Source organism: Nuphar pumila, chromosome 15 (assembly GCF_984573655.1).
Source record: "Nuphar pumila chromosome 15, dmNupPumi1.hap1.1, whole genome shotgun sequence".
Classification (NCBI taxonomy): Eukaryota; Viridiplantae; Streptophyta; class Magnoliopsida; order Nymphaeales; family Nymphaeaceae; genus Nuphar; species Nuphar pumila.
This window is the reverse complement of record NC_143263.1, coordinates 74,895,284-75,039,462: the sequence shown is the minus strand read 5'-3', so window position 1 is coordinate 75,039,462 and position 144,179 is coordinate 74,895,284. Positions and strand designations below refer to the sequence as shown.

The window sequence follows — 144,179 nt, the reverse complement described above, 5'->3', positions numbered from 1 at the left end:
TAAGGACTACTAATGATAGTTATTAATTAGTAAACATATGTTCATCATTATGGTACTTGTTTTTTTTAGTAAAGTTCCTCTACTATTTATTTCTACGTGAACCGAGCGATGCCATGTTACTTTTTCTAGGATAATTTCCATATGGGTGCCTAAGTTAGCAGCATTTTAAATATTTTCCTTCATTTGCGTTTAACTATAGCTACAAAACATGTGGAGCTACAAATTGACCTTTAATTATTTAAAAGAGAAAAAAAAGGGTTAAAAGTGCCGACTATCATCACAGTAATTTCTTGACAAGCTAAGCATTTATCTTAAATATTTGAAAATTGATGTGGCAAGATGTTAATTTATATATCCCTCATATGTAAATTTACCTTTTTCCTAATTGTATTGTCCATGTGTTGCTTATCCCTTTGTGGCATAAAAGTTTCGTTTGGGTAAGAAATAATGGAGTTTGACATACATATTATCATTCAACCGATCCACTTTGAATTGAAGTATGTTTAGTGCTAAATTATAATCATTAAGGCTCCATTTGGGAGCCTTGAATGGAAGATATGTTCTAGTGCTTTCGTGCCCTACTGTTTGAAGGCAGTGGTATTGACCAAACACCCCAACACTTGGCATTGGGGAAACAATATTTTGGCAACACATGGTAATGGTGTTTCTATCACAATGCAAGGCTCCCAAACAGTGCCCAAGAAATGTAAGAAATGTTGATGATTTTGCTGTTTGTCCAAGTTCCAACCATTCTTCTCAGTTTGCTTTGTGATGCCTTTAAATTCCTTAGTTCTATACAATCTAGGTTATGGTTTTGATGTTTAATTTATTTTGTGTATAAAGTGTTGGGTTTCTCTCCTTATTTAGCTTCACCGCACTCCAAACACATCGCCTGATCCTGTTGAGGATGTCTTTCGTATTTGCTGGACAATGATTTATAGAAGTCCTTCTCAGCTGAATGATGATTCAGCTGTTCAGAGCTTTGTGGATCAGCAATTTGTGGTTTGGGTTTGGAGCTGCGTAAGTCGACTTCGTATTCGCTAGAGATAGCGATTTGTGGTTATCGCTGGAATAGCAATTTGTGCTGTCTGTCGAAACAACGATTTGTGGTATCACTGGATAGTGATTTGGTTATCGCGGGATAGCGATTTGTGCTGTCTGCAGGACATCGATTTGTGAGCATCGTTGGATAGCGATTTGTGGCTTCAGCAAGAAGTCGGTTCGTGATATCGCTGCATAGCGATTTGTGGTTATCGCCGGAGAGCGATTTGTGCTGTCAACAGGACAACGATTTGTGAGCATCGCTGGATAGTGATTTGTGGCTTCTGCAGGAAGTCAGTTTGTGACATCACCGCATGGCGATTTGTAATCATCGTTGGATAGCGATTTGTGGCATCGCAACATGGTGATTTGTGGGTATTGCTATAATAGCAATTAGTGCTTCTGACACTTCGTAAGTTGTGCAAGACGTTTAGTTTTTCACATTTATTGTGGGTCTTATCCTCTTCTTAAGGGATGGATGAGCGAAAAAATGAAGCTTCGTCTGGTGCACGCAGAACATTAGAGAGAGAGAGTGTGAGAAACACCTTTAGGGCACCGAAAGGGCGCAGAGAGAGCAATGGTAAGAAGTGTTGCTACACTTCTTTCAGGACAACTTCGTCAAGCTGGTTCTTCAGATCATTTGTTCCTTATTCTTTAGTGAGGTATATCCTCTTGTTCATTTGTTACACCTCGTGTGTTTGTAAGGCTTATGCCTTTTATAATCTTTGTTTAAAGGTAGTGGAAGGTGTTGACCTATCTGTCACCATGGACGTACCTCAGTTGAGAGGGAACCACGTAAATCGTTGTGTGTTTTTGTTTCCGCTGGTTTTGTTTTTATTTCTTCCACTGTTATCGTCACATTGTTTTCATCAATTCACACTTGTGGGGAAGACTCGATTCGTCAGTTTGTTTTCGCTTTATCCCCCAACATCTGGTATCAGAGCTTTGGTTTGTATATTCGTGTGTGAAGTCATGGAGAACAATGTTGTTAGACACATGATCAGTTTGAACGACACAAACTGGATGACATGGAAAACTAAGATGGAAGACCTCTTAGTTTGTAAAGATCTGGATGGACCCATTGTGGGTATCAACGACAAACCAAAAGAGATGAAAGACGATGAATGGAGAAAGCTAGACCGAAAGGCGGTCGGCTTCATTCGGCAATGGATAGACAACAACGTCTTTCATCATGTTTCTACAGAAACTTCGGTGCATGGTCTTTGGACCAAACTAGAAAGCCTTTATAATAGAAAGACAACAGTCAACAAGGCTTTTCTATTTCAGAAGCTTGTAAACCTCAAGTATAAAGAGGGTAGCTCTATTGCAGAGCATTTGAATGACATCAAAAGCATCATGAATCAGTTGGTCACGATGAAGATCGCTTTTGATGATGAGCTACAAGCTATGTTGCTCCTCAGTTCCCTTCCTGAGAGTTGGAAAACATTGGTGGTTACTGTTAGTAACTCTGCACCTGATGAAATGGTAACTATGAGCCAAGTTACCAGCAGTCTGCTGAATGAAGAGACCAGGAGAAGGTCATCAAGTGTTTCTTCTACCTCCGAGGCATTTGTGGTTGAAAACAGGAGGAGAGGCAGGAGTAAGAGCAAGACCCCGCACTTCCGTGGCCAATCCAGAGGCCACTCACACTCGAGCTCGAAAAAGGACGTCAAGTGCTATTATTGCCATAAGAAGGGGCATATGAAGAGAGAGTGCAGGAAGCTCAAGTTTAAGGAGCAGAGCAGAGAGAAGAGCTCAGAGGAGAAGTAGGGTGCCACCGCCGCAGTCACAGAAGAAGAGCTCATGGTTGTCTGTGACAGCACCAACATAAATTTGATCGGTTAGGAGACTGATTGGGTGATTAACTCTGGAGTTTCATTTCATGTTACCTCACAGGTTGATTTCTTCACTTCTTATTCGCAAGGTGATTTCGGTAATGTTCGAATGAAAAATGAAGATGTGTCAAAGATTGTTGGCATAGGCAACATCTGCTTGGAAACAAGCGTTGGCTGCAAGTTGTTGCTGAAAGATGTGAGGCACGTACCAGACATCCGACTGAATCTGATCTCTTCTGAAAAGTTTGATGATGAGGGCTACAATAACACCTTTAGTGATGGAAGGTGGAAGCTAACCAAGGGCTCCTTGGTGGTAGCTAGAGGGACAAAGGCATGTTCCCTTTACACTTTGCAAGTGAAGATCTGCAAGAGTGTTGTGAATGCTGTGGAGACAGGCTCATCTACAAAGTTATGGCATAGAAGGCTCGGCCATATGAGCAAGAAGGAGCTGCAAGTTCTGGTCAAGAAAGATCTTATGACAGGTCCAGCAGGTACACCTCTGGAACCATGTGTTCATTGCTTCCATGGTAAACAAAATCAAGTTTCTTTTCATAGAAACATTGCATCTAGAAAATCCCATGTTCTAGATCTTGTGCATTCTGATGTATGTGGACCTCTGAATGTCAAGACACTTGGTGGTGCATTGTACTTTCTGACTTTCATTGATGATCACTCAAGGAAAGTCTGGTTTTATATTCTGGGAACTAAAAACCAAGTTCTAGATGTATTCAAGCATTTTCAGGCCATGACTGAAAGAGAAACTGGCAGGCAGTTGAAGTGTGTTCGCTCGGATAATGGTGGCAAATACCTTGGGCCATTTGATCAGTACTGCACCAATCACGGCATCAAGCATGAAAGGACTGTGAGGATGACACATCAACAAAATGGCGTTGTTGAGAGGATGAATCACACCATTCTTGATAGAGTCAGATGTTTGTTGTCTCATTCTAAATTGCCAAGATCTTTGTGGGGTGAGGCAATAAGGACAACAGTTGATCTGATCAACTTGTCTCCTTCTATTCCTTTGAAGGGAGATGTTCCAGAAAAAGTTTGGACTGGGAAAGAACCTTCTTATGAACACTTAAGAGTGTTTGGCTGCAGAGCATTTATTCATATTCTGAAGGAAGAGAGGTCCAAGCTTGATCCAAAGGCCAAGCAGTGTATATTCCTTGGCTATGGACATGAAGAATTTGGCTACAGACTGTATGATCCAGTTAATAAGAAGGTGGTCAGAAGTCGAGATGTTGTCTTCTTGGAAGATCAGACTATTGATGACATTGGTGAGTCTGAGCCATCAGAGCCCAGTAAAGGTGATCTTGTCGACATAGATCCCCTTGATGTCCCGGCTATTCAGGATCTCGTGGAGGAGATGCCACCTCCTCAGGATGATGCAGAGGAAGAAAGTGCTGAGACAAAAATTGAGGGGGAGCCAGCACCCCAAGAGCCACTTTCTCAAACTCCGATAAGGAGGTCTACCAGGAAAAAAACAGTCATCCAAGAAATACTCATCAAATGAGTATGTGATGATTATAGATCAAGGTGAGCCAGAAACTTTTGAAGAAGCTTTGGATGATTCAAACCAAGCTGAGTGGCTCAAGGAAATGAAAGAAGAGATGGATTCATTGCATGAGAATCACACCTTTGATCTGATAAAGATACCTAAATGGAAGAAGGTGTTGAAGAACAAGTGAGTCTTCAAGCAGAAGACTGATGGCAACAACTCCCAACCTAGATACAAGGCACAACTTGTAGTGAAAGGTTTTGCTCAGAAGAAGGGAGTTGATTTTGATGAAATCTTCTCACCAGTTGTGAAGATGTTCTCCATCTGAACTGTGCTCGGTATAGCTGCAAGCATGAATTTGAAAGTTGAGCAGCTTGATGTGAAAACTGCATTTCTGCATGGTGACTTGGAAGAAGAAATTTATATGAAGCAACTTGAGGGCTTCATTGACAAGGGTAAAGGGCACCTTGTCTGCAAGCTGAAAAAGAGCTTGTATGGATTAAAGCAAGCACCAAGGCAGTGGTATAAGAAGTTCAATTCCTTCATGACTGAGCATGGATATTCAAGAACCTCCACAGACCACTGTGTGTTTGTGAATAAATTTTCAGATGGTAATTTTACCATTCTCTTGCTTTATGTGGATGATATGCTGATTGTGGGCCAAGACATCAGTAGGATAAACAAGTTGAAACTGGAGCTGAGTGAGACCTTTGCCATGAAGGATTTGGGTCCAGCAAATCAGATTCTTGGGATGAGAATCGTTCAGGACAGATCACATGGGTTGATCTGGTTATCGCAAGAGAAGTATATCAGAAAGGTTCTTGAAAGGTTCAACATGGACAAGGCAAAGCCCGTTAATTGTCCACTTGCAGACCACTTCAAACTCAGCTCAAGACAATGCTCTGCAAATTATGAAAAAGGAATCGAGATGCAGAAAAATCTCTATGCTTCGGCAGTAGGTTCGTTGATGTATGCTATGGTCTGTACTCGACCAGACATAGCTCATGTTGTTGGAGTTGTTAGTCGGTTTTTGTCAAATCCAGAGAAGGAACACTGAGCAGCAGTGAAATGGATTCTGAGGTATTTCCAGGGCACTTCGAAGTTGAGCCTGTTCTTTGGAAAAGGTGAACCTATTCTCGAAGGGTTCACAGATTCTGATATGGCTGGTGATGTAGACAGTAGAAAGTCTACTTTTGGGTAATTGGTTACCTTTGCAGGGGGAGCGGTTGCATGACAGTCAAAATTATAGAAATGTGTAGCTCTCTCCACTACAAAGGTTGAATTCATCAGCATTATAGAAGCCAGCAAGGAGTTGATGTGGGTGAAGAAATTCTTGCAAGAGTTGGGTTTGAAGCAAGAAGTGTATATTCTTCACTGTGATAGCCAGAGTGCGATTCACTTGAGTAAGAATTCCTCATTTCATTCAAGATCAAAACATATCGATGCTCGATATCACTGGATTCAGGATGTCTTGAATGATAAATTGTTGCAATTGGAGAAAATGCATACTGATGACAATACATCAGATATGTTGACAAAGTCATTGCCTAAGGACAAGCATGAGAAGTGCCGATTCATAGCAGGAATGAAAGAAGCTTCCACATAAGTCGAGAAGGGGGAGAATTGTTGGGTTTCTCTCCTTATTCAGCTTCGCTGCACTCCAAACACGTCCCCTGATCCTGTCGAGGATGTCTTTCATATTTGCTGGACAGCGATTTGTAGAAGTCCTTCTCAGTTGAATGACGATCCAACTGTTCAGAGCTTTGTGGATCAGTGATTTGTGGTTTGGGGTTGGAGTTGCGTAAGTCAACTTCGTATTCGTTGGAGATAGTGATTTGTGGTTATTCGCTAGAGATAGCGATTTGTGGTTATCGCTGGAATAGTGATTTGTGCTATCTGTCGAAACAACAATTTGTGGTATCACTGGATAGTGATTTGGTTATCGCGGGATAGCAATTTGTGTTGTCTGCAGAACAACGATTTGTGAGCATCGCTGGATAGCGATTTATGGCTTCAGCAGAAAGTCAGTTCATGATATTGCTGCATAGCGATTTGTGGTTATCGTCGGAGAGTGATTTATGCTGTCAGCAGGACAACGATTTATGAGCATCGCTGGATAGCGATTTGTGGCTTTTGTAGGAAGTCAGTTCGCGACATCACCGCAGGGCGATTTGTGGTCATCGCTGGATAGCGATTTGTGGCATCACAACATGGTGATTTGTGGGTATTGCTGGAATAACAATTAATGCTTCTGACGCTTTGTAAGTTCTGCAAGACGTTTAGTCTTTTCGCATTTATTGCGGGTCTTATCCTATTCTTAAGGGATGGATGAGCGGGAAAACAGAGCATCGTCTGGTGCACGTAGAACATTAGAGAGAGAGTGTGAGAAACACCTTTAGGGCACCGAAAGGGCGCATAGAGAGCAAGGGTAAGAAGTGTTGCTACACTTCTTTTAGGACAGCTTTGTCAAGCTGGTTCTTCAGATCATTTGTTTCTTGTTCTTCAGTGAGGTATATCCTCTTGTTCATTTGTTACACCTCGTGTGTTTGTAAGGCTTATGCCTTTTGTAATCTTTGTTTAAAGATAGTGGAAGATGCTGACCTATCGATCGCCGTTGATGTACCTCAGTTGAGAGGGAACCACGTAAATCGTTGTGTGTTTTTGTTTCCGCTGGTTTTGTTTTTATTTCTTCCACTGTCATTGTTGCATTGTTTCCATCGATTCACACTTGTGGGGAAGACTCGATCCGTCACTTTGTTTTCGCTTTATCCCCCAACATAAAGGTGGATTGGACAAGAAACGTATGTCAAGTTGGGAGCCTGTCATAAGGGATCGAATCACGATCTCTCATCTTGAAAGCGGGCTCGGCCTACCTAACCAAGAACTGTGTGTGTTATGGTGGTCTCCAAGATTTAGGAGCTCACTTGCACCACCAGCACCTAGACATAACCAACCTAGGTCATTTTTTATGCCTTTGGGACCACCACCACCACCATTGTTACCAAGTATGCCAGCCCAAGCCCAACACCATGCATTACCATTTGGATCAATGCCATGTAAAAGAGAGATTTGCAAATGTTGTATATCTCAATCCACCTTTAGAATTGATACCCAACTATATGAATATCTCTAGAAGTCAATTAATAAAATGGACCATTGAGTTGATGTAGTGTTTCAGGGAGCGTCAATGGATCAAAAGGTACGACAAGGATAACAGGCTGATGTCTCCCATGAGCTCTTATTTACAAAGTATTTTGGCACCTCAATGTCGACTCATCACATCCTGACTCATGGCAAAACAATTCTATCGTCAAAGTGCACATGTATTATAAAAAAAAACAAAGGCATGAATTGGGTCTCAAAACTTGTCTCGTCTAGGGTGTTGCAGATGAATACCTGACCCACTTTTGTGGTTTACAACCTGACCTAGAAAAAGCCAATGTTTTCTAAAAGCTTTTGAGCTAAATCATCACAACCTTTGGCCAAGTTCATTTGTTCAATGTTCATACAAAAACAAAGAGGGCTCAGACGATGACAGAGGTGTGAAACGTGATTCAGAAAAGATAATACAGAAGAAACCATAGGCAGAACAACAATGTTTTCTATTACTAAAAATAGCTACAGGAAAGCAATATATATGTGTACGTCTATATCCCACCATTTGTGGGATTTGGTATATGGGATATACATGGAAACAAGAAAATAAAGAAAGATTTACAACAAATAAATCATGACTAAAGTAGCAATAGTTTCGCAATATCCACGGATCTGATGGATCCGTTGATAGACTTACGATACTCCCCCTCAAGTTGGAGCACGGAGGTCTATAACTCCCAACTTGGGTACGAGGAAGATAAATTGATTCATTTCCAAGGCTTTTGTAAATACGTCCACTAATTACAGTTGTGTACACACATGTTTCATAGTTATGATTCCTACTTGAACCTTTTCACGAAAGAGGTGACAGTCTAATTCGATATGTTTTGTCCGTTAATGAAATACCGGATTGGAAGCAATGTGAATCGCTACTTGATTATCACCAAACAATTTCATTGGACCTCCATGATTGTGAGCAAGATCTGCCAAAAGGGCTTTCAACCAAATTAGTGCACAAGTGGTAGTTGCCATGGCATGATATTCGACTTCAATGGAAGATCGTGATATCGTGGTCTGCTTCTTGCTTCTCTAAGATATTGAATTATGCCCCCAATAAAGTGAAGTCCCCAGTTATTGATCATCGGGTCATTGGGCAACTCGCCTAATCTGAATCATAATATGCTTGCAACTCCAACTTAGTGTTAGTTGGTAGAAAGATTCCTTTCTCGAGAGAGGATTTCAAGTATTGAAGAACAAGTAGTACAACAACAACAACAACAACAACAACAACAACAACAACAACAACAACAACAACAACAACTACGCCTTCATCCCAAAACAATTGGGGCCAGCGATATGAACCAAAAAAGAAATTCATTTCGGGTCTTCCACATGAATCCTTTTCCTCTAATCATTTCTATCCAATGCCATGTCCTCGGTGAGGTTCAAAGCATTCATATCCTTTCCTATCATCTCCATCCAAGTCTTCCTAGGCCTACCCCGACCTCTTTTAACTAACATATTTTCCCATTTCTCCAACCTTCTAACTGGCGCATCACTAGGCCTTCGCCGAATATGTCCACACCACCGTAAACGATTCTCTCGCATCTTATTTTCAATGGGTGCAACACCTACCTTCTTACGTATCTCCTCGTTCTGAATCTTATCTTTTATTGTATTTCCACACATCCATCTAAGCATCCGCATCTCAGCTACACTCATTTTTTGAATATGATATCTTTTGGCAGCCCAACATTCCGTACCATATAGTAAAGCAGGTCTAATAGTCGTCCTATAAAACTTTCCCTTCAACCGCAATGGCATTCTACGATCGCACAGCACTCCAGTTGCACTTTTTCATTTCATCCACCCAACCTTTATCCTATGATTTACATCTCCATCAATTTCTCCATACTTTTGAATGATGGATCCCAAATATTTGAAATAATCATTCACCAGTATTTCTTGCTCAGCAAGCTTCACTACACTCCCATCACTACTTCGTTGCTTACTAAACCGACATTCCATATATTCAGTTTTACTCTTACTCAACTTAAAACCTCTAGCTTCCAATGTCTGTCTCCATAATTCTAACTTAGCATTAACCCCAGCTCTAGACTCATCAATCAAAACAATATCATCAGCAAACAACATACACCACGGTACATTTTCTTGAATTGATCTCGTAAGCTCATCCATCACTATCGCAAATAGGAAAGGGCTTAAAGCAGATCCTTGATGTAACCCAACCGTTATCGGAAAATTGGTTGTCACCCCTCCACAAGTGCGGACATTGGTTACTACTCCTTCATACATATCTTTAATTATACTAATGTACTTGAGAGAAACACCTTTCTTCATCATTGTCCACCAGAGAACGTCCCTAGGTACTCTATCGTATGCCTTCTCTAAATCAATAAAAACCATATGCAAATCTTTGTTCCTCTCCCTATATCTTTCAATAAGTTGTCTAAGAAGATGTATAGCTTCCATAGTTGATCTTCCAGGCATAAAACCAAATTGATTCTCCGATATCATGACAACCTTCCTCAACCTAGACTCAATCACCCTCTCCCAAAGTTTCATAGTATGACTCATGAGTTTTATACCACGATAGTTTGTGCAATCTTGTATATCACCCTTATTCTTATATAAAGGCACCAAAGTACTCTTCCTCCACTCATTAGGCATCTTATTTGTTCGCCAAATCAAGTTAAAAAGATTTGTCAACCATTCTAAACCTTTCTCTCCCAAGCATTTCCAAGCCTCGATAGGTATACCATCTGGGCCAACTGCCCTGCTTGATTTCATTTTCTTCAAAGCCTCTCCAATTTCTTTCTTTTGAATCTTGCGCATGAAGTCACGATTTATCTCATGAAAAGGAATGGAGAAGTCTCCAAGATCTTGAGCATGACTATCATTAAATAGCTTATCAAAATAATCTTTCCATCTCTCCTTAATCTCCTCATCTTTGACTAAAACCCTTTGCGTTTCATCTTTGATACATCTAACCATACCCAAATCCTTCGATTTTCTATCTCTCATCTTTGCAAGCCTATAAATATCCTTCTCGCCTTCTTTGGTATCCAACTTGTCATAAACCTCCTTGTATACCTTAGCCCTCGCATTTCGAACAACTTTTTTAGCTTCCTTCTTTGCTATCATATACTTCTCCAAATTCTCATTATCACGACTCTTACTTAGATTTCTATAACACTCTCTTTTAACCTTAATAGCTAATTTGACATCCTCGTTCCACCATGATGTATCCTTACCTAGTGGTGCACCGCCTTTAGACTCACCCAATACCTCCTTAGCCACTTTTCTCATGCCACCTGCTATCTTATTCCACATTGATTCTGAATCTTCATCGAGACACCAATCAGCTTCCTTAACTACCTGCTCTACAAACATTCCTTGTTTAGCTCCTTTCAGTTCCCACCATTTAATTCTAGGATCTATCCTATGTCTATCCCTTTTGCGGCATTGTCTAATTCTAAGATCTAAAATTAAGACTCTATGTTGTGTAGCTACACTTTCTCCCGGTATAACCTTACAATCGATGCAACAACCCCTATCTCTCTTTCTAAGTAAGAAAAAATCTATCTGACTCGTATTAACCCCACTTTTAAATGTTACTAGGTGAGACTCCCTCTTCCTAAACCAAGTGTTTGCTAAGATCATATCATAGGACAAACAAAAATCTAAAATCTTTTCTCCACTTTCATTTATTTTTCCTATACCATAGCCTCCATGGATACTCTCAAATCCAGCCCTACTAATGCCTACATGTCCATTAAGGTCACCGCCGATGAAAAGCTTTTCTCCATAAGATATCCCTTGTACTACTCCATCTAAATCTTCCCAAAATTGATGCTTAATGGAATCATCTAAACCTACTTGAGGTGAATAAACACTAATAATATTAATAATATCCGTACCTAATACTAATTTAATAAGTAAAATTCTATCACCCTTCCTACGGACCTCAACTACATTATCTATAAACTGACGACTCATAACAATCCCTACTCCATTCCTATTCTTATTTATTCCTGTATACCAAATCTTATATCCCCAAGGTTCTATCACTTTAGCTTTCTCACCTACCCATTTGGTCTCTTGAAGACATAAAATATCAATCTTTCTCCTACACATAACATCTACTAACTCTACCAACTTACCAGTTAAAGACCCTATGTTCCAAGTGGCTAACCTAATTTTATGGTCTTGGACTAACTTCTTTACCCCCACCCGTCCAACAAAGTGAGGGAACCCTTGCCTATTTGACACCACACCCGGGCGCCGGTGTGACGCGTCTCTTCTGGGCGACGACCTAGCAACCCTTGCCCATTTATCACTGCCTCCGGGCCTAGAGAGGACAGCGCGTCACTCAGTAGGGAACGCCCCAACGAAATTCTCATATTGGTTCATTTTCACAGGGTATGACAAAGTTTTTATGCTGGCTGTCACAGGCCTACCGCAACCCTCCTCCTTTATCCGGGCTTGGGACCGACAGTGTATAACTAAACAGTTATACACAGGCGGAGTTATATTGAAGAACAAGTAGTGCAACCTCATAATGAGGGATCCATGGATCTTGCATGAATTGACTCAAAATGTGAATCAGGTACATGATGTCAGGTCGTGTGACTGTCAAATATATGAGACTCTCTACCAAACACCGATATCTAATGGGATAATTCAGGACGTCATCATCATGTGCAGTGAGAGGCAATTTTTGATCCATCGGAAAATGGGCTGGTTTTACCCCCAAGTAGGTTGTTGTCAGAAAACATGTCTAATATATATTTTCTCTGGCTCAAAAATATTTCAGTGAACACCCTTGCAACTTCAATGTCCAAATAGTATTTCAATCTCCCCAAGTCCTTCGGATGGAAACATGAGTTTAAAACGGCTTTGATTGATGAAATTTCATGTTCATCATTCCCAATGACCAGAGTGTCATCAACGTAGATCAAGACAATGATGAATTTGGAGTATGATCATCTTGTAAACAGAGCATAGTCTACATTGGACTGGGCAAAATTAGCTTATTTTAGAGCTGATAACAATTTGGTGAACCGATTTGAGTCCATAAATGAACTTATTCAGGCGACACACCCGATACTCCCCTTGAGCAGGTAATCTAAGGAGAGGTGCATGTATACCTCTTCATGGAGGTCCCCATAAAGAAAAGCATTGCTAATGTTTAGTTGGTAAATGGACCATCCACGGATTGAGGTGAGAGCTAACAAACAGTGCATAGTGGTCAATTTGAAGATATGGGTGATCATCTCATGGTAATAAAACCCTTTAATCTGATTGTAGCCCTTGGTCATGAGGCAGACCGTGTAATGCCCAATCGATCCATCAGATATGTGTTTCACCTTGTAGAGCAATTTACAACTGATGGGATGCTTGTATGATGAAAAAGGCCTAAGGGGCCAAGTGTTGTTAGCCTTCAAGGCCCCAAATTTAATAAACATTGCATCCTGCCAATGGGAGTGTTTCAGATTCTCAATAAAACTTTTTAGTGCATCATAAAAAATAATGACAAAAAAAAGTAATATGGGTAGATGAAAAATTGAATAGGGCTAAGAATTGGGTGATAGGATGTGAAGTACTTAAAGTGAGTTGATTAGAGGCCATCGATGAACTTTGAGAGGTCTGATCGATGATTAGAGGCCATGAGATGTGCATACATAATTGGTAAGGTGGTTAGGTTTGGAACATTGCCTAGTGGAGCAACGTGGGTGATAGGACTGGATAGGTCTAGGGTGATGTCCACAGTGGGAGCACTGTGAGGGACCCTGTTAGGGTCGAGAATGAGTTTGATGGGAACCGTCTGATGGGGGGATTTTGTGTGAATGAGCTTGGTGGCTTCAATGAATAAGCCTATAGGTCAAGTATTGTTCTCTTCTATGAGAGAATCTAGAGGTTATGGCAAAATGGGCACATTATCATCATTTGTCTTATTGTGAAAAGGAAAATGGGTTTCATGGAAGATGACATCTCGGCTAGTAAGTAAAGTATGATTTTCAAGGTCATAGACCATATATCCCTTTTGTCCGAACATATAACCAATAAAAATGCAACACCTAGATCTAGGTGCAAATTTGTCATAAAGGGGAAAATAATTTCAAGTATAGCATAAGCAATAAAATGTGTGCAAGTATGTATATCTCGGTCTGGTGTGAAACAAGACCTCATAGGAGATTTGTTTTGTAATACTAAAGTGAGAATACAATTGATTAAATATGCTACGATGAGAACGCACTCTCCCTAAAATGAAATAGGTAAATTGGCTTAGAAATGCAATGCATGGGCAACTTTAAGGAGGTGCCTATGTTTGCATTCAACCCTTTCATTTTGTTGAGGCGTTTTAATGCATGAACGTTGATGATCTATCCCATTTTGATGAAAAAATATCTGCATATTATGTCCCATGAATTCAGCCCCATCCTCTATCTGAAAATGTTGGACCATGCATTGTATTTGGTTTTAATCATAACACAAAACTTGTATAAAAGAGAAAAAGTTTTAGATTTCAACTACATAAGATAAACTCATGTATTTCATGAAAAATCATCAACCATAGTTAAAAAATAATGTGCACTTGTGTGTCAAGGTATAGCATATCCACCCGAGTTATCACAATGAACAAGAGCAAAGGGTTCAATACTAACACTGGGGCTAACACAGAAGAGTAGTATAGTTTGTTTAGCTCTATGACAAGCATCAGAAATATCCATGGACAGGGGCGTAGCTAGGATTCATGTGAGGGGGCGGGGGGGGGCAAACAGGGGTATAGCAAAAAAAAATTTATTTGTGCGATAGTCGGGGTTTTGGGGGCAGCGCCCCCGAAAAAAAATTTGAGATAAAATAAAAAATGGTTACAATTATTAATAAAAATCTATTTCATATGGACAAATCAAACTATTTGCTGCAGTCAGGGCTGGGATAGGACTGGGCTGGGCTACAAAAATGGATAAAAATCTATTTCATATGGAATCAGGGCTGGGCTAGGACTGGGCTTTTAAAAAAAAAATTTAACTGGGCTTTTAAAAAAATTAAAATTTTTATAATATCATTATTCAAAAGAGAAATGTGCTCATGAGATAACGACCAAGTCGCATATGCCAAAGGTGGGAATCAACCTGACTAGCAACATGAATGGCTTGGTTGAAGGGTTGTGTCTAAATGCAATGGTGGAGCTCGTTTTGCAGTTCTCCCACTCCAATCAGCTTCTTCTTTGAAAGGTTCAGAGAGACAAAAAGTAGGAAAAAAAATGACATTGTAGCTCATGGAGTAAGTGTCGATTCCTAGCAGGAATGAAAGAAGCTTCCACATAAGTCGAGAAGGGGGAGAATTGTTGGGTTTCTCTCCTTATTCAGCTTCGCTGCACTCCAAACACATCCCTTGATCCTGTCGAGGATGTCTTTCATATTCGCTGGACAACGATTTGTAGAAGTACTTCTCAGTTGAATGACGATCCAACTGTTCATAGCTTTGTGGATCAGTGATTTGTGGTTTGGATTTGGAGTTAAGTAAGTCAACTTCGTATTCGTTGGAGATAGCGATTTGTGGTTATTCGTTGGAGATAGCGATTTGTGGTTATCGCTGGAATAGTGATTTGTGCTATCTGTCGAAACAACAATTTGTGGTATCACTGGATAGTGATTTGGTTATCGCGGGATAGCGATTTGTGTTGTATGCAGAACAACGATTTGTGAGCATCGCTGGATAGCGATTTGTGGCTTCAACAGAAAGTCAGTTCATGATATCGCTGCATAGCGATTTGTGGTTATCGTCGGAGAGTGATTTATGCTGTCAGCAGGACAACGATTTATGAGCATCGCTGGATAGCGATTTGTGGCTTTTGCAGGAAGTCAGTTCGCGACATCACCGCATGGCGATTTGTGGTCATCGCTGGATAGCGATTTGTGGCATCACAACATGGTGATTTTTGGGTATTGCTGGAATAACAATTAATGCTTCTGACGCTTTGTAAGTTATGCAAGACGTTTAGTCTTTTCGCATTTATTGCGGGTCTTATCCTATTCTTAAAGGATGGATGAGCGGGAAAACAGAGCATCGTCTGGTGCACGTAGAACATTAGAGAGAGAGTGTGAGAAACACTTTTAGGGCACCGAAAGGGCGCATAGAGAGCAAGGGTAAGAAGTGTTGCTACACTTCTTTTAGGACAACTTCGTCAAGTTGGTTCTTCAGATCATTTGTTTCTTGTACTTCAGTGAGCTATATCCTCTTGTTCATTTGTTACACCTCATGTGTTTGTAAGGCTTATGCCTTTTGTAATCTTTGTTTAAAGATAGTGGAAGGTGCTGACCTATCAATCACCGTTGATGTACCTCAGTTGAGGGGGAACCACATAAATCGTTGTGTGTTTTTGTTTCCGCTGGTTTTGTTTTTATTTCTTCCACTGTCATTGTTGCATTGTTTCCATCGATTCACACTTGTGGGGAAGACTCGATCCATCACTTTGTTTCCGCTTTATCCCCCAACATAAAGGTGGATTGGACGAGAAACGTATGTCAAGTTGGGAGCCTGTCATAAGGGATCGAATCACGATCTCTCATCTTGAAAGCGGGCTCGGCCTACCTAACCAAGAAATGTGTGTGTTATGGTGGTCTCCAAGATTTAGGAGCTCACTTGCACCACCAGCACCTAGACATAACCAACCTAGGTCATTTTTCATGCCTTTGAGACCACCACCACCACCATTGTTACCAAGTATGCCAGCCCAAGCCCAACACCATGCATTGCCATTTGGATCAATGCCATGTAAAAGAGAGATTTGCAAATGTTGTATATCTCAATCCACCTTTAGAATTGATACCCAACTGTATGAATATCTCTAGAAGTCAATTAATAAAATGGACCATTGAGTTGATGTAGTGTTTCAGGGAGCGTCAATGGATCAAAAGGTACGACAAGGATAACAGGCTGATGTCTCCCATGAGCTCTTATTTACAAAGTATTTTGGCACCTCAATGTCGACTCATCACATCCTGACTCATGGCAAAACAATTCTATCGTCAAAGTGCACATGTATTATAAAAAAAAACAAAGGCATGAATTGGGTCTCAAAACTTGTCTCGTCTAGGGTGTTGCAGATGAATACCTGACCCACTTTTGTGGTTTACAACCTGACCTAGAAAAAGCCAATGTTTTCTAAAAGCTTTTGAGCTAAATCATCACAACCTTTGGCCAAGTTCATTTGTTCAATGTTCATACAAAAACAAAGAGGGCTCAGACGATGACAGAGGTGTGAAACGTGATTCAGAAAAGATAATACAGAAGAAACCATAGGCAGAACAACAATGTTTTCTATTACTAAAAATAGCTACAGGAAAGCAATATATATGTGTACGTCTATATCCCACCATTTGTGGGATTTGGTATATGGGATATACATGGAAACAAGAAAATAAAGAAAGATTTACAACAAATAAATCATGACTAAAGTAGCAATAGTTTCGCAATATCCACGGATCTGATGGATCCGTTGATAGACTTACGATACTCCCCCTCAAGTTGGAGCACGGAGGTCTATAACTCCCAACTTGGGTACGTGGAAGATAAATTGATTCATTTCCAAGGCTTTTTTAAATATGTCCACTAATTACAGTTGTGTAGACGCATGTTTCGTAGTTATGATTCCCGCTTGAACCTTTTCACGAACGAGGTGACAGTCTAATTCGATATGTTTTGTCCGTTAATGAAATACCGGATTGGAAGCAATGTGAATCGCTACTTGATTATCACCAAACAGTTTCATTGGACCTCCATGTTTGTGAGCAAGATCTGCCAAAAGGGCTTTCAACCAAATTAGTGCACAAGTGGTAGTTGCCATGGCATGATATTCGGCTTCAATGGAAGATCGTGATATCGTGGTTTGCTTCTTGCTTCTCTAAGATAGTGAATTATGCCCCCAATAAAGTGAAGTCCCCAGTTATTGTTCATCGGGTCATTGGGCAACTTGCCTAATCTGAATCATAATATGCTTGCAACTCCAACTTAGTGTTAGTTGGTAGAAAGATTCCTTTCTCGAGAGAGGATTTCAAGTATTGAAGAACAAGTAGTGCAACCTCATAATGAGGGATCCATGGATCTTGCATGAATTGACTCAAAATGTGAATCAGGTACATGATGTCAGGTCGTGTGACTGTCAAATATATGAGACTCTCTACCAAACACCGATATCTAATGGGATAATTCAGGACGTCATCATCATGTGCAGTGAGAGGCAATTTTTGATCCATCGGAAAATGGGCTGGTTTTACCCCCAAGTAGGTTGTTGTCAGAAAACATGTCTAATATATATTTTCTCTGGCTAAAAAATATTTCAGTGAACACCCTTGCAACTTCAATGTCCAAATAATATTTCAATCTCCCCAAGTCCTTCGGATGGAAACATGAGTTTAAAACAGCTTTGATTGATGAAATTTCATGTTCATCATTCTCAGTGACCAGAGTGTCATCAACGTAGATCAAGACAATGATGAATTTGGAGTATGATCATCTTGTAAACAGAGCATAATCTACATTGGACTCGGCAAAATTAGCTTATTTTAGAGCTGATAACAATTTGGTGAACCGATTTTAGTCCATAAATGAACTTATTCAGACGACACACCCGATACTCCCCTTGAGCAGGTAATCTATGGAGAGGTGCATGTATACCTCTTCATGGAGGTCCCCATAAAGAAAAGCATTGCTAATGTTTAGTTGGTAAATGGACCATCCACGGATTGAGGTGAGAGCTAACAAACAGTGCATAGTGGTCAATTTGGAGATATGGGTGATCATCTCATAGTAATCAAACCCTTTAATTTGATTGTAGCCCTTGGTCATGAGCCAGACCGTGTATTGCCCAATCGATCCATCAGATATGTGTTTCACCTTGTAGAGAAATTTACAACTGATGGGATGCTTGTATGATGAAAAAGGCCTAAGGGGCAAAGTGTTGTTAGCCTTCAAGGCCCCAAATTTAATAAACATTGCATCTTGCCAATGGGAGTGTTTCACATTCTCAATAAAACTTTTTAGTGCATCATAAAAAACAAAGACAAAAAAAAGTAATATGGGTAGATGAAAAATTGAATAGGGCTAAGAATTGGGTGATAGGATGTGAAGTACTTAAAGTGAGTTGATTAGAGGCCATCGATGAACTTTGAGAGGTCTGAGATGTGCATACATAATTGGTAAGGTGGTTAGGTTTGGAACTTTGCCTAGTGGAGCAACGTGGGTGATAGGACTGGATAGGTCTAGGGTGATGTCCACAGTGGGAGCACTGTGAGGGACCCTGTTAGGGTCGAGAATGAGTTTGATGGGAACTGTCTGATGGGGGGATTTTGTGTGAATGAGCTTGGTGGCTTCAATGAATAAGCCTACAGGTCAAGTATTGTTCTCTTCTATGAGAGAATCTAGAGGTTATGGCAAAATGGGCACATTATCATCATTTGTCTTATTGTGAAAAGGAAAATGGGTTTCATGGAAGATGACATCTCGGCTAGTAAGTAAAGTATGATTTTCAAGGTCATAGACCATATATCCCTTTTGCTCGAACATATAACCAATAAAAATGCAACACCTAGATCTAGGTGCAAATTTGTCATAAAGGGGAATATAATTTCAAGTATAGCATAAGCAATAAAATGTGTGCAAGTATGTATATCTAGGTCTGGTGTGAAACACTACCTCATAGGAGATTTGTTTTGTAATACTAAAGTGAGAATACAATTGATTAAATATGCTACGATGAGAACGCACTCTCCCTAAAATGAAATAGGTAAATTGGCTTAGAAATGCAATGCATGGGCAACTTTAAGGAAGTGCCTATGTTTGCATTCAACCCTTTCATTTTGTTGAGGCGTTTTAATGCATGAACGTTGATGATCTATCCCATTTTGATGAAAAAATATCTGCATATTATGTCCCATGAATTCATCCCCATCGTCTATCTAAAAATGTTGGACCATGCATTGTATTTGGTTTTAATCATAACACAAAAGTTGTATAAATGAGAAAAAAATTTAGATTTGAACTACATAAGATAAACTCATGTATTTCATGAAAAATCATCAACCATAGTTAAAAAATAATGTGCACTTGTGTGTGAAGGTATAACATATCCACCCGAGTTATCACAATGAACAAGAGCAAAGGGTTCATTACTAACACTGGGGCTAACACAGAAGAGTACTATAGTTTGTTTAGCTCTATGACAAGCAACAAAAATATCCATGGACAGGGTCCTAGCTAGGATTCATGTGAGGGGGGGGGGCAAACAGGGGTATAGCAAAAAAAAATTTATTTGTGCGATAGTCGGGGTTTTGGGGGCAGCGCCCCCGAAAAAAAAATTTGAGATAAAATAAAAAATGGCTACAATTATTAATAAAAATCTATTTCATATGGACAAATCAAACTATTTGATGCAGTCAGGGCTGGGCTAGGACTGGGCTGGGCTACAAAAATGGATAAAAATCTATTTCATATGGAATCAGGGCTGGGCTAGGACTGGGCTTTAAAAAAAAAAAAATTAACTGTTTCGGGGGGCAGGACTGGGCTACAGCCCAGTCCTGCCCCCCCTAGCTGCGCCTTTGTCCATGGAATGAAAACAAATTTTTATAATATCATTATTCAAAAGAGAAATGTGCTCATGAGATGAACGACCAAGTCGCATATGCCAAAGGTGGGAATCAACCTGACTAGCAACATGAATGGCTTGGTGGAAGGGTTGTCTAAATGCACTGGTGGAGCTCGTCTTGCAGTTCTCCCACTCCAATCGGCTTCTTCTGTGAAAGGTTCAGAGAGACAAGTAGGAAAGAAAATGACATTGTAGCTCATGGAGTAAGTAATTAGTTTTCCAACATAAAGTACATTATATCAAAAATTTAGAGCATAAAGAGCATTGGTCAAAATGATTGAATGTGAAAAACGAGTGTTGCCCACATGAGTGACCAGCACATCTTGGTTATTAGGGAGTTTTACATGTGGTTTTAGGAATGAGACAATGTTAAACAAATTTTCAAGATTTAGTGTCACGTAGTCTGACACTCCAGTATCAATAATCTAAGAAGAAGACACGAAAAATTTCGATGTTTACCGACTATGTTAGCTTCAACATGTTTGGTATCTTCACTGAGCCAAGATGCGAGAGTTGGCCCTCAGATAGCTATGACAATAAGTTGCCCATAGTGGTGGAAGATGATTGAGATGGTGTATTGGCTTTGCTGAACCTAGCATTGGATACCACTTTTCCTAACTTAATATTTCCTTTGCTGTTGCTTCTTGGGTGATTAGGCAGATACCCGTAAAGTGCATAGTAGTGTGCTTTCATGTGCCTGACCATGTCGCCATGGTCATACTTAGGATGAGGCTTGCCTCTTCCCATCCCACACACAGAAAAGGTGTTGCCCCATGTTTGAAAAGAAAAAGAAACATTGCCTTTGGTCATGAGTCTTGTCACCTCATTCTGATGTTGGCTGGATGGCATTAAGAGTTGTTGGGTCTCATCATGTGATACCATTGAATATACCTTGCTAATGTGTGCAAGGCTTCAACGGTTAGAAATTTGATTATGGAGAGACCCAATCATTAAGAGCCATTAAGAGCCATCAAGAACTGGTATACCTTTTCACTTTCCTGTCATTCATTGAACTCTTTAAATGCACCACATGTGCATTTGGGTAGAGTCGAATATGACAAGCTCATCCTACAAGGTTTTTGTCATGGTAAAATAAGTGGCAAGATGAGATTGTTCTTGGCTAAGGTCAAAAATCATGTTCTTCAAATGGTAATGGTAGGTGTGAGTAGTGTTACCTTAGGAAAAGTGTTGTTCCAAGTCTATCCCCACATGTTGGGCTTTGTCTACATATATGACGTTGTTTGCAAGCTCCTTTGATAGTATATTTAAGATCCATGAGAGGACCATGTTGTTGCGATATATGTCCAAAGCAGCTTCATGGAAGGGATCCATCAACAAATGCAAGTTTGTTTTTTACACTCAAGTCCACGTGCATGGCCCGTCTCCATGTCGAGTAGTTGTTACTGGTTAGTGGTGACAAGACCAGCATTGTTCTCGGATTGTTCGAGTAACACAGATAAAATGGTGAATTTATCGTTTTCTCCTCTCCTCCACTATACTGTTTTCCATTCTTCGTATCAGCCATGGATGCGATCAAGTGGACTGTAGCATTCTCATGGTTCGTACACCAACATGATGACAGCATACGCAAGTGACAACATCCTTAGGGGCGATGGCAGACACGACACAACGATGGCAAACACAAGATCCTCAAGGTCGATACACCAACATATGCAAGATCCTTAAAGTGGATACACAAACAGGCCACAACGATGGTAGACAGCAGACACGAGTGACAACATCCTCACGAACTGAATCCATGTACAGTTGACCTTGTCAGTTGGTCCATGATGAGGGATGGTCAGAGATGATCAAATCCTCCTCCTCACTACGTGATTCAGAAAAGATAATTCAGAGAAAATGATTGGCAGAAGAATAATGTTTTCTATTACTGCCAATAGTCAGAAAAGGATTTCGCACAATGCATAATAGTCTTACTCCATCTATCATCAAAGCCAAAACCTCTGAGAGTTCCCTCCAGGAAGTGTCACATAATTATGTCATACACTTTAACTAAATCGGTTTTGAACATGATACATTTTTTTTCAGAAGTCATCGAGTCCACCAACACATGGGCTAAGAGTATGTCGTCCTGAATTGATCTGCCCCTCAAGAAGGTCATCTGGTTACTAATGATTCTCTCCAACACTCCTCTCATCCTATTAACAATGAAAACTGCTTGATGCACCTCCTCCACCTTAACCACTTCATTCATTCTCAAGTTTTCCTCCTCAGTCACCCTTGCTTCTTCTTGGTCCTCTGCCGCTTCTCCTTGCATATCCTCTCTAGAGAACAATTCCCTGAAACAATAGCCACTTTTTTATTTCTTCTTTGCCTTTAACTTCTAAGTCATCCTCTTTTAAGATGAAATATATGTTTTTTCATAATATTCTTATTGACTAGTGCATGAAAAGATTTAATGTTATGGTCTCCCTCCTTCAACCATCTAGATTTTTGCTTCCACATTTTTTTTTCATCTGTGCCAAAACTTGGAGTTCATGATGCAGATGGAGTTCTTTCCAGAATCTCATCTCCTTCCAACTCCCTTTCACAAGCCTCAAGTTCCTCCTCAATGGTCTTGATTCGATAAGAAATGAATCCTATGTCATTTTTGTTTCATTTAGAGTCCTTTCTTCATTGCATCAAGCTTTGCAACTAACCTGTACATGGGGCAGCAACTCACCCTTCGGTCCTATCTTTCTACATTCCTCTTTGAGCATCCAAAAATGAAAAAAATTGAATGACGAGGAAACTCCTTGGCTACCTAACAATAAGCCATTGCAATCTAATATTGTAAAGGGCAATATATGTACCATGGTATTGGGAAAGCTCTCCACCCAACTCTCATTCACTGCTTCCATAGGTGCACACTGGCTAATTAACTCATTAAAAAGGTTTGAATCCTGGTGGCTCATATTCGATCGGTGCCATTCTTCTACTGATCTGGTGGTATTTCAATCACCTAGGACCACCCATGGGTCCTCTCTCGATTCAGAATCAGCATTTCCCACATCTTCCTCATGCTTGATTCATTTTGGTCATACACACCAGAGGCCATCACCAACTCACCCCCTTGCTCCACCAAAACTGTCATCAGGACCTCCACTGATGCATTCTTTGGGTTCTGCATACATATAATTCTACTACTAGGTCTAGCTTCAAAATTTCCAACTATACACGGGAACTCCTTTTGCATGATAGCAGAGCCGTATCTGTGTTTTATGGGGCCTGAGGCCGAGGGGAAAATGGGCCCCCTATTAATAGTAGGAGTTTGGGGAAAGCACCTCCGATTTTTTTTTAAAGAGTCAAAATAAAAATAAAATGGGCCCCTAAAATTTTTATGGGGAGCTCGAGCCTTGAATATGGGCCCCTAAAATTTTTTTGGGCCCAGGGCCCTGAGGCCCAAGCCTCATTGGCCTCTTTACAGGTCCGGCCCTGCATGATAGGCATAGCCTCTACGGAGATTTTGGTTTTCAACATAAAAATAACATCAACCAATGGTTTTTAAGGACCCCTACAAAACCCAGACCCCTCACTATCCAAGACATTATCTTGATTGAGGTTTCAGAGTTGATAACGATGTTCTGGACAGCTGGGCCAACTAGGGGTGGCAATTTCTGACACGACCCGCCAACCCGCCTCTTAGGCGGGTTCGGGTTGGGCTTAAGCCAACCCGTTTAATAAACGGGTCGACCCGCGTAACCCGTTTATTAGACAGGTTGGGTTCGGGTTGGGGGTATGCCAACCCGCCAACCCGGCTGACCTGTTTAATAAACGGGTTAGGCGGGTGGGTCAACCCGCCAACCCGTCTGCCAGACCCGTCAACCCGACCCGCCAACCCGTCAACCCGACCCGCCAACCTTCCTACCTGCCAACCCGATCCGTCAACCCGCCAACCCTACCCGCCAACCTGACCCGCGAACCTGAAAACCTGTTTACCCGACCCAACCCATTTATTAAATGGGTTGGCGGGTCGTGTCGGGTTACCCGTTTATTAAACGGATCGGGTTCGTGTTTGCCACAGCTGACCCGTTTAATAAACGGGTCGGGTTCGGGTTGAGGTATGCTGACCCGCCAACCGGACCCGATTGCCACCCCTAGGGCCAACCCATGTACTTCCTGCAATGATGTCATTCAAACTGTTTGTCTCAACTTCTGTCTCACCCCTCAACCTTTCTAATTGAAGGTAGGAGATAAGACCTTGGGCTTCCTCATTTTGTCTCTCCCTCAATGCTTCCAGATGGCTTGTGGAATTTTCTTTTTAAAATAAGGCTTAAAACCCTTGAGAATGCCTTTGTTTTCCTTACCCACACTGTCTTTTTTTACATTTTCATCTTTGAGATCCATTCTGGGTTGGACTAGATCTTGATTCCAGATCCTTGTGGGTTCTAGTGGAAAATAGGCCAAAAGCCTGGGGGCAAATCTATAAACATTGTTCCCTTTTTAAAGGGGCAAGGAGTGTCGTTATCTGGAAAGGAAAAATGGGGTCAAGAGGGATTGACCTGGTTTGATACTTTCCCAGTCTGCTCCTCGATTGGCCCTCCTCCCCCTCTAGTTTGCTGTCTCGTGATTTCATTACTGAATTGGGGACTGAATCTTGTTCCGGTGTTCAAATTTATGATGGATCTTTTCTTTTCAATTAGTTTTTCATCAGAGGTGTTCAAATTTTATGATGGATCTTTTCTTTTCAATTAGTTTTTCATCAGAGTATCGTTTGACTTCTTTGTTTCTTGTTTACTATTCAATTAGTTTGCTCTCTGTAACTTTTAAGAGTGCATATGAAACTAGAATGGATTACCTATTTCGAAAATCTGCATCTTTTAACTGGATTTTGAGGTGAAATTTGAGTTTCCATGAATAGGAAATCAATGATGATTTGTAATGGAAATTCATAATTTAAAAGAAAAAAAACGATGCATCAATTTAAGAATTTCTTACTTAGTATCAAAGACTTTTGCAATCTTGGCATTCTTTGAATGCTGCCAGATGCATATGGGAGTACCGCAACAAAGGGGCGAAGATGGGTTCGGTGAAAGGCTGACTCTATATTCAAGCTGTTCGCTCATCAAACATAGGACATTTGGAACTAAGTATGCATTCTAGTAGGGATGGCAGTGGGGCGGGGCAGGGGACAAGGTCTCCACCCCCGCCCCGCCTCCCTGGCGGGGATGGATTTTATGCTCCACCCCCGCCTTCATCCCCGTTCATGTCCTCCATCCCCGATTCAAACGGGGATGAGGCGGGGCGGGGACGGAGCGGGGCGGGGAAAAGTGCACGTCCATCCCCGCCTCCACCCCCGGACGGGGATGGATTTTAACCTTCGTCCCCGCCTCCATCCCCGTTTCATACCCTTCATCCCCGTTCCAAACGGGGCGAGGAAGGGCGGGGCCCCGCTTTCCCCAGGTCCACTGCCATCCCTACATTCTAGTATGGTTCAAACAAACGATGAACTCGGTACAGTTGTTAAGGAACAAATACAACCATGTTCTGTTCCATCTTTTTTTATTCATTTTAGACAAACTATCAAACACTCTCTGAAGTCACCTGCTTCTCGATGAAGGTTCCTTCGTCATAAAATAAAAGAAAAAAACACATTCACCAATACTCTGTGGCAAATTGGAAATATATTGGCAGAAAACTTGTTGCGCATACAAGAGAGACAGAGAGAAGCGATCGGTATGGCGATGTCCGCACGTGCCATCTGCTGCCGGAGCCCCGACTTCACTCGTGCGAGGCCCTCTGGCTCCTCTGCCTCGCTACTGCTACTCCGAGAAGCTTCCTCCGGAAGGAATTCTTCTATAAGATTCGAGCTGAAGAGTACAGACCATCTGGTGGGAAGGGAGAGTGTCCATCGTCTCTCCCACGAGATCGCCGACTCCCTCTCTGCAACTTCCATGGCGTCCCCTTCTCCTTCCCTGTCTGCTTTGCGGTCCCCGAGTCTGGCGAGGAAGAAGGTGTTCCTGTTCTACTGCAAAGAGACGAAGGCGCTGGCCGAGCGGATTGCCGCCGAGTCGGACGCCATCGACCTTAGGAACATCACGTGGAGGTGAGATTTTTCAGTGATGAAGAATGGCGAATTTTTGATGAATTTCGGTCTTCTGGGACAAATTCGGGTGTTTCTGTCAGTGAGCTCTTTAGTTTGCATACCAGATCTTGAAATCGAGAGTTTTTACTTCTTTATGAGATTTCAGATGTTGATGAATTCACTTTTTTCCTTTTCAAATTCTTTAATGTATCCTGCATACCGATAATTTGTTTTTTCAAATTCTGTAATTTATCTTGCATACTGATTAAATTTTGGGTTTTCTTCCTGATGACTTTGGTTTACTGAGCGGTTTTTGTTGAATTGTGATGTTCCTTTTTGAGGAGTTATGAATCCTAATTTGAGAAGGAATCTTCTTTTGGTCATGAATAAAGAAAGACCCCAATTTTCTGAAGAGATTGGTGGAAGTGTACGTCATTGTAATCTCTAACATATGTACTTTTCTGTTGTATTTTGTCAATATTTTAGAAATGCAGGTTTCCTTGCAAATAGATTTTGGGTATTCTAGTCTGTGAATTACATCATGTTGTGGCGCTGTCATGAACGCGCTAATGTGCTTGTGTAAATGCTCTGGGCTCCGTAATTTGGGAAAGGGTTGTTCCATTAATTATACAATAGATAAAACCTAGTTTTCTGAAAGGTTTGATGGAATGGTAGCATCATGATTACTGTTTTCTTCATATCCATTTTTATTTGAGCATGTATTTTGATTGATCGTAGATAACTCTTTTTGTTTTTGTGCTGAATGGGTTTTCAACGGGTACTTTGATATATCGATATCATTAATTCTCTTTTTCTTTTTTCTTTCAATATTGAAATTCTATATCAAGAATAACCTATTTTTCTTAAGCTTTTTTTTCCCTTGAGGGTGATTCTGTATTCTTCTTATGAAAGATGGGTAGCATATGTAGCATAAATTTTCATTTCCCTTTTGCTTTTTGATATTGAAGTCTCTCTTAAGAGGAAATCGTATTTCCTTGTTTTCTATTTTTTTTTTTTAGACAAAGAAAGCTGGGGTTAGGCAAACCCCTACCAGTTATACAACCTAGGGTTACTGGAAGTTTTATAGATAGGTGGGTGGGAAGCGCGCTTCTCGAAAACTCGCTTGGAAGCTCGATACTCCTCGCTTCCGAAACTTGATGGGAATCTCGATTCTCCCACGCTTCTTCTAGGCTTCCAACACATTTCTTCCCTACTTCGCTCATGCTTCTTACGGGCTTCTCTCACACATCTTTTCATGTTTTTCATGTGCTTCCTTTCACGCTTCTCACTCACATCCTATATACTTTCTCTAAATTGGTAATCATCATTTTTTTATTTTGAAAAGAATTTAATTCTTACACTACAAATCATGAAATTTAGGGCATGTTTGGAAGAGAGAAAAACTCTCATAGAAAAAAAAAGTTTTGCCTATGAGAGTTTTTTATGTGCGAAGTTTTCCAAAATAAAGTTTTTCGCTTGTTTGTGTAGCATGAGAAAAATAAAGTGGGAAATATGAAAAAATGAGAGAGAATAGGAGGGTGGTGGTGAGATGGATGGTGGTAGTGACGGTGAGATGGTGGGTGGGTGGTGGTGGTGGTGAGATGTGGTGAGATGGGTGATGGGGAGTGTAAAAATAGATTTTCTCTTGTTAGGAAACATTTCTCCACCTCCCCCATGGAGGAATGTTTCCTATCAAAAAGTGTACTTTTTAGAAAAACTGTCTCAGAGAGAAAGCTTCTCTCGTTTGGAAGGGTTGGAAAATCGGTACGGATTTTTCATTTTGCATCACTTTTCCTACATTTTTCTCGCTTTCAAATGTGCCCTCATTTTTATTATAGTTTTTATTTTCTTCCCGTTCGATTAGTATCCACTTCCCATTTGATCCTATATCACTTCCTTTTTTATTCCTACTTCACTTTTAAATTGATTCCTCGTTTCTCGCTTTTGTTTCTCGTTTCGCTTCCTAATATGGTAACCTTGATGCAACCATACCATTGGGATTCGAACTTGCAACGTCCCAACACAAGGTGATGTACACTAACTGCTCTTGCCAGACAAGCGGAGCCCCCGTTGGTATTTCCTTTTATTTTATTGATAATATAGAATTTAGCTTTTCTATCAAATAGATTTTTGGCCATGCTAAACTATGTAAATCACATCTTGTTATCGTGAATGGACTTATGTGCTTGTGTAAATGCTGTGGAATCTTTTTCGTGTTTGAGGTAATACTAAGAACCTCACAACGTCTATACAGTTCAAACTTCTACTATCACCGCATACTCCTTATGTACTCATGAAACAGCAATAGTGAATGTTGTTTCCTAATACAATTCATTTCCGGATGTTTCAGGACATTCAATGATGGATTTCCCAATCTATTCATTTCGAATGCACATGGAATTCGTGGACAACATGTGGCTTTTCTTGCTTCATTTAGCTCACCAGGAGTAATATTTGAGCAACTTTCCATTATTTACGCATTGCCGAGGATGTTTGTTTCATCGTTTACACTTGTTCTCCCTTTTTTCCCTACCGGATCTGTTGAGCGTATGGAAGAAGAAGGAGATGTGGCGACAGCATTCACTCTTGCTAGAATATTATCAAATATACCGATTTCAAGAGGTGGACCAACTAGTTTGGTGATATTTGACATTCATGCCCTCCAGGTTGGTGGTAAAAGCTTGTAGGGTTAGTGCACTGCTCTAATTTGTATGCATTGTTCTGTTATACTCTCTCTTTGCTTTTTCCTTTTCTTTCAGTCAAGCTAGTTCTGGCAGGAAATATTTTTCTGCTCTCTTATGAAAGCATACAATTGGGTATGCTACTTGTCCTTTTCCTCTATGCTTCCTCAAGTTGATGCCTTTCCTGATGCTGGGTAAATTATGTCACCAATAAACTAAGAAATAGAGAACTTTGAGGAAAAGCAAGTGACAAACTGGTGTCTGTTTCTGTGTCTGTAGTTGGAACACAAATAACACAAACTTGTGTACATCTTTTCTTTTTAATTTCGGATGTTTCATTGGTGTTTTACAGTTTCACCTGTGTTCTTATCGGATGCTTTTGTTAGTCACAGTCCTATGCAATGGTTTAAACATCACATAGATATTTTTTGAAGGGTCTCAAATTGTGGAATAGTTATTAGCCAGAGACAAATTGCTATGTAGTTTTGAGCATCGAAAGGTTGCATGCTTTTGCAATTTCCTTTTAGCACATCCTTGTCCTTAGCAGATACTGTTATTGAACATTGTCTGGTCCTGTGAAGAGCTTCAAATGGCTGATGCTATTTGTTCATCTTCCATTTTTCTTCAAAGACATGAGATCCATGCTCCCGGATACCACATTCTGTTTTGGCTTGTTCCGACTTTCTCAACAGTGTCAGTTCTTCCAGACGCCCAGCAATAGGTTGATTGAGGGGAGAATGAAGCTTGGTGGTCACCCACTTCCATCCGGTAGTCTGGTGATGAGAGTAGGGGAAGTCGACCCTGATGGCATAGAATGGAAGATTCTTACCCAGTGGGGTAAACTTTCACCCGTGAACAAACTTATTTTTGTATTCTTTATAGACACGGAAGCGGAAAGATCTGCGCTGCCCTTTCCTATCTGTATCTTCTTCTCTATCCTTCCATACCAACGTTAGTCTACCTTTTTCTAACCGTACCTAATATCGGCAGTGGTGTATTGCCCCAATTGGAACTGGAAGTTCCGGAACAGGCTGCTGGTATACCACTGTAATGAAACTGCCTTTTTGTTTTTTGCATTAGGATATGATTTATGTTGGCTTTGTTGGGAGGCTTGTGGAGTTTGGTATGTCAGCTCCAAAAGGAGAAGTTGCATTGGAATCGAAAAAGTTCCATTGAGTTCATAATTGCATAAAAAGGAATCAAAGTAGTGACTGCAGCGCATTGAGGCACTTCTTCGACGGTCCCCGTCCGCCCGACCTGCCAGCCCATGAATTCTTCAGAACGGGCTGGCAAGCGGGCAAGATTGAATGGGCGGGCATCGCGATAAGTTCTCTGCCCTACTACAGGTGCCACGACAACCTTTACCAAGTCCGAACGATTGTCGACCACCAGATACGGTCAGAAAGATTTCTTTAAATTTCTTATGTATAACTGAATAGCGGGCTTCCGTCCCAACGAGCAAATCCCTAATGCCTCAGTTTGCGAGTAATATGTGCAGAGGGAAGGGAGTGAATGCTAGAAATTAATATGGATCAAAATCTCTTAAATTTGACATGGGAACCCAAAAGCATGAACGTAGACAGAATTCTAAGGATGTAAAAATGCAGGAGTATGTAATAACATGGTACCCAAATAAAATGTGGAATTTCATCCCTTGTCTCTTCTCATTTAATATCGTTTAGATATTTTCATTTCATGGTGGAAAATCAATACTATTCTTTTCTTGTCTTACCACTCACCTTCAATGTAGTGATATAAATAAACTAAAGCAAGAAGTTAATACAACAAATAATAAAATATGGAGGCAATTTTTGGATGATTTAATATAGTTAAAGTTTGAATAAATGCAAGTGAATCAATTTAAAAAACAGGATGGGAATTCAGGGCAATGAATCATAGGCTAAGATAAAAAAAGACAATTAGCGGCAAGGGGAAAGCAAAAATGAAAACATCATGAATGAGAACTGATGAGATGAGGAGAAGAAATGAAAAGAGTACTCTGAAAATGTACAATTCTATGTGCAGATCTCTTATGAATTAGATGGAAGAAGTGATGGATCATGAGGTTCTTCTTTAAATTAGTGTCAATTGTCTCATTGGTCTGTTCTGTGATGTTTCTTGTTTTCTTTGTTAAAATATGTGTATGAGTACACATATGTATGTTGAAATATAATCCTTAAATGTACATATATATATTTATATATATATAAAGATACGTATACATATATATATGTATACATATCTCTATTTATATATATATATAAATATATATATATATATATATATATATATATATATATATATATATATATTCTTCCTAAAATACCCTCAAGGGTATTTCTGTAATTTGTCATTTTACGCATATTCCAATTGGAATATGCATTGTAATATTTTTCTTTTTTGTTTTTTTATTTATTTCTTTTTCGTACCATATTGAGGGCCTCCCAATAGAGACATTGGGAGCCCCCAACGGTCACAAATGTGACCGTTGGGGGCTCTCCAACGTCTCCTTTGGGAGCCCCCAAGGTGGTCCCTTTATGACTTATAAATAGGGGTCTTTCCCCCTTGTGTAGTATACTCCTTGGAGGAGCTTGTGCTCCATTGTATAGGGTTTTTACCCTCTTCTTCCTATTTCTTCAATAATATTCAACTTATGACTTTAAGTCATATTTATCCCTTTTATGGGTTTATGTATTAGCACTTGATGTGCTTGTGTTGTTCCCTTAAGTGGGTATATTCGCACTTAATGTGCATGTGTATGGGTTCATTATCGAACCTAAAATATTCAAAGTCACTTTCTAACATGGTATCAAAGCCCGGTTACGATGGGGTTGTCTCTTGGCGCAACGGAAAGCGTGGTGCTCAAGAAATGATGAAGTATTCATTGTTCCTTCTCTTTTTTAGAAGTTTCCGGTATGTATCTCTTTTCTTAACATATTATGCATTATGAAACTATTTTTCTTGCACATTTAGTGTTTTTTGATAGTTGAATCATTTCCTTTCACATTTCGTGTGTTCGTATATTTTAAAATATCTATTTTTTGAACTTGTTTATTGTTCAAATATATAATTCTTGGCTATTGATTCTTCATCACATATAATAGTAATTTATGTTGTTAAAATTGTCTTCAATTATGTGGGATTTATGATGTTTACATAAGTATTTCATGATTGACCTATAAATTACCTTTTAAAAATTATATATGATGTCTTGATTAATGATCATTGTTTAAAACTCTTTTCTCTCATATAAAGTCTAAGTTGTTTTGAGTTCCTCTCTTGTTTATGGATTTTAGTGCATGTTTTTTTGAAAAATCTTGATATAATTCTTATATAAGAATCTCTCACATCTTTATCTTTGTTATGAATCATAAGTAGTTCTTGTTAATGATAACTATTTATGAGAACTCCTAAAGATGTTTCAATGTTTTTGGTTTATTTAAAGGATTTTTGAAAAATTGTTTGTGATAAATAGGTTGTTCGAACCATTATAAAAGATCTTTTAAAAGAATTTCTCACACTATATAGAATGCATAGTGTATCTATTGCATCCTTTGGTATAAAAGATTTCATTTATTTTTTGATTTTCTTCTAATGATGCAAACATATTTGTTTGTATTTTTCACATAAGGTTTCAAAAACCTCTTAATTGTATCTCTAAGGATGCCTACATTGGCCATAATATGGTCTTCTTTGTCTTAAATTGCATTAAAGCTTGAGAGTCTCAAGCATTTGCATCTTTTATGAAATACATGCATTATTGCATGTTTGATATTATTACGTATTTTGTTCAAGTATTGTGAGAGTGTCTTCGTACACTTCTTTTATAAAATATTTATGTTTGTATGCATATTGTATATTCATAGACATTTTCACATAGTACTCTCTTTTCAATAAAGAGATGTTCTTATTGCCTTCTTTAGGGCTTGTGTTTGTTTTTATCCCTTAATGGACTTGTAAGATTGTTTCTTTTAAAATGCTTCCGTAATATCTTAGTACATGTCCTAAATTTGTACGTTTAAGATTATTGTCATTTTGCATCTTGGTATACATATAATTGCAAATTATAAAGGCTTGATTTGTTTCTTGGATTATTCCAAATCCTTTCTCACACATGACATAGCTTAAATATTTCATGTTGTGTTTATTGAAGTTTTTTTCTTGTATAATGATTATGATTGAACATAATTTCGTATATATGCATCATTATTGTTATATGGCATATTATTGTGATTAATTATGTTGGACCTTTGAATCGGCCCTCTTTGTAAAAATCACTTTTTTGGAAAATGTTTTTCCTAAGAATTCATTGCTTTTTTTATGGCATTTTATCTTCTATCCATCACATGTTATATGATGCATCAAATTCTTTTTTTATGGCCTTATTGTTATATTAGAGATGGTTGTTAAGGTGAGTTATGGGCACCTTGTGTTATGACATTTTAGATTATCCACTTGCCATATTATAGATGGTGGTTGAGGTGAGTTATGGGCACCTTGAGACTCTAGAATGATTTGGTATACGATCTCTAATTATGAGTGTGTCACTCGTTGTTATGTCATTTTAGATTGTCCACTTACCATATTATAGATGGTGGTTGAGGTGAGTTATGTGCACCTTGGGACTCTAGAATGATTTGGTATATGAGTGTGTCACTAGTTTGGTGTTGGCCATTGATCTTATGGATGCTCTTATTTATATATAAATGTGATGGATATATGATGTTTGAAACCTTAAAATGTTTTAAGATATATTAAAATCAAGGTTTTAGGGATTATTGCCAAGCCTTTCATTGTTTATGAAAATTATGAGTGCATTTGCACATTTGTGATTTCGTGCTTTTGTGCACAAGTGTTCCATATGTTCTTGGTGTGCGTATGTTCACATATTTATTTTCAAGAATATTGTTCTATCGGTTGTTGTATCTTGTTGAAGATACTTTTACATAGTTTATTCCAAAATGTTATTTTTGAAGAATATTGTTCTATTGATTCAAGGTTTGATTTATATATATGTTTGTCATTACAAGTTTGATTACCTCAAAAGTCTTCTTCTTTTATAACTCTTATCTAAGTGTCATCATATGTAGACAATAATTTTATTACACCTTTGTGTGTTGATAGCCCTTTGTTGGCTTTTGCTCTCTTGGTCTAGTAGCTGAACAGACTTGTCTTGAGTGTTATTATATGTAGACAAGGCACGTTGATTCACACCATGGTGTGTGATTTTAGCCTATGTTGGCATTTGTGTCTTTGTTCTAGTCGCTGAGATGTATGCCCATGGTTGGCTTATTTCACTCATTTCAAGTGTCATCTTATGTAGACAAGAGATGTATTGTGTTTTAGCCCATGGTTGGCTTGTTACTCTTGTTATAGTAGCTGAACATACTTGGTTTTGAGTGTATTTTTACGTAGACAAGAGATGCTTTTGGTCCATGTTGGCGTGTATTCTCTTGTTCTTGTCGTAGATGCACTCATTTCAAGTATTATTATATGTAGACAAAAGGTTCTTTTGCACACCTTTGTGTTTATCTTGGGCCTTTAATAGCATTATATTTATATTCTTGATCTAGTAGCTTATACACTTGATTTATGGGTTTTGGAGGACTAATGAGGTAGTTGCTTGTAATGGATGAACTATTATTGAAATTTGCAAAATTTCATTCATGACTTGTGTTTTAAGATATTCAAGTGAATCATATCTTTGATATGCATATTCTAAAATCAAATTGATTTTTTGGTATTTAATCTATATATTAAGTGCTTATGGTTTTCTGGCCACTTTTGTATGCAAAATGTGTTTTTTGTCAATTGAGTGAGATTTTCCTAAATGGGTAAGATTCTCTACTCAAATAACACTCTTCGTTTTGCCTCGTAAATGAATTTAAAACCTTGTGAACTCTTGTGTTTATTTTGTCTAAAGTATGCTTGGAGACTTCGTTTCTCTTGTTTGACACTTCATTACATGTTTGGAGCATGTTCATTAATGATTCCTTTAAGTATTAGTATATGCATATGCTCTTTATGGCCTTTTAGGCTCTCATTCAATAAAACATATGTAACTTATGCCTCTTCGTAGGCTTACTGTGGTGTCCCTTAGGGGACCATTGTGTTATTCCCCATTATGGGGTTATGTTTGTCCAATGTTGGACCTTATGAATGCATTATGCATTCTTGCAATTCATTTCCGCATAATTTGCTTCCGCTCACTCTTTAACATGATGTATGATTTTGAAACTTTGGTTTTCTAAATTTACTTTTCATGCTAAAATAATTATCCTATCATGTGCTTCAAATTTCTATGCATAAGTTATATTTTTGCACCATTGTTTTGCGGATGTATCATCCGATATGGTTTCAATTAATCTTGTTAGAAATGTTCCATTTGAGTAAAGTGCAAAGATATGTTTTACTTGTTTCTTTGTTGTTATTCCACAGGATCGTAGAGATAAGATAAAAGCAAGTACTCCGGATGGATCGGGACATATGTTCACCATTAGAAGGCAATTGAAGAAAGGCATTTACAAGTTTCAATAGCATTCTTACCGAAGCCTCTTGGAGTCTTACGCCTTTTTCAACCTTTTCGTTTCCCCGCAAAGTTTGAGGGGGGGTGTTAAAATATGTGTATGAGTACACATATATGTATGTTGAAATATAATCCTTAAATGTACATATATATATATATATAAAGATACGTATACATATATATATATATGTATACGTATCTCTATTTATATATATATATATAAATATATATATTTTTTCTTCCTAAAATACCCTCAAGGGTATTTTTGTAATTTGTCATTTTACGCATATTCCAATTGGAATATGCATTGTAATATATTTTTTTTTTATTTATTTCTTTTTTGTACCATATTGGGGGCCTCCCAATAGAGACGTTGGGAGCCCCCAACGGTCACATTTGTGACCGTTGGGGGCTCTCCAACGTCTCCTTTGGGAGCCCCCAAGGTGGTCCCTTTATGGCTTATAAATAAGGGTCTTTCCCCCTTGTGTAGTATACTCCTTGGAGGAGCTTATGCTCCATTGTATAGGGTTTTTACCCGTTTCTTCCTATTTCTTCAATAATATTCAACTTATGACTTTAAGTCATATTTATCCCTTTTATGGGTTTATGTATTATCACTTGATGTGTTTGTGTTGTTCCCTTAAGTGGGTATATTCACACTTAATGTGCATGTGTATAGGTTCATTATCGAACCTAAAATATTCAAAGTCATCATGAATGAGAACTGATGAGATGAGGAGAAGAAATGAAAAGAGTACTCTGAAAATGTACAATTCTATGTGCAGATCTCTTATGAATTAGATGGAAGAAGTGATGGATCATGGGGTTCTTCTTTAAATTAGTGTCAATTGTCTCATTGGTCTGTTCTGTGATGTTTCTTGTTTTCCTGCCCCTTCTTTCCAGTGCATTTGATTTGACGAGGTTCTATTCTTCAAGTAGGTATTTGTGGAGCTCTTATTTTGAGCATGTTCCCGCATTTTTGCAGGAGAGATTCTACTTTGGTGATAATGTTCTTCCATGCTTTGAGAGTGGGATTCCCTTGCTTATGCAAAGACTTCAGCAGCTCCCAGATTCTGACAATGTAAGCTGATCTCTATTTCTTCTCAGTTTGCATTCAAAATTTGTTTTCTTTTCGCCCTGAACTGATAGATTTAATCTTTGGTGCTCACCAATCTGATGCTAATCATATGGTGATGGCATATCTGGTTTGCATATATGAAAGTTCTAGATAGATGCCAGTAGGACTTTTTTGGTTCCTATTCCTACAATGCTAAAGGATGTCAAACAACAGAAGCTGGTCGATGTTTCCACCTCTATTTCAACAAGCTACAACTGTGAGGCTATTTTATGACTTCAGCTTGTATGTCTCTTCTGCTCTTCAGATAACGATCGCATTTCCAGATGATGGTGCTTGGAAGAGATTCCACAAGCAGCTCCAGCATTTCCCTATGGTAAATCCCAAGTTATCGGCTCTATAGGGTATAATGTGTCCATTTATGTCCCTAGAGCTTCTTGATATTCTTAATGTGAATGTATATATTGCAACCAGTTATATTGTTAATACAGGTTATCTGCACAAAAGTTCGTGAAGGGGATAAGCGGTTTGTGCGCTTGAAGGAGGGAGATCCCAGAGGTAGACATGTTATCATAGTTGATGATTTAGTGCAATCTGGAGGCACCCTGATTGAGTGCCAGGTATGCAATGATGATCTTTGAGGAGAAATAGTTCTTAGTTTGGCAAATCTTGATGAGGATTTGCTGTTGTGAATTTCATGTGGTAAGTTTGTATCCTAATATTAGTCCTTGACAATTAGTCAAATCTGATTCTAAAAATGCATGTACTTGTCAAAAAATTTAACAGAATAGATTGTGCAAAAAAATTGATGTGTTGGATGTTGGTGGATTTAATCTAATATGGCTTGACCTTCATTCCCCTAATCTATACACAACCCATACCCACCTAATCTTACATGGATATGATGTGGATTAACCCATGCCCAACCAATTTTCAACCCAGTTCTCTTTTGATAAGTATTATCCAAGGTGTGATAAACTTCAGAAAATTGGTTGCATGTGAAAAGTGTTAGTCCTAAATCAAAGTTCTCGTTGCATGTCTTGGACCCAGAGTAGCTTTTGCACTGATTAATATGCAAAGACGTTCTTAGATTGGTTCCGTGGTCATTTTTACCTAATTATGCTGTAAAGTTGGCCATGCTTCTACCTAAAAGATGCTTTTTCCTTTGGTTTGCATGAAAGAATCTAGCAGTGGTGATACCCAATTGCTGCTTTACAAATGCATGTTTATGATCATTATCTTTATTCATTTGTATACTGATCAGTTCAACACTAACGGTATTGCAATTTTTAATAGTAATTAGAATGATTTACAATCTTTTTCTGCATGTATAGAAAATGTTGGCAGCTCATGGAGCAACAAAAATCAGTGCTTATGTTACGCATGGTGTATTCCCCAACAACTCATGGGAAAGATTTCGACATGATAATGGAGGTATTCGTGCAACTCTGTCTTGAAATTCTCACATGCGATCAGCTAAGATTAGGTGCTTGGGTGTTTACCAAACACCACATATCTTCTTGGGCATCCTGGAATTATTGCATGATCATTTCCTTTAATGTTCAGTTTCAGGCGTTTGAGTCCAGGATTCCCAGCATGCATTTGTAAACGACAGACAGGGTCGTGCATGTTTGAATTGTTAAGCTGTTGGTTCCCTAGGACACCCACCATCCCTCTCTCTCTCTCTAGTTGACATTGTTTTCTGCCTTTCTTGCTACAGTTGGCCCGGAGAATGGCTTCACCCATTTTTGGATTACAGACTCTTGCCCACTTACAGTCAAGGAAGTGAGTAATAGGCGACCCTTTGAGATCATCAGCCTGGCTAAGGCAATTGCAGCGTCCCTGCAAATTTAAATATTCTTAAGCGCGAGACTCGAAAAAAATGGAGGTGTATGCCTGCTTCAGTTTTCATGTAATTTACTTCCAAGTGGAAATAGAATATCATCATTTTAAATGAGGTTATCATTACCAACAATGCCAATTTTTGCAAAGGAATCTGCATGAAGCTTCATATCATGGTAACTGGAACTTTTAGAAATTATCATGGACATCCTCTCAAGTGTATTCCATCGGTTATTGATTCTTATGCAAATACATGTTATTGAACTCTCTTTTTCAGCCCGTAAAAAATAAAAATGCCAATTTTTGCAAAAGAATGTACATAAAGCTTGATATCAAGATAACTGGAACTTTTAAGATGTGGTCGGACCATTGGATGTGGTTGGATCATTTGACATGCTATCAACCAGCTTCATTTTTTTTCCTTTTGGGCATGATTTGTGTATTAAGCCTTACAGATGTGATCTACATAATTTGCTTAATGACCAATGGCTTACAATGCATCAATATTTCATGATTAAAAGAAAAAATAATCAAAACAAAGTTTTGTATCCAAGTGATCATCCTAAGCGTGTTTCCTATTGCATGAACCATGCCAAAGACATCCTGATTCAGCAAACAAAGCAAACACCTATGACCTTTTCCCCCAACACGTTATTAATATCATTAAAAACAATTATTTCTTTAAAAAATTCACATTTTCCAGCTCAAGCACGGACAACAATACATGTTATTGTGATTCATAAGATTATTCTTCAAACACACACGCATGCAGGCGGTGAGAAAAGGAAACAAAAAAAAAAAAGGTCATGTGATCATTTTGTGAGTGGCCTTTATGTATGCCATTAATCTCTTCAAAGCCTTGCCGCTGTCAATTGCTTCTCTAGCTCGGTCCATCGCTGACACAGGATCCTCTGCACCAGCACAACCCAGCAGGTGGTCTACCATTCCGGCATTCAGCACAATCCGGTCATAAGCTGGTCCCTTTTCTCTGCAGAGAGCTGCTAGACCCAATTCGATGTTCCTCAAAACCTACCTTGTCAATAAAATACGTCAGAAATAGAATGTCCAAGGTTCTCACATGCTACAAGCCGTATTCTCACTCACATCATACTTTTTTTTTTTATAGGCAAGCTGGGGTTAGGCAGACCCCCACCAGTTATACAACCATACCAATGGGATTTGAACCTGAAACGTCCCAACACATGTGCACTAACTGATCCTACCAAACAACTGGAACCCCAGTTATTAGTAAAAGAAAAAAAAACTGCAGAACAATGAAGTAATAGCTCTCTATCAAGCATTGCCTTATTTTTCCGAGGCAAAGGAAGTGCTATAGTTTTGTCTTGAATCAGGGAAAAGAAAAGAAAAAGAGGAAAAACCATTGATGTTGATTGTGGCAGATTTTTAGAAGCTACTTTTTTCTACTAGTTCCCCGCACCAACAATTTCAAACATTGTATAGACCCTCCCAGTCATGATACTAATGGAAAAGCATACCTTCCCTAACAGAAAACACTTTCCCAGAAAAGTGACATGCAGCAGTCATTCTCGTCAAAGTATTCAAAGGATACCTACAAAATCTTTCCTCAACGCACATTCTCATCCTTACCTCTTTTCCTTTCCTCCTTTGTAGCTAGACTTGATATCATCGGTTCAGATTTGGTTCCAATTCACTCGAACATAAATCCATTTGGTCAGATTACAGTGAAGACATTTGGATCCAACAGAAAATTGAATATGGATTGTGTATAGAAACCCAAAGCTGATCAATATCTGATCTTTGTACCCATAAAACTGCATCTGATCAGTGCAAACGCCTATCTGGATTCAGGTTTGGTGGAAATTCTCCTACATCTAAAATCCAATCCAATTAGGCCAAATCCAATTGCATCTGAGTCCAAAATATGCCCATATTTGACCTAATCCAACCTGTTTATGCCCTTTGCTGGGTTTCACCCCAGATTCAACCGTTCAATGTACTCATTTACAAACCAGATTTATACAGACCAGCCAGATGTGTTCTGAACTCGATCAGTATCCTGACACAAACTGTACAGATCTACAATATTAGTTAGACCCATTTCAGTCCATGGTCAGAGCTCTGCCCAGTCTGAAATTATTGATTCACAAATAGGGCTTGAAATGGGCTGGATGTGTCTCCCTGTCCATCATATCCATTTGCAAGTGTAGGCAGAATCATACTTATTCCAACATAAATTCAGATCTATAAGTAGCAATCTGAACGAAACCTAATAAGGTGAATGCCAATTCTTTCAAAAATTCTGATCTAAAAGTATAACCAGTTCTCAGATAAACTTACAAAGAGCCGGCTTGGAGTTGTTGATAGGTCAGCTCAGTGGAATAGATATTTTTATCTTAGATATGTTTAGGAAATAGCAAGTTGGTTCTGGTTAATTTGTCAAATCTTGAGCAACATTGCAGGCTTCTGTTGTCTCTATGTGAGCAAAATGATGAATTATAAACAGGAGGAAGATGAACTCACTCACCGATCTATCAGTTCTAGGGGTATCACTTGGTTCAAAACCATAACCCTTGGCATTGACTTCAATACTAAAGCTTTCCCAAGAAACTCCTGAAAATACATATGAACAGTATATTTTAATGTTCGTGTCACATTCCAAGAATCATTACCAATATGCTTTAAGTTCATCATATGCACCATAATGAACCAAGTTTGTTTTTCAAAGAATAAGAAAAGTTTACTATAGTAAACAAAAGAAAAAGTAGAAAAATATAAGGGGACCCTGCAAAAGATGGCAGTAACATTGTTGCATATCATTCAAACATTCAAGATCATCTTTTTATGTAAAGAAATTGTAATTCATAAATTTAAAGACTTGAAAAGAAAGCACCTTGACCAAGAGCTAAGCACGAATAAGATACAGGAGAAAAGAAGATAGGAAAGGCAAGGATGTAAGTATTGTATCGTTACCCGTATTGGTCAGGACCATAGTAACACCATATTGTATTGTAGATGTATCATAATTTTTCAAAAAATCCAAAAAAAACAAGAAAACTCAGAAAAAATAGCAAAAAATTCAAAAAAAAAAATCACATCACATGAAACAACGATGAATTGCACAAAATACAACCATAAAAACACATATGAAGCATTTATGTCTCTATGAGCCGCATAAGACATCATCAAACTTCAACTAATATAGAATCATAGATAATATTGCATGCATATCTCATAAGAACAATGCAAAATATTAAATATCTTGCAATTAAGAACATGCCACAAGACTCATATTTTCATATTATATAAACAAAAATATTATGGCAATGGTTGCACTCCATTTTCAATCGGTTTTCACTCATTATTTGAGTGCGCCATTGCTATGCCTGTAATGCTTGTGAATTTTGTTACATGAATAAACTTGAATTTTTATAGCTGAAATGTTATATGGGGGTATTTTTATTTTTTAATTTGATTTTTATTGGATATCAGATATTTTATTTGGATCTTCGATATCGGATCCCTGATATCTTATTTGGAGATATGATATTAGATCCCACATGTTTTATTCGGATCTCCGACATTTTAATTGGATTTTTATATTGGAATTGTGATAGTTCATTTGGATTTTGATATTGGATCCATGACATTTTATTTGGGTCTTTGATATTGGATTCTTAATATCCTATTTGGATCATTGGTATTGGGTCCACGATATCTTAATCAGATCTCGGATTTTTGGGATCTTCTAATTCGAGTCCCAGAAAATCTAGATTTTTGTTCGGACCCGAATAGTCCTAATATGGATTCAAAAACATAAATGGATCTTGGATCCTCGTTGAATATATCCAATTACCCATGAAGAAAAAACCAATTTGTGACTCTTGCTTGGTAGGAGCTGTTAGTGAACGCCATCACGTGTTGGGGCGTTGCATGTTCGAACCGAAATGGTATAGTGCTTGGGTGGGGTCTCTGCTGAACCCAGCTGGACAAAAAAAACATATACAACTAAAAGGGGAAAAAACCACTAGCGGAGTTCCTCATTCACGACATGTTAGAGACAAAAAGGGGGAAACTGAAACACCAATTTGTCTCTAACTTCCCTTTCTTCTCTCCCTCTCAGGATATTTTTTTTATCCCCCTCTCACCTACGGGCCCTCTCTCTCACAATCTCTCATCCCTCCTCACTCGCTCTCCCCATTCCTCTCTAACTCCCTCTCTCATGATCTCTCTCTCTCTCTCTCTCTCTCTCTCTTGTAAACCCATAAAACCTCTATCATGCACTCAGTCTTCCCTCTCCCATAAACCCATCACCCGTTCTCTTTCGCCTCACTCTCCCCTACACGACCCTGAGGAGGTTGCTATCAAAGGTGCTGCTGTCAAGAAGGGAACCTGGGCGTACACGAGTTATCACATAAGGTAGGATTTCTATGGATTTGTTGTGTTCATTGTTCCAAGGTTGTATGATGTGTATCAAGGATTCACACAACAACCAAAAACAATCGTGTAAGTGTTCTTGGGTCAGGTCATTACTAGAAATTTTCTATTATGACAAATTCTAGGTTAAGACATGGCTGTTAAACAACTAGGAAGTGCTCTTTCTGCATTTCGTTGTAAAGCCAATCATGATGGTTCATACTTACGTTTTTATGCAGTCACTATGGATTACCCAACATGTAACGCCCCAAAAATCTCCGACTTATAACTTTTAGAAAAATTTTGAAAGCCTTGAAATCATTCGTTTATCAGAGTTTTAAATAGTAATTCAGCAGAAAATGATATTTTTGAAACAACAAGTCAACGGACCTTGGGTACATTACTTGCAAAACCTTTTCCTTTAAACAACGGATTTGAAACTTTGTACATTCAAAACCCAATAGATCATGAAATGCAATTTTAGTAATTTAGAATTTATACAAAAGAGAAATTTTCAAAGAAACATTTATGCAAAATTACAGAAATGTCCTCATGAACGAAACGTGAAAGTCTCATCTTGATACCATCACGTCATCGTGCCATTGTTTGTTGTACCGACCTAATCATCACCTATACCCATAAAATTGGTCAGTTTCATGAAAAACTAGTAGGTGTACAAGTAAGACAATATAGATCAAATTTAAGCAAAAACATTTAATTCATACAGGTCATGCAATTCAATGAATAAAGCTAACATATGCATCAAATTCATATATAATACGCAATTCAGCAAGTAATGTGAATAAGGCTAATATATGAATCAAATTCATTCATGAGACGCAATTCAACAAGTTAACGTGAACAAATCTAGATTTGACAAGTAATATGAACTAATCTAGATTCAACAGTTATGTGATCTAATCTAGCTTTGACAAATAATATGAACAGATCTAGATTCAACAAGTAATGTGAGCAGGATAACTTTGTTTCGATATTAGCTAGCATGCAGGTACGCACAAGACACGAAACGTAGAAACAACTAAGACTAATCTGGGGGTTTATTATGCCATGTATTTTAGATACCCCGGATACCTAACTGAGTCCGCTCCTAAATGAACGATCAGTGACTGAGAGAGAATTCCCCATATAGGCATACGTAGCAAATGATGCACCCAACTTTTGCAGAAGTCTGTTAGATTTACCACCTAGGATAATTTTCGGTAGTCTTGTCCCCTAACTCCGATGATTGGGGACGCTGAGTCATTTGCCCGAGGGGTGGTTGTTAACAACCTGTCCATCAAAGTTTTTATACAATCTCGTCCTCTCTCTTAACGAAAAACAACGGGGCGAATGGGTGAGTCAGGTGTTATTTAACTGAAGACCCATTCTACATGCTATGGTCTTTCAAACCAACTTGAGCATCTTGCATGTGAAGGCGAATCATCACCATTTATGTGATTTTCAACAAAGTGCTTATTGCACATTTCGAGGTTACCACAGACCTCTGATCCTACTCATCGTAGTACAAACATATCGTACCTGTCTAAAACCACGGCTATGATGAAAGAGGTATAAGTTTCTCATAAAGAAACCCCAACTTTAATGTGTTGTGAAAGAAACGCTGCAATTATTTTAGTTTACCTTTGACATACTCTGGTCCTTTAAACCGACATGAGCATCTTGCCTGTGAAGGCGAAACATCACTATGTAATTGATCTTCATAAAGTGTCATTCGCACGCTTCGAGGTTACACGAACCTCTCATCCAATCATCGTAGCATAAACATGTTGTGCATGTTTAAAGGCACGACTACGATAAGAGGGGTATTGGTTTCTCAAAAGAAACCCAACTCCATTGTTTTGGAAAAGAAACGATGCAACAAATATTTAGTTTGACAAGATAAAGTCTTTTATACCACTTGAACAACATTGTGCAAATTGCACGATATGAGATCACCACGAGTCTCTTATCCAATTTATCGCAGTATCATCATGTTGTGCATGTCTTGCAGTACTGTTTACGATACCAGCTTCTCAGCAGAAACCCCACCCAAACTCATGCCCATGCCTCTAATACAGGTTATCCGAGTTGTATCAGAATCACAAACCGCAATTGTAAAACACCTCTCAAATGTGCCGACTTGGGAAAACTTAGTTGTTATTTCGCAACCTATAGGCCCTTAAACCTTACTTTGCAAAACTGTGCATTTTGGGAAGCTGGATTCACGAAAAAAAATCTTTTTCTTAAGAATTTTAGTGCCCATGCGCAAATCCGCAACCTTTGAAAAAAGAGCATAAATAGAATATTTTGTAACCAATTATCTTATTTTGACATGATTTATCTTTCAAACCATGGATATAACTTTGTGCAACTCACACGAAACGAGATCGCCACAGATCTCTCATCCGTCTATCGCAGTATATGCATGTTGCGCATGTCTCGCGATACTGGTTTTGATAAACGGGGTATGAGTCTCTCAATAGAACCGCACCCAAACACATGCTCATGCCCCTAATCGGGGTTATTCAAATTGGATCGGAAACTCAAACCGAAATTGTAAAACACTTCTCCCAAATGCGCCGACTTGGGAAGGCTTAGTTGTGATTTCGCAACCTGAAAGACTTTCAAACTTAACTTTGCAAAAACTACGCGTTTGAAAAGCTGGATTTGTGCAAGGAATCCCCTCTTTAAAGAACTGTAGTGCACAAGCGCAAACCCGCATCTTTTTAGAAAGAGAACAGAAACAAGTTATGCTCTTGAGCGTCCTGCGAGGTTGCATTTATGTAAGTAACCCCAACTCTATTTAGAAAATCTCAACGTCCTGTAATTTTGGGTCATTATCAAATATCAAAACGAATGACCGTACGTAACTCTTAGGGTTACGCGGGGTTGAGGGAAAGACTTCATCGCAAATGAGCAACCGCCAAAAGTTTGATTTTTGTCTTTCGAAACAACAAATATTTTAAATATTTAAATCTTGCATGAAATCCCTTTTTAAAAAGACTAGGCAAGGATGCGCAAATCTGCGCCTTCAAGAGTAAGCGTAAGCATATACACATTTTAGCGCGACAACGGCCCGACCAGCCGAGCTGATCCTGGCCCAAAACGGAGAAAGCGGGGAGGGAGGTAGTGGAGGTAGGGGCGAAGCCCCTGCCTTGTAATGAAGTGGATTGAATCCGATACACATGCAAGAATACACTTTCAATCAAGTAAAAATACTTGATTGAATCACAAAACCACCCACACAAGGGTCAACAAACTTGGTATTGCATAGAAGCACTCAAGAATGAGTTGGGAATACAAGGCCACAAGAGGCCAATATATAATACAATAGAGCCAATAGGGTGCAGCTTCATATGGCTGTTGGGGCTGCACCCAACGGTTACAAATATAGCTGTTGGGGCAACTCCAACAACTATATGGAGTTGTCCCATCAAATCTGAAAAAGACAAAAGGCGAAATAGGAAAAAGACAAAAAATAAATACATGAAATAAAATACAGAAATGTCAGCCCCTAATGGGCTAACACCTATTACAGAGAAAAAAACGAAATACCCTTAATGGGTATTTCGGTTAACAATAAACACATACATATACGTATATGTATATGTATATATATATACACACACGTATATGTATATCTTAACACCCCCCCTCAAACTCATGGTGCAACAACCGAGAGTTTGCCAAGTAGAAAGTGAAATCTGGGTGAAGGAAGTGATTTGGTGAAGAAGTCCGCAAGTTGTTAATCTTATGGAACATAAGGCAATGTGATAGTCTTCCGCAGAAATTATTCCCGAACATAGTGGCAATCTATTTCAATGTGTTTTGTCTTCTCATGAAACGTATGATTGTTCGCGATATATACAACACTCCTGTTGTCACAGCATAATCTGGAAAGTTCTGTGGTGTGAATTCTCAAATCCTCTAGTAGTTGTCGCAACCATACTAACTCAGATGTAGTCATTGTCATGGCATGATACTCAGCTTCAGTTGAGGAGAGAGACACCTTTTGTTGCTTCTTGCATCGCCAGGAGATTAGGGAGTCACCTACAAAAACACACAAACCAGTAGTTGAGTGTTTATCATTTATATCTCCTCCCCAGTCAAAATCTGAGTATGCAATGACTTCTAATGAGAAAGAATATGATAAAAACAATCCATGACTTATAGAATTCTTAATATATCTAATAATTCTCATTACAACACTCATATGTACTCTAGTGGGAGAATGCTGAAATTGACTGGCAGAATGAATAGCATGAGAGATATCAGGATGAGTAATAAAAAGGTAGGACAAAGCTCCAATCATTTGTCTGTATGGGGTTGGATCTTGCAGAGGTTCTTCATCATCCTTTTTCATTTTTACATTTATGACCTCTAGAGTGTCAACTCGTTTTTCATCTGAGAGTCCTGATCTTTCTATGATCTTTGCGGCATACTTAGTTTGTGACAAAAAATAACCACGAGGTGAGTAAGCTATTTCAATTCCAAGGAAATACCGTAAAAAACCAAGATTTGTCATATCAAAGTTGTCTTTAAGCACATCTTTGATATGATTTACTCTCTGCTTATCACCTCATGTGATTATCATATCATCTACGTAAAACAGCAGTATAACCATCCCTGCATTGAAAGACTTAACAAACAATGCAGTGTCAGTAAAACAAGATTTAAAATGCAGTTGAGTCGTCAGATTACTAAATCTATCATACCAAGCTTTGGGAGCTTGTTTTAACCCATACAAGGTTTTTTGTAGATGAAGAGTTTTCCCATGTGCTAAATTCAAACCTGGTGGAGGATCCATGTAGACCTCCTCATCCAGATTACCATTTAAAAAGGTATTTTTCACATCCATTTGAAAAATTGGCCATTTTTGGATTAATGCTATAGAGATGAGAGTTTTGACAGTCGTCATTCGAGCAACTGGGGCAAATGTCTCATCATAGTCAATTCCATATTATTGATTGTATCCCTTAGCTACTAGTCTAGCTTTATATCTTTTCAATGTCCTATCCCATTTGGTTTTAATTTTGTAAACCCATTTACATCCTATAGTTTTCCTTCCTTTAGGTAATGTTTGAATTTTTCAAGTTTTCGCCTTTTCTAATGCTTTTAATTCATCGTTCATGGATTTAATCCATTCTTGATGATTTTTAGCTTCATAGTAGGATGGTGGTTCAGAATATGAGTGTATGACCATTAAGCATGCTCGATATCTTGGTTCAAAGGAATCATATGATACAAATCTACTAGGGGCTTTTGAAATTCTTACCGATTTTCTAATACTAGCAGAATCAATATCTTGATTTTGAGAATATCTTTCTAAAGCACAAGATGGGTTCCCTTCGGTCCGCCTAGTATATGTTTGTATGTTACTATGGGATGGGTCGATATTGTTAAGATTGTTGTCTATATTTTCACTTGCATCATGAGAGTCTTCATGTTCACTCTCATGCTCATTATGAAGATTTTTATACCCTTCATGTTCATTGATTAGATAAAAAAGAAACGAATAATCATAGTTTTCTTGGATTTTTTCCTTGCTAAAACCATCTTCATTTTCAAGAAATGTAACATTTCGTGAAACATATAATTTGTTCATTTTCCTGTCATAACATCTATATTCCTTTTGATTTTCGACATAACCCAAAAAAATACAAGGGATTGCTTTTGGGGAAAGTTTGTCGTTCTTATGGGTAAGAACAAAACACTTACATCCAAAGACTCTCAATCTTTTATAATCGGGGGAAATTTTAAGAGCAGTTTCGACCCAAAACATTTTTGAAACATTTCTTGATACAAGAAGTGTTCTAGTGGTCTCAACAATATGTCTATGCTTTCTTTCAGTTAGTCCATTTTGTTGAAGAGTGTAAGGGCAAGATTTTTGATGAATGATGTCATTTGAATCAAGAAAATTTTTAAATTCTTTTAATACAAATTTCCCCCAGAATCGGATCTAAAAATTTGAATATTGGTTTTGAATTGAGTCTTTACGTAGTAGAAAAATCTTTTAAAACAATCAAATACTTCTGACTTTTGCTTAAGAAAAAAGATCCAAGAATGTCTACTACAATCATCTATAAATATAACATAGTAAGATACCCCGCCTTTAGATATAACTGGAGTCGGTCTCCATACATCCGAATGTACTAACTCAAATGGATTTTTGGATATAAATTGTCTTTCCCCAAAGGGTAAAGCTTTCATTTTGCCAAGAATGCAATCTTCACAAACCAAATTCTTTTCTTTATAATAAGTAAGAAATGGAAACAAGTGTAATTTGGTCCCACTATGATGTCCTAGTCTTTTGTGCCAATTTTCTATATTTCTTTTCCACAAAATTACAAAAAGATTATTTTGATAACTCAAGATTGTGCATTACATAGAGATCTCCTCTTCTATGGCCTTGCCAAATCGACTTCCCGGACTGGAGATCTTATATTAAACAATCATTAGAAGAGAATAAAAACTTTACAACCATGATCCGTAATTTGTGAAACCAATAAAAGGTTAAAATTAAATTTTGGCACAACCCTAATATTTGGTATGTGAAAGTTTGATTGTTTTTTAGAGATTCCAAAACTTTTGATTTTTAAGGATGTTCCGTCGACGGTTGAAACATAAGAATCATTTGAGTTAGAATGACATTCGGATAATATTGACTCATTTGGAGTCATATGAAAAGAGGCACCGGAGTCCAAGATCCAAGAAGTCTTACCAGGGTCACCACTTGTGAATACGGCCGCCCCCGACAAGGAAGAAGCCTGAGTTTTGAACATTGGTTGTAGCGCCTCCATTAATTGAGCTAAAGAAAATGAGCCAATGCATTTGGAGTCGTCAACATCATTCATTTCCACCGAAGCAACTCTCTTATCATCTCGGTGATATTCTTTCTTTCATTTTACACAAAATGGCTTGATGTGTCCCGGTTCATAACAATGATAGCATAAGATTTTGCCACCTTTTTTGTCATTTCTCTTATAGTTAGGATTTCTCCCATTCTCATTTTTCACAAAGTGAAGAGGTTTATAACTCCTAGTATGATTATCGGGCTTTGACATAGCAAGCACGGTTTCTTCATCCTTTGAAACGAATGACTTCTTCAATCTATTTTCTTCCATAGTCAATTCTTCAAGAGTTTCGACTATGGATGGCATACCTCCTCTATGAAGGAGAGCCAATTTAGTTTCCTCAAATTCAGGCCTAAGCCCATTCACAAATTGGTAGAAATGCTCTGTTTTAATTTGATTTTCACAAAGTTCTACATCTTAAGGACAATGTCATTTTGGCTCAAGAAGAGTCAATTCATCCCAAAGGAGAGAAAGTGTATTGTAATATTCTCTAATATTCATTTCTCCTTGGGTCATGGTTCTCACCTTGTTTTGGACATTGCATATGTGTGCAATATCTTTAAGACTATACATGTCTTTAAGATATTTTCATGCATCACTAGCGAAATTTGATTTCGCTAAGCTAGAACATTTGTGGATGTCTACACTATTGATGAGTCATCCAAATATTTTATAGTGGCCCATCCTCCACTCTTTTTATTTTTTCTCATAATCGGAAACGGCTTTACCCATTTCCTCTCCTTGAAGAGCAACATCTTTCCCATTCTCAATTTTCGTAAGAATGAGCTTGGGTTCTCTTTCGGTACCGTCCACCAAACCCTATAATCCCTTTTCCCATATTTTGTGTTTAACTATGGATGCCCACATCACATAGTTTGTATCGTTTAGGCGTACGGGAATGGAGACCATTACTTCTCTTTCATTCTCCATTTCCTTACAAGGCTAAGAGAAAGGGTAGAGAACAAAGAAAAAAGAAAAAAGAGTGAAATACAAGACTTATTTGAGAGATGGCACGTTTCCCGATGCAACAATCCTCGATTTGTTGAATCCCCTAAGTGTACGATTCTCCTCTTGATATTGTCACGAACTTTCTTCAAAAAACTTGCCTTTGGACCGCCAAAGCTTTGATACCATATAATGAAGTGGATTGAATCCGTTACACATGCAAGAATACAATTTCAATCAAGTAAAAATACTTGATTGAATCACGAAACCACCCAGACAAGGGTCTACAAACTTGTTATTGCATAGAAGCACTCAAGAATGAGTTGGGAATACAAGGCCACAAGAGGCCAATATTTAATACAATGGAGCCAATAGGGTGCAACTCCATATGGTTGTTGGGGCTGTACCCAATGGTCATAAATATAGCTGTTGGGGCAGCTCCAACAACTATATGGAGCTGTCCCATCAAATCTGAAAAAGACAAAAGGCGAAAAAGGAAAAAGAAAAAATAAATACATAAAATAAAATACAGAAATGTCAGCCCCTAATGGGCTGACACCTATTACAGAGAAAAGACCGAAATACCCCTAATGGGTATTTCGCTTAACAATAAACACACACACACACACACACACACACACACACACACACACACACACACACACACATATATATATATATACACACACACACACACACACACGTATATGTATATCTTAACATGCCTATCGAAAATACACAGGCAGTAGGGATGTCGCCCCTACCTACAAGCCAGAAAAAGAGTGACAGGCAGGGGCAAGGTTGTGGCCGCTCCAGCGAGTCGAGGTCGAGAGGAGTCAAGGGTCGAAGCTGTCGAGGGGGAGAGAGGCGGGAGACGCAGGGGGGTCTGTGTTTTCTGTGTAAAGAAAATACCCCCTCCCCCTGCGGGGGTGTTTATAAAGGGCACGGGGGAAGGGCGTGTTAGGGTTGACCTGGCTCTGGATCCGGGTCGGATCCAGATCCAACCCGAGTCTGATACAATTTTTTTCTCAGGTTTTTACACAACAACTTGTAATTTTGGTCGGTATTTGTTTTATTTGCTTAGAAAACAAAATTTGGTGTTGCAATATTAACGAATTCCTAATAGAGTTTTACATGCAACATTTTCACCTCCATGATTTGCATTACACTATTGCGTAAGCAGTTAGTCTATACCAGTGTTGTGAGAGGCGTACGCGCCTCAGTACCTGAAGCGTACGCCTCAGAGGCGAAGCGCACGCTCAAGGTACTGAGGCGTTTCAGGCTTGAAACGCACACTTCACTCATGTGAAGCACACGCCTCAAGTCGAAACGTGCTTCGCTTCTAAAGCATACACACCATGGCACCGTTTCTTCATTTGTGTAGTCCCTACAAACCACCGCTTTCCCGCCAAAATCCACCGCCGAAAAACCACTCTGATACCCAAAAAACCACCGGACCCAGGATGATCATGGCAACAGACTTCTACCACGTGATGACAGCGGTTGTTCTGCTCTATGTGGCGATGATCCTAGCCCTAGTTACTATGCCCTGATGCAGAGATCCCAAGTCGCGCCCGACCACCTCACCTTCCCCTTCGTCGTCAAGGCCTGCGCGGCGCTTGCGGATCTCCCGCTCGGTAGAGCCCTCCACGGACGGATTCTAAGTTGCGGGCTGGTTTGTGACCCTTTCGTCGCGAGCTCCATGATCGGTATGTACTGGAAATCCGGCGGGGTTGGTGATGCATGCCAATTGTTCGAAGAAATGCCTCAACGAGATGTTGTTGCTTGGAACACCATGATTGTTGGGTTCCTGAAGAGGGAGGACGTGGGGTCTGCTCGGGCTTTATTCGAGTCGATGCCTGCGGAGAGGTCTTTGGTTACCTGGAACACCATGATCACCGGCCTAGTGCAGAATGAGATGTCGATGGATGCGCTCGGGCTTTTCCGGCGGATGCAAGCTGAGGGCTTGACGCCGAATGAAGTCACGTTGGTTGGTGTTCTTTCAGCTTGTGCTAAATTGGGTGCGCTGGAGGTCGGGAAATGGGTGCACAGGTACATCGAGAAGAACGGCATTAAGCTGAGTGTTTTCTTGAGTAATTCACTCATAGATATGTATGTGAAAGGTGGAACTTTGGGATACGCACGCCAAGTGTTTGATGGTATGTGTGAGAGGACAATGGTCTTGAACCTTATTTTATTATTTTGATCATGAAGCTTACGCTCCAACACCTCGCTTCATAACATGCTCAACGCCTCGCTTCGCCTCATCGCATTTAACAACCTTGGTCTATACCTGCAGATGTATGTATATTCAGACAATCCCTGTACACTTTGGATCTAGAAGAGTTCACATTTCAAAGCATTTATTTTCCTTCACTGTTGTAATAGGGTCGAGATAGTCTTTGTTCAGCATAGGCAATTTATATTGGAACCATTGGAAACCAAAAATACGAAGCTGTTAATGCATTTTGAAATTTTGCTAAAAATTCTACAAATATCTTGGAGTGTAAGTTTTGTTGTTTCTGTAAAACCCATAGCATCATCTGTCAAGAATGCAGAACACGAGCACCAGACATCCTAATCGGCAACTCTTGCTCATATGAAATTTTAAAACTGCATTGATGCTTAGTATTATGCTAATTACAACTCTTGCTCATATGAAATTTTAAAACTGCGTTGATGCTTAGTGTTATGTTATCTGCAACTCTTGGTCATATGAAATTTTAAAACTGCATTGATGCTTAGTGTTAGGTTATCTGCAACTCTTGGTCATATGAAAATTTAAAACTGCATTAATGCTTAGTGTTATGCTATCTGCAACTCTTGTTCATATGAAATTTTAAAACTGCATTGATGCTTAGTGTTATGCTATCTGCAACTCTTGCTCATGAAATTTTAAAACTGCATTGATGCTTAGTGACTTAGGAGTTCAAGCCACCTGTGATTCTCGCATATATGAGATTTTAAGGTAGGAAATGCTAAGACTTAGGTCATAAGTAGATGTATTACATATGGTACCAGAGATACGATGCGAAATGTGCCTGGGGTACTTATATATAAATGTTTTGTACGTATTAAAGTTACATGTGTAAAAATCTCTATAAAAGAGAGAATTCGTGTGTAAACACAAATTAGGAAACAAGAAGTGAGCACAAAGGCACAAGGAGAACTCACAAGTGCACAAAGGCACGGATACACATGCACAAGGGCATAAAAAAAGAATTTCAATATATTGAATCCCAAAGGGGGCTTTACAAAAAAACTTGTTCAAGCTTGAAGGGGATCACCCCTATATATACATATTGGAGGAGTGGGGGGCTCCAACATATACGTTGGAGCCCCTCCAACGGTTATAACTATAACCGTTGGAGGGGGCTCCAACGTATATGTTGAGAGCCCCCCCATGTTACATCAATAACAAAAAAGAAAAACTAAAAGAAATAAAAACAAGAAAAATACAATCATATTCTCAAATGAGAATATGCGCAAATTGGGAAATGACCGAAATACCCTTTATCGGGGTTTGAAAATATATATATATATATATATATATATATATATACTTAGATAGATACATATATATATATGTAAATGTATCTCTCTCTATATATATATATATGAATATATATATATAAAGAATATTACATTTTAACACCCCCCCCTCAAACTTAGGATGACATAACCGAAAGTTTGCCAAGAAGGAAGTTAAATCTTGAAGAGCACAACGCTTTGGTGAAGAAGTTTGCCAGTTGATATTCTGATATAACATGTGAAAGGTCTATGGTTCTTCTTAAGTATTCTTCACGAACATAGTGACAGTCCATCTCAATATGCTTCGTACGCTCATGAAATATGTGATTTTTGACAATGTAAATTGCACTTTTATTATCACATCACAGTTTTGTGGGCCTTTGAACTTGAATATTCATATCTTTCAGCAAGCTACGAATCCAAACAATCTCCATGATAGTAGATGTCATGGCTCTATATTCGGCTTCTGTGGATGAAAGTGAGACCTTATGTTGTTTCTTGCATCTCCAAGAAATTAAAGATTCTCCTAAAAAGATGCAAAAACCAGTGGTAGAGTGACGGTTATTCGGGTCACCTCTCCAATCAAAGTCAATATAAGCAATTAAATTCAATTCAGAAGAAGATAGAAATACCCCTTTGTTTACACTTTATGTATCTGATGATGCGGAGAATGGCGCTCATATGAACCGTAGTAGGTGCATGTTGAAATTGACTAGCAACATGTACTGCATAAGAGATATCTGGCCTAGAAATGCTGAGATACGTTAGAGATCCAACCAATTGTCTGTAAGGTGTCGGATCTTTTAGGAGAATCCCATCATCAATCTTCATCTTCGAACCCACTATTTCAAGAGTTTCACAGACCTTGTCATCTGTGATTCTTGATCTGTCAAGAATCTTACAAGCAAGTTTAGTTTGAGACAAAAAATAGCCTATGTGAGAATAGGCAACCTCAATTCGCAAAAAATATGTCAGAAATCCTAAGTCTCACATTTCACATTTTGAAGTCAAGATAGACTTCTTCATTAAGATCTCCATTTAAAATGGCATTTTTGACGTCCATTTGAAAAATATTCTATTTTCTAATTGAAGCGATGGTAATGAGACATCTGACAGTAACCATACATGCTATTGGAGTAAATGTCTCTTCATAGTCAATCCCATATTCTTGACTATACCCTTTAGCCACTAAGCAGGCTTTATACTTCTCAAGAGATCCATCACTCTTGGTTTTGACTTTGAACACTCATCGGCATCCTATAGTTTTCTTTTCATTGGGAAGCGTTTGAAATTCCCAAGTGTTAGCTTTCCTAAGCGCTTTGAGTTCACTCTCTATGGCTTCTCTTCATTCGACACATTTGTTGGCCTCTTCAAAAAAAAACTGGTTTGAAATATGATTAAATGGCACTTAAACAAGCCCGATATTTAGGGGAGAAAGAATCAAAAGATACGAATCTAGAAGGAAATTTTCTAGTTCTTTTGGTTCTTCTAGAATTTGTATCATGTGTGGAGATAGATTCGCTAGGTTCACTGTATTGTTCAATAGCACTTCTAAAGGTACTTCTATCTCTATGAGTATAGGTGATAGGGTCTCTAGTTATATTTTCTTTTTGAGAGGTAGGAGAATTAAAATCATTGTTGTTTTCAACCAATTCTTTGTCACTATCATATCTTAATTCATCATCACTAGAGATATCATCATCTTTAGATAATAAATCAAATATAAAGGAATAGTCAGCATTTTCAAAGTGGGATTCATTCTTTTCAAAACTACTATCATTTTCCAAAAACGTCATATTCCTTGAGACATATAACTTATCATTCTTAGTATCATAACATCGAAATCCTTTTTAGGTTTCGGAATAGCCAAGAAAAGCACAAGGAATGACTTTTTGTGAGAGTTTATCATTTTTATCCGTAAGGACAAAACACTTACAACTAAAAACTCTCAATCTATTATAATCGGGTTCTTTTCCATATAGAGTCTCAAAAGGAAATATTTTATCTAAATTTTTGGATAGAAGACGATTAATAAGATAAACGGATGCAAAAGCTACCTCGGCCCAAAAATTTTTTGGAATGCTTTGGGATATAAGAAAAGTTTTAGTGGTTTTAAATTTAATTTTGGTATAAATCTAATTTTGAGAATAAAGAAATTTTTGGCTTCAAAGTTTTCAATCCCCTTAATTTCAAGAGAAGTGTCATCCGCAGTTGAAACAAAAGATGGTGACAAATTTTGAGAATATTCGGAAAGAGAAGAGATGTTTGGAGACATATGAAATGAAGCACCCGAGTCTAAAAGCCAAGAAGTTTTACCTAAAGGGGAAGGAGTAGATATGGCGGCACCGAAAATGACTCCCTTAAGAAAATGTTGAAAGGCTTCCATAATTTGATTTAGAGAGAAGGCTCCATTTGTGGAAGTAGATGTATTTTCTTCTTTTTGTGGTTGGGATGTGGTTGTCATAGTCAATAATTTCTTCCACTTAGGACAAACCGGTTTGATGTTTCCTTGTTTCTTGTAAAAGTGACACACAATTTTTCTATAGTCCTTTCTCCCGCCTTGTCCACCATTGGATCATTGATTTTGATTTTTAAAATGAGGAGGTTTATATGTCCTTAAGTTTTTTTCGGGCCTAGAAACGGCATTAGCCCCATCACACTCTTTTTTATTTGTAGGCATTGCAAGAACACTTGAATTTTGCCTGCTAATGCCCATACGAGTTTCCTCTCCACTTAATTTTGTGATGACGTCTTCAAGAGAGGTAAAGGAAGATAGAAGAGAAAATCTAATTTGCTCAAACTCGGGCCTTAGTCCATTCAAAAAGTTAAAAAATTGATCTTCTTCTAATTGTTTATGACGAAGCTCTATGGCTTCTCCACTCTACTTTGGTTCGAGCATAGCAAGCTCATCCCAAATGGAAGAGAGTTCGGCAAAATACTCCCTTATAGTCATTTCTCTTTGAAGAAAGGTTAACGCCCTCTTTTGGAGGTAATACTTATGGGACAAGTTCCTAGAATTGTACATCTTCTCAAGGTACTCCCATGCTTGATATGCCTTTTTTGAACTTTATAATATTGGTGTTGATTCTTGTCTCAACGGAGGAGAAGATCCATGACAAGATCTTGAAGTTCTCCATTTCTCACTCATGTTTTTTGCTATATTCCTCAAGAGCCTTGGTTCTTTCATCTCCCTCAAGAATTTTGATTTTCCCTCTTTCAACCAAAGTGATTTAAGGCTCGGGTTCCGGAATCGAGCCTTGAACGTAACCCCAAAGCCCTTTTCCTTTAATATGGGCTTCCATGTTTTCGGCCCATACGTGATAATTGGAGTCATTAAGCTTGAAGCCAAGAGAAAAATGAGAGTCTTTTTCACCCATAAGAGATGTAAGATGCGAGAAAAGGATATGTACCACAATAAGATTTTAAATTTTGTAGTAATCTTCTAAAATATTGGATGGAGAGGACTCTTCACGCCAATCACCAAAAAGTTGAAGGCATGCTTTTCGAGGCACTCGATATTGTGAAGAACCAAAAGGTTTTCTTTCTCCAAACAACCTTGCTCTGATACGATGTAAGAATCTCTATAAAAGAGAGAATTTGTGTGTAAACACAAATTAAGAAACAAGTGAGCACAAAAGCACAAGGAGAACTCTCACAAGTGCACAAAGGCATGGATACACATGCACAAGGGCATAAAAAATGAATTTCAATATATTGAATCCCAAAGGAGGCTTTACAAAAAAGCTTGTTCAAGCTTGAAGGGGATCACCCCTATATATACATATTGGAGGAGTGGGGGGGCTCCAACATATACGTTGGTTAAAAATATAACCGTTGGAGGGGGCTCCAACGTATATGTTGAGGGCCCCCCCATGTTACATCAATAACAAAAAACAAAAAAGAAAAAAGAAAAACTAAAAGAACTAAAAACAAGAAAAATACAATCATATTCTCAAATGAGAATATGTGCAAAATGGGAAATGACTGAAATACCCTTTATCGGGGTTTGAAAATATATATATATATATATATATATATATATATATATATACTATATATATGTAAATGTATCTCTTTATATATATGAATATATATATATATATATATATATATATATAAAGAACATTACATTTTAACATGATCTATGCAAGCAAAATGTGTACCTCTCATAGGGGTTATGAATGTCTGTTACTTTTATTAGCCACATGTTAATGACAGAATAAGTATGTATGACATCTGGGTTGGTCTCCACCCCTACGGCTATGGATAATTAGTTCTTGTACAACTTCTGTGAGTGGTTGTGGGTTCAAAGGTACCAATATGGTGTTGCACTAGCTGTAACTGTGTTGTATGACCTATATGATATTCATGTATAGGGAATTACCTAGAATTGGGCATGAGTCTAAAATAACTAATGGGGTGTTGTAATAGTACTAACTTGTAAAATGTAGATACTCCCACACATGAATTGAGATATTGCCTGACAGGTTTAAAGGCATCGGGGCACTTGTCATTCAACTGGTTTAAAGGTACTAGAACACACTGAATGGGCTTACCCAAATAAGTAGAAATAAATTATGTATCAAATCTTGTAATCTCATATATATTTTATATATATAAGGTGATACATATACATATATTATATATGTATATGTATCTACATAATTATATATATAATATACATTTCTTTAAATGTTAGCTATAGGAGTGGTTTAGTCATTTCACCTTTCTTGCACATATTCACCTTAAGAATATGCTTGTAATTTTGTTTTTCCTTTTCCTTTTTTTTTTTACTTTTATTTACTTTTTTTTTACCAAGTCAACTACCTTGGAGGGCCCACTCTTATAGACGTTGAGCCCTTCCAACGATCACAATTGTGTCCGTTGGAGGGGCTCCAACGTCTATAAATGGAGCCCTTCCAAGGCTCTCTAAGGTGTATATAAATAAGGGTTCTCCCCTTGTAATTTTTATGGCTTTGGGTCGAAGTCCAAGTGTTCAATAAAGGCTATATTCATTTTTTTAGTGTGCATTTGTGAGATTGATTGATTTGTGCTTTTGTGCACAAGTGTTCTTATCGTGTATGTGTGCACTTATCTTTCATCAAGAATAGTGGGTCTTGATTATAGTATCTTGTTGAAGATATTTTTACATGGTATCAAAGCCAGGGTTTTAAGGAAGGAAGATCGTGTGTTTCTCCACATTCTTGGGTACCTCAAAAAATGTGCCTTCAAGCTATTAGAGATTGGAGTGGATCATTTTCTTCGGCCAATATTTTAAAAGTCTTCCTTGTCAAGAAAGACTTAAAAATCTATTGAGATACGTGTTCTTTTTTTATTTTTATCCTCTCTAATGGGCAAAAAAGACTTTCACTTCTCCCTCGGGTTTAAACTCAATAGTTCAAACTATCATGTTTGAGCCGGTAATATGAAAGCACATATTAAAGGGAAGGGGGCTTTGGGGGTATGTTCAAGGTTCGATACCGGAACCCGGACCATTACCATTATGAAAAAAGGAGATATAAAGATTCTTGAAGGAGAAGAGAGACAAAATGCTCTTGAAGATTATTCAAAGAAACATGACGAATGGGAAATGAAAAACTTTAAGATATTATCTTGGTTTTTCTCATCCGTTGAAACTAAGATCAATGTCAACATTATCAAATTCAAGAAGGCTTCCGAAGCTTGGCTATACCTTGAAAAAATGTATACTTCGAGAGATTTATCCCACAAATACTACATTCAAAAGAAGTCTTTGACCTTACAACAAAATGAGATGACTATTCGGGAATACTTTGCCGAATTGTCTTCCATTTGGGACGAGCTTGCTATGCTTGAACCCAAATAGAGTAGTGAAGCTATCGAGCTTAGACATAGACAACTTGAGGAAGATCGCTTTTTTAACTTCCTAAATGGTCTTAAACCCGAATTTGAACAAATTCGGTCATCTCTTCTTTCTTCTTTCACATCACCCGCTATTGAAGATGTTATTACCAAATTGAGTAGGGAAGAAACCCGTATGGGCATTAGTAAAAGCAATCCTTGCAACCTCCTCTATTCAAGAAGAAAGTGAAGGAGTGAATGTTGTTTCAAGACCGGGTAACCACGTGAAGACTTACAAACCTCCTCATTTTAAGAATCAAAATCAAGGAGGAAATTGACAAAATGAAAAAAGAGACTATAGCAAACTAACTTGTCATTTTTGTAAAAAAACGGGGCATATCAAACCTATTTGCCCAAAATGGAAGAAATTGCTTGCAATGACTACCACATCTCAACCGAAAGAACGGTCATCCTCTTCCAATGGGTCTCTTTCTCTACAACAAATTATGGAAGTTCTTCAACCTCTTCTCAAGGGAGGAACTTTCGGAAACGCTATGACAACCTCTTCACCCCCCGGTAAGATATCTTGGCTTTTAGATTCCGGTGCATCATTTCATATGACCCCAAGTGCTTGTTCTCTTTCTGAATATTCTAAAAACTCTTTTCCATCTTTTGTCTCAACGACGGATGAAACATTTCTTGAAATTAAAGGAATAGACAATTTCGAAAAACAAAATTTTTTTATTCCAAAAATTAGATTCATACCAAAACTAAATTTGCTTTTTGTTTCTCAACTCTCAGACCATGGTTGTGATATAAATTTCTCTTTTGATAAATGTTGGATACAGGATCACCGGTCCGAGAGGTTGATTGGGGAAGGCTCTAGGAGAGGAGATCTCTACTATGTTGACTCTCTCCAAGTTCCCAAGAATCAATTTTGTAACGTTGTCCAAAATAAGGATATTCATGTATGGCATAAGAGACTTGGACATCCCAACATTGTTAAAATTTCATATTTACCTTTTGCTAAGACCTTTGTAAAGGAGATTTTGTATGTAATGAATGTATTATTGGGAAAATGAAAAGTTTACCCTTTTATCAAAGATTCATGTTTACAACAAAACCTTTTGAAATCATTCATTCCGACGTATGGGGTCCGGCTCCTGTGATATCTAAAGAAGGATTCTAATATTATGTGATTTTTGTTGATGATTAGACTAAGTATTGTTGGATATATTTTCTCAAAGCATAAACATGAAGTTTTTTCGACTTTTAAAATTTTTCATATGATGATTTTAAATCAATTCAATGGAAACTTAAAAATTCTTAGGTCCGACTCCGGAGGAGAATACCTCTCAAATGAATTCAAGAGTTATCTTGAAAGTTGTGGTATTATCCATAAAAAATCTTGCCCAAAAACTCTTCAACAAAACTGATTAGCCGAACAAAAGCATAGGCATATTATTGAAACAACTCAAACTTTGCTTATTTCACAAAACATCCCAAAAAACCTTCGGGTTGAGGCAGCCCTTACTTCGGTCGATCTCATAAATAGACTTTCATCAAAAATTTTGAACAAAATTTCCCCTTTTGAAAAATTACACGCGAAGGAACCTGACTATAGCGGGTTAAGGGTTTTTTATTGTAAATGTTTTGTCCTTACAGATAAAAATGATAAGCTTTCTCTAAAGGTCATTCTTTGTACCTTTCTTGGTTATTCGAAAACCCAAAAGGGTTTTAGGTGTTATGATGTTAGAAATGACAAATTATATGTTTCCAAAAATATGAGTTTTTTAGAAAATCTTAGTGGTTTTGAAAGCCTTGCATCTCATAATGAGAATGTGGATTATTTATTTCTATTTGAAATGTTAGCTAAAGATGATGATACAAGTGATGATGAGTCAACTCTGAATAACTCAAGCGATAATGAAACCGAGGAAACTATCACCTCTTTGCTCTCTCCTCCTCGTCAACATATCGATGAGGGATCTTCTAGAGAGCCCATCACCTATGTTCATAGAGATAAAAACATCTTCAGAAGTGCTCTTGAAAGATATGATGACGCCAGTAAGACTGTCTCTCCAAGAGAGGAGAACCTGCGAAAAACCGAAAGACCTAGGAAAGCTCCCTGTAGGTTTATTTCATATGACTCTTTTTCATCTAAATATAGGGCATATCTTAGTGTCATTCTTACGTAGAACCTAAAATTTTTGAGAAAACACGAAAATGTTCTAAATGGGTAGAAGCTATGGAGAATGAACTTGGTGCTCTAAGAAGAGCCAAAACTTGGGAGTTCCAAGATCTCCGTAAGGGTAAGAAAGCAATAGGATGTAGATGGGTATTTAAGGTAAAAACTAAGAGTGATGGATCTCTAAAGAGATATAAGGCTAGATTAGTTGCAAAGAGATATAGTCAAGAATATGAGATTGACTATGAAGAAACTTTTGCCCTTGTGGCCCAAATGGTCATTGTCCGATGTCTCATTATTGTTGCCTAAATCAATAAATGGAACATCTATCAAATTGATGTTAAAAACGCTTTCCTAAATGGTGATTTGAATGAAGAAGTATATATGGATGCTCCACCAAAAATGGAGACTCCCAATGAGAAAGTGTTTCGCCTTCGCAAAGCACTTTATGGTTTAAAATAATCCCCCAAAGCTTGGTATGATAGATTTAACTCTGTAATGTTAGAAAATGGTTTTTCATCCTGTTTCACTGACACTGCCTTATTTGTTAGAAAAGTCAACTGCTTTTATATGTAGATGATATGCTTATAACCGGAAGTGATTCTAAAGGGGTTAAAAACATAAAATCAGTTTTGAAGGATAGGTTTAAAATGTCTGATTTGGGATTCCTAACTTATTTTTTGGGTATTGAAGTAGCATACTCTCATAGAGGGTATTTTTTATCTCAAACTAAGCTTGCCTCTAGGATTATTGACAGGTCAGATATTACGGATGATAAGGTTTGTGAAACTCCTGTTATAATGGGAGCCAAAATGAAGATTGATGATGGTGTTCCTCTCTCTCATCCCACCCCCTACAGAGAGCTTGTGGGATCATTGATGTATCTGAGTATTACTAGACTAGATATTTCTCATGCAGTTCATATTGCAAGTCAGTTTCAACATGCACCAACATCGGTTCACATGAGTGCAATTATGCGGGTCGTAAGATACATAAAGGGTACATTAAATAAGAAAATATTTTTATCCTCTTCTGAATTAAAGTTAATTGCTGATACTGACTCTGATTGGGAAGGTGACCCAAATAATCGTCACTCCACCACTAGTTTTTCTGTGTTCTTAGGAGATTCGTTGATCTCATGGAGATGTAAAAAGCAGCAAAAAGTATTTTTATCAACTGAAGCTGAATATCGGGCCATGACAACTATTACCATGAAAATCGTATGGATTCATCAGCTACTAGAAGACATGGGGATCACAATAGAAGGGCCCACTAAGCTATGTTGTGATAACAAGAGCAATTTATATTGCCAAAAATCATACATACAATGAGAGGACTAAGCACATTAGATGGATTGTCACTATGTCCGTGAAGCCTATCTAAAAGGAGTCATAGATCTTCCATATGTTACTTCAAAATATCAGTTGGCAGATTTCTTTATCAAAGCTTGTGCGCTCTGCGATTCAATTTTCTCCTTGCCAAACTTTCAGTCATTCTGCACTAAGTTTGAGGGGGGGTGTTAAATTATGTATCAAATCTTATAATCTCATATATATTTTATATATATAAGGTGATATATATACATATATTATATATATGTATATGTATCTACCTAATTATATATATAAAATATATATTTCTTTAATGTTAGCCATAGGGGTAGTTTAGTCATTTCACCCTTCTTGCGCATATTCACCTTACGAATATGCTTGTAATTTTGTTTTTCCTTTTCCTCTTTTTTTTTAACTTGATTTGACGAACAAATAAGATGCCTAATGAGTGGAGGAAGAGTACTTTGGTGCCTTTATATAAGAATAAGGGTGATATACAAGATTGCATAAACTATCGTGGTATAAAACTCATGAGTCATACTATGAAACTTTGGGAGAGGGTGATTGAGTCTAGGTTGAGGAAGGTTGTCATGATATCGGAGAATCAATTTGGTTTTATGCCTGGAAGATCAACTATGGAAGCTTTACATCTTCTTAGACAACTTATTGAAAGATATAGAGAGAGGAACAAAGATTTGCATATGGTTTTTATTGATTTAGAGAAGGCATACGATAGAGTACCTGGGGACGTTCTCTGGTGGACAATGATGAAGAAAGGTGTTTCTCTCAAGTACATTAGTATAATTAAAGATATGTATGAAGGAGTAGTAACCAATGTCCGCACTTGTGGAGGGGTGACAACCAATTTCCCGATAACGGTTGGGTTACATCAAGGATCTGCTTTAAGCCCTTTCCTATTTGCAATAGTGATGGATGAGCTTACGAGATCAATTCAAGAAAATGTACCGTGGTGTATGTTGTTTGCTGATGATATTGTTTTGATTGATGAGTCTAGAGCTGGGGTTAATGCTAAGTTAGAATTATGGAGACAGACATTGGAAGCTAGAGGTTTTAAGTTGAGTAAGAGTAAGACTGAATATATGGAATGTCGGTTTAGTAAGCAACGAAGTAGTGATGGGAGTGTAGTGAAGCTTGGTGAGCAAGATATACCGGTGAATGATTATTTCAAATATTTGGGATCCATCATTCAAAAGTATGGAGAAATTGATGGAGATGTAAATCATAGGATAAAGGTTGGGTGGATGAAATGGAAAAGTGCTACTGGAGTGCTGTGCGATCGTAGAATGCCATTGCGGTTGAAGGGAAAGTTTTATAGGACGACTATTAGACCCGCTTTACTATATGGTACGGAATGTTGGGCTGCCAAGAGACATCATATTCAAAAAATGAGTGTAGCTGAGATGCGGATGCTTAGATGGATGTGTGGAAATACAATAAAAGATAAGATTCGGAACGAAGAGATACGTAAGAAGGTAGGTGTTGCACCCATTGAAAATAAGATGCGAGAGAATCGTTTACGGTGGTTTGGACATATTCGGCGAAGGCCTAATGATGCTCCAGTTAGAAGGTTGGAGAAATGGGAAAATATATTAGTTAAAAGAGGTCGGGGTAGGCCTAGGAAGACTTGGATGGAGATGATAGGAAAGGATATGAATGCTTTGAACCTCACCGAGGACATGGCGTTGGATAGAAATGATTGGAGGAAAAGGATTCATGTGGAAGACCCAAAATGAATTTCTTTTTTGGTTCATATCGCTGACCCAATTGTTTTGGGATGAAGGCGTAGTTGTTGTTGTTTGTTTGTTGTATTTATTTTGTTTTTGACCAAGTCAACTACCTTGGAGGGCCCACTCTTATAGACGTTGGGCCCTTCCAACAGTCACAATTATGATCGTTGGAGGGGCTCCAACGTCTATAAGTGGAGCCCCTCCAAGGCTCTCTAAGGTGTATATAAATATGGGTTCTCTCCTTATAATTTGTATGGCTTTGGGTCAAAGCCCAAGTGTTCAATAAAGGCTATATTCATTTTTTTAGTGTGCATTTGTGAGATTGATTGATTTGTGCTTTTGTGCACAAGTGTTCTTATTGTGCATGTGTGCACTTATCTTTCATCAAGAATATTGGGTCTTGATTATAATATCATGTTGATGATATTTTTACACTACTTGGGGTGGGAATCTTTGGGCTCATGTCACTGGGGCAATGTGGTTTGTTGCCTATATGGGTGCAATACTTATTAGGGCACTGGTGAGATCAGGTAATAAAACTCTTGATAATGAAATTAATAAAATAAATAAACCATTCAGACTTGGGCTTATCTTGGAGATAGTAAGTAAAACTCCGGGGACAACTATGTTATCATGCTTCGAGTGGCAATGGCTCGTTAATCCCCATTCCTCGGAGTTAGGGGGCCGGATTACCAATTTATCCTAAGTGGTAGATCCAAGTTCTACAAAAATTAGGGATGCATCTCATTTGTTTGGCCTTTGAGAGTTTCTCTCGGTTATTATGCCACTCATTTTGAATTTCAGTTTCAGTTAAACACTTGAGTTAAGAATACACAGCATAACAAACCCCTGGGTGTTCTATTCTATTACAGTTGCCTTGGCCTTCGATTACCCGTGGGATAATAAAAAGATAAAACTCAATTATTTCATTTTGTACTTTTTTTAATGTGGAACTTGTGTTATAATATACCAGAAAATACTTTAATGATTTGCGACTATTATATGTCATGAGTGAGCTATGAAATTAATTGTTTCATGTGATATTCACTTAATCATGTCATGATACGTTATAGTTTTACAATCTAATGATAGTTCATAGAATTGTATATCCTTGTTATATTGTACGTATGAATAGATATAGTAATCCTATTGTTCAAACTGGTTGTAGTCTGACCTACTATTTAATCACTGCAGGTGAGAAATAGACGGTGCAGAGCGGTTGCGGGATGTTGTAGGAACCTTAATACATGCATTTTTTATGTTTCCGAGGCAAATTTAGATAGTTTAATTATTTCCATTTCTACTCTTGTAATGAACTTATAATTTTATCTCATGTTAGATTTTCTTAGAACTTTTGGAATATCTTTGGTTTGAATGCCCTATAATGTGCCTGAGATGTTTGACCCGAAGTGAACTTAGTAGTTCTGCTGTGTTTAAAAAAAAATTGGCACAAAAATTGGGTTAAAGTTTTGGGGCGTTACAATGTCGGATCATCTTATGCCATCTTTGTTAGAGGAGTGTGGAGCATGATTTCTACCTTAATATAAATTTTAATTTTCGCAATTTTCTTTTTTAGAGTAGCTTTGTAATTTTACTCATAATAAATACCAGCACTAAAGCACCGGATCCCATCAGAACTCCGAAGTTAAGCGTGCTTGGGCGAGAGTAGTACTGGGATGGGTGACCTCCTGGGAAGTCCTCGTGTTGCACTCTCTTTTTAAACTCCGCCTGTGTAGTTATACACTGCCGGTCCCAAGCCCGGATAAAGGAGGAGGGTTGCGGTAGGCCTGTGACAGCCAGCATAAAAACTTTGTCATATCCTATGAAAATGAACCAATATGAGAATTTCGTTGGGGCGTTCCCTACTGAGCGACGCGCTGTACTCTCTAGGCCCGGAGGCAGTGATAAATGTGCAAGGGTTGCTAGGTCGTCGCCCAGAAGCGACGCGTCACACCGGCGCCCGGGTGTGGTGTCAAATAGGCAAGGGTTCCCTCACTTTGTTGGACGGGTGGGGGTAAAGAAGTTAGTCCAAGACCATAAAATTAGGTTAGCCACTTGGAACATAGGGTCTTTAAATGGTAAGTTGGTAGAGTTAGTAGATGTTATGTGTAGGAGAAAGATTGATATTTTATGTCTTCAAGAGACCAAATGGGTAGGTGAGAAAGCTAAAGTGATAGAACCTTGGGGATATAAGATTTGGTATACAGGAATAAATAAGAATAGGAATGGAGTAGGGATTGTTATGAGTCGTCAGTTTATAGATAATGTAGTTGAGGTCCGTAGGAAGGGTGATAGAATTTTACTTATTAAATTAGTATTAGGTACGGATATTATTAATATTATTAGTGTTTATGCACCTCAAGTAGGTTTAGATGATTCCATTAAGCATCAATTTTGAGAAGATTTAGATGGAGTAGTACAAGAGACATCTTATGGAGAAAAGCTTTTCATCGGCGGTGACCTTAATGGACATGTAGGCATTAGTAGGGATGGATTTGAGAATATCCATGGAGGCTATGGTATAGGAGAAAGAAATGAAAGTGGAGAAAGGATTTTAGATTTTTGTTTGTCCTATGATATGATCTTAGCAAACACCTGGTTTAGGAAGAGGGAGTCTCACCTAGTAACATTTAAAAGTGGGGTTAATACGAGTCAGATAGATTTTTTCCTACTTAGAAAGAGAGATAGGGGTTGTTGCATCGATTGTAAGGTTATACCAGGAGAAAGTGTAGCTACACAACATAGAGTCTTAATTTTAGATCTTAGAATTAGACAATGCCGCAAAAGGGATAGACATAGGATAGATCCTAGAATTAAGTGGTGGGCACTGAAAGGAGCTAAACAAGGAATGTTTGTAGAGCAGGTAGTTAAGGAAGTTGATTGGTGTCTCGAGGAGGATTCAGAATCAATGTGGAATAAGATAGCGGGTGGTATGAGAAAAGTAGCTAAGGAGGTATTGGGTGAGTCTAAAGGCGGTGCACCACTAGGTAAGGATACATCATGGTGGAATGAGGATGTCAAATTAGCTATTAAGGTTAAAAGAGAGTGTTATAGAAATCTAAGTAAGAGTCGTGATAATGAGAATTTGGAGAAGTATATGATAGCAAAGAAGGAAGCTAAAAAAGTTGTTCGAAACGCGAGGACTAAGGTATATAAGGAGGTTTATGACAAGTTGGATACCAAAGAAGGCGAGAAGGATATTTATAGGCTTGCAAAGATGAGAGATAGGAAATTGAAAGATTTGGGTATGGTTAGATGTATCAAAGATGAAACGCAAAGGGTTTTAGTCAAAGATGAGGAGATTAAGGAGAGATGGAAAGATTATTTTGATAAGCTATTTAATGATAGTCATGCTCAAGATCTTGGAGACTTCTCCATTCCTTTTCATGAGATAAATCGTGACTTCATGCGCAAGATTCAAAAGAAAGAAATTGCAGAGGCTTTGAAGAAAATGAAATCAAGAAGGGCAGTTGGCCCAGATGGTATACCTATCGAGGCTTGGAAATGCTTGGGAGAGAAAGGTTTAGAATGGTTGACAAATCTTTTTAACTTGATTTGGCGAACAAATAAGATGCCTAATGAGTGGAGGAAGAGTACTTTGGTGCCTTTATATAAGAATAAGGGTGATATACAAGATTGCACAAACTATCGTGGTATAAAACTCATGAGTCATACTATGAAACTTTGGGAGAGGGTGATTGAGTCTAGGTTGAGGAAGGTTGTCATGATATCGGAGAATCAATTTGGTTTTATGCCTGGAAGATCAACTATGGAAGCTATACATCTTCTTAGACAACTTATTGAAAGATATAGAGAGAGGAACACAGATTTGCATATGGTTTTTATTGATTTAGAGAAGGCATACGATAGAGTACCTAGGGACGTTCTCTGGTGGACAATGATGAAGAAAGGTGTTTCTCTCAAGTACATTAGTATAATTAAAGATATGTATGAAGGAGTAGTAACCAATGTCCGCACTTGTGGAGGGGTGTCAACCAATTTTCCGATAACGGTTGGGTTACATCAAGGATCTGCTTTAAGCCCTTTCCTATTTGCGATAGTGATGGATGAGCTTACGAGATCAATTCAAGAAAATGTACTGTGGTGTATGTTGTTTGCTGATGATATTGTTTTGATTGATGAGTCTAGAGCTGGGGTTAATGCTAAGTTAGAATTATGGAGACAGACATTGGAAGCTAGAGGTTTTAAGTTGAGTAAGAGTAAGACTGAATATATGGAATGTCGGTTTAGTAAGCAACGAAGTAGTGATGGGAGTGTAGTGAAGCTTGGTGAGCAAGATATACCGGTGAATGATTATTTCAAATATTTGGGATCCATCATTCAAAAGTATGGAGAAATTGATGGAGATGTAAATCATAGGATAAAGGTTGGGTGGATGAAAAGGAAAAGTGCTACTGGAGTGCTGTGCGATCGTAGAATGCCATTGCGGTTGAAGGGAAAGTTTTATAGGACGACTATTAGACCCGCTTTACTAAATGGTACGGAATGTTGGGCTGCCAAGAGACATCATATTCAAAAAATGAGTGTAGCTGAGATGCGGATGCTTAGATGGATGTGTGGAAATACAATAAAAGATAAGATTCGGAACGAAGAGATACGTAAGAAGGTAGGTGTTGCACCCATTGAAAATAAGATGCGAGAGAATCGTTTACGGTGGTTTGGACATATTCGGTGAAGGCCTAATGATGCTCCAGTTAGAAGGTTGGAGAAATGGGAAAATATATTAGTTAAAAGAGGTCGGGGTAGGCCTATGAAGACTTGGATGGAGATGATAGGAAAGGATATGAATGCTTTGAACCTCACCGAGGACATGGCGTTGGATAGAAATGATTGGAGGAAAAGGATTCATGTGGAAGACCCAAAATGAATTTCTTTTTTGGTTCATATCGCTGACCCCAATTGTTTTGGGATGAAGGCGTAGTTGTTGTTGTTGTTTGTTGTTGTTGTTGTAATAAATATTTTTTACCTTAACCCATATAGAGAACTCAACCCTCAAGAGGCTTTTTAAACCCAAAACAAAAAAAACGAGTTTTCAGTCCTTTTTAAGTGTGTCGCACCCGTATCATATGATACGCCCAATATCGTACGATACGGCATGATACAATGGTGTATTGTATGGTACACCCGATACGTGTACGATATACACTCGTATTGTGATACGAGTGTGTATCGTATCGTAAACCCCAAAAGTAACGACATGTATCGTATGATATGACACGATATGAACAACCTTGAAGAAAGGTTACATTGAAATGCATCCACCGACATGGTGGTAAAGGATCCTCAGTGGGGAAGAAAAAAAGAGTCGTAAAGAAAAAAACTAGAAACTAATATAATGAAAACCACATTAGATTCTCAGGATTTCGGTCTGCTTCAACCAGAGCTAACTGCCAAAACTGATATAGTTGCCAGCTAATGAAGTATCTCATCACTTAGCTTTGATTAAATTAATAAGATCTCATAATATTTAACCATTCAATTACTCATAATAACAGCAACTACTTAAGACATGCAAGTGTTTTTGTCTATCTAATGTTTTATCAACAATAATGCTATTTTATAAAGACCATTAATTTGATAATAAAGTAGCTAATAACACACATTTGCGAGCAGGATTCTGATTAGTTATTATAAAAACTTTCTCTACCACACAAATGTCCTTATTTGCATATTATCTTTCAGTGCAGTTCAACTTAGCGCTGACTTCTTATTACCCACTGGAGATCAACTTGAGTTTGGTGGATAGGTGGTGGTCTGATTCATTTTCGTTTACTATTGGCCGTGCAGAACCTCCTTCCATGACACACAAATGCACCCTAAGAATATGCTGATTTTCTATTGATGTTATTAGTCCTGATTCCAAGTGTCCAGAGGTCACATCGTGATAGCAAAGAAATAACCTTATAACAATCTTCAAGAAATATCCTTATAACTATCTTCTCAATACATCCAAGTATGCGAAACCAATCAGTGTATGGAGGACTGTCACATGGATATGGCCGCAGATACGGGGATACTGCCATTTTTATGAAATTTTCAATATGACCAGCATATAAGGGGATACGGAACAGGAGCCAAAATGGAGTATCCATGTGACATAGATGAAGGACAATACAAAATTGCTGATATAACAATAGGATATAAACATTTAAAAGAAAGGATTAAAAGAAATGATAAATCATATTCAAAAGACTTTCATACCATCAACTTTTGAAGCATCGCCTTCGATTTGATGTGAACGAAAGCCTGAACAATGGTTTACAGGGAGACCTTTTGATGCAGCTGATGACCGGGCTTTTGTTGTCATAGAAATTCCACCTTCCTCACCCTGCATCGGCATCATGGATGCAAAGTACTTAGCACATCCTTGATGCAAGATCCCAAAGCAAAATATATGTTTACATGAAGATGGCAACACTAGACAGTATAAAGTATAATCCAAGAAAAAACTCAGTATATAAACCAAGAAACAAGGTACAAAGGAACTGTTGGTACTTGACAGACTATTCTGATGGTACTATCTACTCAGAATCTGCTTCACAATTGATGAACCCTCAACACCATGAATTACCAATATTTAGACTGCTCCGTTAGACAAGAAATTTTCTAAAAAATATTGCGATATTCTGTCTTTGGCGATATTTTGAAAATATCCCGATATTATCGGCTACCTTGAAATAGCCGATAATATTGCGATATTTTCAATATATAGGCGATATCGGTGGCAGTGATATATATATATATATATATAGAGAGAGAGAGAGAGAGAAAATATTGACTACCCCCAAGTTTGTCGTACTCTCCAGTAAACAGCCCATTCCATCACTTTTTCTTGACTCTTTTCTAGTTCAAGCCATACAGACATGATTTATATGGTTCGTATAGTCAAAAAACATGTTTAAGATTCTCCTATTGCATTGTGTAAGCAGATTTTTTTACGGCTTCAAAATTCAGCAGTCCACAAAGTGTAAAAATGTCACAATTGAGAAAAATCATGTTTTTATGATGAAACTACTCAATCAAAAGTGCATTCATTGGTGAAAGGTTCATTCTGAATGCATTTGCGGGGAAAATTGATGAAATAAAACTTGCACCTATGAGTTTTAGCTAGAGAGTACGATACTTTAGAGTGTAGCCAATGTTTTCCTATATATACGCATGCACATATATATATATATATGGAGAGAGAGAGAGAGAGAGATTGGTCGGTACTACCCAATTTTAGTCTGAGTTTCCCAAATAAAGCATACCTTCACCACCAAACCAGAATGAACTCCCCTTCGTCTCATAAGAGTCAACATTTTATCCTCATAACCCTCATGGTAAAAGCCAGCAACAATGGACTCCTTCCCACGTGCCTATTATTAAATTCATCTCCATGAGCATGTTGTGGCATTTGATGCAAGTGATTAAGCAAATTGAATAGAACATTTTGTTGGCTTAGAAGATAAACATAAACACAACACCAAGTAACATGAATGGAAATAAATGACCAAGGAAACCCTAAATTGCTTTGTATTTTGTACATGCAAATTGCAAGCTAAGGTCTAAATTTATCTATAATAGCATGTCTTGCACCAAGATGTCATTTAGTTCCAAACATCATCATATTAGCATAAGCAAGCAAGGTTATGCACATTCTGGTTTGTAACTATGGATTCCATAGCTATAAATGGACTTCTAAGATGATTAAATGAAAGGGTGATATAGATTGCAAGGTTCTAGGGTTCTTTCTTTCTCCTCTTCTCACTCAAGATTGGAAAAAAAGAAAAGAAAACATAGAACAAAACATTCTCTCCCTAGAACAGTTTGTCTTGGACCCAATTTAAAATCCAAGCGTATTCTAAATGTCCTTGGTCCAATCTGCACCTAAAATGTGTTCAATTAAAATATATATATATATATATATATGTGTGTGTGTGTGTGTGTGTGTGTGTGTGTGTGTGTGTGTTAGCCATTGGGATATATATATGAATTTCTTTTTTGGTTCATATCACTGACCCCAATTGTTTTGGGATGAAGGCATAGTTGTTGTTGTATATATGTGTGTGTGTGTGTGTGTGTGTGTGTGTGTGTGTGTTTAGAATGTAATATAGGTTTTTTTGTAATAATTGTCTTTTCTTTATTTTTATATTTTGTGGTTGGTATGCCCATATAAGGGCCTTTTTGTACTTTTTTGGCTAGCCGTTGAGCTAGTCCCAACAGCTATTAGCCATTGGGATAGCCTAAGGGCTAACTAGCTAGCCGTTAGGACTAGTCCAATGACTAGACTTTCCTCTTTGGCTGAATATATAGAATTTTAAACCAATGTTGTCAATATCGTCTCAGGCCATGAATTGTTTTCCAAACAATTCAGGTGAATTGAGAGATACCACTTCAGGGTTGAATCATTTTATCATACCTTTTGCATGATTGTTCAGCGAGGAAATGAGAACACTGGCTTAAGCCATTAGGTGTAGGCGCTTTCCAAAGGTTACAGAATGACACATGTCAAAATCATATTAAACAAAAACTATTTTTGACCATTTTCAATTTTTTTTAAAAGTTCAGGCCAGTTTTGTATCAATTTTCTGATGATGCAATACATAACTGGTAATTCGGGCCAATACTGACAACATTGGTTTAAACCCTTTTGCATTTGATGCCTTTCTTGGCCATTTTATAACTAATAAAATAATATTTTTTATTTTGAGTGTTGCCCTTTATGGCTGAGATGCTTTTGAGCTCTTGTATTTGCCCATAGTGGCTCATGTGTTATGCCCCTTGTGGCTTTGTGAGTGTGCACTTTTTCGTTAGCATATTTCCCTTTGTGGCCTTTTGTATTGATCATGTCTAAAAACCCCTCAACAAAATGGTCTTGCTAAAAGAAAATATAAACATATTGTTGAGACAACTAGAACTTTGCTTATTTTCAAACATGTACCTAAAAAATTTTGGGCCAAAGCCACTCTTACCATTGTTTATTTGATAAATAGAATGCCTTTTTCCTCTTTAAACAATATTTCACCTTTGAAAAATTTAGTTAGTGTTTCTTTGGATTTTAAGAGATTAAGAGTTTTTAGGTGTAAATGTTTTATTTTTTTTAACGAGAATGACAAACTTTCACCAAAAGCCATTGAATATGTATTTCTTGGTTATAGAGAAAATAAAAAAGGTTATAGGTGTTTTGATTTTGTATTTGCCCATAGTAGCTCATGTGTTATACCCTTTGTGGCTTTGTAAGTGTGTACTTTTTCATTGTCATATTTCCCTTTGTGACCTTTTGTATTGTGCACTCACTTATTGTTTCATTACAACACCTACCCTAGGTCTACTACATATCATTTTTATTTCAAGAATGTGTTTGACTTGTATTTGACGGTTGACCAAGGCCCATTCAAGTCCTAACCAAGCGTGTTTCAAACCTAGGTCCATAATCTTTCCATTATGTTACAATAACTTTCAAAAGTTCACAGCTAAAGAAAAAAGGTAACCTAGAAAATTTGCTATATTTTTTTAGTTGATATGGAAACTAGTTTTCTAAAATCTAGGAAGAGTTTAAATGGCATGAAGATTGCTAACAACAAATAAATCTGCATAGATCCAATAGTTAAAAAAGCATGTGCTCAAGTATGTGCATGTGTGTATGTGTCTATGTCACCTGGGTATGCGTACGGGTGCATGTATGGAAGGTACGACATGGCAATTTCCAAAAATGAGGGTACGGGGACACAGCTATATATATATATATAGTGTGTGTGTGTGGGTGTCCAATGCAAGAACCATATAATGGTTTGTAAGTCCAATGCAGTTTTTAGTAGTTTTTAGGAAAATGACAGGTTTTAGTAAATGAGTTGTGGGATGATAATTTGAATAAAAAAGGGGTGTGTAGGTAAAAAATGAATAAAAGGGTGTCTTGAAATGACATTTTGGATAAAAAAGGAGGGTGTTCAGAAATTTTAAAATATGAATACATAAAAAGAGGAAAGGGTCTCCTCCCACCGCCTCTCTCTCTATCTGGGGGTACGAAGGAGAACAAGGAGGTGAAGAAGAAGATAGAAGATGGAGGAGGCAGGTACCTCTCTCTCCTACTATCAAGGGTGGGAAGGGGGAGGTCTGTGAACGTAGACGAGATCCAGAGAGGGAGACAAAGGGGGAGGAGGGGCATGAGAGATAGAGGGAGAGAAGAGGGGTTTCGGAGAGAGCAAAGAAAGTGAGGGTTTCATGAGAGAGGGAGGAGGGGAGGGAGAAGGGGTTAAGTATCGGGGTGAGGCAGGACCAAAATGGTCCTAGCCCCTTTGACCTGGGTCAAACTAGGATTTTGGGTCTGCACTGGAGCCGAAACCATGGCATACCCGCACTATGCCCGGTACCCGCGTCCGTGTCCACACGGGTACAGTGACCCTTTTTGCCGTGTCGAGGTTACATAGGTATGTGTGTGTGTGTGTGTTACTTTAATTTTGTACAAACAATAATGAAAGAAAAGCTTGATGATACCTGGTAGCATGAAATAATGCAATTAATGAGAATAACAAGGTCCTCATGCAATCAGTTATGGTTGTCCCATGATGCCATTCACATTAATAAAATGGAATGATGGTAACCATGATCAGACAGACAGAGTGAAATGCATATAAATTTCACTGTATCCTAACTTCTAAGTATTCTTTACTGTGTCCTGTATCATCCTAGATAAGTTTTCCTGTCAACACCAGTATGTAGGCCAAAATAGGGTCCTGTCAACAGCATCAAATATTGACCATCCACCTAATTCTGCTATACACATAAAGATAAAGAATATTAGCTCACCCGCACATACTGTTGAACTTTCTCAGAAGTAGCAATAGGTGGACGCTTTTTTATGTGCTCCCTCAGTCCGACAATTGAATATCTACAAAGTGTCAGTGACAAAGTTTACATTGATGATTTCACATAGTAAAAACAAAATATTGAGGCTTCATCTGAATCATCAACCATTAGAAAACACAAGATGGTTAAAGACATGCTCTTTTCATATTCTTGAGTCCGTCTTAGAGGTGAAAACGGATGGAGGCTTGGTCAGATATCCAAATTGAACCCAATACATTGTTTCCAGATAAGGATCCACAAAATAAGATCCCAATGTGCATTCAGATCAGTTTGCATTTGCTTAATTGGATTGCTTTTGGATCATTATTTTGTATTCAATCAACATTTGCATTTTTTACGTAAAAAGTTTGTTTTTAGACTTTTCTTTTACCTGATCCAATTTTACTATATATATTTCAGATCAGAATTCAACTTTACTCATATCTGTTGCATGTGTTTCAGGTTTGGATTTGGATCTGGCATGATATAGCCTGTATCTGATCCATTTGCACCCGTAAGGCCGACAGTGCTACTTGGTTGTATTAAACCTTAGTGCATTCCTTTTTAATGGACATACAGAAGTCAGCAGATTTCACTAGTAAATTGCTTGTGCAGACAAGAACCATTGATTATTAATCGAACAGAGTGCAAGTGAGAGTTTATGGGATCGAGAATAAAACAAAAAAAAATCCCTGGAAGAAACTAAAATAAAAAAAACAAAAAACAACAATAAATCAAGAAATATATATATATATATATATATATATATATATTCATGTAAATTGGGGAGGAAATGACAATCATTTAGTAATTAAAGACAGATAAAGGCCATCTATGTATCCAAACAAAAGGGAGAAACATGACTCTATGTATCACAAACAGAAGCCATGACAAACTGACTTTATAAGAATTACATTGAGGGTTTTCTTTTGCTATTGGGACCAGGGACAAGTTTGAAGTTAAGTTTAATCCTGGTTTTGAATAGATCCGTGAAAAAGTCTACAAAGAGACTATGTGCACAAAGGCACAATATTCTTAATACGAGACGTGTGCACAAAGGCACAAGATGAACATCCACACACTGATACAAATGCGCAAAGGCATAAAATAATAAGAATCTTTATTGAACAATAGTGAGAGCTTTTACAAAAATCTTAACTTTACAAGAGGGGGAAAACCCCTATTTATAAGACAAGAGAGGACCCTTGGAGGGGCTCCCTCATGTGAACGTCGGACCCCCTCCAACGGTCATATTATTGACCGTTGGAGGGGCCCAACGTTCCCATGGGGTGGACCCCTCCATGGCTACAAGACAAAGAACAAAAAATAAAAGGAATAGAAAGAAAAAGAAAAGGAAAAGAAAAGTGCGTGAAAAAAATGAAAAGACATATTTAACCCTAGTGGGTATTACAATAGAAAAAGTATATATATTTATATATACATATAAATAACTAGATACATATACATATATATGAAATATATATATATATATATATACAATTTAACACCCCCCCCCCCTCAAACTTAGGGCGTAATGATCGAAAGTTTGCCAAGGAGAAAATTAAATCTAGGAGAACAGAGCATCTTGGTGAAAAAGTTCACCAATTGATATTCCGACGTTACATAAGGATGGTCTATAACTCTCTTCAAATATTCTTCTCTAACATAGTAGCAATCCATCTCGATATGCTTTGCGTGCTCATGAAATGTGTGATTTTTGGCAATATAGATTGTGATCTTGTTATCACAGCACAATTTCGTGAGCACTTGAACATGAATCCCCATGTCTTCTAGTAGCTGACGAATCCAGACAATCTCCATGGTAGTAGTTGTCATGGCTCGGTATTCGGCAGATGATAAGGACACCTTCTTGTTAAAATGTACTCCATATATATATATATATATATATATATATATATATATATATATTACATCAATACCCGATAGGGGTATTTTTGTAATTTCACATAGTTGTTTTAGAAAACAACTATTTTTATTTTTTGTTAAAATGTAATTTCTTTTTTATTTTTTTGTTTTTCATTTTTTATATTTTTTAGGAACCAAAAGGGGCTCCAACCATAGAGTCGTTGGAGCCCCCAACGGTCACAAATGTGACCGTTGGGGGCTCCCAACGACTCCATGGTGTTAAAAGATGATTATATATATATGTCTATGTGTCTATCTACATGTATAAATATATATATTTATATATCTCCTTTATAATACCCATTAGGGGTAAAATAGTCATTTTACCCACTTCACACCATGTATATTTTTCTCCTTTCTTTTTTCCTTTTCTCTTTTCTTTTTCTTTTCTTTTTTCTTTTTCTTTTTCCTTTTTCCTTTTACCTTGGAAATGCCCCCCTTGAGGGACGTTGGAGCCTCCAACGGTCACATTTGTGACCTTTGGACTAAGTCACACGGACTCGGGTAAGGAGGCGTCGCACCTAAGTCGACACGCCCCGACACGGGTGCGGACTCGGGTGCGGCTTCGGACTCGGCCCAGACTCGGTCAACGCCGAGTCGGACTCGGTCAACGAGTCAAGGCCGAGTCCGTCCACATTTTTTACTCGGTCAACTTTGACTGAGTCCAAAAATGTCTATTTTGGTTTTTAAAATATGTTTTGGATCCGGGTCCGGACCTGACTCAGATCCAAATTTCATCTGCAACCGAACCCTAAAAAGGGTTTATCGGCAGGGGGAGGGGCTTACCCTCTCGATTTTTCCTCTCCCCCTCAGCCCCTGCAGCTTTCTCCTACACCCACGTCGGCGATCCAGACTCCGGCGACAGTACGCACAGGTGCCAGCCACTGTCTCCCCCTCCGTCAACACTCAACAGGTATGTCGACCCTCCTGCACCCTCTGCTCGCAGCCTCCCTCCTTGCATCCTCTGCTCGCAAAAGAGGGGCTCGGCCCCTCTCTGTGCCTCCTATTCATAAAGGAGGGGCTTGGCCCCTCCTCGTTTCGCTTATGTCAGGCTTGGCCCCTCCTATTTATGACCGTTGGAACGGCTCCAATGTCCCTCGGGGAGCCCTTCCAAGGCCTCCTCTTTTGTCTATAAATAAAGGGGCTTTCAACTTTTCCCCCATTGTAATGCATGCTTCTTTGAAGCCTTCTTGAGTGGAATATATATTTTTCCTCTTCTTTTGGGTGTTTTGCCACTTTTGTGGTTTTGTTGTTCTCTTGCCCATTAGTGGTTATTTGTGTACGTGTGTGGTCTCTTGTTTGCTCTTGGAGACTTCGCTCCTCTTATTCGGCACTTCATTACATGGTATCAGAGCCTTGGTTGTGAAAGCTTCATCGGATCCTCTCTTATCAAGTAATATCTCTCCTCTCTTTTGCTTTCAAACCCTTTCTCTCTAAATGGCCAACAAAGATGCCAAAATCGATCTCTCATTCAAGTTAGATGGGACCAATTATCGTATGTGGATGGCCGCTGTGGAAAATAATCTCAAAGGTAAAAAACTTTGGGGTTATGTGTGGAACCATTCCGGAACCACAATTGAAGTTAACCAAGTTTGAAGGCGACGATGAAAAAGCTTTTAATGAAGAAGAAAAGGAGAAAGCTAATATTGACTTCTCCTCCAAAATGGAAGATAGGGAAAGTGAGCATGCTAAAATTTTAGCATGGTTCATGAATAATGTTGAGTTAAAAATTTGTGCAAATCTTGCAAAGTTTAAGAGAGCCAATGAAGCTTGGTTCTTTATGAAAAGCATGTACACTCAAAAAGATCTTGCTAGACATTTCTTCCTACAAGAAAAACTAAGAGAAACCAAGCAAGGTGACATGAGTATTAAGGACTATTATAGTACTCTCTATCTTCTTTATAGGATGAACGTGTCCTTCTCGAACCACAATGGGAAGGTAGTGCTATTGCCATGAGGCAAGATCAAATGAAGAAAGAAAGATTTTTCCAATTTATTCATGGGCTTCGTCCCGAGTTTGAGCAATTAAGAGGATCCCTCCTTCATAGGGCTTCTATTCCTTTAAGTGACATTTTAGCCGACTTGTGTCAAGAAGAGACTCGTTTGGCCTTAAAAAAGAATGTTAATGAAGTTCATGCAGTGTCTAGACCCGGCAACAATGTAAGGCCATACAAACCACCCCATTTTTTGAAAAATTATGGTGGTGGAGGAAGAAAAATTATTTGTCATAATTGTAATGAATCGGGCCATATTCGTCCAGATTGTCCAATGTTTAAAAAGAAGGTGGCTTCCGTTGGGGAAATTCCTCTGAATGAAGATTCAAAGAAAGATAGAGACATAAAGGAGTCCCTTACTCATCTTACCGAAACTCTTCAACAATTCATGAAGATGAATTTCACTCCATCATACTCTACACCATCCACTTCCGGTGGCGCCATCTCCTCCTTCACAGGTATGACCTCTTGGATTCTTGACTCGGGTGCCTTCTTTCATATGACCCCGAATGCATCACTTTTGTCAAAACCAAGTCTCAACAAATTCAAATCTTATGTTTCCACTGCCGATGAAACATCCTTGGATGTTGAAGGCATTGGAAATCTTGAGAAAACTTATGGCCAAAACAAAGATTTTTTTGTTCCCAAAATCCGAATTATTCCAAAACTTAATTTAAATATTTTCTCTGTTTCTCAAATTACCGATTTTGAATGTGATGTCACTTTTTCACCAACCCATTGTTATGTGCAGGATCTCCGGTCTGGGAAGCGGATTGGGCAAGGCTATAGAAGAGGCGATATTTATTATATGGATTTTTTGTCGTTGTCATCCAAATCATTTTGTACTCATGTTCATGTTAGAATGGCCCTATGAAGAACGTGAGGGTGAGGCGAGAGAGAGAGAGAGAGAGAGAGAGAAAGAGTTGCGGCAGTAAAAGAGAGGGCTTCCACATTCAAGTCATGCCCTATTTCATGTATATACAAGATAGTAACTGGGTTGGACCAAATGTCTTGGATCCATACCCAAAACGTCAAGTTATATGTTACATTAGAAAACCCAACATCAAACTGGAAAACCCGATCAAGTTTATAATACAATCTTAATACCCTCCCTCAAGTTGTGCATGGTCTTGTACCATGGACAACTTGCCTTTGAGATACCAAAACTGCGCACTCGTAAGTCCTTTGGTAAGTAGATCAGCAACTTGATCTTCTGTTGGTACATAGACCGGAATAACTTCTTTGTCTTCTACCTTCTGCCGGACAAAATGTTGGTTTATCTCTATGTGTTTCGTTCGACCATGGTGGATAGGATTGAAAGCAATTTGAATGGCACTTTGATTATCGCAAAATAGATTTGTAACCTTCACTTTTTCTCCTATCTCTGTTAATAAATGTCTTAACCACGTAACTTCGGCAGTGGCAGAGGCCATGGATCGGTATTCAGCTTCTGTACTTGAACGCGCAACAACACGTTGCTTCCGGCTACTCCATGCTATTAAGTTATCATCAATATACACACAATACCCAGAGACGGACTTTCTATCGTCTGGATCACCTGCCCAATCTGCATCTGCATACACTTCAAGTTGTCTATGTTCTCCTTTTGCCTTTGATTGACGATAAACAAGCCCATCTCCAAGAGTACCCTTCAAGTACCGAAGAATTCTTTTAACTGCATTCATGTGTTATGTACGTGGGTCATGCATGAATTGAGAGACTTGATTTACTGCATATACAATATCCGGCCTCGTAAAAGTAAGATATTGAAGCATCCCAACTAAGCGTCGATAATGTTTCGGGTCCTCATAGATCTCCCCATCTTTAGCACTGAGTTTATGGTTTAACACGCTAGGAGTATTCAATGGCTTGCAGTTCTTCATTCCTGATTTCTCCAAAAGATCCAGAGCGTACTTGTGTTGGGTCAACAAGAGGCTAGTATCTTGTCGATCCACTTCAACTCCCAAGAAATATCGTAGGACACCCAGGTCCTTTATCTTGAACTTCTGGCTCAATAGGATCTTTGTAGCCTCTATATGCTTACAAGAACTTCCTGTAATAATAATGTCATCTACATATATGAGAAGTAAGGTGCTGACCTGGTGTTCTCGAAAAATGAACAATGAATGATCGAGTTGAGAACGGACGAATCCATATCGTTGTACTTCAATGGAGAAACTGTCAAACCATGACCGAGATGCTTGTTTTAATCCATAAATAGCTCGTCGCAACCTGCAAACGTGTGTCTCCGGATTGCTTTCTGCTTAACCCAGAGGCTGCTCCATATAAACTTCCTCCTTTAGATCACCATGTAAGAATGCATTTTTAACATCAAGTTGGCTTAGAGACCATCCATGTTGAACCGCCAAGGATAACACAAGTCGAATGGTTCCCATTTTTACAATTGGATTAAAAGTCTCGTCATAGTCTTCTCCATATGCTTGTGTGAAGCCTTTAGCAACTAGTCTTGCCTTATATCTTTCAATGGATCCGTCAGGTTTGTACTTGATTTTATATACCCACTTAAACCCTACAACATTCTTATCTGGAGGTCTAGGGACTATTTCCCAGGTCCTACATTCATGCAAGGCTCCCATTTCTTCATTCATAGCATCTACCCATTTTGATGACAAGGAGGCTTGGGAAAAATCAATGGGTTCTTCCTGTTTCTCAATCTGTGCAACAAATAACTGCATTTCTGTGGAAAATTTCTCATAGCTTACCCATCTTTCAATAGGGTGTCTGATCCTTTCCGAACGTCTAGCCTGCTCAGTTATATGGGGTGTATCCCTTCTCCTGGCATATACTGCCCCTTTGAATCTTCTGTCATCTGGACGAACAGTACCAGATGTCAAGGTTTCTTCTGCGATGGTAGGCACAGTAGATCCCTGAGCAACTGTCAATATGCTCCCACTAGGTTCTGCATTGGTTTCCATGGGCTCACACTCATCTATCACTGTGAGAAATCAGATGTGGGAGTCACCTTACTATCATAGCAAGAGATAGAGAGAGAGGTAAGAGGGAAGAGAGAAAAAAATGTTCGGCGGCAATGATGTCTTCTCCCCTTTCCATTGATATTTATATGTTGTACGAGTGGTACAATACAGTACAATAGTACAATACAGTACAGTATGTTGTACAATACAGTACAATACAGTACAATAGCACAATACAGTACAGTATGCTGTACAATACAGTACAGTAGTACAATACAGTACAGAAATATATTCATTTACATATACATATTTAACAGCCTCCCTCAAGTTGAGGATGATCTTCAATCATGCTCAACTTGCCCTTAAGTAACCAAAATTGATGACTAACCAATCCTTTGGTGAAGATGTCTGCTACTTGGTCTTCTGATCTGACATACGAAGCCTCAATTTCTTCTGTTTCAATCTTTTGTCTAACAAAATGCTGATCAATCTCAATGTGCTTCGTGCGACAATGATGAATAGGGTTAAAAGAAATATTAATGGCACTTTGATTATCACATAAAAGCAGAGAGGAAGAGATAGGTTCATTCAACTCTTGAAGAAGATGCCGTACCCAAGTGACATCAGCTGTCCCTGCTGCCATTGCCCTGTACTCTGCCTCAGTGCTGGATTTAGCAATGGCCTTTTGTTTCTTACTACTCCAAGTGACAATATTTGGGCCAATAAAAACACAATATCCTGAAACCGACCTACGCTCATCAGGGTCCCCACCCCAATCTGCATCACAATATGTAAGTAAACGGTGTCCTGTAGTGAAGCTTTCATCTTTGTGATAGAGCAATCCATCTCCAATAGTCCCTTTCAGATATCTGAGAATACGCTTAATACATTCCATATGACAATCAGTGGGAGCATGCATAAACTGAGATGCTTGATTTACAGCATAAGCAATGTCAGGTCTTGTAAATGTAAGATATTGCAACATACCAACAATGCGGCGATATAAAGTGGAATCATGATATAATTGGCCTTCTTTTGCACTAAACTTATGATTTAAGACAGATGGGGTGCTGAGAGGTTTACAATTAATCATACCAGTGGTGTGAAGAATGTCAAGAGTATACTTGTGTTGACTTAGAGTGAGTCGATCATCTTGTCTATCGACTTCAACTCCCAAGAAGTATCGCAATGGGCCTAAGTCCTTCATCTTGAATTTGGCCATGAGTAAAGACTTGACCAAGGCAATATGTGCATCATCACTCCCAGTGATAATGATGTCATCAACATATATAAGAACCCAAGTAGTAACATGATCATTCTTATACATAAATAAAGAATGATCAAGTATACTCTTAGAAAAGCCATGCTGCTGAATTTCCATGGAGAAACTCTCAAACCAAGACCGAGATGCCTGTTTTAAACCATAAAGAGACCTCAATTTACAAACCCATGTAGCCGCATCATGTTCACTATATCCAGGAGGTTGCTCCATATACACCTCTTCCTTCAAGTCCCCATGTAGGAACGCATTCTTGACATCCAACTGGCTAAGAGACCAACCATGCTGAAGTGCCAAAGTGAGGATCACACGAATGGTGCCAATTTTGACAACAGGGCTAAAAGTTTCCTCATAATCTTGCCCATATTGTTGTGTGAATCCGCGTGCAACAAGGCGAGCTTTATATCTTTCAATGCTACCATCTGGTTTACGCTTGATCTTGTAAACCCATTTGGAACCAACAACATTTCTATCAACAGGTCGAGGAACAATATCCCATGTATGACATTCATGAAGTGCTACCATTTCTTCGTTCATAGCTTCAACCCAAGCTCGAGAATGGGCTGCCTGATGGAAAGTAGACGGCTCTTTCTCTTTGGCCACATTGGTTAGAAACAACTGAAAGTCAAGAGAAAAATTGTTGTAACTAACCCAACGATGGATAGGATGCCTTTCACGTGTGGATCGTCGAAGAGGGGGAGCCTCGTGAGATGGAGTTAAAGGGGCTCCTCGACGGGCATAAACCAAACCTGAAAACCGTGAAGGTGCATCCTGGATGATGGAGTTGTCTGCTTCAAACTGAATTGGTTCATCAACAACAGGATCTCTGATAGAGTCATATAGCAAAGTATCACAAAGCCATGGATCATAAGTAGTTTGCTCATATACCTGAGAAGTATCACAAGTGCTGAAATGGTCATCATCAAAAACAACATTTCTAGACACCTTAATCTTACCCAAAATAGGATCATAACATCTATATCCTTTATACCCATCGGCATATCCCAGAAATCTGCACTGAACTGCTCTGTCCTGAAACTTGTTACGTAAAGAATGATCCACATGGACATAACAAATGCATCCGAAAGCATGCAAATCATCATAAGAAGGGTGAGAACCGTGAAGCAAATAATAAGGAGACTGATCTCCTAATAATTCCATAGGCAACCTGTTAATGATATGCACTGCAGTGTGAAAGGCCTCAGTCCAAAGAGAGAAAGAAATATCAATATTGTGCATCATACTTAACGCGGTTTCAACAATATGCCGATGCTTACGTTCTGCTACTCCATTCTGTTGTGGAGTGTAAGGACAAGAGGAGTTACGTGTGATGCCATGGTCCTTTAAATATTCACTAAAATCATGAGATATGTATTCTCCACCACCATCACACTGGAAATAAGTGATATTTGAATTGAAAAAGGTTTTGAACAAGAGCATGGAATTGTTTGAAAAGTTTGAACACTTCAAATTTAGATTTCATAAAGTAAATCCAAGTGTAACGAGTGAAAGAGTCAAGAAATAACACATAATACCGAGAGCCAGATAGAGATGAAACAGGAGCTGGGCCCCAAACATCAGAGTGAATAATTTCAAATGGCTTGGAAGCTCTTTTATTGATACTTTGAAAGGGAAGTACATGACTCTTGCAGACATTACAACTAGGACACTTATGATCTAATTTGACTTTGGGAATAAAACCCTGAGAAGACAATTTGTCAAGGAACCCTTGACTACAATGACCTAACCGACGATGCCAAGAAACTGGCTTATTACATTGCATAACAGAAGAAGACTGACTCAAATAAGCAGGAAAAGATGGAGACACGGTAGATGACGTCTTCAAAGTCCCGGGGGCTGCTTCGAAGACGTACATGTTTCCGCATCGTTCACCCTTAGCGAGCATCTTCTTGGTTCGAAGGTCCTTAAGACAAACAGAAGACGGAGTAAATTCCATGGATGAATTTGTTTCATCAACCAATTTAGAAACAGATAAAATGTTTTTCTCAATGGCAGGAGTGAGTAAGACATTTTTCAATGGTAGTGTAGATTGTGACAAAGAGAGAGATGCATTTCCAGTATGAGAAATAGGGTGGTGGGAACCATCTCCCGTGACAATAGTGTCAGTGCCAATATAAGGAACCATGTTGGAAAGTTTACCTGCATCAGAAGTAACATGTGCGGCTGCTCCAGAATCAATATACCAAACTCCATCATCATTCTGACGCAAATTCATGTTGTTAAATGCAGTCATCAGAATTTGTTGCACATCATGTGGCAACCCTGCACTCTGTCCCTGATCAGTACCCTGATGTGCTCGAAAATTTCCCTGCGGCTGCCCCTGAAACTGTCTAACATTCATCTGTCCAGCTCTTGGTCCTGGCCTCCCTGCCTTGTTGCGATTCTGTGGGTTGTGCCAACAATCTGCTTTCACATGGCCACGCTTGTTGCAATGGAAGCAAGTAGGGACACGGGTACCTCTAGTGGCAGGTGGAGCAGTAGGAGTAGGAAGGAGTCCTCCACGGCCCATATGAGCAGCAGGTGGACGAAATGAGGTAGACCCAGATGTAAACATGACAGGATGAGGATCATCAATAAGATGATCTTGAGTCAAACTAACTTCATACTGTAGGAGTTTGGCCTGTAAATCCTCAAAGCATGGAAGTGTAGAGGCAACCTGTAATGCAGTGCAAAACATACGATATTGGGGCCCAAGGCTTCCCAATACCTGCTGAACAACATCTCTGTCAGAAACAGGATATCCAATAGCGGCCAACTGATCAATGATAATTTTGATATCCCCTAGAAATTCAGTAATGGTCTTAGTTCCCTTTCGCATAGATTGGAACTGCCATTTCAGTTGAAGTGCACGTGATTCAGAAACCTGTGAATAAGAGTGAGCAAGATGTCTCCATAGTTCTACAGCAGTAAAATGGTCAGAGATAGTTTGTAATATACGATCAGATAATGTGGCAGTCAAATAGGCAACCACAGATTGGTCCTTCTGAAACCAAACATCATACGCAGGATTTGGAATAGCAATGCAACTCACCTTCCCATCATTACCAGTTACCTCTTGCGTAATAGTCATAGGTGGGGCGGGTGATCCCCCATCCAGATGCCCGGAAAGACCATGACTTCGGATAAACGGCAGAATTTGGCGTTTCCAAAGTAAGTAGTTATCATGAGTTAATTTGTGAGAAACAAGTTGAGAAAGAAATCCAGGGCTGATTTTAGAATCCATAAGGAAGAAGATCAAAGATGAATCAAACAGCACGACAGAAATTCGTAGGTTGTACGGACAGAACCGTACGGACAGAAATTTTTGAGTTTTGGAAATCACGATTTTTTTTTTTTAGTTAATCGTGCAGAATGTATGATTTATCAACTATATTGCAAGAAATAGATAAGAAATCACAAGAAGTTTGAGAAAAGAGGCACTTTTGAGAAATTAGGGTTCCCAAATTTGGGGAAAACAGAAATTAGGGTTGATAAAATTGGGGATAACAGAATATGTAAGAAGGAAAAGATGCACGATATGAGGAAATGAAGAAACGACGTCGAAATATAGTGATTCAACGGAGAAACAACAGAGAAAAGATGAAAAAAAAAAAACACTTTCCTTGAGAACGCCCAAAAACGCACGTCAAGGTCCTTAGGGGGCTTCCAGATGATCGTGATTACCACGCCCTTGGCTTTGATACCATGTGAGAAATCAGATGTGGGAGTCACCTTACTATCGTAGCAAGAGATAGAGAGAGAGGGAAGAGGGAAGAGAGAAAAAAATGTTGGGCGGCAATGATGTCTTCTCCCCTTTCCATTGATATTTATATGTTGTACGAGTGGTACAATACAGTACAATAGTACAATACAGTACAGTATGTTGTACAATACAGTACAATACAGTACAATACTACAATACAGTACAGTATGCTGTACAATACAGTACAGTAGTACAATACAGTACAGAAATATATTCATTTACATATACATATTTAACAATCACTGTGTGACATGGAGCAGAGTTATCCACCTCTAGCTGATCAAACAATTCATTCGCTAGCCACGGCTGATAGCTTTCTTCCTCCTTAGTAACCCTTGCCTCTTTGTTCAAGATCTGAACATTGCTCTCATCAAAAACAACGTTTCGTGAGATTTTAATGCGTCGAGTGTCTGAATCATAGCATCGATATCCTTTATACTCTTCAGCATACCCAACAAACCTGCATCTACAAGCTTTATCTTGAAATTTGTTACGTTGGGAACTGTCAATGTGAACATAGCATACACATCCAAACACTCGTAGTTGACTGTATTGAGGCTGGATTCCAAATAACACAAAAGAAAGAGTCAAATTATTCAACATTTTCATCGGTAAACAATTTATTACATAAACCGCAGAGTGGAAAGCTTCTGTCCAAAGACTTAAAGGAATATGAGTGTCATGCAACATACTTAGGGCACTTTCAACAATATGACGATGTTTTCTTTCCGCAACCCCATTTTGTTGTGGTGTGTGTGGGCAAGATATTCTACGCCTTATCCCGTTGTTTTGAAGAAATTCAGTAAATTCCCTTGATAGATATTCTCCCCCTCCGTCACACTGGAATTGTTGAATACTTGTCGAGAATTGATTGACAACAAGAGCATGAAATAAACGAAAGAATTTGAACACCTCAGATTTGTATTTCATAAAATAAATCCAAGTATATCTGGAATAACTATCAATGAACGTGACATAGTAGCGACTGCCAGACAAAGAGGGTTGGGGAGCAGGTCCCCAAACATCAGAATGAATAAGTTCAAAAGGAAAGGAAGCTCTTTCATTTATTGAATTGAAGGGAAGTACATGACTCTTACACAACTGACAACTAGAACAAAGGAAACCATCAACCTTATTATGCGGACTTAACCTTGAAATAAAACCGCTCGACACCAGTTTCTCAAGAGAAGCATTATTACAATGACCTAAACGATAATGCCAAATATTTGGCTTATTATGTGAAGATAAACTCAAACAATCTTTAGACGAATCCAATTTGAATGGTTGACCAATGGACGATTTCGATCCAGCTCTACGAACAGGTGAAGGAGTCTCTTTGAGGATATACATATTTCCTTTTCGCTCTCCCTCAACGAGCGTCTTCTTCGTGAGTGGATCCTTGACACAGACAGAAGAAGGAGTAAATTCGACGCAAGAATGAATGTCATCAACCAATTTAGAAACAGAAATGATGCTTTTGACAATATTAGGAGAATGAAAAACATTGGACAATTTTAGGGAACCATCAGAAAGAGGAATATTCACGTTTCCAGTGTAAGTTATAGGATGGAGAGCTCCATCTCCGGTTTTAATACTTGCATTTCCATGATAAGGGATAGGTTTCAAAATCTTACCAATGTCACCTGTCACGTGGGCTGCAGCTCCAGAATCAACATACCAAGTTCCCTGATCACCCTGTTTGAAATTCAATCCTGACAAAGCTGATATTAAAAGGCTCTTGACATTGTCTTCATCCCATTGATTTCCTCCAGCTTTTCCCTTGCTCGACGACCCTGTGACATTCATTTTCCCTTTGTTTTGCGGGTTGTGCCAACAATTTGCCTTGATATGTCCCTTTTTGTTGCACAAATAGCACGTTGGAACATTTTTGAAATTGTGATTTCCCGAAAAACTACCTGACGGCATGCTAGGCGTGGGCAACAATCCACGCCCCCCTTAATTATTTCTTATTTGTCCATGCCCTCCTCGAAAGTGGCCACGTCCTCTCCCTGAATTTGTCCCTGTAAACAATATCTCTTGGCTTCCTGAATTGTTGCCTACATCTTCTCCTTTAATGGAAATTTCATATTGTAGTAATTTTGCCCGAAGGTCCTCAAAGTTAGGAAGTGAAGGAAGACACAAGAGAGATGTTACCAACATATGATAATCTGATCCAAGCCCGTTTAGCGCTTGTTGAACTTTATCCTTATCAGAAATCACACAACCCACCATAGCCAATTGATCTGTGATGATCTTCACCTTGTTCATATACTCTGTAACAGTCATGCTTTCTTTCTTCAGGAGTTGAAACTCCCTCTTCAAATGCATAATCCTTGCCTCTGAGATCTGAGAATAGGTCTTCGCAAGTTGTTCCCACAACTCCATTGCTGAACACTCATCAGGAATACCTAAAAGAACCTCTCACGAAAGAGTAGAGGTAATGTAGGCTACGACAGCTTGATCTCGTTTTCTCCAAGTAGTGAATTCAAGATTTCGAACCGACCTGTTAGAAGCCTCTCCCTTATCGTTCACAATTTCCTGCACAATAAATTCTGGTGGTGCAGAGATCGTTCCATCTAGGTGTCCATAGAGATCGAGACTCTTAATGAAAGGCAGTATCTGCCTCTTCCAGGTCAAATAGTTGTTGTTGCTCAGTTTGTCTGAGATAAGTTGACCTAGAAAACTAGATGGCAGGGTAGGAGAATCCATGAAAACTGAACGTGAACTGGATGTATCTGACTGCTGCCAAACACTTAAGGAATGGCTTTAGATCTGAAATAAAATCAGACCAGACTGAATGAAGAATAAAGAATAAGGAAGGAATGACCAGAAATCAGAAATCAAAATCAGAAATAAAGGGATGGATTTGGATCACGAAGAAGTAAAAGAAATGATTTGCTTCAGGTCTGAAGTGATCTCAGATCAAATCGTGACAGGCGAAGAAGACTTAACAACTAAGAAAACAGATCTAAACAGTCGATGACTGTTGTCAACAAAACCTGATATCAGAACATACGTCTCGGCAGATTCGAACTTCAGATAGTTTTTGGTTCCAACTGTTTGAACCAAATCAGACGTGATGAACAAAAAAAAAATAGGTAGAGAGTGCAACAGTCACGCAGGGGAAGGGATCTACGATCAGATCTGCACCGGTAGTTGAAGAAAACAGAAGGTCGACTAAACAGAAGAGAGCAGCAGCAGTCACGCAGTAGAAGAGATCTACGATCAGATCTGAACCGATAGTTGAAGAAAACAGAAGGTCGACTAAACAGAGAGAAGAAGAGAAGATGTGGACAGAAAATGAGACACGGTAATAGAAAAGAAGACAGATGGGAGAACCTGGAAGAAGCAACACCTGGAACGTTGATCTCGCTGGATAGTCCTGGCCGAATCAGCACCTGCAGTGTCGATCTCGCTGGACATGCAGTTTGGGGTCGACTCACGTTGTAGAAGCCTGCTCTGATGGCCCTATGAAGAACGTGAGGGTGAGGCGAGAGAGAGAGAGAGAGAAAAAGAGTTGCGGCAGTAAAAGAGAGGGCTTCCACATTCAAGTCGTGCCCTATTTCATGTATATATGTATATACAAGATAGTAACTGGGTTGGACCAAATGTCTTGGATCCATACCCAAAACGTCAAGTTATATGTTACATTAGAAAACCCAACATTAAACTGGAAAACCCGATCCAGTTTATAATACAATCTTAATAGTTCAATCCAAAGATATTGAGACTTGGCATAAGAGGCTTGGACATCCTAGTATTTTCAAGTTGTATCTCTTTCCTTTTTTGGAAAAAATTTGTAATACAAATACATTTACATGCAATGATTGTATCCTTGGAAAGATCCATTCGCTTATGTATTCGCATAGTAACTTTGTATCAAAAAGACCTTTTGAACTTGTGCATTCCGATGTATGGGGGCCGGCACCCGTTATGTCCAAAGGGGGTTACTCCTACTATGTTACTTTTATTGATGAATTTACTAGATATACATGGGTATACATTATTAAAAACAAATCTGATGTCTTCACTAATTTTAAAGAATTTCATGTTCTTATTCAAAATCAATTTCAAAACAATATAGTTATATTTAGATCCGATTCTGGAGGAGAATACATGTCTAAAGATTTTCAAAATTATTTCAAAACAAATGAAATTTTACATCAACAATCTTGTCATAAAACCCCACAACAAAATGGTCTTGCGGAAAGGAAACATAGACATTTAATTGAAACTACAGAAACACTTTTTGTCTCTAAAAATGTTCCTAAAAACTTTTGGACCGAAGTTCTTCTTACCGCAACATATCTTATCAATCGTATGCCCTCTTCTTCTTTAAAAAATGTATCACCTTTTGAAAAATTATTTAAAATTACTCCAGATTTTAATAGACTAAGGATATTCGGATGTAAATGCTTTGTGCTTGTTCAAGGACAAGATAAATTATCACCAAAGCTCTTGAATGTGTATTCATTGGCTATGGTGAAAATCAAAAAGGCTATAGATGCTATGATGTTCGAAATAATAAACTCTATGTATCAAGAAATGTAAACTTTCTTAAAGAACAAAATGGATTTGATGTTCACACCTCTAGAGAAGACATTGACTATTCCTTCCTATTTGATCTAGCTCCTAGAATTGAGTCTCCTGATGCAATTATTTGTGATGATACTTGTGATGGCATTTCACATCATAATGATATGCTATAACATGGTAATGTTTCTCAAAATAAGAACCTTAATGATATAAATGTATATACCCGGCGGTTAGGAAATGAACATCAACCTGCTCTTGAGAGATATTCTCAAGACCTCTCTTTAGAAGAACCTATTGATCCACCCAGGAGATCTTCTCGTAATAGTAGGCCACCACAAAAAATTGTATCTTATAAATTTTTCTCACCTAATTATAGGGCTTGTCTCATGTTAATACATTTGTATCATGAGCCTACTTCATTTAAAGAAGCTAAAAATCATCCACATTGGATTGAAGCTATGAAAGTTAAATTAGAGGCTCTTAACAAAGCTCAAACTTGGAGCATTATTCATCAACCATTAGGAAAAAAGGCGATTGGGTGTAGATGGCTATATAAAGTCAAAATCAAATGTGATGGATCTCTTGAGAGATACAAAGCTCGTTTGGTTGCAAAAGGCTACACCCAAGAATATGGGATTGATTATGAAGAAACCTTTGCTCTTGTAGCTAGAATGACTAGTGTGTGAACATTAATTGCCTTAGCCTCCATTAAACAATGGCTAATATATCAACTTGATGTTAAAAACGCATTTTTAAATGGAACTTTATGTGAATAAGTCCTTATGGATCCTCCGCCAGGTCTTGAAATTGGTAAAGGAAATATTCTAAAGTTAAATAAAGCTCTCTATGGTCTTAAACAAGCATCAAAAGCTTGGTATGATCTTTTTAGCAAAGTAGTTCTCGATAATGGTTTTTCCTAATGTTATATTGATACTGCTTTGTTCGTTAAAAATTCTAATGAGCACATTACAATTTTGTTATTATAAGTTGATGACATAATTATCACAGGTAATGATAAGAAGGGTATTGACCTTATTAAAAATGTTCTTAAAGAAAATTTTGATATGTCTGATCTTGGTTATCTAAGGTATTTTTTAGGAATTGAAGTTGCATACTCTCCCAAGGGGTATGTTCTCTCTCAAATGAAGCTTGCCTCCGACATTATTGATCGGTCTGGGCTGACAGATGACAAGAAGGTGGAGATGCCAGAGGTGATCAATGCCAAGATGAGAGCCAGTGATGGCACTCCTTTAGCTGATCCCACACCTTATTGTCAATTGATTGGGTCACTAACATATTTATCTATCACTAAACCCGATATTTCACATGCAATTCATAGTGCAAGTCAATTTCAGACTGCTCCCTCCACCATTCACATGGTTGTAGTCATGAGAATTATCATATATTTGAAAAGCACCATAACAAAAGAATTATTCTTACCCTCTTCTTCACCTCTTATTTTACTTGCTTATATTGACTCTGATTGGGGGGAGGGTTAACCCCGATGATCGTATTTCTACCACAGGCTATTGTGTGTTTCTTAGAGAGTCACTTATTTCATGGAGGTGTAAGAAGCAACAGAAAGTTTCCCTCTCTTCTACCAAAGCAGAGTATCGTGCTACCACCACTGAGATCGTATGGTTAAGAAGTTTGCTTAAAGATATGGGAGTCAAATTCTCAACTCCTTCAAAGTTATGCTGTGACAACAAGAGTTCTATCTACATTGCCAGCAATCACACCTTTCATGAAAGAACAAAGCACATTGAGATGGATTGTCATTATATTCGTGATGAGTTTTTACGGGGCATCATTCAATTGCCACATGTTCCTACCGAGTACCAGTTGGCGGACTTCTTCACCAAAGCTTTGTCATCGCCTCGTTTCTACTTTCTCCTTAGCAAACTCTCGGTGATATCACCGAGTGTTTGAGGAGGGGTGTTAAAATATGTTATACATATATATCAATATATATAGATTATCACACACACACATATATATTACATATATATGTCTATGTGTCTATCTACATATATAAATATATATCTCTTTTGTAAATACTCACTAGGGGTAAAATAGTCTTTTTACATTTTCTCGTATATTGTAATCTTTTTTTTTCCTTTTTCTTCTTTTTTCTTTTCTTATTCTTTTTCTTTTTTCACCTTAGAAAGGCCCCCCTAGGGGGATGTTAGAGCATCCAACGATCATGTTTATGACCGTTGGAAGGGCTCCAACATCCCTCTGGCAGCCCTTCCAAGGCCTCCTCTTTTGTCTATAAATAAGGGGGTTTTCCCCCATTGTAATGCATGCTTCTTTGAAGCCTTCTTTGAGTGGAATATATATTTTTCCTCTTCTTTTGGGTGTTTTGCCGCTTTTGTGGTTTTGTTGTTCTCTTGCCCATTAGTGGTTATTTATGTATGTGTGTGCTCTCTTGTTTGCTCTTGGAGACTTCACTCATCTTATTCGGCACTTCATTACATAGACATCTATGAACCTTCAAAATTGTGTTGTGATAACAAAAGTACAATTTATATTGCCAGCAATTACACCTTTACACCTTTCATGAGCGCACCAAGCATATAGAGATGGACTGACACTATGTTCGTGATGAATATCTGAGAGGAACCATTACCCTACCATATGTCACATCGGAATATCAGTTGGCGGACTTCTTCACGAAAGCTCTTGCTCCTTGTTTTATTTTTCTCCTTAGCAAACTTTTTGTCATCTCCTCGTAAAGTTTGAGGGGGGTGTTTATATATATATATATATATACCCGATAAGGGTATTTTGGTTATTTCGCATAGTTGTTTCTAGAAGCAACTACTTTATTAATTGTCTTTTTTTATTTCTTCATTTTTTATTTTTTAAAACCACTTTTTATTACATCATAAGGGGGTCCCACATAGAGTCGTTGGGACCCCCAACGGTCATATTTTATGTCCGTTGGGGGCTCCCAACGACACTATGGGGAGCCCCAATGGTCCCCTTCCTGTGCTTCCTTTTCTTGTATAAATATGGGTCACTACCCGATGTATTAAAAAAGCTTTTAAGCTCCTATTCAATAAAGCTTTTATATTTTTTTATGTGTGTAGCCTTTTAAAGGCTTCTTGTATTGTCCCTTAGTGGACTATTTCTATATTTCCTCTTGTGGGTTAGTACTTGTCCATTGTTGGACCTTGTGAATGCATTAAGCATTCTTGTTATACATTTCCATATATTGTTTTAATTACAAAGGATAAAATGACAAAAATACCCCTAATTGCAAATATATTAATATATATATATATGTATGTATATATACAATTATATATAATATATATATATACATATATATTTTTAACACACTCCCTCAAACTTATGGTGAGATCACCAAAAGTTTGTTAAGGAAAAAAATAAACTGAGGTGCAGGAAGAGCTTTAGTGAAAAAATCTGAAAGTTGGTACTCTGATGTGAGGTATGGTAACTCAATAGTTTCTTTCAGATACTCATCATGTACATAATGGCAGTTCATCTTAATGTACCTTTTTCTTTCATGGAAGGTGTTGTTGCTCGTAATGTAAAATGCACTTTTTTTGTCACAACACATCTTCGAAGGTTTAGAGAAGGAAACTCCCATGTCCTGGAGAAGAGTCTTTAGCCATACAATCTCCATTGTTGTCGTAGTCATAGCTCGATATTCTGCTTCAGTTGAAGACAACAAGATCTTCTGTTGTTTCTTGCACCTCCAAAAATGAAGAAATCCCCTAAAAATACAAAAACCAGTAGTTGATATTCTATCATTTGGATTACCACCTTAGTCAACATCAATGTACACGGTTAAATCTAAGGATAAGGAGGAAGATAAGAAAAACCCTTTTCAGATTGTGTTTTTAATATATCGAATAGTCCTCATAATTGTGCCCATGTGTACTGTAGTAGGAGCACTGACTTGTTGTATGAACTGTATGAACGATATCAGGTCGGTCAAGTGAAAGATCCAATCAATTAGAGATAAGTAGTAGGATCTTCGAGCAGTACACCATCTTCAAGTCTTAATTTGGCATTTATGACTTCTGGGGTCTCCACCTTTTCATCAAAAATTTCTAACCTACCACATATGTCAGCAGTCAAATTCATTTGAGAGGATATATCCTCTGGGTGATTAGGTAACCTTAATTCCTAAAAAATATCTCAAAAATTCCTAATAAGACATCAATTTTTTTTTAAAACCGATTTAGTTTCAATAACTCTTTTGTCATTTCATGTAATGATCATGTCATCAATATATAGTAGAAGTATCACAATATTAGTACTTATTTTCTTGACAAAGAGAGCAGTGTTAGTATAACAAGAAATAAATCACAAATCAATCAAAACATTACTAAATTTATCATACCAAACCTTAAGGGCTTGTTTAAAATCATAAAAAGCCTTTTTTTAGTTTCAAATTTTTATCACTAATATCAACTCCCGACGAGGACTCTATGTAAACTTACTCATAAAGTTGTCTATTTAAAAAGGCATTTTTAATATCTAGTTGATAAATTGGTCATTGTGAGATAGAGGCAATGACGATTAAGGTTCAAACACTAATCATCTTAACGACGGGAGCAAAGGTTTTTTCATAATCTATTTCATATTCTTAAGCATATCCTTTAGCAACCAATTTTGTTATATACCTTTTTAAGGATTTGTTACTTTTGGTCTTGACTTTAAACACTCACCTACATCTTATAGGTTTCTTGCCTAGAGAAATATCGACTATTTTCCAAGTGTTAGCTTTTCTAAGGACATCAAGCTCAATTTTCATTACTTCAATCCAATGAGGGTATTTTTTGGCATCATTATAATGGGATGGTTCATAATAGGAGTGAACAGTTATTAAACATGTTCTAAAGTTGGAAGAAAAAGAATCATAAGATACAAATCTAATAGTAGCATTAGATATTCGATTAGATCTCCTAAGTTGGGATATTTTGAGAGAACTGTCAAGATCACATGGATGATCACCTTGACTATGCCAGGTATAAGCATGCATATTTTCAATTAGTCTTTCATTTTGATGACCTACCTCATCAACAACCGAATGTTTATTACTAGAAGCATCATTCAAACAAAGATCAAAAACATCATTAGAGTTAAGCAGGTTAGAATCATCATGTCTTGGTCAGAGATCAAGTAGAAATGTACAGTCAATTTCCTCTTTAGTTCTTTTATCAAATTCATTTTCATTTTCATTTTCTAATAAAGTAACGTCTTTAGAAACATAAAGTTTGTTGTTCTTTGAGTCAAAACAATAATACCCTTTTATATTTTTCCCATATCACAAGAAAACACACTCAATAGCTTTTGAAGATAGTTTATCATTTTTATAAGCACATAACTTTTACAACTAAAGATTCTTAATCTTTTAAAATCGAGAGTCATTTTGGAAAGTGAGACACTTTGTAAAGAAAATGAAGGTATTCTATTTATTAAGTAGATTGAGGTTAAAATGGCTTCGGCCCAATTTTTTTTTTTAAATGTCCCTAAAAATGAGAAGAGTCCTAGTTGTTTCTATTATATATCTATATTTTCTTTCCGCTTTGTAGGGTAAGACCTTTGATACAAATGTCATTTTGTTTTAAATAATTTTGAAAATCATTTGACATATATTCTCCTCTTGAATCGAACCTAAGAATAGATATGTTACTAAGAAATTGATTTAAATCATTATATAAAAATTCTTGAAAAAAAGGATACATCAAATTTAAGATTTAGAAAGTAAACCCATGCATAGCTAGTGAAATCATCAACAAAAATAACATAATAGGAGTAACCTCCTTTTGATATGACCGGTGAAGGGCTCCATACATACGAATTCATTAATTCAAAAGGACGAGTAGAAATGAAAGATCTATGGGGAAAGGAATGGCTTTCATTTTTCCAAAAATGCACTCTTTACAAAATATATCATTTTCATTACAAATATTTTCTAAAAAAAGAAAAAGATGTATCTTCGAAAAACTAGGATGCCCAAGTCTCTTATGCCAAATATCAATACTTTTATCTTATACATAATTACAAAATGACTTAGATGGAAGAGTCAAAAAATTCATAAAGTAAAGATTGCCTCTCCTATGACCTTGCCCAATCAGCTTCCCTGATTGGAGATCCTGCAAGATGCAATCTTTAGATGAGAAAGAGACTTTGCATCCATAGTCGAGAATTTGAGAGAAGGAGAAAATATTTAAATTCAATTTTATAACAACTCCTATTTTTCGAACAAGAAATTTTTGAGAAGTTTTTGAATCAAGAGTTCTAATACTATTTATTTTTAAAGAGGTTAGAATTAGTGCAAACTTTGGAAAGAGCATTCGCATAACGAGTCATATAAAAGGAAGTACCTGAGTCAAGAATTCACATACCTGGATGAGATGAAAAATATGCAATGGCGGCACCCAAAGTGGAAGATGATTTGAATAGTTATTGTAGTGCCTCTAATATTTAACTAAAAGCGTCTTTAATATCTCCTCCATTTTTGCTAGATTCTTCCTTATTGAGCATGATTTCTCCAGCGAAAGCAATTTTGTCTTTAAGTTTTGGAAAACCGGTTTAATATGTCTTGGATCATTACAATAATAACAAATAACACCCTTTCTATATCTACTATTATAGTTATTTTGGCTTACAAAGTGAGGGGGCTTATAAGCCCTTACATTGTTACCCAGCCTAGAAACAGTCAAAACATCTTCACCTTTAGCAGTCATGCCAAGGTGAGTCTCCTCTTGGCATACCTCTGCAAGAACATCTTCAAGAGGCATGGCCAAAGTCCTATGAAGGAGAGAGGACCTCGTTCAAATTTTGGTCTTAAACCATGAAGGAATTAGAACTTCAATATCTTCGAGAGTCACCCATTTTGGCTCAAGAAGTGCTAATTCGTCCCAAATAAGAGACAAAGCACTAAAATAATCACGAAGATTCATGTTCCCTTGTTTAGTGGTTATAATCTTGCCTTGACAAAAATATTGTCTAGCAATATCTTTTTGGGTATACATACCCTTAAGAAAAAATCGTGCTTCATTGACTCTTCTAAACTTCACAATCATGGCACATATTTTTATGTCAATATTGTTTATGAACCATGTTAAAATCTTCTACGATTAATTGATACTCATGGATAGCCTTAATATGATCATCTCCTTTAAGGGCCTTTTCAACACCTTATTCGAATTTGTTGAGCTTTAAAGATGGTTCGAGAGTAGTGCCCATCACAAATCCCCAAAGTTTCTTGTCTTTGAGGTGATTTTTCATTGGTGAAGACCACATCATGTAGTTGAATCCGTTGAGTTTGGAGGAGAGTTCAACTCTTGATTCATACTCCGTGACGAATAACAAGAGGAAAGGATAAAGAAAAAAAGAGCACCAAAAAAACTTTTATCACGAACACACGATCTTTGATCACTACGAACAAAGCCTCCAAGATCAAAAGAACCCAAAAGGCTATGATACCATGTAATAAAAATTCAAGTGCACGAGAGAGATGCCACAAGGGGCTACGAAGAGTGCACACCCACACAAATACAAAGTCACTAATGAGCAAGATACAAAGAGTCACTAAGGGCTAATCACAATGCTCACAAAGAGAAACAAGAACATTAAAAATAATGAATTTGTTATTGAACAAATGCTATAAAAAAGCATTACATGGAGAAGGGCTAACATACCCTATTTATACAACAAAAGGACCAAGGGGAGGCTCCCATAGAGTCGTTGGGACCTCCCCAACGGTCATTCATTTAATGACCGTTGGGATGAGTCCCAACAACTCTATGGTTAATGACCATAGAGCCCTTGGTCACTAAATAAAAAGAAAAGAAAAAAATATAAAACAGTCCCTACTGGACTGTTTTAAATTTTAATTACAAGGAGTAAAATGACAAAAATACCCCTGACCGCAAAACTATACACATGTATATATACAATAACATATATATATATATATGTATGTATGTATATATTTTAACAGATTTTTCATGTAATTTGTCTTCATCCTTGTGCCTAAAGACACTTAAGTGATGAGCTTCCTTCTCAATACTCGGATATGATCAGCTCCACATATATGAGCTTAAACTTTAATTGAAATGTTTATAGGTGCAATAATCCAAGTTGACTCATTGAATTATGTGATCATTTGTTCAACATATTGATTAGGCTTCCATTTTTAATTAATCTGGCATTTGAAGAAAAGCTTATCAGCTAGTCAAATAGTTGAGCCAGATGATTATATCTACAGAATTAACGACAATGGTTATATGTACATAGTGCACTGCAGTGTAAGAGTAGGAAAGATAATGCAACAAGAGAAACAACAGCAAACTAATAGAGGACACAACTGGCAAAGTAAACTAATCGTCTACCTCCTTGTTACGGTTATTATGCCTCCAAACTACTTGTATCAAAAGCCATACTTGAATTTGCAAAACAAAATGAAGCCAATTTCCGTTTCACAACATGAAAAAACTTGTCTAGCGCAATAGCAACATTTTGTGGAGGGAAGGCATCATAATGGATTTTGTCCAAAATTCCTTTTCATTTTATGTAATCACATGCATAAAATGTTTAGATGAATGAATATAAACAGCAATAAGTAAATTTTATAGATAACTATCGTCAGATATGCATACAAAGAGGGGTGAGCTTCACGCTGACTTATGTAAGCAAAACCAACATCCTCGTCCTGAAGCAGAAAAAGACACATGCACATAAGGAAAATTTGTTGAAATCATCAAAAATGAAGTTTTGAAGATCAATGAGCACAGTTAAATCCCTGAGTATACCTCAAGGAGTTGTTTAGCATCCACTGGAGACAATTGAGTACTAGCTCCCATGAATTTAAGCATTTGTTCATCAGTAACACCCCCCTAGAAACCTTGAAACAAAATAACCATTAGCATATCTAAGTTTTTTTACCGAAAAACATTCTAAATCTAAAAGACAGATTACATCCAATATCAAATAGAGGACGACTAAGCTCAATAAATCCAAGTGAAATTTCTTCTCAGGTGCCAAACATAATCTGTTTTGAGATATTCACTGTACAAACTACTTTCTGACCTTTGGTGGCATCCATTCTGCCCCATGAAGAAGGCAGCATTCCCCATAGCAGGATCTAACTGCAGCAACAAAAAGCGTACTCCTGAAGAATCTAGTGTTGCCATCGTAGGGTTCACCATAGTGCGTTAAGGACCTAACATCAGCCACTGGCGAAGGACCTGATGGAAATAGAAACGTAAGCAACATCCTCTGCAGAAATTATCAGTCATCAGAATCAAACTGATGACAGGAAATGAAGTTATAAGAATTAAAGCTTTTTTACATATAAAACATTCTGTTGAAAAGGAATCAATTTTGCTGACATTGTTTCTAAAAATTGAGGAATTCAGTTGTCTCACTCCAGGATTCACTCTGTCCACAAGTGAAATGACTTGCATTGTAGGGTGCACATCCAGAGAAGAAAGCTTGTAAGCCCTTAAGGAAGCAAAACTATGCACTCGAAGGAAGTAGGATTGACATAACACACACAAATACAAAGAAGGTGATATCACTGCATTATGTATTCCAAAATCATGCAACCATTGCCAATTTACATCAAACATGCAATGGAGCACAGCGGCACCATCAGAAGACGTTACCATGTGGGGCCCCACCAACTGTAAAAAACTCTATAAAAAGAGTATTTGTGTAAAAACACAATGCTAGAGACAAGAAGTGTGCACAAAGGCACAAGGAGAACTCTCACAAGTGCACAAAGGCACGGATACACATCCACAAAGGCATAGAAAAAACATGAACTTCAATATATTGAATCCCAAAGGGGCTTTACAAAAACACACCCAAGCTAGAGGGGGATCACCCCTATATATACAAATTGGAGAAGTGGGGGGGCTCCAACACATACGTTCGAGTCCCTCCAACGGTTATAAATATAACCGTTGGAGGGGGGCTCCAACATACATGTTGTGGGGCCCCCATGTTACAAAATTGAATAAAAATAAAAAATAAAAAAAAGACTAAAAAGAAATAAAAATACAATCATATTTTCAAATGAGAATATGTGTAAAATGAGAAAAATGATCGAAATACCCTTATCAGAATTTGAATATATTTATATATATACTTAGATAGATACATATACATATATATACTATATATATATATATGTATATGTATCTCTCTCTATATATATATATATATGAATATATATATAAATAAAAAGAACAATACATTTTAACACCCCCCCTCAAACTTAAGGTGACATAACCGAAAGTTTGCCAAGAAGGAAGTTAAATCTTGGAGAGAACAACACTTTGGTGAAGAAGTCTGTCAGTTGATAGTCTGATGTTACATATGAGAGTTTTATGGTTCTTCTTAAGTATTCTTCACGAACATAGTAACAGTCCATCTCAATATGATTCGTACGCTCATGAAATGTGTAATTTTTGTCAATGTAAATTGCACTTTTATTATCACAACATAGTTTTGTGGGCCCTTGAACTTGAATATTCATATCTTCCAGCAAGCTGTGAATCCAAACAATCTCCATGGTAGTAGATGTCATGGCTCTATATTCGGCTTGTGTGGATGAGAGTGAGACTTTTTGTTGTTTCTTGCATCTCTAAGAAATTAAGAATTCCCCTAAAAAGATGCAAAAATCAGTGGTGGAGTGACGGTTATTCGGGCCATCTTCCCAATCAGAGTCGGTATAAGCAATTAAATTCAATTCAGAAGAAGAAGATAGAAATACCCCTTTGTTTATTGTACTCCCTATGTATCTGATAATGCGGAGAATGGCGCTCATATGAACTGTAGTAGGTGCATGTTGAAATTGACTAGCAACATGTACTGCATGTTGAGATACGTTCAAGATCCAACCAGTTGCCTATAAGGTGTGGGATCTTTTAGGAGAATCCTATCATCAATCTTCATCTTCGAACTCACTAATTCAAGAGTTTCAAAAACCTTATCATTTGGGATTCCTAATCTGTCAAGAATCTCACAAGCAAGTTTAGTTTGAGACAAAAAATAGCCTATGTGAGAATAGGTAACCTCAATTCCCAAAAAATATGTCAGAAATCCTAAGTCTGACATTTCAAATTTTGAAATCAAGATAGATTTAATGCTCTTGATTCCTTTGGTATCATCATCTGTTATTAACATATCATCAACACATAACAGTAATATAACAATTTCTGCATCAGATTTCTTAACAAACAATGCAGTATCAGTATAGCAGGAAGTGAAACCATTTTCTATCATTACATTGTTAAACTTATCGTGCCAAGCTTTGGGAGTTTGTTTCAAGCCATAAAGAGCTTTACGAAGACAGAGAACTTTATTTTTAGGAATTTTCATACCAGGTGGAGCATCCATATAGACTTCTTCATTAAGATCTTCATTTAAAAAGGCATTTTTGACATCCATTTGAAAAATATTCCATTTTCTAATTGAAGCAATGGTGATGATATTAAATTGTATCTCCTTTATATATATATATATATATATATATATATATATATATATATATATATATATATATTATTTTTACATCATGTAACCCCAAGGGTATTTTTGTCTTTTCTCCTTTTTACACATATCCACATTAGTGAATATGTTTATAACTTTTCTTTTTCTTTTTCATTTTCTTTTCTCTGTTCTCTTTTCCTTTTTCTTTTTCTTTTTCTTTTTTGTTGACTTAGTCAACCCTTTGGAGGGAGTCCAACACTAGACGTTGCGTCTAGTGGGAGCCCCTCCAAGGCTTCCACTCCATTATATATAGGGGTGAACCCCCCTCTTAAATGTAATTCAATGCTTGGAGCATTGTTCTCCATTGTTCAATAAAATTCTTTATATTTTAGCATTTGTGTTCTCTATTTGTACCTTGTGTACATTTTGTTCTAAGCGTTTTTGTGCCTTTGTGCACATATCCCTTTGTGGAGGTTGTGCTTATTTTGCACATTATCTTTTTTGAGATATTTTCACATGGTATCAGAGCACGGTTGAAGATTGAAGATCGTGTGATTCTTCGTATTTGCAAGTACCTCGAAAAGCGTGCCCTTGGCGTCTTGGTGATTAGAGTGGGAAATTCTCTTTCCTCAATATTTTAGAAGGATTTTACGACAAGATTTAAAAGTCTTTTTGTGGTACGTATAAATTCTTCATTCTTTCATCTCTAATGGGTAAAAAAGAGTCTCATTTTTTCACTTGGTTTTAAATTAAATGGCTCCAACTACCACGTTTAGGATGATAATATGGAGGCTCACATTAAAGGGAAAGGTCTTTGGGGATATGTCAAAGGAACCATTCTCGAACCCGAACCTAAGATCACCATTATTGAGAAGGGTGAAATAAAGGTTCTTGATAGTGAAGAGAGAGAAAAAGCCTTTGAAGAATACAACAAAAGGCATGAAGAATGGGAGATGAAAAACTACAAAATTCTCTCATGGTTTTTCTCTTCTGTTGAAACGAAAATAAATGCCAATATATTGAAGTTCGAGAAAGCCTTTCAAGTATGAGAGTATCCTAAAAGAATGTATACTTCAAGAGATTTGTCCCATAAATATTATCTCCAAAAGAAGGCATTAACTCTTCAACAAGAAAAAATGTCCGTTAGAGAATATTTTGTCGAGCTATCCACTATTTGGGATGAACTTGCTCTCCAAGAACCTAAATGGAGTGGAGAGGCAATTGAATTGAGGGCCAAACAATTAGAAGAGGATCATTTCTTCAACTTTTTAAATAGACTTAGACCTGAGTTCTAACAAACTAGGTCCTCTCTCTTGTCTTCTTTCTCTTCTCCTTCATTGGAAGATGTGCTTACCAAACTAAGTGGAGAAGAAACTAGATTGGGGATGAATAAAACCAATCTAAGTGTGTTGGTCGTTCCCTCTAAGGATGAGGATGAGGGTGCTTATGTCGTCTCAAGACCGAGGAATAATGTCAAAACTTATAAACCCCTCACTTCAACAAAAATCAAAGAGGAAGAGAAAATGGTGGGCAATATGGAAAAAAAGATTATAGTAAAATCATATGACACTTTTGCAAAGAACTGGAACACATTAAACCGGTATGTCCTAAATGGAAAAAGATGGTGGCTATGTCTACAACTTTTCAACCAACCAAGGAGGAAGGACCATCAACTTCCAACAATGTTACTTTGTCTCTAAATCAAATCATGAAAGCTCTTCAACCTCTCCTCAAAGGATCCGTTTGGGAAGCTGTCATGACCACCTTCTCTCCTCCAGGTAAGACTATTTGGCTCTTAGACTCGAGTGCATCCTTTCATATGACTCCAAATGTTTTTGCACTTTCTAAATACTCAAAAAAAATTCACCATCTTTTGTCTCTACCGCAGATGGGGCTTCTCTTGAAATAAAAGAAATCGGAGATTTTGAAAGACAAACTTTTTTTATTCCTAAAGTTAGATTTATCCCAAAACAAAATTTAAATTTGCTTTCCGTCTCTCAACTATCAGATCATGGGTGTGATATCAAATTCTCATCAAATAAATGTTGGATACAGGATCGCTGATTCGGGAAGTTGATTGGGGAAGGATCTAGGAAGGGAGATCTATACTTTATGAAATTTCTTCAAATTCCAAAACACTCTTTCTGTAATGTTGCCCAACATAAAGATATAAATATTTGGCATAAACGCCTTGGGCATCCAAATATTGTCAAGCTTTCTTATTTGCATTTTGTTAAAACTTTATGTAAAGACAACTTCAATTGTAATGATTGTATTCTTGGTAAAATGAGAAGTCTACCTTTTGGGCAAAGAACTATGTTTTCAACTAAGCCTTTTGAGATTGTGCATTCGGATGTATGGGGACCGGCACCCGTAGTGTTTAAGGGAGGGTTTTTGTATTATGTTATATATGTTGATGATTTCTCAAGATATAGTTGGATATACTTTCTCAAACATAAACATGAGGTTTTTTCTACCTTTAAGGTTTTTCATATGATAATACAAAATCAATTCAATAATAAATTACAAATTCTTAGAACCGATTCCGGGGGAGAATATTTTTCAAATGATTTCAAAAGTTATATCGAAAATAATGGAATTGTTCATCAAAGGTCTTGCCTCAAAACACCTCAAAAAAATAGATTAGCCGAAGGAAAACATAGACATATAATAGAAACTACAAGGACCTTACTCATTTCTCAAAAAAATCAAAAAGATTTGGGCCGAAGCGGCTCTTGCATCGGTTTATTTCATAAATCTTCTTCGATCCAAAAATTTCAATCAAATATCCCCCTTCGAAACCTTGAATAAAAAAGAACCCGATTACAATAGACTAACAATTTTTTATTGTAAATGTTTTATCCTCACCGACAAGAATGACAAATTATCTCTCCCAAAGCTATTCCTTATGCATTTTTGGGATATTCGGAAACACAAAAAGGTTTTAGGTGTTATGATATTAAAAATGACAAACTATATGTTTTAAGAAACGTAACCTTTTTAGAAAACATGAGTAGTTTTGAAGAACACAAAACTCATGAAGATAATGTCGATTACTCTTTTTTGTTTGAATTATTATCCATAAATGAGGATTTTTTTAGTGATGATGAATTGAATGAGGATGAGGATATAAGTGAAAATATTCCACAACCCATCCAACATGAGGAAGAAATGACAGTTGAACCTATTACCTATGCACATAGAGATAAAAGTACCTTTAGAAGTGAAATAGAGAAATATAGTGACCCTAGTGAACCTTCCAACCACTCTCAAGGAACCGAAAGATCTAGGAAAAATCGTTCTAGATTTATATCTTATGAGTCTTTTTCTCCAAAACATAGGGCATGTCTTAGTGGCATTCACTCATATCAAGAACCTAGGAATTTTGAAGAAGCTAAAGAAAGGATAGAGTGGAGGGACGCTATGGAAAACGAACTTAGAGCTCTCAACAAAGCCAAAACTTGGGTCTTTCAATATCTTCCAAAAGGAAAAAAATCAATAGGATGTAGATGGGTTTTTAAAGTCAAAACCAAGAGTGATGGCACTTTTGAAAGATATAAAGTTCGTCTTGTTGCAAAAGGATATAGTCAAGAATACGACATTGATTACCTTTGCCCATGTTGCACGAATGGTCACTGTAAGATGTTTGATCACCACTGCATCTATTAAAAAATAGAACATTTACCAAATGGATGTTAAAATGTTTTTTTAAATGGGGACCTTAATGAAGAAATTTACATGGATGCTCCTCCTGGCATGGACGTACCAAAGGGAAAAGTCCTTCGTTTGCAAAAAGCGCTCTATGGTTTAAACCAAGCCCCTAAGGCTTGGTATGATCGATTTAATGAAATAATGGTTAAAGATGGTTTTACTTCATGCTACACTAACACTGCTCTGCTCGTCAAAAAGTCTGATGCAGGAATTATGATTTTATTGTTGTATGTTGATGATATGTTGAGCCTACTCTCATAGAGGCTATTTTTTGTCTCAAACTAAACTTGCATGTGAGATTCTTGACAGATCAGGTATTACTGACGATAAAATCTGTGAAACCCCTGAAATTGTGGGATCAAAAATGAAGATCGATGATGGGATACCTTTGGAGGATCCCACCCCCTACCAGCAACTTGTGGGGTCTCTAATGTATCTTAGCATCACAAGGCCAGACATCTCACATGTCGTGCACACTGCAAGCCAATTCCAGCATGCTCCTACGTCTGTCCATATGTGCGTCATTCTCTGAATTGTCAGATACATAAGGAAAACTTTAAACAAGGGAGTTTTTCTTTCTTCGTCTTCTGAATTAAATTTAATTGCATATACTGACTCTGATTGGGGAGGTGACCCAAATAATCGTCACTCTACTATAGGTTTTTGCATTTTTTTAGGTGAATCCCCGATCTCATGGAGATGCAAGAAACAAAAGAAGGTGTAGCTATCATCCACAGAAGTAGAATATCGAGCCATAGCTTCCACAACCATGGAAATTGTGTGGATTCATCAATTGCTACAAGACATGGGGATTCAAGTTCAAGGACCCATAAAGTTATGTTGTGATAATAAGAGTGAAATCTACATTGCTAAAAATCACGTGTTTCATGAACGCACAAAGCATATTGAGATGGACTGTCACTACGTTAGAGAAGCATATTTGCAAAAAGTTATAGATCTTTCTTACGTGACCTCAGAATATCAATTGGCGGATTTCTTCACCAAAGCATGCTGCTCTTCTAGATTCAACTTTCTTCTCGGCCAACTCTCGGTCATTGCGCCCTAACTTTGAGGGAGGGTGTTAAATTGTATCTCCTTTTTGTATACATATATTTATATATATAGAAAGAGAGATACATATACATATGTGTATCATACATACATGTATATGTATCTATCGTTATATATATATATATATATATATATTATTTTCACATCATGTAGCCCCTAGGGGTATTTCTGTCTTTTCGCCTTTTTACGCATATCCACATTAGTGAATATGCTTATAACTTTTCTTTTCTTTTTCTTTTTCTTTTTCTTTTTCCTTTTCTTTTCTCTTTTCTTTTTTTCCTTTTTCTTTTTTTGTTGACTTAGTCAACCCTTTGGAGGGGGTCTAACACTAGACGTTGGACCCCTCCAACGTCTAGTGGGAGCCCCTCCAAGGCTTTCTCTCCATTATATATAGGGGTGAACCCCCCTCTTAAATGTAATTCAATGCTTGGAGCATTGTTCTCCATTGTTCAATAAAATTCTTTATATTTTAGCATTTGTGATCTCTATTTGTACCTTGTGTACATTTTGTTCTAAGTGTTCTTGAGCCCTTGTGCACATATCCCTTTATGGAGGTTGTGCTTATTTTGCACGTTATCTCTTTTGAGATATTTTCACAGATGAGACATCTGACAGTAACCATACGTGCTACTGGAGCAAATGTCACTTCATAGTCAATCTCATATTCTTGACTATACTATTTTGCTACTAAGTGAGCTTTATACCTCTCAAGAGATCCATTACTCTTGGTTTTGACTTTGAACACTCATCGGCATCCTATAGTTTTCTTTCCATTGGGAAGCGTTTGAAATTCCCAAGTGTTAGCTTTCCTAAGCGCTTTGAGTTCACTCTCTATGGCTTCTCTCCATTCGACACATTTGTTGGCCTCTTCAAAAAAATTGGTTTAAAATATGAGTGAATGGCACTTAAACAAGCCTGATATTTAGGGGAGAAAGAATCAAAAGATACGAATCTAGAAGGAAATTTTCTAGTTCTTTTGGTTCTTCTAGAATTTGTATCATGTGTGGAGATAGATTCGCTAGGTTCACTGTACTGTTCAATAGCACTTTTAAAGGTACTTCTATCTCTATGAGTATAGGTGATAGGGTCTCTAGTTATATTTTCTTTTTGAGAGGTAGGAGAATTAGAATCATTGTTGTTTTCAACCAAATCTTTGTCACTATCATATCTTATATCATAATCACTAGAGATATCATCATCTTTAGATAATAGGTCAAAAAGAAAGGAATAGTTGACATTTTCTAAATGAGATTCATTCTTTTCAAAACCACTATCATTTTCCAAAAATGTTACATTCCTTGAGACATATAACTTATCACTCTTAGTATCATAACATCGAACCCCTTTTTGGGTTTCAGAATAGCCAAGAAAAGCACAAGGAATGGTTTTTGGTGAGAGTTTATCATTTTTATCTGTAAGGACAAAGCACTTACAACCAAAAACTCTCAACCTACTATAATCAGGTTCTTTTTCATATAGAGTTTCAAATGGAGAGATTTTATCTAAATTTTTGGATGAAAGACGATTAATAAGATAAACGAAAACAAGAGTTGCTTCGGCCCAAAATTTTTTTGGAATACTTTGAGAAATAAGAAGGGTTCTAGACTAGTGGTTTCAATAATATGACTATGCTTTCTTTCAGCCAAACCATTTTGTTGTGGGGTCTTAAGACACGATATTTGATGGACAATACCATAGTTTTCAAGATATTTCTTAAATTCATTAGATAGATATTAACCTCCAGAATCGGTCCTAAATATCTTTAAATTACTATTAAATTGATTTTTTTATCATCATATGATGATTTAAAAGATGTAAAGACTTCATGCTTATGTTTGAGAAAATATATCCAACAAAATCGTGAAAAATCATCCACAAAAATCACATAATAGGCAAAACCTCCCTTGGATATAACGGGTGCCGGTCCCCAAACATCCGAATGAATAATTTCAAAAGGTTTAGAGGTAAACATAGATCTTTGTTCAAAAGGCGTACTTCTCATTTTTCCAAAAATGCAATCATTATAAGAGAAAGTACTTTTACAAAGATTTTTAGTAAAGTCCAAATAGGACAACTTGGTGATATTGGGATGACCAAGTTTTTTGTGCCAAACATTTATGTCTTTATGTTGAACCACATTACAAAAGGGGGTTTTAGGAATTTGAAGAGAGTCCACATAGTATAAGTCTCCCTTCCTAGAGCCTTCCCCAATCAACATCCTGGACCGGTGATCCTGTATTAAACATTTAATATATGAGAATTTAATGTCACACCCAAGGTCCGAGAGTTGAGAGACGGAAAGTAAGTTCAAATTCAATTTTGGTATAAATCTAATTTTAGGAATAAAGAAGTTTTGGGTTTTAAAATTTTCAATTCCCTTAGTTTCAAGAAAAGTGCCATCCGCGGTTGAAACAAACGATTGTGACAAATTTTTAGAATATTCGGAGAGAGAAGAAATGTTTAGAGACATATGAAATGAAGCACCTGAGTCTAAAAACCAAAAAGTTTTACCTGGAGGGAAGGAGTAGATACGACGGCACCAGAAATGGCTCCCTTAAGAAAAGGTTGAAGAGTTTCCATAATTTGATTTAGAGAGATAGCTCCATTTATGGAAGTAGATGCATTTTCTAATTTTTGAGGTTGGGATGTAGTTGTCATAGCCAATAATTTCTTCCATTTGGGACAAACCGGTTTGATGTGTCCCAGTTCCTTGCAAAAGTGACACAACTTTGCTATAGTCCATTCTTCCACCTTGTCCACCATTGGATCCTTGATTTTGATTTTTAAAATGAGGAGGTTTATATGTCCTCAAGTTGTTCCCGGGCCTAGAAACGGCATTCGCTCCATCACACTCTTTTTTATTTGTAGGCATTGCAAGAACACTTGGATTTTGCTTGCAAATGCCCATACGAGTTTCATTTCCTCTTTTGGAGGTAATACTTATGGGACAAGTTCCTAGAATTGTACATCTTCTCAAGGTACTCCCATGCTTGATATGCTTTTTTTGAACTTTATAATATTGGCGTTGATTCTTGTCTCAACGGAGGAGAAGATCCATGACAAGATCTTGAACTTCTTTATTTCTCACTCCTCATGTTTTTTGCTATATTCCTCAAGAGCCTTGGTTCTTTCTCTCCCTCAAGAATTTTGATTTTCCATCTTTCAACCAAAGTGATTTTAGGCTCGGGTTTCGGAATCGAGCCTTAAACGTAACCCCAAAGCCTTTTTCCTTTAATATGGGATTCCATATTTTCGGCCCACACGTGATAATTGAAGTCATTAAGCTTAAAGCCAAGAGAGAAATGAGAGTCTTTTTCACTCATTAGAGAGATAAGATGAGAGAAAAGAATATGTACTATAATAAGATTTTAAAACTTACTTGTTGTAGTAATCTTCTAAAATATTGGATGGAGAGGAGTCTTCATGCCAATCACAAAAAAGTTGAAGGCACGCTTTTCGAGGCACTCGATATTGTGAAGAACCGCAAGATTTTTTTCTCCAAACAACCTTGCTCTGATACCATGTAAAAATCTCTATAAAAAAAGTATTTGTGTAAAAACACAGCGCTAGAGACAAGAAGTGTGCACAAAGGCACAAGGAGAACTCTCACAAGTGCACAAAGGCACGGATACACGTACAAAAGCATGGAAAAAATATGAACTTCAATAAATTGAATTCCAAAGGGACTTTACAAAAACACACCCAAGCTAGAGGGGGATCACCCCTATATATACAAATTGGAGAAGGGGGGGGGTCTCCAACATATACGTTGGAGGGACTATAACCGTTGGAGGGGGGCTCCAACGTATATGTTGTGCCCCCCCCCCCCCCATGTTACAAAATTGAATAAAAATAAAAAGAAAGACTAAAATAAAATAAAAATACAATCATATTCTCAAATAAGAATATGCGTAAAATGAGGAAAATGACCGAAATACCCTTATCGGATTTTGAATATATATATATATATATATATATATATATATATATATATATATATATATATATATATATATATATATATATATATATATAAAGAACATTACATTTTAACACCCATCAGAAGATGACTGTGCAGAAGTGACCTTATCTTGGCCTAAATTGGGTCATGATCTGGATCCAAATGGACTCTGACTGGATTCTTTATTGGCAGCCACCAGCCTCAGTGGGAGCATCACTATTCTGAACTTTATCGAAGGCGCCAAAATACCAAAATATGACATACAAAGCAGAGTATGACCTTTTATTCTGAGTTTTATGTTTTTAATAGTTTTAATGGTGTCCTTTTATTTTTTAAGAGAGTTTTGAGGCATATTCCTTGGACAACCTCGAATTTAAGTATCAGTTTGGAAGTATCATGGGCAATTGAGTATTTGGGAAGCATTCCAATGCAGAACCCGCATAAGAAATTTGTTACAGCTCAATATTAGTGGAAGTGTATCTTTAATCTCAGGTACTTAAACAAACAGCTGGCCCACAACTCAGAATTCCAGTCAACATATGTATTCACAGGTGACCTCTTTGAACTATTATTCCAAATTATCTCCTTCTCTCAGCTGTACAAATTATTATCAAAAAAAAAAGCCTGACAAACTATTTAGCTATTTTGTAGCCACCAAAACAGCATACAAAACCCGGAAATTGAAGATAAAGATTTAGAAACATAGCATAGAAAACCTGATACACAACATTTTATGATAAATTGAAACACTGAAGGTTTGGATTGTGATGCTGCATTGAAGGCCTAATCCCAAACAGCTAAAATGGTCAAAGTAAGGAAGTTTACACATATATGTATCATATACTAGAATAATGATCAAAATGAAAAGATACCTTTCCATATATTCCTGAGAGGAAACATATAAATTTAAAAAGGATAAAACAAACAGCATTACCAAGTTCATCATCAAAGGCAAGACAGTAGGCTTTTATCTCCCGGTCCGTTTCTCCATTCATGCGTTGGCCAATAAGAAATGCTGACAGCAAGGACTCTCTCACATCTTTTGAATCTACATTTTCTGATCTTAAGGGAAGAGTATCCCGAAGTACACCCTGAACCTCCTCATAACCAAGATGGCCACCTGCCAAAACTTCTCGTAGGGCACCTACTAATCTCATCTCTGTGGTTCCTTGGCCAGTATATAAAGGCCCAAGTGAACTGGATCCCCCCATGATAGTACCTTCAGGATCTGCTATAAAAAGAACATCTGATGGCAAACACTGCACCAGAAGTGGCCAGAATGTATTCATAGCATGCCTTTCTCCTTCACTCCACTGAGTAGCTTCTGGAAAAGCATTAGCACGTATTGTCATTGCAGCAAAAAATGCTCCAAGCTGTGCTCTGGACACTTCCTCATCATCTATCAGTTCTCCTCTAGCTTAGAATGACACCAAAAGTTAGAAATAGCTTAGAATGGACACTCTGAACTGACTTGCTTATTCATATTTAGGGTATGTTTGGTAACATCTCATGAGATTCAGACTCGTGCAAATGAGAAAATGAATCTCATCTTCACAGCTAAGCAAACATCAAAAAAATGAGCCATGAGAAACGGAATGCGATTTGAAATCACATTTGGGGTGAATTTACTCATATCTCATGTGATTTCAAATCACACATTCTACCTTGTGATTTGGAATCATACGACTTCAAATCACATGTGATTCCATCTCATCCGATTCAAAATCACATGAGACGCAACCAAACATACCCTGAGAAAAATCAATTTCCTAATCAGGAAAATGAAAAACTGAGATCTTAATCAAGAAACTTACCACAGTTATCATTAGGCAATTTCAAGTGTCCCTACAGTGTTTGGTGTTAAATTGTGTGTGTGTGTATATATATATATATATAATATTTATCTTTTTTTATTTTTTGGACCAAGTCAACCTTAGTTGACTTGACCCAACGGCTAGAATTCTAGCAGTTGGGAGGGTCCTCTCTCTCTCTCTTTTAGCCCTTTTTCTCTCCGTCATGTGTATATAAATAGGGGTTCTCCCCTTTGTAAAAGTATGCTTCTTGCACACTTGTGATATTGAATGAAATATTATTTTCTATATTGTGTCTTCTTGTGTGTATTCCCTTTGTGAGTGTGTTCCTTAGAGAACACTTGTGTACTTATCCACTTTTTTGGTGGACTTAGTGTTTGTGATTGAAGGTGCTTTGATTGTTTACATGGTATCAAAGCTTGGCTTTTTTGTGATTCCCATTGAAGTGCTCTTGCATGAGTCATTGGTGGAGTGTTCGTGAGATTGTGATTGTGTAAGTGTTTGTGGATTGTGATCATGTATCTTTGAAGTTCTCAACTGCTTGCGTGACACATTGGTGTAGTGCTCGTAGTCTCCTTTTTTGATTCCTCGTTCCTCTTCTCTCTCTCTCTCTCTCTCTCTCTCTCTCTCTCTCTCTCTCTCTCTCTCTCTCTCTCTCTCTCTACTCTAATGAAACAAGAGTGCACAATTACAATGACAACGAAGGGCTATACAAGTGCACAAATATAATGTGGTCTCTAATGGACCAATGACAATCTCATAAAAAAGATACACAAAAATATGAAATCCACAAGAGCACAAAGGCACAAAGCTCACAAGAACACAATAGAAAAAAAAGTATTGTATTAACACGCTTCAAATGCTTTTGAAAAGCATTACATTACATAGAGAGGTGAGGCTCTATTTATAGAGCCTCACATACCTTTAAGGGAGGCTGCCTCCAACGGTCATATTTATGATGGTGGTAGAATGAAAGAAAAGTAGCAAAAAAAAAAGTCTCATAACTGAGATTCGTTAGTTCTATAGCAATTAAGCTTCGCAATTGAGTTTCGCCGTTTCGGTGCAAAAGTGAATCTCAGTTTTGTTGAGTTTCACTAATGAATGTCGAGTTTCAATAGTGAATATCAAGTTTCATTAAAACTATGAGTTTTACTGAAATATTTTAGCGAAAGGGTAAAATCATGGTTGCCAGTCGAGGAAGCGGGAGAGGGAAGCGATACGAGAAGCAAGGCATTTTCAAAATTTTAGGAAGCGGAAAGTGTGGGACGACTTAGAAGCGAATCAAGAATCGTCTCAGAAGAGACCTAGGAAGCAAACCGAAAGCGAAAAAAGAAAAAAAATAAAATTAAAATACAAAAAAAATTTGAAAAAAGGAGGAAAGCGAGGGGGAAGTGCGCTTCCCATTTATGGGAAACACGCTTCCCAAATTTTTTTGGCGCTTCGGGAAAGCGCGCTCCACAAAGTCTTGGTTAGGCATTTCTGGTAACTCTAGGTAAAATCATCAGGAATGCTCCCAAATTCAGGATATACTAATTATCCTTTAGATAAACACTAACTATTGTTTATACTAATAGATGAAATGTCCAAAGTCTGCCCGATAAAGAAACATTAACTATTGTTTATACTTTTGCAGAGTCCGGATCAAGTGCAATATGATTGTGTATTAAGCATCTAATCGCCCTCCATCAAGTCTTGGGTCCACACCTGACAAGCGTGTCCCCAAGATGGAGGGTGATCAGGTGCTTAATGCACAATTTTTTGTGCAATCATATGTTACCATATCTTTTTCACACTTTTGCAAATATATTTTATATATATTATTTTTATGAGCTTAATCGATCTTTTCAGGCTTTATCGAGTTCAGTGGCTTGATCAAGCTCAGCTCGTTTATGTAGATCGAGCTTGGGCTTGTGTACAAGCTCGGCTCATTTACTTTCACAGTTGAGCTCAAGCTAAGCTTAAATGTCCGAGCCGAGCCCAAGCTAGCTCGGCTCGTTGTGCATTCCTACTTATGTCTGTGTGAATATTGATTCTTTTCTCTTGTTTTACTGATAAGTGGGAAGAATCTTGACCGAACTAGCCATAAAGATACAAATTTTCTCATTTTGATTCTCATTAAACCAACTTACAAGCTTCAATGTTTTCTATGATTGGTATAACAATGTTTCAGAAGCTCCATGTTTGAAAGAGGCAAAATGATATTTTGACATTTTTTGGTTAAAGTAGGATACAATTAACTTAGAATCAGCTATTTGTGTAGTCAGCTTGAAGCCCTAGCAGAAGTTAATTATATACAGGCTGATCCACATAAGGATGTCAATGAACCAAATTTGATGCCGTTAAGTTGCATTTGGTTAGCCAAAAGAATATCCAATTATAATTGGATGTTGATATGGTTTTGATTTTTTGCTAAGAATATCCAAATTGGCAGATATCTGAATCCATTTTTTCTATATTTTTCTTTTGATTTTATGGCATGTGATGATTTTTTATGAAGCATGATTTTTTTCTTGTGACATATGATTTTTGTTTTATGAAGCATGATTTTTTTTTTCTGATTTTCCCAAGACAGGTGATTCCAGCTTGCCCATCAGAAAAAAGATCACTCAGATCCTACTGAATGATTATGATAATAGTTGCCATTGCAAGAAGTGGATATTGGGAGTTGACTTACTAGATGCCCTGACGTGTGAAGAATGAAGCATTTAGGAAGCATTAGAGAAGCAAGTTGTAAGTCGTAGTGAAAATGAGCACGAAGAAATATGGAAGCAGTAATTGAAGCGTGTCCTTGATGGTTCTCTTGTTTTAGTTGTTTCTTAACAAAACCACACCTCTTGTAGAGGAAGAATGAATCTTAACAGGACGCACAACTCATCTAGCAAGGAAAGTACACTTCCAATACCAGAAAAGATCAACCAACATATTGGAGGAAGCAAGGTTTTCGTTTTCTGAAGGCATGCTTTCCCTAAAGCTTGAAGGACTGCAGCTCCACGCTGTCAAACACACTTCCAATGAAGTGTATTTTTGAGAGCCTGGGGAACTTTCAAAATCTATGATTTTAAACTCCTCCATGATTGTCTCTAAATTCTCTGTCTACTCAATTCTATAGTCAAAAATCCTATCATATCATTCAAACAGAAATGTTATTCCCTCATTCAAAGAACACTACCTGAAAGATTTGCGACTTCGAGAATCCTTCTTATCAGCCAATTCAATCCCCCTTCAGTAATTATTATTTGTTCATAAGAATCAAATCTGACTCACACATGAAATTAATGCTACCTACCATTCTAATTACCACTAATCCTTCATAGGGTTCATTGAGGTTCATTCATACTATTCTAACTCCATTGCATGAACGTCAATCGACATGTTACCCGTCCAAAATCCTTTATCTCTAGGTCCACTCACCAACACAAGCAGTGTTGTAAATTAGATGTAAAAATGGTAGAATTGTGGGGATTCAATTCCCAACAAAGAGACCAGCATGAGGCGCGTTACATCGATAGCTTTCTTTAAGGTAGTTTTCGTCCTCTACAATGATGCAAAGAGTTTAGACGTTTACCTTGGGGATACAACTAGCTAGCCACCATCGCTGCACTTTTATTCGGCTTGCCCGACCTTTCGAAGCGTAAATAAGTATGCCAAGGAAGTACTTAATGAGCTTTGAATTCGATAGAAAATTAGGATACACAAACACTCTCTCTATTTCAGATAATAGACAATGTTCTCAACTGTCACGGGCATAGAATTTTTTGTAAACCCGCGACGCGCCAGACTGTATTGATGATCAGGTTGACAATTTGAAAAGGATATCCCATTACCAGGGATGAGGTCACTACAAGGATCGTGACAATTGTGTTGTTAATCTGGGAAAAGAAGTAATCGAACTAAAATAAGCCTTGTTACCTAGGTGAAGTCGTCAACCATGAAGAAAATATTACTTTTGGAAAAGGATGTCTCTTGACAAAACGATCCATGTGAGAGAATCAAAGAATGAAATCATGAATAAAAGGAAGGTGGGCGGATAATTTTCCACTGCAATGATCAAAAGATTTACTGGAAAATATGAGGAAAATAAAGTGAAGAGATTTTGAAAACAAATAACAGGATTTGAAATTGAAGGATTAAAATTTAGGAGAAAAATACACAATTTGAGGAAAATAGCAGGCAGGACCGGAGAAAAATTGAAGAAATCAAGATCCAGAAGGAAAGAAGATGCAGCCGAAGTTTTGGAAAACCGATGAGAATTTAGAAAAAGATTTTCAGGGTTTGAAAAATCATTCTGAAGAAAGAGAAGAGATGTTGATATATAAAATAAGAAATGAAGAAAATATACACCTGGATTTTCAAAAATAAAGAAAATTTTTTGGAAAGGTTATCCAAGGTTTTAAGAAAATTATTCTGAAACTGTAAGAATGTATAGAAAATAAAGAAATAAGAACTGCAAAATCACAAAGATGTACAAACAAGGATGCGCAAACAGCACTCCCTAAAAGGCTGACTCTATCATGCAAAAATTTTGAAAAGGCTTGCAGGACTCTAATCCTAACTCTAAGGTTTATATCATCTGAATCCAATCAAGATATGCCGATATACTCAAGCCGAACCCCAAAGTACGTAGCATAAAAAAATATCTCTAGTTCTAAGGTATGGTTTTCCAACATCCTTGAGTGTCTGTCGATATACTTTGGACTATGGCCCTTGGTACGTGGCAGAGAGGTTATTAGCCCAAATAAGTGTCCCAGTTGTGAGGCTTTGTCCTGAACTATGGTTCAGTGAGAAAGCTCAACAACGTGAAAACCGAGACAATATAGGTAGGGGATGTTTTTCAAATATAATCAGCATGCAAGAAAATCAGAAGTCTTTAATGCAAAGTCCTAAAGAAATAGAATTTTGAAAATCATAAGAAACATAAACTTGCCTAACGGCTAAAGGTCGCACACAAACACCTTTTCATGTGTTAAATCATTTCATTGGCCCTGTGCACAACTGCCTAGCGAAAGCTGATCAAGCGCATCTCCAAATGAGTATTCTATCTGGTTCATGCCACTTATGTGCATAGTTGCCCCATACCAGCTAGCAAGTGCACAGATTCCTTAGCCTTGCAACTCCCGATCCGAAGACCAGTTGTTGATTGTATGTCATAACAAAGAGCACCACCCAGACTCGTTCGCCGGCTCCTAGGCATTCACTCACCTAGGCCTGAGTCATCATATTCGTTTAGAACCACCTAATGTAATCCCTAAAGGAATTAACCCTAACCCACACGCACCCTCGTGCGTCCAAACGTTATGCATAGAAAACTCATCCAAGTTGAGAGGTCCTTAACCAAATCCCCTAAGGCAACATCCTCTTATCCGTTGGCACTATTTAACCAAACAACGCTCCATGTTTGTACCGCCATACATCATCGCATAAATGACGATATTATTGTCTATCGCATGTCATGCTACCACCGCACATCACCGATCAAGCCAACGATACCGCATGTTCCTACACTCGATGCATTTTCCACTCAGTAGAGCTCCGCATTGCATATGCTCCATTCCAAAGGATCGGGTAGGGACACCAGCAATCCAATGCAAAAAAGATAATTAAAAAATGTTAAGAAATGAGATAGAAAGAAAACAAGTGAGGAAATTCTCATATGTTTTGTCCATTCGGGTGACCTTTAACAATAAAGCAGGGGCAAACCTGTTAACAGTCACCACCATTTAAGACACACCCTTTGAAAGTAACGAATAATGTCTGATTTGAATGGTCTCAATGGTCAACCCATTCAAACAGTTAAACTCATCCACTAAACCGGATAGTCTTTACCCTCCATGTAACTCTTATAAAAAGTCACACCCCTTGGTCCCATTTGACCTTCAACAATCAAGACTATCTAGAAACAATCAATGTAAACAAAAAGGAATGTTGAATTTTAAACCAAAACCCAAGCCAAGCCAAGGCCTAGGCCTAGGCCTAGACCTATAACTAGGCATAGGCAAAGGCAAATGCAATTGACAAGCCCCTAGAGGGCCTTGCCCTCTAAGTCAAACCTAGCCTATATAAGCCCATAGGAATTCCCCTCACTCTTCAATATAAGACTAAACTTTTAGCTTGTCAAATAATTTGATAGAATTCTCATCAATTCCTTAGAAAATTCTATTTAATTTTCTTATATTAAGTGTCATTAATTTTTCAATCACCCAATAACTTGTTAGTCACTTTGAACCTAGGTTTTGAGATCTCCAAGAACTCTAAGTAGGGTTTTCGTTATTGATGATTTATAATATTATAGGCTTTAGCCCCATCCCTCTAAAAGCTTGATATATTATATTCCTTGTAAGGTCTTTTGTAAATGGATTAGCCAAATTTTTTCCACATTTGACATAACTCACACTAATTACCCTTCTCTTGAGTAATTCTTTTATATAGTTATGTCTGAGACTAATATGTCTTGATTTTTCAACATAAACCTCACTCCCTGTGAGATACATGTTTGCTTTTTATACCGTCATGCAACAGCACCTCCACCAATAGTAAAAAAAAAAATCACTAGTGGATTTGGATTCATTAAAATCAGTAACCTAGTTGGAATCAGTAAATCCTTTCAACACTGCTGGATATTCACTAAAGTGAATTCTATAATCTAGTATTCTTAGATATTTAAAAACTCTAGATATTGCATTCCAATACATATCTCCTAGGTTATAAGTAAATTTACGTAACTTACACACTATATGTTGCTAAAAATGTATATGTGTATATATCATGGTTGCCAGTTGAGGAAGCGGGAGCGAGAAGCGATATAGAAAGCGGAAGCGAGAAGCGAGGGACTTTCAAAATTTTAGAAAGCAGGAAGCGTGGGACGACTTAGGAGCAAATCAGGAATCGTCTCGGAAGCGAGGAGGAAGCGAAAAAAGAGAAAAAAAATAAAAATACAAAAAAATACACAAAAAAAATTGAAAAAATGGGGAAAGCGAGGGAAAAGCGTGGGAAAAGCGTGGGGAAAGCGCGGGGAAGCGAGGGAGAAGCGTGCTTCACATAAAAGGGAAGTGTGTTTCCCATTAAAGGAAAGTGTGCTTCTCAAAAAAATGGTGCTTCCCCACGCGTTTCGAAAGTATGACGTTTCGCGCTTCCAAAGCGCACTTCCCCACTTACCTAGGTGTTTCCGGTAACTCTGGTATATATATATGTGTGTGTGTGTGTGTGTGTGTGTGTGTTAGGTTAGTATCTAATTAGTAAATAGTCTAACTTGGTTAGTTTTCTTTTTGTTTATTTTTAGTTTTTTTTCAGCCAAAATAAGCATTGGAGAGAGAGCCCAATGGCTCTATTGGAGCCATTGGGATCCCTCTGTGTATAAATAGGGGTGAAACCCCCTTTCATTTGTAAGATTCTTTTATGGGTTGACATCAATAAGAATATTATTTTTCATTCCTTGTTCTTGTACCTTTTAGTGGGTGTTTGTGAGTAAACCTATTTGTGGTTCTTTATGTGATTTTGTTGGTATTTTGGTGGAACTCTTTTGAGTATCCACTTTTGGTGATTTAAGTGAATATCTTTAGAGGAACTCGTTTTCTTACAGGGTATCAGAGCTTGATAAACAAGCTAAAAATTGTTTTCGGTACATTGGAAAGTGTGTCACTTTAAATTTGAAAGTGTTGAAGCTCTCTTGCAATTTGTATTCGAAGTGCTCGTGATTGATGATGTTTGCTTGGTGGTAGAGTGCTCGTGATTTTTACCTTTACTCTCATTTTTTTCTATCCTCTTTCTCTAACTTCTCACTATTATTTTCTTTTGTTTTACCCTAAAAATGGATGACAATGAAAATGTCACCATAAAACTCATTAAGCTCAATGATTCAAACTATGTACCATGGGATTCAATTATGAAGTACCTTATATGGGAAAAAGGGTTGTAGGGATTAGTGGATGGGACCAATCTGGAACTTAAACTAATTCTTACCAAAGTAGAAGGTGAGAAAGAGGTACCTCTTATGAAGGATGAGAAAAATAAGGCAATGATTACATATAAGAAGTGGAAGGAATGGAGAATGGGATATGTCAAGATTATGTTTTTGCTCATTAGTAGAGTCGACATTAAGTGTTCAAGTCTTGCTAAATTCGAATATGTAAACAATGCATGAGATTATCTTAAGAGAAAAATAATGTATTCTCTTAAGGATATTGCACATGTGTCCAACTTGCAAGATAAGATAGGGAATATGGTTCAAGGAGACAAAAGCATTAAAGAATACTATAATGGTTTGTTCGAACTATGGAGGAGTTGGCTCTTTTTAAACCAAAGTGGCATTATCTTGAAGATATTGAACTCCGCCAAAATCAAATAAACGCGAAGCATTTTTACCAATTTATCAATGGTTTAAGATCGGATTTTGAATCCACTAAATCATTTCTTCTTTATCAAGCGAAAGTTCCCTCAATAGAAGACACCATAGAAGAATTGAGTATGGAAGAGAATATGCTTAAAAGGTGTCTCTTTAAGAGTGATGATAGCTCGGTTCTAGCCATATCTAGATAGAGAAACTATGTTTGTACTTATAAGCCACTACACTATGGGAGGCCAAATGATGAACATGATGGAAAGCAAGGCATGAAAGAAAGAAAGTTATCTGCTACTATTGTCGTGAACTGGGTCATGTGAAAACATTTTATCCTAAATTGAAGAATCCTTATGAGAAAAAGGTTACCCTTGTTGGACCTCCACAAGAGTAAAGTGATACAAAAATCTCACAAGATTCATCTATTAGAAATATGTCCTTGACACAATTAGTGAAAGCTTTTCAACCTCTACTCAATGGAGCATCCTCATTAACTGGAGCCGCGTTTTTTTCCTACGACCTCTTCGATCCCGGTAAATCCCTTTGGCTTCTTGATTCCGGTGTTTCTTTTTATATGACACCAAATGGTGATATATTATCCAAATGTCATAACTTAAGTGGATCAAATCTATTTATTGTTGATGGAACATCTCTTGAGATAAAAGTAATAGGAAATTTTGAAAATATTTTTCAAAATTAAAAAATAATTTGTATTCTAAAAATTAGATATATTCTTAAATTGAACTTAAACCTTTTATCTATTTCTGAATCATCTGACCATGGATGTAATGTTTTCTTCTCCTCCCATGGTTGTCGAGTGCAAGATTGCTGATTAAGGAAGCTTATTGGGGAAGGCCATAGAGAAGGAGGCTTGTGCTACATGAATTTTTTAGAAATACCCAAGAATACATTTTGTTGTAATGTTCAGACATGAGATTTGGATTTGTGGCATAAGAGGCTTGGCAACCCTAGTATATCCAAGGTTTAGTTTTTTCCAAAATTGAAAAAAAAATTTAATTCTGAAAATTTTACATGTGAAAATTATATTTTTGGCAAAATCAAAAGATTATCATTTAAAGAAAGAACATTTGTTTCTTCTCGACCACTTGAGTTAATACATTCGGATGTTTGGGGTCCAGCACCTTTTACATCTAAAGGTGGTTTTGTGTATTATGTAATTGTTTGGATGATTTCATGAGATACACTTGGATTTATTTCCTTAAATACAAATCTAAAATTTTCTTATATTTTCAAATATTTCACAATTTGGTCAAAAACTAATTCAAGAATGATATTTCTATCTTTCGCATTGATTCAAGAGGAGAGTTTTTATCAAAAGAATTTAAAGACTACCTAAATTTAAATGGTATCACACATCAAAAATCTTGTCCTTATACCCCTCATCAAAATGGCTTGGCTGAAAGAAAGTATAGACATATTATAGAAACAACAAGAACTTTGATTATTACAAACCAAATACCCAAAGAATTTTGGACTGCAGCTACATTAACTGCGGTTTATCTTATTAATAAAATGTCATCCTCTTCTTTGAAAAATATATCACCTATTGAAAAACTTTTCAAGCAAGTCCGAGATTGGTGTAAATGTTTTGTTTTTACTGATAAAAATGACAAGCTCTCTCCCTATGTGATTCCTTGTCTCTTTTTAGGGTATGTAAATAATAAAAAAGGCTATAGATTTTTTTATGTTAAAAATAACAAGCTATATGTTTCAAGAAATGTGTTCTTTTTAGAAAAAAAAAAGTTTCACTGAAATTGAGAAAATTAAGAAAACAACTGAGTATTCTTTTTTTTTATCTAATTTCTAAGATTGATGATTGTGATATTAATGTAGATCAGGAGGCTAGTGAAGAAAAACCTCATAATATGAGTGAAGAACCATCTCATAAGGATCAAGGTTGTATCCCATATTCCAGGCGTAGTCATTTTGAACATCCATATTCTCTTGAAAAATATACCAATGATGAAAAATATGTAGAAACACAAACTAGAAGATCGTCTAGAGTATCAAAATCCTTTGAAAAATTGTGTTTTATCAATCTTTTTCACCTAAGTATCAAGTCTACATTGTTTTGATACATTCTTATATAGAACCCTCCAACTATGCCGAAGCAAAGAAACATCTTGAACGGGTAAAAGCAATGAGAGTAGAATTAAATGCCTTAGAAAAAGCAAATACTTGAATTGTCCAAGATATTCTCCCAGGAAAGAAACTTATAGGGTATCAATGGATGTATAAGATCAAAACCAAGAGTGATGAAAATATACAAATCCAGATTAGTTACCAAGTGATACTCTCAAAAGTATGGAATAGATTACGAAAAAACCTTTACAGCAATTGCCAAAACGACTACTGTTAGAACCTTAGTAGCTCTTGCCTCTGAGAAGAAATGGCCTATATATCAAATGGATGTTAAGAATGTATTTCTTAATAGAAACTTAGTTGAAAAAGTATATATGGAAACACCATCTGGTCTAATTATTCTTAAAGAAAAAGCTCTTTATTTAGATACGGCCTTGTATGGTCTTAAACAAGACCCAAAGGCTTTGTATGACATATTTAGTCAAGTTATGTTCAATGTTGGATTTCAATCTTGTTTCATTGACACAGCTTTATTTGTTAAGATTTCTGATGCACGTATTATTGTCCTTGTCTACGTGGACGATATGCTCATTACAGAAAGTGATAAACAGAAAGTTGAACACATTAAAGGGTTTCTCAAAACACATTTTGAAATGACTGATTTGGGGTTTTTAAAATATTTTATTGGTATAGAAGTTGTTTATTCTTATAAGGGTTATGTGCTGACTCAATCTAAATTTGCTCTAGATATTATTGTCAGGTCTGGTATCTCAGATGATAAGAAAGTTGAGACTCCTAAAATTGTTAATATCAAAATGAAGATTGATGATGGAGAACCACTCAAAAACCCAACGCCTTACAGACAACTTATTGGGGCATTGTCATATCTCTCGATTACAAAGCCTGACATTACATATGCAGTTCACACAACGAGTCAGTTTCAGCATGCTCCCACCACTGCTCATATGGGAGCAATTTTGCATATTATTAGATATATCAAAACTTCTATTTTTCGAGGACTTTTCCTGTATGCTTCTTCTTCCTTAGATTTACTTGCTTATACTGATGCTGACTAGAGAGGTGATTCAAATAACTGACACTCAATTTTTGGTTTTTGTGTATTTTTAGGTAACTCATTGATTTCATGGAGGTATAAGAAGTAGCAGAAAGTTTTTCTCTATTCAATCGAAACAAAATATCGAGTCATGGTTACAACTACTATGGAGGTGGTCTACCTAAAGAAATTGTTGGCTGACATGGGCGTTCAAAGTACAGGAGCATCACGACTGTATTGTGACAACAAAAAATTCATCTATATTTCCAGCAACCGGACTTTCCACGAATGAACTAAACACATTGAGATGGATTGTCACTATATACGAGAGGAATACCTACATAGTACTATTGATCTTCCCTATGTTACTTCAGAATATCAATTGGCAGAGTTTTTTACTAAACCTCTCGTTGCTCCTAGGTTCCACTTTCTCTTAGTTAAACTTTCAGTTATTCAACCGTAAGTTTGAGGGGGAGTGTTAAAAATGTGTATATATATATAGATATATATATATATACATGTTAGGTTAGTATCTAATTGGTAAATAGTCTAACTATGTTAGTTTTCTTTTTTTTTTGTTTTTTGTTTTTTTCAACCAAAAGAAGCATTGAAGAGAGAGAGAGAGAGTTGTTGGGATCTCTCCCAACATCTCTTGTGGGAGACCTTTGGTTGTGTATAAATAGGGGTGAAACCCTTTCTCGTTTGTAAGATTCTTCTATGGGTTGACATCAATAAGAATATTATTTTTCATTCCTTATTCTTGTGCCCTTTAGTGGGTGTTTGTGAATGAACCTATTTGTGGTTCTTTGTGTGTTCTTGTTGGTATTTTGATGGAACTCTTTTCAGTATCCACTTTTGGTGATTTAATTGATATCTTCGGAGGAACTCATTTCCTTATATATGCAATGTCAAGTCTAGTACAATTCATAGCATACATCAACTTACCAATAATACTCCCATATTTCAATTAAGAAACACATATACCTTTATTAGCTAAAATGGCTTTGAGACTTGCATCAAATTATTTAATAAGCTAAAAAGTTTAGTCTCATATTGAAGAGTGAGAGGAATTTTTATGGCCTTATATAGGTTAGGCTTGACTTAGAAAGTGGGGGCTTGTCAATTGCATTTGCACTTGCCTATACCTATGCCCAGGCCTAGGTTGGCTTTGGATTGAATTGAGTTGTGTTTTGGTCTAAAACCCAATATTGTTTTTGACAATGTTGACTTTTTTCTAGTCAGTCTTGACTGAAGGTCAAATGGGACTAAGGGGTGTGACTCTTCATAAGAGTTACGGAGAGGGTCAAGACCATTAAATTTAGAGGACGAGTTTAACCGTTTGAATTGGCTAACCATTAAGGCAATTTAAATCAGACACTACCTATTACTTTCAAAGGGTGTGTCGTGAATGGTGATAATTGTTGACAGATTTACCCTTGCTCTATTATTAAAGGTCACCCAAATGTATAAAACACATGAGAATTCCCTCACTTCTTGTTTTCTCTCTAAGGGCCTCTTTGGAATCTTGGTGCAAGGTGTTAAAATGTATCTCTCTTTATGTAAATATTTACATATATATATATAAAGAGAGATACATATACATATATATCACGTATATATGTATATGTATCTATCTTTATATATATATATATATATATATATGTAAATATGTATGTTTCTTTTTGTTTCTTTTCTTTTCTTGTAAAACCCGCAAGGGTATTTTAGTCATTCACCTTTTGCGCATATTCATAATTATGAATATGCTGTAACTCTTTTTGCTTTTTCACTTTTATTCTTTTTCTTTTTTCTTTTTCGTTTTTTGTCCTTTTTTTGTGTTGACTCAAAGTCAACTTGGAGGGCTCAACACTAGCTGTTGAGCCTCTCCAACGGTTAGAATTCTAACCGTTGGAGGGGCTCCAACAGCTAGTGGAGCCCCTCCAAGGCTTCCTTTCTCATTATAAATAAGGGGGTTCCCCCTTTGTAATACTTACTTCTTGGAGCTTTTGTTCTCCAAGCTTCTCAATAAAATTCTTTATATTTTGTATGCCTTTGTGCATTTGAGTTTCTTTATTGTACCTTTGTGTACATTTGTTCTAAGTGTTCTTGTGCATTTGTGCACGTTGGTGGTGTTGTGCTCATCGCACACTTTATCTCTTTTTTGAGATATTTTCACATGGTATCAGAGCTAGGCTTAAAGGAAAAAAAGATTGTGCTCTTTTTTCTCTTCGTTGGAATACCTCGTAAAGCGTGCCATTAAGTTGTGGTGGTTGAAGTGAAGACTCGGCTCTTCATTCTATATTTTGGAAACTTCCTACATCAAGAAGGGACTCATTTCGCATTGTGGTACGCATTTATTTCTCTTTGTATCCTCTCTAATGGGCGAAAAGGATTCTCACTTCTCTCTTGGCTTCAAATTGAATGGAACGAATTATCATGTATGGGCCGGGAATATGGAGGCCCATATAAAAGGAAAGGGTCTTTGGGGATATGTTCAAGGAACTATTCCCGAACCCGTACCAAAAATTACTACCCTTGACAAATGAGAGATCAAGGTTCTTGAGGGAGAAGAAAGAGAAAAGGCTTTTGAAGATTACAATAAGAAGCATGAAGAATGGGAAATGAAAAACTACAAAATACTCTCATGGTTCTTCTCTTCGGTTGAGACCAAAATTAATGCCAATATTCTAAAGTTCAAAAAGGCATGTCAAGTATGGGAATATCTTGAAAGAATGTATACTTCAAGAAATTTGTCCCATAAATACTATCTCCAAAAGAAGGCCTTAACCCTCCAACAAGGAGAAATGTCCGTTAGAGAGTATTTCGCCGAGTTATCCACTATTTGGGATGAGCTTGCCCTCCAAGAACCTAAATGGAGTGGTGAGGCTATTAAATTGAGAGCCAAACAATTAGAAGAAGATCATTTCTTTAATTTTTTAAATGGGCTTAGATCCGAGTTTGAACAAACTAGATCTTCTCTCTTGTCTTCTTTCTCTTCCCCTCCGTTAGAAGATGTGCTTACCAAATTAAGTGGAGAAGAAACTAGATTGGGAATGAATAAAACCAATCTAAGTGTGTTGGCCGTCCCCTCTAAAGATGAGGATGAGGGTGCTTATGCCATCTCAAGACCGGGGAATAATGTTAAAATCTATAAACCCCCTCATTTTAACAAAAATCAAGGAGGAAGAGAAAATGGTGGGCATTATGGAAGGAGAGATCATAGTAAGATCATATGCCATTTTTGCAAAGAACCAGGTCACATTAAACCGGTATGCCCTAAATGGAAGAAGATGGTGGCTATGTCTACTACTTTCCAATCAACCAAGGAGGAAGGTCCTTCTCTTCCCCTCCGTTGTGTCTAAGGGAGGTTTTTCATATTATGTTATTTATGTGGATGATTTTTCAAGGTATAGTTGGATATACTTCCTCAAACATAAACATGAGGTTTTTTCTACTTTCAAGATCTTTCACATGTTAATACAAAATCAATTCAATAGTAAATTACAAATTTTTAGAACCGACTCCGGGGGAGAATATCTCTCAAATGATTTCAAAAGTTATATTGAAAATAATGGGATTGTTCATCAAAGGTCTTGTCACAAAACTCCCCAACAAAATGGGTTGGCCGAACGTAAACATAGACACATAATTGAAACTACAAGAACTTTGCTAATTTCTCAAAAAATTCCAAAAAGATTTTGGGCCGAAGCGGCTCTTGCATCGGTTTATCTCATCAACCGACTTCCATCCAAAAACTTGAATCAAATATCTCCATATGAAATCTTGTATAAAAAAGAACCTGACTACAATAGGTTAAGAATTTTTTGTTGTAAATGTTTTGTTCTCACCGATAAGAATGATAAATTATGTCCCAAAGCTATTCCTTGTGCTTTTTTAGGATATTCGGAAACTCAAAAAGGGTTTAGGTGTTATGATATTAAAAATGATAAACTATATGTTTCAAGAAATGTAACCTTTTTAGAAAACATAAGTGGTTTTGAAGAACACAAAAATCATGAAGATAATGCCGATTATTCTTTCTTGTTTGAACTTTTATCTAGAAATGAAGATTTTTTTAGCGATGATGAATTAAAAGAGAATGAGGATATAAGTGAAAGTATTCCTCAAATCATTCATGATGAAGAAGAAATGATAAATGAACCCATTACCTATACTCATAGAGATAAAGGCACTTTTAGAAGTGCAATAGAGAAATATAGTGATCTTAGTGAATCTTCCAACAACTCTCGAAGAACTGAAAGATCTAGGAAAAATCCTTCTAGATTTATATCCTATGAGTCTTTTTCTCCAAAACATAGGGCATGCCTCAGTGCCATTCACTCATATCAAGAACCTAGAAATTTTAAAGAAGCTAAGGAAATGATTGAATGGAGGGATGCCATGGACAACGAACTTAGAGCCCTCAACAAAGCCAAAACGTGGGTTTTTCAATGTTTTCCAGAATGAAAGAAAACAATAGGATGTAGATGGGTTTTTAAAGTCAAAACCAAGAGTGATGGCACTCTCGAAAGATATAAAGCCCGTCTTGTCGCAAAAGGATATAGTCAAGAATACGGCATCGATTACGAAGAAACCTTTGCTCCTGTTGCACGAATGGTTACTGTAAGGTGTTTGATCACCATTGCATCTATTAAAAAATGGAATATTTACCAAATGGATGTTAAAAATGCATTTCTAAATGGGGATCTTAATGAAGAAGTCTACATGGATGCTCCTCCTGGTATGAACGTACCAAAGGGGAAAGTCCTTCGTTTGCAAAAAGCGCTTTATGGTTTAAAACAAGCCCCTAAGGCTTGGTATGATCGATTTAATGATGTAATGGTTCAAAATGGTTTTTCCTCATGCTACACTGACACTGCTCTGTTTGTCAAAAAGTCTGATGCAGGAATTGTGATTTTACTGTTGTATGTTGATGATATGTTGATAACAGGTAGTGACATAAAGGGCATCAGAAACATTAAAACTACTTTAAAAGAAAGGTTTGAAATGTCAGACCTGGGGTATCTGACTTACTTTCTTGGTATCGAGGTAGCCTACTCTCATAGAGGCTATTTTTTGTCTCAAACTAAACTTGCCTGTGAGATTCTTGACAGATCAGGTATTACTGACGATAAAATCTGTGAGACCCCTGAAGTTGTGGGATCAAAAATGAAGATCGATGATGGGAAACCTTTGGAGGATCCTACCCCCTACCGGCAACTTGTGGGATCTCTAATGTATCTTAGCATCACAAGGCCGGACATCTCTCATGACGTGCATACTGCAAGCCAATTTCAGCATGCTCCTACATCCGTTCATATGAGTGTCGTTCTCCGAGTTGTCAGATACTTAAAGGGAACTTTAAACAAGGGAGTTTTCCTTTCCTCTTCTTCTGAGTTGAATTTAATTGCATATACTGACTCTGATTGGGGAGGTGACCCGAATAACCGTCACTCCACTACAGGCTTTTGCATTTTCTTAGGTGAATCCCTGATCTCATGGAGATGTAAGAAACAACAGAAGGTGTCTCTATCATCCACCGAAGCAGAATATCGAGCCATGGCGTCTACAACTATGGAGATTGTCTGGATTCATCAGTTGTTGCAAGACATGGGGATTCCAATTCAAGAACCCACAAAGTTGTGTTGTGATAATAAGAGTGCAATCTATATTGCTAAGAATCACAAGTTTCATGAGCGGACAAAGCATATTGAGATGGACTGCCATTATGTCCGAGAGGCATATCTACAAAAAGTCATCGACCTTCCTTATGTAACGTCAGAATATCAGTTGGCAGATTTCTTCACCAAGGCGCTTTGCTCTCCAAGATTCAACTTTCTCCTTAGCAAACTTTCGGTCATTGTGCCCTAAGTTTGAGGGAGGGTGTTAAAATGTATCCCTCTTTATGTAAATATTTACATATATATATATATATAAAGAGAGATGCATATACATATATATCACGTATATATGTATATGTATCTATCTTTATATATATATATAAATATGTATGTTTCTTTTTGTTTCTTTTCTTTTCTTGTAAAACCCACAAGGGTATTTTAGTCATTCACCTTTTGCGCATATTCATAATTATGAATATGCTGTAACTCTTTTTGCTTTTTCACTTTTATTCTTTTTCTTTTTTCTTTTTCGTTTTTTGTCCTTTTTTTGTGTTGACTCAAAGTCAACTTGGAGGGCTCAACACTAGCTGTTGAGCCTCTCCAACGGTTAGAATTCTAACCGTTGGAGGGGCTCCAACAGCTAGTGGAGCCCCTCCAAGGCTTCCTTTCTCATTATAAATAAGGGGGTTCCCCCTTTGTAATACTTACTTCTTGGAGCTTTTGTTCTCCAAGCTTCTCAATAAAATTCTTTATATTTTGTATGCCTTTGTGCATTTGAGTTTCTTTATTGTACCTTTGTTTACATTTGTTCTAAGTGTTCTTGTGCATTTGTGCACGTTGGTGGTGTTGTGCTCATCGCACACTTTATCTCTTTTTTGAGATATTTTCACACAAGGATGGGCATTTATGCATTTGGTGTTCCCGAGGCAAAATCTTGGTCAAATGCCCATGGTGGTCCCATTTGGAATCTTAGTGCTAGAATGGGCGTTTATGCATTTGGGATGGGAAGTGAGGCACTTTTTGTGTTGTATTTACACTAAAGGATGGATTTGGTAGCTACCACCTCTAGAGGTGGTAGCTGGTTCCTCAAATGCATAAACTCCATAAACGCCCATCCCATCCTAAACAAGCCCTAACTCTCTCATTTTTTAATTCTGTTTTTTGCATTGGGTTGCTCGGAACACTATCCTTTATTTGCAGTAGAGAGATAATGTTTACAACAACAACAACAACAACAACAACAACAACAACAACAACAACAACAACAACAACAGCTACGCCTTCATCCCAAAACAATTGGGGTCGGCGATATGAACCAACAAAGAAAATCATTCTGGGTCTTCCACATGAATCCTTCTCCTCCATTCATTCCTATCCAATGCCATGTCCTCGGTGAGGTTCAAAGCATTCATATCCTTTCCTATCACCTCCATCCATGTCTTCCTAGGCCTACCCCGACCTCTTTTAACTAATATATTTTCCCATTTCTCCATCCTTCTAACTGGAGCATCATTAGGCCTTCGTCGAATATGTCCAAACCACCGTAAACGATTCTCTCTCATCTTATTTTCAATGGGTGCAACGCCTACCTTCTTACGTATCTCCTCGTTCCGAATCTTATCTTTTATTGTATTTCCACACATTCATCTCAGCATACGCATCTCAGCTACACTCATTTTTTGAATATGATGTCTCTTGGCAGCCCAACATTCCGTACCATATAGTAAAGCGGGCCTAATAGTCGTCCTATAAAACTTTCCCTTCAACCGCAATGGCATTCTACGATCGCACAACACTCCAGTTGCACTCTTCCATTTCATCCACCCAACCTTTATCCTATGATTTACATCTCCATCAATTTCTCCATACTTTTGAATGATAGATCCCAAATATTTGAAAGAATCATCCACCGGTATTTCTTTCTCACTAAGCTTCACTACACTCCCATCTCTATTTCGTTGCTTACTAAATCGACATTCCATGTATTTTGTCTTACTCTTACTCAACTTAAAACCTCTTGCTTCCAATGTCTGTCTCCATAATTCTAACTTAGCATTAACCCTAGCTCTAGACTCATCAATCAAAACAATATCATCAGCAAACAACATACACCATAGCACATTTTCTTGAATTGATCTCGTAAGCTCATCCATCATTATAGCAAATAGGAAAGGGCTTAAAGCAGATCCTTGATGTAACCCAACCGTTATAGGAAAATTGGTTGTCATCCCTCCACAAGTGCGGACATTGGTTACTACTCCTTCATACATATCTTTAATTATACTAATGTACCTGAGAGAAACACCTTTCTTCATCATTGTCCACCAGAGAACGTCCCTAGGTACTCTATCGTAAGCCTTCTCCAAATCAATAAAAACCATATGCAAATCTTTGTTCCTCTCTCTATTTCTCTCAATAAGTTGTCTAAGAAGATGTATAGCTTTCATAGTAGATCCTTCAGGCATAAAACCAAATTGATTCTCCGATATCATGACAACCTTCCTCAACCTAGACTCAATCACCCTCTCCCAAAGTTTCATAGTATGACTCATGAGTTTTATACCACGATAGTTTATGCAATCTTGTATATCACCCTTATTCTTATATAGAGGCACCAAAGTACTCTTCCTCCACTCATTAGGCGTCTTATTTGTCCGCCAAATCTTGTTAAAAAGATTTGTCAACCATAATTTTTGTTTGTGCACCCTAATTTTTGTTGAATTCAAAGTTTATTAAGTAACTCCTTGCATCATTGTGGGGGACGAAAACTACCTTAAAAAAAGTGACCGACCTAATGCGCCTCATGTCAGTCACATCATTGAGAATTGAATCCCCACAATTCCACCATTTTTACACCTAATTTTACAACAATTTAGATTTATGCTTCTAAAGGTCGTGTGAGCCGAATACATGTGCAGCCGGCCGTGGAGGCTGGCTGATTGTATCCTTAAGATAGACGTTTAAACTCTTTGCACCACTTTGAGGGGGACGAAACCTATCTAAAGAAAGCAACCGATGTAACGTGTCTCGTGCCAATCTCACCATTGGGAATTGAATCCCCACAATTCCACCATTTTTACACCTAATTTTACATGCACTCCATGCAAATAACTCACGTGATTCTTCCCATGCCTCCAGGCTTACATAAAACATGACCAAGTTAGCATTTGGGGGGAACCAAGGGGTTTCTACTAGACTGTTACCAACCCAAAAGTTCAAATTCACAAAAATAGCAAATGGTTCATGAAAAATATGAACTTGATGTTTACACAGTAGATGAATCCCAAGTGCACGGGCAGCCATCGGATGATATCAGTCGGAGTGATACATTCCCAACCGTGTCTTCTAATTTTTCCCATATGATTCCCTTTAAAAAAAGAAAAAAAAAACTCGCCCTCCCCAGCCATTAAACTGCGTCTCGTCTTCATTCACCGTCTCAACCACATCAAAATCAAACAACGAAGAAGCAGAAACATGCTCGAGAAAACCGTTATCTCACGAAATCATGATCAATTACACGAAAAAAGCGGGAAAAACGAAACAGATATCGAAGAAAACGAAACCGTAAACTACGAGTACCTGATCTGAGAATCGTATCGAGCACCCGGAATGCCTGTTCCTCCGACAGCGGCTTCGTCTGGGTCGGCCCCGTGCAGACTCTCGCCTGCGCCTCGAGCACCGTCTGGTTCGGCTTCGGGAGCTCGATGTTCCGGTAAGACGACGACATCGCCGGGTTGCGGAGGCCTTCCTCCACAATCCCCAACTCGTCCGTCATCACGGCCTCGCGGGAAGTCACACTGACGCTCTCCGGGCGTCTCGCGGCCATCGTCAGGCCGCGAATTTTAGGGGAGAAGAGGATTGAAGGGAGTCGATAGTTGGGATATCTTCTATCTGTGGAACGAAGAGAAGCGAAGGAAGAAGGAGGGCGAAGGATTGCAGAGGCCATGGGCGTCGTCCGTCTTCTCTACCCACTTCGTCGTCTCGTATTTTTGAATTATACTTAGCATTCGGTGCGCTCACAGGTGTGAGACCCACTCGCACGTGCGGTGATAAACCTTAGAAGTTCGATCAGCCCTCTTAGGCTCTACCCTTCCCTTCTCTCCCTGACGTGGGGAGGGTCAGTTGAAGGGGTGCAAACGAATCGGATATTGTAGTAATGAAATGAATCCGGTATATCGTTTGTGGATTCAGATCTTTAAAATAATATCCGAATGTGGACTACGATTGGATTTAGATTTACTTAGATTACCTTTGCATTCAGATTGGAATTTGGATTAAGGCTCAAAACGGATCAGACTTGGGATGGATGTTGCCAGATCTGAATCTGAATCCAAAATATAAACAGTAGATCTGAATCTGAATCTGGATCCTAATCAGATCTTAGGATAAATTATTGAATCTGAATCCAAAATACATGTGAAAAAACTGAATCCAAAAAAAGGAACAAAAATAAGCTATTTACATGTAAAAAAAATAATCGGGTCAGATTTTGAATCCGATCAATTCAAGATCCATCTTAAAATGTTGTTCCAAATCCAACCCGATCCACAAGTAAACCGATTGAAAATATCTGAATCTGATCCAAATGTACATTCAGATCATACTTAAAGGATCCATATCCAGAAAAATAAACATGTCAAACTAGGCTCAGATATCCAGCCAAATCCGATCTGTTTGCAGCCCTAATTTGGATAGGCCTTTAAGCGTCGGATCTGTTTTAGATTTGGATCAAATTCATTCCCATTTCGTATGTTACATGTAAAATAGTTTAGTTTTGATTTTTTTTCTCACAGGATACAGTTTTCATGTATTTCCGGTCCAGATTCAACCTACCTGATCTGATATGATTTGGATTTAGATTCAGATCCATTACCATATCCGATCCGTTTTTACACGTTGTTTTGACTGAGGCCGGCTTGAGTGATGTGAACGGGTTCGATGCAGGTACAACCAAATTTAGGATTTCGCAATAATTGAATTCAAACAATGGTTAATATACAGAGATTAATGTTGTTATAATAGGTTTATGAACTGAATCATTTTTCAAAAAGATTCTGAAAAACTGCCTATATCTGATCGAATTGAATCATTTTGGATCAATATATTTAAATTTTTTATCTTTTTAAAAAATTAAACATCATAAAAATAAAAATCAACATAATTTAGAAAATTATGTAAAACAAGGAAAATACATAAATAAAATAAATGATGACTTACAGGGTTCAGTCAAATGCTAATCATTGCTTAAATAATATAATAACAAAGAATTATCACAAAAAAAAATTAAAATGACATTCAGTGCTTAAATTTAATTATCTCAAAAAAAAAAGTAAAATGGCATTCATTGCTTAAATAATATAATAACAAACAAATATCATCATTATTGCAAAAAAATAAAAATTAAAAATTAAAAATTGGTTCTGGCCAGGCCTGAAATTCAATTGAATCAATGTTGTGCCGATTCAATTAGAATTGACTCTAATAACATTGTATAGGGAAAAGATCCAAAAGCAGTAATAAAAACGGGTTGGATCTTGGGTACTGCAAATGAAGACCCAAAACCAGTTTGGACCTGACCTGCTTTTATACCCGACCCAAATGGTTTTCCATATTATAAAACCGAACCCAACCCGATTATGTACCCAAACCCATCTTGAACTGACCTGAACCCAAACCTTAACCAATTATGTACCCAAACTTGTTTTATATGTGAACCAATCTGAATTGAACCCAAACTTATTATACAATTTGAATATGATATATAATTGACTTCAAATGATTGGTTGCTACTTTATTTAGATTTTAGAATTATTTAGAATAACTAATAAACTTCTTATTTTCTTTTGATGATCATGAAGATTAAGGCTTCCCTCCTTTCCAGTAAACACGCCCTACTCGCAGTTATACAACCAGGGAGTTATTTAACCACCCACACCAGTGGGGTTTGAACTTGCAATGTCCTAATACATGGTGACTTGTACAAACTGCTCCTACCAAATGGACAGATCCCCTGTTGGTAAACTTCTCATTTGTGAGCATACAATCTTCTTAATGAATAGTCGATTCCATTAATTTACATTCTTTTTTTGTCAAGTAATTAGGTCTAGAACACCAATCATATACTCGAGCTGATACTAATGTTAGGAAAGTTTTAAAATATTAAATCTTGATGATTTTGTTTACTACCAAAAGTGTTTTGAAAAAGTTTAGTCCTATATCTAAGAGAGAAAAGTTTTTCAAGAAGTTTAAATAAAGAATTTGTTATCTATTCTTTACTTTGGTAATCCTTGAGTCTTTAGGTGGATTGCGGACGTTGTTGCGCATCGTACACCAACGAACGCGTCGTTCGCGCACACACACGCTTGAGGCGCAATGTAGAATTTTGATGGCGCACTTTGCACTTTACACGCTAGCGCACTACTAGTTGCAAATGGATTTTTAAAAAGAAATTAAAACCTGATGGTATAATCGATAAATTTAAATCTCGTTTGGTTGCAAAAAGCTTTAAACAAAAAAAAAGGTAGTGATTATTTTGATACTTTTGCTCCTGTAACCAGAATATCTACTATTAGAATTCTGATTGTCATGGCTGTCATATATAAGCTTCAAATCCATCAAATAGACGTGAAAACAGTCTTTTTGAATAGAGAATTAAATAAAGAAATATATATAGAGCAATCTGAAGGTTTTGTAGTGCTAGGGCAAGAGCGCAAAGTTTGCAAACTTGAGAAATCCTTATATGAATTAAAACAAGCCCCTAAGCAATGGCATGAAAAATTTGATAGTTCTCTGATACATAATGGTTTTAAAATTCATGATGTTGACAAATGTATCTACAGTAAAGTAGATAGTAGCTCAATTATTATTATTTGTTTATATGTTCGCGCACACGCGCGCTTGAGGCGCAATGTGGCGTTTTGATGGCGCACTTTGCACTTTACATGCTGGCGCACTACTGTCTGCAAATGGATTTTCAAAAAGTAATTAAAAGTTGATGGTACAATCGATAAATTTAAAGCTTGTTTGGTTACAAAAAGCTTTAAACAAAAAGAAGGTATTGATTATTTTGATACTTTTGCTCCTGTAACCAGAATATCTACTATTAGAATTTTGATTGCCATGGATGTCATATATAAGCTTCAAATTCATCAAATAGACGTGAAAATAGTCTTTTTGAAGGGAGAATTAGATGAAGAGATATATATAGAGCAACCTGAAGGTTTTGTAGTGCTAGGGCAAGAGCACAAAGTTTGCAAACTTAAGAAATCCTTATATGGATTAAAGCAAGCCCCTAAGCAATGGCATGAAAAATTTGGTAGTTCTCTCATACATAATGGTTTTAAAATTCATGATGCTGACAAATGTCTATACAATAAAGTAGATAGTAGCTCAATTATTATTATTTGTTTATATGTTGATGATATGCTTATTTTGGGTAACAATTGTGAATACATAAATCAAATAAAAAGATTTTTATCTTCCTTGTTTTGTATGAAAGACTTGGGTGTTGCAGATGTTATTTTAGGAATCAAAATTATAATAAATAATAATGGCATTGTATTATGTCAATCACATTATATTGAGAAAATTCTTACAAAGTATGGATATCTTAATAGTTCACCAGCATGCACCCCATATGATTCAAATATGAAATTGACTCCTAATGTTGGTGCAAGTGTTCAATAATTAAATTATGTCAGTATTGTAGGTAGCCTTATGTATGCAATGAACTGCAAAAGGCCTGATATTGCCTATGCAATGAGTAAAGTGTGTAGATACACTAATAATCCTGGTCATCAACACAGGAATGCACTGAACATGATTCTTAGATATCTAAAGCATACTTTAGACTATGGAATTCACAATACCAAGTTTTCTGCTATTATTGAAGGGTATAGTGATGCAAGTTGGAATACCGACTTTGAATATTCCAAGTCTACGAGTGGTTGGGTTTTTACCCTTGGTGGAGGAATAGTTGCATGGAGGTCAAAAAAACAAACCTGTATAACTCATTCTACAATAGAATCTGAGTTTATTGGTTTGGCATCTGCTTGTAGAGAAGCTGAATGACTTAAGAATATGCTAGTGGATATTCCACTAGGTGAGAAGCTTATACCTGCTATTTCAATGTTTTGTGACAGCCAATCAACTATATGTAAAGCAGGTAATATGAAATACAATGGAAAGTCTAAACATATTAGTTTAAGACACAATTTTATAAGATAAATGATTGCTGACAATATTATTTCATTGAAATATGTGAAGTCATGTCAAAATTTGGCAGACCTATTTACGAAAGGCCATTCGAGAGATGTCATCAATAAAACATCGAGGGGAATGGGAATCAAGCCAATTAAGTCATCACCTAAGGATACCCAACCTAGAGCGCTGGAGATCCCACATGCATAGGTTCAATGTGAAACGAATTGGTGAATGACAGATATTGAACATATTTATGTAAGCCCATTAGTGATGTATGCTCATGAGCTGCAACTAATGTGAGGGTCGAGCTAATAGCTCTTAATGAGCTTCTAGGCCTTAAGGCTAGGGTGTGTGTTATAGTATATCTAGACAAACTCACTTATATGAGTGTAGAAGTGTGAGCCGTTTCTTATGAGAATTGGCAATTCTCTAAAGCACTCATGAATCCAGAGAAGCACAAGACTCTAAATGTGCCAACATGAAATCCATATAATTAAACTTTTGAAAACCTATGTATGATTGAAAAACTCTGTTAACAATATAAGGAGCTAAGTTCAAGGTAAGTCGAGTTAGCACCTTGGTTAATTTAGGTTTTCTTTCAAAAAGTAGGGGTTCAAGTCTTGCAGACACTCTCACTAATGCATAAGTTTATATGCAAGCCAAATATATTTTAAAACTAGTGGAGGATTGTTAGAAAAGATTTAAAATATTGAATCTTGATAATTTTGTTTACTACCAAAAGTGTTTTGAAAAAGTTTAGTCCCATATCTAAGAGAGAAAAGTTTTTCAAGAGGTTTAAATAGAGAATTTGTTATCTATTCTTTACTTTGGCAAGCCTTGAGTCTTTAGGTGGATTGCAGACGTTGTTGTGCATCGTGCAGCAACTGATGCACCGTTCATGCACACGCGCGCGCGAGCACAGGTGCACGCGCACGCGAGTGTGCATGCGCGCGCAAGGGCGCTTGAGGCGCAATGTGGCATTTTGATGGCGCACTTTGCACTTCGCACGCTCGCAGCGGTGCAAGGTACAAATGTCCTATTTGGATTTTTGGTTTTGAGATATTTGGTCGTTTGAAAGGTTTTAATAACATTTATATTGAGTTTATGGCGCTTTGTGACTGTTGGACGGTTTTGAAGGCCTTTGATTGACAGTCAAAGGTGGGTGACCATTCAAGGACCTTTTTATTCTATTTTCAAACTGTCTGGATTATGGCCATTAATCTCATTTATCTCAAAACGTTTTGGCCTTTCTCACAAGTCTATATATCTCTTCCTTTTCTGTTTTTCGCATCTTCGGAATTTCCAAAGTGGGGCGATTGAAGTTCTAAAGATAGTGATCTTAAGAACGTGCCTCTAGGCTTGAGATCTTTTTTCTGAAATCCATTTTTCACAAGGTTGGACTAACAATTTTAGAAATTCAATATAGCCTCTGGTTCAACATCCAACTCCATCAATCTGCTTAGCCGTGACCTTGAAAAACTAGATTGATTTGATGGGTCAAACTTCAAGCGGTGGAAATCAAAGGTCTCTTTCTTACTGTCCGAGCTGCATATCGACTATGTCCTCAAAAAGCCCTATTCCACTATCGTTGGATGAGAAGTTGAGATAGAAGAACAGAAGAAAGAGCGAGTGAAGTAGCATACTGACAACTACCGATGTAAAGGGCATATCCTGAACACTTTAGTCGATTCTCTCTTTGACTTGTATTCACCATTGGAGTCGGCTGGAGAGTTGTGGAATGCTCTCGAGATCAAGTACAATACAAAAGATGCTGGTAACAAAAGGTTTATCGTAGATCAGTATGTTAATTTTTCTATTATTGATGATAAGCCTATACTTGCTCAAATTCATGAGATGCAAATTCTGGCCTATAAGATCAAATGAGAAGGTATGTATCTTGATGATGACTTCCAAGTTGTTGTCATCATTGGGAAACTGCCGGATTCCTGAAAAGAATATAGGAATCACCTAAAACATAAAAATGAGAAAATCACTTTAGATGGTCTTCTTAAGGACATCCGAATTGAGGAGGAGACTCATCTTCGTGACAAAAATAATTCGAGTCCTAAAGAAGGTTATCCTAAAGTGAATTTTATTAGTAACAAGGGTGGCAAAATCATGAAAACCCAGAAAATAAAAAAGAATTTCGTGAAAGGAAAAAAACCAACTGATAAAAAGAAAATTAGTTGCTATGTTTGTGGCAAGTTTGGCCATTTTGCTAGAGAATGCAGAGAACGGAAGATGACTCATCCTAAGCCAAATGAGTCAGAAGAGAGGCTTGTTGTTGTAATCTCTGAAACCTTTATGGTGGCTGCAAATAAGGACTGGTACCTAGATACTGAAAGCACTGTTCATGTGGCAAACGACAGAAACTTGTTCAAATCGTATGAAGTAGTTGGGGAGGGATGCAATCTCTTTATGGGAAACTCTTTCTCAACTAAAGTGTTGAAAAAAGGGAGTGTGAAAGTTAAGTTCACCTCCGAAAAAGTCCTAACACTTGAGAATGTACACTATGCTCCAGAAGTACAGAAAAATTTAATCTCTGCAGATCTACTGTCACAAATGGCTTTAAGATTTTTATTGAGTCTGGGATTGTAACTGTGACCAAAGGAAAAATCTTTGTAGGAAAAGGGTTTGCTACTGGTAGTATGTTCAAGATGAGCATAAATGAAGCTACTACTTCTGTTTATATGATTGACTCCTATTTTCTTTGGCATTCATGATGAGTACATATAAATTCTCGTTGCATTCATAATATGAATAACTTTGGTCTTCTTCCTTGTCATGTTACAATAGAACATAATCATAAGTGTTTGACATGCATTCAAACAAAGCTAACTAGACTCCTGTTTCCTAGTGTAGAAAAGAATTATAAATTGCTTGAATTAGTGCATTTTGATGTGTGTACGATGGATAATGTTTTAAGTCATGGTGGCAATAGGTACTTTATTACCTTAATAGATGATTACTCGAAATTCTGTTATGTTTATTTGATGAAACATAAATCTGAAGTATTTTACAAATTTCTTCTTTATCTTGCTGAAGTACAAAATAGGTTTAAAACAAAGATTATACATTTAAGAACAGATAGATAAGGTGAATACTTAGGAGGAGAATTTGATAAATTCTGTGGAGATAATGGTATTATCCATCAAACTTCAACACCTAGAACTCCTTAACAAAATGAAGTAACAGAAAAAAAAAAACACTTGTAAAAATGATGAATGTTATGCTTCTTAATACGGGTTTGCATTCCAACTTATGGGGAGAGGCTATACTTTCTGGTTGTTATATTCTAAACCGAGTTCCTTATTCCAAATCTGATAAATCACGTTATGAATTGTGTTTTGGTAAGAAACTTAATCTTAGTTATTTTCGTGTTTGGGGTTGTTTTGCATATGTTAAAATTCCAGAAAATAAAAGAAAGAAGGTTGAACCTAAAACATTTAAATGTACATTTGTTGGGTATGCTGAACATAGTAAAGCATATAGATTTCTGAACATTGTTAATGATGTTATTGTAGAATATAGAGATGCATCTCTCATAGAACATAAAAATGCATTTGATTCTCTTCTTGATGGCAGCCGAATTATAGTAGATAAATATCATGTTAATGATATGATTGAATATTCTAATGATTGTGCTGATAAACCAGAAACTGAAGTTAGACACAGTAAACACATTAGAAAACCAACTAATTTTGGTTCTGACTTTTATACATTTGTAATTAAGAATGATCCTGTGTCTTTTCAAGATGCGATATCTTCTCAAGATGCTGCCTTTTGGAGAGAAGCTATTAATGATGAAATAAAATCAATTATGTTTAATAATGTTTGAAAATTAGTGGATTTACCTGTTGGTTGCAAAACTATTGGCTGCAAATGGATTTTCAAAAAAAAATTAAAAGCTGATGATACAATCGATAAATTTAAAACTCGTTTGGTTACAAAAGGCGTTAAACAAAAAGAAGGTATTGATTATTTTGATACTTTTTCTTCTGTAACCAGAATATCTACTATTAGAATTCTAATTGCCATGACTGCCATATATAAGCTTCAAATCCATCAAATGGTTGTAAAAATTGTCTTTTTGAATGGAGAATTAGATGAAGAGATATATATAGAGCAACCTAAAGGTTTTGTAGTGTTAGGGCAAGAGCACAAAGTTTGCAAACTTGAGAAATCCTTATATGGATTAAAGCAAGCCCCTAAGCAATGACATGAAAAATTTGATAGTTCTCTGGTACATAATGGTTTTAAAATTCATGATGCTGACGAATGTGTCTACAGTAAAGTAGATAGTAACTCAATTATTATTAGCTGTATATATGTTGTTGATATGCTTATTTTGGGTAACAATAGTGAATACATAAATCAAATACAAAGTTTTTTATCTTCCTTGTTTTGTATGAAAGACTAGTTGCAGATGTTATTTTAGGAATC

At 37.4% G+C, this 144,179-nt stretch overlaps 2 protein-coding genes and 1 pseudogene across 5 annotated transcripts; 2 read left to right on the top strand and 1 right to left on the bottom strand.

Annotated features, from left to right (window-relative positions):
* The first annotated feature begins 25,803 nt into the window (after window positions 1-25,803).
* LOC149815629 (ribose-phosphate pyrophosphokinase 4-like) lies at window positions 25,804-38,606 on the top strand. 2 transcript variants are annotated; one of them, XM_089988590.1, is made up of 7 exons: window positions 25,804-26,192; window positions 28,522-28,837; window positions 36,364-36,459; window positions 36,761-36,829; window positions 36,945-37,073; window positions 37,788-37,887; window positions 38,174-38,606. In XM_089988590.1, exons 1-7 carry the CDS (start codon window positions 25,825-25,827, stop codon window positions 38,305-38,307), a joined length of 1,212 nt encoding a protein of 403 aa, XP_089844716.1. In that variant the 5' UTR covers window positions 25,804-25,824; the 3' UTR covers window positions 38,308-38,606. The 2 variants fall into 2 exon arrangements, 1 of the variants encoding a protein (XP_089844716.1); XR_016427858.1 differs by lacking the exon at window positions 38,174-38,606 and having other exon boundaries at window positions 36,945-37,155.
* Window positions 38,607-38,931: 325 nt separating this feature from the next.
* LOC149815627 (anthranilate phosphoribosyltransferase) lies at window positions 38,932-135,506 on the bottom strand. 3 transcript variants are annotated; one of them, XM_089988681.1, is made up of 10 exons: window positions 135,114-135,506; window positions 113,551-114,033; window positions 101,465-101,622; window positions 101,188-101,271; window positions 101,035-101,087; window positions 75,917-75,998; window positions 72,379-72,486; window positions 71,330-71,456; window positions 40,802-40,887; window positions 38,932-39,324 (listed from the first exon to the last, which is right to left on the bottom strand). In XM_089988681.1, exons 1-10 carry the CDS (start codon window positions 135,478-135,480, stop codon window positions 39,100-39,102), a joined length of 1,773 nt encoding a protein of 590 aa, XP_089844807.1. In that variant the 5' UTR covers window positions 135,481-135,506; the 3' UTR covers window positions 38,932-39,099. The 3 variants fall into 3 exon arrangements, with proteins under 3 accessions (XP_089844807.1, XP_089844808.1, XP_089844809.1); XM_089988682.1 differs by having other exon boundaries at window positions 113,551-113,940; window positions 135,114-135,488; XM_089988683.1 differs by lacking the exon at window positions 40,802-40,887 and having other exon boundaries at window positions 39,128-39,324.
* LOC149815628 (5S ribosomal RNA) lies at window positions 66,709-66,815 on the top strand (annotated as a pseudogene).
* Window positions 135,507-144,179: the final 8,673 nt, after the last annotated feature.

Excerpts from the sequence above, each read along its gene's own strand:
- LOC149815629 (XM_089988590.1), top strand. The coding sequence starts at position 25,825 with ATGGCGATGTCCGCACGTGCCATCTGCTGCCGGAGCCCCGACTTCACT. Across the intron at positions 26,193-28,521 it reads CTTAGGAACATCACGTGGAG|GACATTCAATGATGGATTTC; the intron begins GTGAGATTTTTC and ends CGGATGTTTCAG. Across the intron at positions 37,888-38,173 it reads ATTTCGACATGATAATGGAG|TTGGCCCGGAGAATGGCTTC; the intron begins GTATTCGTGCAA and ends TTCTTGCTACAG.
- LOC149815627 (XM_089988681.1), bottom strand. The coding sequence starts at position 135,480 with ATGGCCTCTGCAATCCTTCGCCCTCCTTCTTCCTTCGCTTCTCTTCGT. Across the intron at positions 75,999-101,034 it reads CGTGAAGCTCACCCCTCTTT|ATATTCAATTGTCGGACTGA; the intron begins GTATGCATATCT and ends GACACTTTGTAG. Across the intron at positions 72,487-75,916 it reads AAGTTCAACAGTATGTGCGG|GCACGTGGGAAGGAGTCCAT; the intron begins GTGAGCTAATAT and ends ATTTAATAATAG.